Source organism: Electrona antarctica (genome assembly GCF_951216825.1).
Source record: "Electrona antarctica genome assembly, chromosome: 14".
Lineage (NCBI taxonomy): Eukaryota > Metazoa > Chordata > Actinopteri > Myctophiformes > Myctophidae > Electrona > Electrona antarctica.
The window spans coordinates 31,897,350-32,041,528 of NC_136795.1; the positions used below are offsets into that span (position 1 = coordinate 31,897,350).

Sequence of the window (144,179 nt, forward strand, 5' to 3'; positions counted from 1 at the left end):
AGGTAGTTGCTTCGTTGTTTAGTCTTCATTAAACTTCGGATGACGTAGTACTGCCAGTAATTCAGATGACTTCCAGCCTGGCTGTTTCGTTGAAGCGCGCGTCCTCCCCCCTGTGTGACCCATCAAAGCAGACGCCATTTGCTGTTCATGCGGAGGGAGGCACGCATTGATGGAACAGCGCAGTTGCGAAAGTAATAAACACAACCTTACTTTGGCCGTCCGTCCCTCCCTCTCGGCTGTATGGACAACGATCATTGGCTAAAGTTGTATTCTGGATTGCTATTGCCTACTGTAGGTGTCAGTCAACAGTATGACAGCGTTTGTGTGGCTGGAAATGGCTGCAGTCAGTGTAGGGGTGGGTTGGCATTAGGGACGGACAGTGCTCTGTACATTGGAGAAGTCAGAAGTGCTATCGTATTTGTGTGCGTTCTTTTTGATTTTTCTGCCTCAGTTGTATGATATCGCTTTTAAGTTTAGCGAGTATACGTCCTACTGTGTTTAATTTAAACACATAATAATATTATTGACTTGATCGTCGTCTTTAGTTGAGAAACTTTTCAAAGGGGAAACAGTGAGTAGAGTTACACTTTTGTTTTCATAGATACTGCTGTTGTTGTTGGTGTTTATTTTCCGTTACAGGCTTATTTGTTCGATGCAGATAGTAGTACACTGTGTAGTACACTACACATAGTAGTGTTTTACAGCAGACCATGTTGCATGGTTGCTCGGTTAACATGTCGGAGAATGGATGTCCCAATGTATCCATGTTGTATCAACATTTTCAGCGTTGTCTTTGCCCTACGTCATATTATTTTATATTATTTAACATGTGGGGGAAATTGCTTAGGCAAGCCATTTTATATAGTTCCCAAACCCCCATGGTCTGGATCATGATGATCCTACTTGAAAGAGTAGCCAAATGTTTCAAATGTTAATGTTTCATGTCAAGGTAAATTAATCAACTGGGGTGCATTGCTGAGTTATAGTCAGATCATTGTCGTGTAGTCTATGTCCTCCTCTTGTCACGCCCATCATCGGCCCAACACGACTGCAGGCCTGACACTGTTCTCTTTGATTCTAGACGTTATTATTTAGTTATTACAATGCATATCTAAATCTAAATGCGTGGTGTTTTATGTAAACTGATTTGATTTCTAAAGTAAGCCAGTACTGAGTTAAAAAATATTTCTCTGCTGGTGGTGAATCCTCTGTTTGATATCCCATGGTAGCATCTATTTAGAGTAGACTGTACATCCTTTAAACTGAAGTCAGTGCAATCATTCTGTTTAGTTTACTTTATAGCTGAGTTTTCAGGCACGTATTAAGATATTTGTTGTCATAGACGTCACATTTGTAACTACATCTGTGTGCAGTTTGTTTCTTGGCAACTGATTTATAGATTCTGTAAGATTACATTTCTTTATTGATTTATCCCCAATGGGGAAATTCATAATGTCACCATAGTGCAGAACGTACAGTTTAAAATGGAGACAAACAAGTAAATGAGAAAATAAAAAACAGACTGAGACAGCCCACCATCACACAGCTGTACAGAATAAAACAAAGATCACATCACACATACAGTAGAGAGCTGTCTCGCTGAAATTCCTGAAAGACTTCCTAAAACACTCAGTGTTACACCTTGGTAGTTTAAAACGACAGCTAAAAGTACTCAGCCATTTAAGGCCAGTGGTCAAAGGATGACCCCTAGGCTACTGCAACAGCTTTATCTTTGCCAGATGTTTTGATTAGTTTATTGAGACTGTTCCTATCTTCTGAGGTAATGCTGCTACCCCAGCAAACTACTCCATAAAATAAAACAAATGTATTGTTCTGAGGAGTTGGCTGCCGACATTTAAGCAAAGTTTCTGTAGGAAGAAAAGTTTAGACTCTAGTCTAGACTCTATAGTCTAGACCAGGCACCAATGCATTGGTGTTCTCCTTTCAGTCTTAGGAGGTGACCATTTCAACTGGGTGGCCTTTGACTGAGATGGGGGAAACCTCAATCCTTTTTTTGGCTGAATCATCAGGATGTTTTTGGAGGCTTGGATATGCTATTCCTACAGTCAGAGGCATAGAGGGTGCCTGTGTGGGCCTTGTTATGTATGTGTACTGTACATGAGGCATTGTTTAAAATGTTGTTCAAGGAAGTATTTTCTGGAGTAGGCCCTATAGTAGCCTGATTTCCTTTTGCGAATCACTTTATTGAATATTCTTTAATGTCAGTTTGTACACTATTAATCAGCATTTGACACAACGCTATCTTCTGCATGGATGTAGATAACCACATGTGGAAGGCAGGTCAAACCTCCTGTTGAACTATTGAACTCCTGACTCCTGCCAGCTTTCATATTCCCATTGACTCACACCATATCAGACTTGGGGTTGAGCAAGTGTTTGTTTGAGCTTTAACATCTATCATTTGGTACAGGCTAGTTGTGATATTCTAATGACTGTCTGGCTCATGGAACCAGTGCTAGTAGTCACTCACTGTACTGTAAAATGGTTTAAAGAACACAAAATAGAGGAATATAATGGACCAGTGTTGAGCTCCACTTGTCGTCACAGCTGTGCTATTGACAAATGTGCCAAGTTGAGCAGTGGCGCTTTAGTAGGTCTTTGTTGTCTGGCAGAGCATTCCACACTCTGTTATTAAGGGACAACACAACGCAAGATGTTCTGAAGGCTTTAGGTTGCTGATGGGTTTATGGCTCATCTAAGTGTTACATACTGTAGCCTATAGGCAGTATAGGGGTTTCTGTGGCCTAAAACACGAGTGTTATTGTTATCTTATGATTATGAATGGTGTGAAGCTACTTAGTAGCTAGTGGATAGATTAGCCTAACAGTCACCAGGAAATTGTAACTATTCACTGTAAGTCTCTCTGTTATTCTTTAGTAGCATAGAAATTATTATTATTACATGATAGGAATGATATTATTATTCCTACAGTAAATAGTAATAACACAACATACAAAAGAATGCCTCAGTGTGGTATTGATTGTGTAATGATGGAAGCCTGAGAACTCTACAGATAGCCTAAAATTAAAAGTTGGTGTGTAATGAAAATGCGGCAATATGAAAAAATGAAAACTCATCCTAGATCTGCCTATTGTTTTTACATACTGTACACACAAGTTCACCCACAGAGATGCACCGGTTTGATGTGTTGTTTGTGAAAGGGGAATGTGGGTCAGATACCTTAGTTCAGATAATGGGGATTCCCCTCTTTCTCCCCTACAACAAAATCCATATAACCAATGCATGTGTGATGCTGAATAAATGTACTACTATCCAGGACTTCCAGGTATTGCATAAGGCAATGGTTTCTTTTTTGGCTAATGTTTGCATTGTTTGTTTACTTATAATTAGATATAAACCGAGGCCATACGGACCGGAGAGTGAAGCCCAAAGGCCATGTTTTTTTTGACAGACCTAATTTAAGCAATAATCCAAATAATGTTTTGGACAACGATGAAGGTGTGTGTAACGTTGGAGCATGGTCTCAATGGAAATAAATATATCTGCTAGTACTACCTAACAGATTGTAAACCCAAGAAGCCCATGTCTGATTCATCCACGGAGCTAAGCTAAAGTGAATAAATTATGCCCTGTGTAAATACAGTGTTAGATAACATTTATACTGAGACAGATGGCAAGTTGGCAGAGTTGAGGCCAGAGTTCGGCAATAAAATGGTCCAGTGTGTGTTTAGTAACACAACAGTCCTCTTGACTGACATAGTCAACTCTTGAGTCTTTAGATTGGATTTTAATGGAGGAAGTTTACTTTTGGGTCTTTTCAGGGTCCATCGTTGTTGTCTACATACTGTACACAATACACTACAAAGTACTCCAGGGACCAGTGTGGCCTGCTGTTGGTAAGATGAGAAGCCAGACAGTAGCTGTCATTTGGGGAACAGGGAATAGAGAGATAATGGTTTCACTCTTCAGGATCATGAAAGACCGTAGTTCCATTGTACTCTCTGACCAACAATATTACCTGTAAAACATGAGACATTTTTCATGCAAGACAATATATTCTCCAAATATAACTTGTTCATCATTTAAAGATTTGACTGAGATTAGACAATCATTTATTCCTGTTAGCTTATTTTTGAGTGGTGTAAACCACTCCTACAACTGGCTTTTATGTGCAGAAAAAATTAGCATGGTTGCTATGTTCACCCTGTTGTAATGACGTAATGAAATCACACCCGGGTGAACAGGGTGAACATAGCAACCATGCTCATTTTTTCTGCACAAACAAAGCCAGGTAATGAAATCACACCCGGGTGTGCTTTCATTACGTCAGACATGATTTCATTACGTCAGACAGACCTTACACCACTCAGTTCACACGGGTGTGATTTTTGTGAATGTGAACTGTTTGCATTTGTGAAAGTGGTGTGTTTCGAGGAACCCGGAAGTTACTATGCTAATGTTTGTAAAGATTCCTCTGAAAGCAGATGAAATCTGACTTAAGATGCGTTTGAGCGGATCTATTATTGTTCGATAATATAATGTTCTCTCGCTTTGCAGGGTTGTGAGGTGTGAGTCAGGATGGCACAGTGGAACCAGTTACAACAGCTGGAGACCAGGTATCTGGAACAGCTCTACCACCTCTACAGCGACAGCTTCCCCATGGAGCTACGGCAGTTCCTTGCCCCCTGGATTGAGAGCCAGGACTGGTAGGTATCATAAATAATTGATAACAGAGATCCTTTCCTCTGTCATGTCACTGCTTTTTGCTCTTATACGCCTGCCACTATCGATTATGTCTCAGTGATTGTTCTGTTCATTACTTTTTGGATTAATTGACTAATCAATCAAATTGTGAAAATTGTCTTCATACAAACTCAACGCATTGCGAACTTGCAGCTCTGCTATTTTCAGTATTTTTTAACATATTAGGAAATTGTCGCCTATAATGACATGCCAAAAATAGGGATGCCAGTTTAAAAGTTTTATTAAAATCAATTAGTTTGATTAACTGTTGCACCGCTACTTTTTTGATGATCATACAGTAATTGCAGCTTTCCTCCACTCTCTATTGCAAACCAAGGTGCATTGTATGCATGCCAGGAACGACTGGGAACTTGGCAGGAATTATTATTTTTTTGTCTACTTCCTCATAACACCATAATAGACACACATCAACTGATTGTTATCATTTCTTTACATGAACTTTTAGAGAGGTGGTGTTATATCTTATTTTTCATTGTATTATTATTTTATTTCTTAGATAAAATGAAACTTAACAATGTTAACACTATCTAAGCCAGAATGTTTTCAACATTTTGCAGACTCTTGACAGCTGGAAAGTGCTTTTTTAACTTTTTAAATGTAAAAAAAAAAGCTCTATATTCTGACTCTATATTCTGTTCATTTTGTCTGCCCAAAGTGCCCATTTCCCTTGTTTATCCTATGTCCTGTATGAGGTCGTTCTTCTGTTGGCGTCTCTACCTGAAAATGCATTTTCTATTTACTAAAGAGCTGGAGAGAGACAGAGAGTCCCCTGTTACTGAACAAACATCTATAGCAATATTGGCTATTAGAATATAGAGCTATTTAACACTTATTTTAACAAAACATATCACTTCAAATCAATATATTTAGGTTGGAGAAGGTCATTTTCCATAAATGTACCTGCAAGGCAAGCACAGTAGTGCATTACAATTCTTAAAACTGCAATACTGCCTTAAAGTAACTTAAGGAAATATGAAACCTTAACTATTCAGGAAGTTGACGGTGAGCAGTGGCTGCTTTGTAAACTGCTGTGTCAAAAACCCACACCCAGTATAAAAGGTTATTTGGCAAAAAATAAGAAGAAGGGAAAAAAAAGGTTTATTAATATTTGAAACAACTAGTGTTGGGTAAATGATTAGTATGAGCACGGGTAGATGAACATTCAGTAAAATTAGGCGAATATTCACATGTTCACATGCTAGCTAGCTTGTAGATTAGCTAGTTTCTCTGAAGAGAATTGTATGTAGAGGGAAAAATTACACCTGTGTGAAGTGAGGAGTGCTCTTATCATCGTACTTCATCATACATCATCTCATTCTGGCCAATCAGAATTTGCGTCCTCACCTTCGTCTTCAATGTTTGTGTTAAGCAATGTTTGTGTTTACACAAACACTCAAAAATGGCCATTCATTATCAATGACATTTAATGTTTGTGTTAGGACAATGTGTTTACACACACTACACACTAAAAGCTGGACATAGGAGGGGCAAGCACCCCTCAAAAAATAAGGGGACCAATTATAGAGTCCTACTTTAGCCCGTAGAACTTGCTCTAGCCTCGACGACCTTGCAAAGGCTAAAAATGAAATTTAGATAGCATGTTATGTAGACGCATGTTATGTAGACAGATGCCAGGTCATTATTGATCTGTTTATAGTTTCAATGTGCAGATTATTGATCTTTGTCTTGGTTTACTTATGATCCTAGATGACTATATCTATGCATTTGATGTATTACCTTGTGCTTTCCTTGCATACTGTAAATCGCTCTGGATTAAGAGCGTCTGCCAAATGTATAAATTGTAAATCATAATTGTAATTGTAAATAGACTAGTCGACATAATGCTAATCTTTTTCTATTGCCTTCACAGGGCCTATGCCGCAAACAAGGAGTCCCATGCCACACTGGTGTTCCATAACCTCCTGGGGGAGATTGACCAGCAGTACAGCCGCTTCCTGCAGGAGAATAATGTCCTCTACCAACACAACCTGCGCAGGATCAAACAGCACCTGCAAAGCAAATACCTGGAGAAGCCCATGGATATTGCCCGCATCGTCGCTCGCTGTCTGTGGGAGGAGCAGAGGCTACTGCAGACCGCCACCACTGCTTCACAGGTAGCAAGGCCTTTAAACTTATCTATAGACTTAACATTGTAATCGTTGTACACAGTTAAGGTCCTTGAAAACCGCTGCTAAAAATCAGCAGGGACCTTTACAGTAGTTGCCTACAGCAGGGGTTCTCAACGTTTTTGGCCGGGGACCCCCGAAAATGATTTGGCAACGTCTCGTGACCCCCCCATTGTTATAATTTAGCTATTTAAAAATAGCAGATCTACAAGCTCATAGGCGCGCTACGAGCTTGTAGGTCTGCTATTATTGAAAAATCGTGAAAAAATAAATAAAATAAAAACCTTTTTTTTTTTTTTTTTGAAAATAATTTGGGGACCCCCTAAAATAATTTGGCGACCCCCCGAGGGGTCGCGGCCCACGGGTTGAGAACCCCTGGCCTACAGTACCTGGCTATGATATGATATGTCCAAATATTGTCAATATAGGTTTATTGCTCTGTGGGCGAGGACCCAGAAGTAGTGAATTTCACCCCCTCTCTCCATTCACTTCATTTTTAAACCGACAGCCATGTTTCAAAATCACACCTTTAGCACATCAACAAATGTGACCACATTTTTAAACAGTAGTCTTCATCATCACTTGTGATTTGTTTGTTTTGGTTCGGATTCATTTGGGCAAATTATAACAATTATAACATGTCATGATTGTCATCATAAGATGTAGTCAAATGTTTACCTTTTATTTACTGTATAGTATACATGTAATCTCATTTAGACTTGAGGTTTCATTCTCAAGAGAGATCTGAATAACACATGGAAGCATATTTAAATACTTCCAACATTTAATTGAGGTGCTATAATACAAGAAACACCATAAATAGACTGTTCATTCATTACATGCACAGTACTTACATTACATTGGTTGGTTCTAGAGATCATCTTCAGTTTAACTCATGAATGTAACATTATTAACATTACAACCATCCAGTACTTTTATTTGGCAATTGGCATATGTGCTAAAAGTGTGATTCTGAGACCTGTTTTGCTATATGGAGAGAAAGAAAAGGAGAGGTCTAAACTAAAGGAAAATACAACAAAAGTTACAGCAGCTTTGTTATTCTAATGCAAAGTTTCTTGTGGCTGGAAACAATTGTTGCAGTGCTGAAAACTTGCATTGCATTTAGCTGTTTTATAAATGTACAGTGCAAAGGCCTATGTGCTTATGTGCTTACTACTACATGTCTCTTTGTGTATGGTCCTCGTATAGGATGGTCCAGCAGCCCATCCCTCTGGGACTGTGGTGACAGAGAAGCAGCAGATGTTGGAGCACAACCTTCAGGACATCAGAAAGAGGGTTCAGGTGAGGCTGCATGACGACATCTTTAAAGAATGCATGCTGCATATGCAAGCGACTATCTGGACATAAATATAAAAATGTCTTGTATGTTATTCCTCAGGATATGGAACAAAAGATGAAAATGCTTGAGAACCTGCAGGACGACTTTGATTTCAACTACAAGACATTGAAAAGCCAAGGAGGTAACATCATGGATTAGAGACGCTCGCATGGAGTTTTTCGTCACCCGAAAACCGTGTCTACATAATTATCCAACCACATTCATTATATCATCCTATTTATATATCCGCCCCAAACGCACCGCAGACACACACATGGGATTCTATATGCAGTATGTACTTCTACAAACAATGTCACTCATCACTGTCAAGAATACCGATGTTACGTAGCGACTGTATATATATACATAATATCCATGGTAACAAGCCCCCCGCTCGCCGGTCTTCATTAGGCAGGGTCTTCGTTGGCAGGGTTAAGAACTTAAATCACTCCCAGTCCCATGCCAAACTTTTATTCCTCCTCCTTTTTTATTTTGTTATAAGTTTCTCTCTCACTATAGCTGCCTGCCTGTAGTCCACTGTATTGTTGTTGTTTGGACGTAAGGACCCCTTGCCGGGGGAAAACGTGTAGTAGGCGGCTAATTTGTGCCCGATGGAAAATGACGTAATATTACAAATTTAAATACTACTAACACACGCACGCCGAAATTTTGTGCGTTTTAAAAGCTATAATAGGTATATAGATACGTACATGTCATTAATTTATTTCCTGCATTATTTCACCTGTGGTTTATCCAATATTAATTAATAATATATTTCACTGACCCAAATCCACCCTAAATTGTGGTAACCCTGTGGTTTTAGCCGCCTAAAACCGCAATCCGTGCATCTCTGTTATGGATGGTTTATATTTGATATTCTCTCAGTGAGATGCATTTCATCCCCTCACTTACAGTATAACACCTGAACCAGTTTTGAGAAAACATCCAATAATTCTGTTCGTTTCCAACTCTCTCTCCTTTTTGGACAGAGCTCTCTCAGGACCTGAACGGGAACAGCCAAGCCGCTGCCACCAGACAGAAAATGGCTCAGTTAGAACAGATGCTCAGTGCTCTGGACCAGCTCAGGAGGGTCAGTCTCTTTTCCTCACTTTATCATAGTGACATAATGACATGATCGTTGGTACTGCTGGCTGTGTTCATGACGTCGTCGGTCTTGTTATACTGGATGTTGTTGCAGCAAATAGTGACGGAGCTGGGAGGGCTTCTGACAGCCATGGACTTTGTACAGAAGAACCTCACAGACGACGAGCTGGCCGACTGGAAGAGGAGGCAGCAGGTCACTTGTATCGGAGGACCTCCGAACATCTGCCTGGACCGCCTGGAAACATGGTAACTCTAAGCTAATGGGGAACAAAATAAACATGACATCTTTGTCCTTGTCTAGCACTGATGCTATACAATGCAGTTACAGTTGGGTGCCACCGATATTGTCCCTTATCATTTGACCCATTTAGGCCTGACCTCAAAATTTAAAAAAATCCTTCTAAATCCTCCAGTTTTCTGAAATAAATATTTTCACGATTTAAAAAAAATATGAGCTTGTAGATCTGCTATTTTTCAATAGCTAAATTATAACATAATGTTTAAAACACCCAAAATGGGTTAACTGTCCTTTTGCGCAGATCACGCAAACCTCAGCAAAAAGAAAAGGACAATATCGATGGCCTCCAACTGTATGATGGTGTTTTAAATATCCAGTGGGTGAAGTGTGTTAATTAAGTACATAATATATGTACACTATCCACCTCAATTTGAGCCAAGGGATGGGCATGGGGAAACCAAACATCTGCCGCTCATTCCAAAGGCCACGGGAAATGTTTGGCCTTCTGGTGCTCAGGGCTACTGTGCTGCAAACAACGTAATTAAGACATGATAATGTGAACTATCCGTTTTAATGTAACTCGATTGAGTCATGGTTCAAAAAGACTGTTTTAATACATCACATAGCTGGACATACTTAAACAAACCAGAACTATTTAGTTGTCTTTTACCCTTGAGGTATTTCAAAACTATTTTAGAAAGAAACTGATAAAGGCCTAGGACTGAAACGATGTCTACCCTTCTCTTGATTGTTTTAAACAATTCCAATTCAAAGCAAAAGTGATGACCTCAAAACTACTATTCCTAAATTCTACTGTCTTATCTCCTAATGGAGAGAGGTAATTTAATAATGACAGAACTAAAATAAAGATGGCTATACATCTGGTGTCCAATCTGTTGTGCCGCCTGCTTCAAATTGCAAATTGCTTCAAAATGTGCTAGTTATATTAACATACTTTGCCATACAATTTATTCATTATAATGACTATAGCTTCAAAACACTTTACATACATAACTCTCTGAAGGTTGTACATACTTATATTAATATGTTTTCATTGTCTATCCCAGCATAGATAAAGACTTTGATCAATCGATTGATAGATTGTTGAATGTTCTCTCCCTGGACAGGATCACGTCTCTGGCTGAATCTCAGCTCCAGATCCGCCAGCAGATCAAGAAGCTGGAGGAGTTGCAGCAGAAGGTGTCCTACAAAGGAGACCCAATCATCCAGCACCGACCCGCTCTGGAGGAGAAGATTGTGGATCTGTTCAGAAACCTCATGAAGAGGTATATGGAAGAGAATGTGGCGTCACACCATTTAGTAGCTGAAAACCTCACAAGATGGTGCCACCTGGACAGGGACGGGGGAGGGGGGAGTTGCTTGTTCTTGATAAGACGTCATGATATCTTCCTCTACATTTGTCTACGAGGGCATATTTTCGTAGCGATTATTCTGTCGATATATGTTTTTATTAATCAAATACCCAAGATGCATGTTTTTTAAATCCATGTTTTTCATCTTAAATATATTAAATATATTTCAATATTGATCGGTTGATTAGGTAATACAATGTTCTTGAATACTTTGTGTAATCTAAATATATTATTTAAGAAAATATGTTGTGCTCTGATATAGAATTTTGAAGTTTCCCCCAAAGTCTCTGAAATAACCTGTTCTGTTTTCTAGTGCTTTTGTGGTTGAAAGGCAGCCGTGTATGCCCATGCATCCAGACAGACCACTGGTCATCAAAACAGGAGTGCAGTTCACAAACAAAGTCAGGTAAAACACTGCTTTTGTAGTAGTAGTAGTAGTAGTAGTACTAGAGGTAGACCATTGCCTATTTCCATGCTACTTGGATTATGTTTGGAGACTTATGGTTTGTCAAATGTGTTTTTCATCATAATTCTTTCAGGTTATTGGTGAAGTTTCCGGAACTGAATTACCAGCTAAAGATCAAAGTTTGCATCGACAAGTGAGTTTTCTCCAAAAATTCCAATACCTTTTTCAATAATTCTTGATTACAAAGACACATGTCTGTGTGTCAAGACCTTGCATGCTTTATTGCTTTCCACAAAGGGAAGGCTATTAAATCCATCTATTTGTTTTGCAGGGAATCTGGGGATGTGGCTGCTATCAGAGGGTAACTAACCTTATTAAAAGCATTAATTACTGAAGCACTGTTTAAAAGAGAGTGTTACATGAGATTATTGTACAGTAACTCCCTACCTTGATATCATCTCTTATCAGGTCTCGAAAGTTTAACATCTTGGGCACCAACACCAAAGTTATGAACATGGAGGAATCAAACAACGGCAGCCTTTCTGCAGAGTTCAAACACTTGGTGAGGCATAGAGGGGAAAGAGATCAGTCGATGCTGTTGAGCTTGTGTGATAATAATCAAGCCACCTAATGACATGTGACTTCCTGTTTGTTCGTAGACCCTGAGAGAGCAGAGATGCGGCAATGGTGGCCGGACCAATAGCGATGTGAGCACTATCTCATGACACCTGTCATGGTTTTTTACTTAAACTGTGTGTTAAAATGATACCTTCTGTCATAAATGTTGTTTATTTTATGTATTTATTTAGCTCTGATGAGAATGAGCAACACGTGAAGAAATAAATACAATGGACACATTTGTGATTTGTGTCTGATCAACCTGTGGTTCTGTCCTGCAGGCATCACTCATCGTCACAGAGGAGCTCCACCTCATCACATTTGAGACGGAAGTGTACCACCAAGGTTTGAAGATTGATCTGGAGGTTAGTTCTTTCCGCTTTTTTGTATCCTGTTTGTATCCTGACCTTATTTTCAGTTTTCTGGTAAAAACAAAAACTCGAAGCTACTCAACAAAACTTTCAAATCGGGACATGGAGCTTAATATCTAAAAAATGCAAAGCGGTCAAATTGGAACATTTGTTTTGTGTCATTTCTAGACCCACTCCTTGCCAGTGGTGGTCATATCCAACATCTGCCAGATGCCAAATGCCTGGGCCTCCATCCTGTGGTACAACATGCTCACAAACCACCCCAAGGTATGACAGTGCCCCCTTGTGGAATGATGGGGCCTGAAATATCTAAATTCAAGTGGAAAGAGTGTGACTCACATTTGGGTTGTAGCCTTTCTGCAGTGGTTAAATAGAGTGTGTGTGTGTGTGTGTGTGTGTGTGTGTGTGTGTGTGTGTGTGTGTGTGTGTGTGTGTGTGTGTGTGTGTGTGTGTGTGTGTGTGTGTGTGTGTGTGTGTGTGTGTGTGTGTGTGTGTGTGTGTGTGTGTGTGTGTGTGTGTGTGTGTGTGTGTGTGTGTGTGTGTCATTTCTTTGCAGAATGTGAACTTTTTCACCAAGCCTCCTGTGGGTACATGGGATCAGGTGGCTGAGGTACTAAGCTGGCAGTACTCCTCCACCACTAAGAGAGGTTTGACTATTGAGCAGCTCACAACGCTGGCCGAGAAGCTGCTAGGTGAGACGACTTACTTGTTGTCAGAAAGGTCTCTGCTAATGTTGTTGTGTCGTATACATTTTTTTTTTGTACCTCACTTAGGGGCCGTTCACACCTAAGAGACAGCTGTCTCCTCTGTGTGTTCTGTGTGTTGCACGGCTCACAATGCATTTTCAATGGGAGTCACGTGGTTTGACGAGACAAGCTTGCTCCCTGCTTGCTCCATGGGGGGGAGAAGACAGCCAGGGAGCAAGCTTGTCCCATTGAAAATGCATTGCGAGCCGTGCGACACACAGAAGCCACAGGAGACACCGAGGAGATAGCTGTCTCTTATATGTGTCAGGCGCCTTAGCATGTGTTGTATGAAGTGTCATATACAAATGAAGATTGTTGTTGTTGTTGTTGTTGTTGTTGTTGTTGTTGTTGTTGTTGTTGTTGTACAATTATTATTATTATTATTAATATTAATATGCTTTTCCAGGGCCATGTGTCAACTACTCCGGTTGCCAGATCACCTGGGCCAAGTTCTGCAAGGTATGTCATCGACACAACACAACCCTCAGTGATCAATTCTCCATCCTTCCATTGTGCTGCTTCAATTTGACCTGCGTTTCCTTCCTCTTTATCCTCAGGAAAACATGGCTGGCAAAGGTTTCTCCTTTTGGGTGTGGCTGGACAACATTATTGACCTGGTGAAGAAGTACATCCTGGCCCTTTGGAACGAAGGGTGAGAAGTCGTTGTGTTGGACACTGACCCGTTGACCACTTAAATGCAATTTCCCTGGTTCAATGTCTTGCTGTCGCGAGTTGTGGATAAGTGTCCGTGTAAATGGTAGACGGAGGGCCATGGGTTAAAATAAACAATAATAATCAGATATTGATCATGCCTTGACCAGTTCCCTAGATTTGCATTGTAATGGAAGTGCTTTTCAGAGTGCAGATCCACGTCTGTCTTTTGCACAAAGCCATTTGTCTGGTGAGAACTCAATCTATTTACTTGAATAGCTAATCACCCACGACATAACACAAAATTGAAGGGGATAATGACTGTAGTTTTCTATGAATAGTTGTGGATTGAATAGTTGTTTTTCCTCAACTGTCCAGCAGCATTTAATATTATGAAAGCCTTTTGTGTTCCCACTACAGGGCCTCAAACCAATAATTGAATACCTATGTCAATGTTGGTTTGGCCACACTGAACACTTGTACAACCTCGCTGCATTCCGTGCCAAATGGAAAGAACTGTTCTGTGTCTCAATGTAAAAAGAACTGTTATGGTGCAGTGTTCTGTGTCTCAATGTAAAAAGCAAAGTGCCTAAATATAATCTTCAGTAGTTATTCTGTCCTCACAGGACAGCCTTTGACTAGAATACTGTGATCACTAGTCCTTTATGACATGGTTCAAATTGAAAGGACTCTGGGTCGACTGGGTGACACATAAGAGGTTAGGGACACCACCACCCCTAAATAGGGTCCCATACTATTTATATTTATTTTAGTTTATGGAAGAGTTTATGTAATCTGTTTTTCCTTTGTGTGACAAGAAGTACTGTAAATAAATGCCAAGACCTCTAGCACAATTTGAATACTGCCCTAGGGTTACTGAAATAGCTGCTGGCAGCCATCCAAACCGAGAAGGGTTCATGATATGAAGTTCACATTCACTGCTCTTATGGCAGGAGTAGTACTGAACCGAACCATGGAACGCTGATGATTAGAGAATTGAAAGAATGCTGTACTATTTTGTCTGCCACTCGATAAATAAAAAAACAATTGTGAGCATTTGGCAGGTGTTGATTGTGATGTCTCCCTGTAGGTATATCCTGGGCTTCATCAGCAAGGAGAGGGAGCGAGCTATTCTGAGTCCCAAGCCCCCCGGCACCTTCCTACTGCGCTTCAGTGAGAGCAGCAAGGAAGGGGGCATCACGTTCACCTGGGTGGAGAAGGACATCAATGGTGAGGAAAGCCATGTACTGTCTGAATTTATACCTGGTTACGCCAGACCAGTGTGCACAACTAAATATAAATCTGGCTTAACAGTCAGTGGTGGAAAGTAACTAAGTACATTTACTTAAGTACTGTACTTAACCCATTTTGACCAGAGATCAGATTCTAAAAATGTCTTCTACATCCTGACAGTTTTCTGAAAAAGCTATGTTTCTATGTCAGTCGTTCTTCGATTTAAAAGAAATAGCAGACCTACAAGCTCGTAGCGCGCCACTCAGTGGCGTGCTATGAGCTTGTAGATCTGCTATTTTTCAATAGCTAAAGCATAACATAATGCTAACACCAAAAGGGGTTCCCGCCCAACATGGGTTAAAGTAAGTACAATTTATTACTTTACAAGTTATTTGTACTTTACTTGAGTATTTCCAATTTCCAGTAATTTTACTTCTATTCCACTACATCTCAGAGACAAATATTGTATTTTTACTCCACTACATTTAAAAACTTTAGTTACTGTTTACTTTGATTATTATTACAAAATATACATTAACACCTCCGTCCTATATATATATATATATTTCGGCATTTGTATTCATTTGAAAACTTGAAATGGGACATTCTGCATAGTGAGTACGTTCTACTTTTGGTACTTTAAGTACATTTTAATGCCAACACTTTTGTACTTTTACTAAAGTAGACTTTTTACTTCTACATTGCAGTATTGATACTTTTACTTAAGTAAAACAATTCATTACTTTTCCCCCACCACTGCTTAATTGGTCTTTCTTAGGTAAGACCCAGATCCAGTCGGTGGAGCCTTACACCAAGCAGCAGCTCAACAGCATGTCGTTCGCTGAGATCATCATGGGCTACAAGATCATGGATGCCACCAACATCCTCGTGTCGCCGCTCGTCTACCTCTTCCCCGAGATCCCCAAGGAGGAAGCGTTCGGGAAGTATTGCCGACCAGAAGCCGCTCCGGAGCCCGAGATGGGAGGAGACTCCATGAGCAGTAAGCTGTTGCCTCGTACACACACACACACCATTGTGACTTGTTTTGTTGTTTTTAAAACAATGAAACAATGTGCGTTGCTTGGCACACACATTGTTTTTATAGTTAATCAAATACATTGATGGGTGTGTCTCTATTTTTAGCCCCGCTAAGGCAGGCATCTAAAGATGGCTTGAGCAGTCCATATGTCCAATATCTAGCAAAAACAAATTGCCATGGAATTTTGATGTGCACCTTCATGAAGCCAAGAGAATGGCCCATTATGATTTCATTATATTTATTCCATTTATTTCCATGCTCATTCATGAACCCTAACCATCTGAGGCCCTGGTTGAACCAGTTCCGTTGTTTCTTTCCCGCCTAATTTTGAACCAAATTAATTGGTTCAGATCCCTAAAAGTTGCTGATCCGGAACTGGAACCATTGTTCTTGTCCTGAAGTGGGAACCAAAGTTGGCGTGTCACTATTCAGGTTGGAAGAGGCAGATGTGATATAGACCATCATAAAAATAATTAAGAACCAAACCAGTTCTAGAACCAAAGTTATTTGGGTAGAAAGGGGGCCTCAATGACCCCATGACGGTGCCTCTAGCACCACTCTCTGGCCAAAATGTCAACTTATATCTCATAATGTATTTGGCAGATTGCATGATGAACCCTACTGAGTTTGGTGACTTCATGGCCTTCTAGAAGGGTCTTTACTGAAGCATCCACCCCTACTTAAGTGAATATACTATATATTTGCCCTCTTAATTCTGCCACTAATAAAGATTTCTCTCTCAAGGTTGGCAATGTCGGTCTTTTCAAACCAGTGTAAGGAACAGCATAGTCTTTTGGTATTGCTTTCACAAAATATTTTATAATATTTGGTAACAGCAGGTATTTCTTTGTTTATTCCAACAGCTATTCAGCCATACTTGAAGACCAAATTCATCTGTGTGACCCCGTAAGTATCTATTTCCCTTTGACTATGTTAAAATCACCCATATTTACTGTAAGTGCATGCCACGTCAATCGGTGACTTTCAGTTACGGTACTTCAGCTGTTTAGTCACAGGCTAGCACGTAGTTTCAGTTCTAGTTCCTGCTAGATATTAATGTTCACTGCAGCACCAGTGGTTATTTTCCCAAACCATAACTGCCCTTGTGCCTTGTACTGTAGCACCGTGGGCAACAGGGCTGCCTTTCTTTCCCACTCACTATTTGTCATCAACTTGCTTGGAAGATGACAGAAATCATGTAATAGAAAGAGGCAGGAAGTATGTGAGAGGAAGAGACTTCCCCAAAGATAGTAACGATGAGTGCATACAGTATGTAAGCCATTTAGCAGTGTAATAAATGAAAGGAACTTAAAAATGTAGAGCATCCATTAATGTTGGCCTGGGCAGAAAGATATGTCTGAGAAGGGCAGTTTTGTAGTGTCAGTGAGTATGATGTACTTTCAGTGACATCAGACGGATGTAGTCACAGGTTTTATTTTAAAACACAGGTTTTATTTTAAGTGCAAAATCCCTTACACATTGGTTGCTGTATGACAGGACAGGTCTAACTTCATTATCCCACCCCAAACGGCTTCATTGGCACGTTTTCATTTATAACGCCATATTTGGGCTAATTCCGGGCTATTTAAACGTCCTTTTTAATTTGAAAACAGATTCTTACAATCGTCCTTCCCTGAACCTCCCACTTTTTTTTCCCCGTGAACAGAACTTAGGGACCAGTCGAAATTTAGAAAAGGGGGCCCTGGAGGAAAATAGGGGAGGGCCATGTCTTTTTAATTTTAGTCAGAGGGAGGGTGATCCAATTTTGATAATAAAATAGTCTGGGTTTTATATATATATATATCTAATACTACAGCTTTTCTGAATTAAAGTACAACTTTGGTCAACGATACCCCTCTGTTGCTTTCACTTGGTTCTTCCCAACAGGACCGGTTTTCATTGTTCTCCGTCATTGTGCTTGGCCTATCCAAGTGTGTAAGTACACTCTTCAACCCCCACTTTTCAATAGCTTCCATAGCTTGCTGTGTTAGGCGTTAGACTACGAGACCATTGTCCACGTTGGCCGTCAGTTCAAACCTCACAGTGGACATTTCTTTTTCGCGATTTTTGCGGTCACTTTATTTTCTCACATATTAAAAACGCTAGCAGATTAAAGTTAGGAATAAATAATACTCAGGTAAATGTGATATTAATTAATAGGGGAGGGTGATTCCTTTTTGTTTAATTACCGGGGGAGGGGACTGGATTTTTATTTTCATTCACAGGGAGGGTGATGGTATTTTATATCAGGACACGTAAATTTCCTCCAGGGGTACCCCTATTTAAATTTCGACCGGTCCCTTACGAGGATGGCTTTTACTTTTTATGCTCCATAGTCCTTGAATGGAGCACTCTCCATTACAATGTAACTTTGGGGTGGTTGTATCCTTGCTCTTCTATTGAGACATTTATATCATGTCAAAGGACATGTCTCACCTAGACACAGGATCTGACACAAATTGAAGTTGTGCCCTGAGCAAGCAGGCCAGCTCTATTGGCTCAGTCAGTGGTAAAAAAAATATGTTAGCACTTCAGGAGGACACCGGGTTCAAATCGGGGTAGAAGAGGAAAAGTTACATAGTGTTGTTTTAATACCCTTGGGTTATTTTAAAAGTTTACATTACGCAGCTAAAAACGAATGTCTGCAGCTGTTATACTCGAGTTTGTATTCATATAATTTGTATTTTGCTTTGTGTTTGTTATTTCATTTTAGATTGTAATTCCTGCTTGTTTGCATTCTTTGCCTGGGCTCCCTTGTAAATGAGAGATGGTTAAAAATAAAGGTTAATAAAAAACAATAACAGTCAATTTAGTCAGGGATGGTTTGGATGATGGTGGTTGGTGTGATGTCGTGAAGGTGCGTTGTTGTTGCGAGGTTTGCTCAGCCAGATCCTGACCTGTCTCCGTAGGTGTCCCTCCGTGTTCATGGACTTTCCGGACAGTGAGCTCCTTGGGACCGCATTTGCGGGGTAGGCGCTGGGGAAGCTGGCATGTAGGGAGGGCTATATGTGCATCTTCTCCCTTTGTTTGTGTGTCTGAGGGCGGGTGGGTGTCAAAGGATTTAGTTAAAGTCCTTCAGCGACCTAACACTTGTTATGTTTCAAACTCACAGCCCGCCTAGCCATGATGGCCTAACACTAGGGACATCTCCCTGCCATTTCATTGGAGTTTTGACATCGTTCATCATACCACCCCTGTTTTCCAGTCATTTTCATAATTCAGCAGAATCGATATAGTTGGATTAAACAGTCCACCTCTATTATTTGTTTGAGGAAAATTATTAAAACAAAAGCATATTACAGGTTAAAGTGTTGGTAGTGAATCCGCACGCATGTTTAATAATCCAAAATGACAAACAAAAGGTCAGCTTTTGTATCTGTTTAATGGATTGTCTGTAAGGCTTGCAGAGAATGTCCTAATCCACTCTGGTCTGTTTGATCCACTCAACTGCTCTAACCTCATAATCCTGACTGTAGAATAGAATAGCTGTCTTTAACACTAGTTAAACGTGGTAGCCCTCTGTGTCAATGTGCTGGTCCATTGTCTGCCTATAAGAGAATGTCACTTACTCAACATGTCACCTGTTCAGTCATGCCTATTTTTTAGGGGTGTAACGATACATTTCCAAATTTTCCATATACTTCGATTCTTGAAATTAAAATTGATTTTTCGATGCAGTTACTCTATCGTTACACCCCTACTATCTTTCTTTACACTGTCATATATTCCTTGTGTTGGTGTACTGTGCTTTGTATTTGCATCAAAGGATTTCACTTTCACCCACCGACTTCGTCCCCTCTGTCAACCACTGCACTTTTCTGAAGCCTTGACACAAATTCTGAATTGTCTCCCAAGTCAAGTCAGACCCTTGGAGTTAACTTTTCACTAATCAACCGTAGTCTCGCTGATGTTCATGCTAAATGATGAACTGGAATGGCAGTCACGTGTCACATGAGTCAATACAACGTCCGTCTCTAACCATGGTAACGCCCCGCCTGCCTCTGATTGGCCTACCGACACTGCCAGTCTTACCAGACTTTCCTCCGAGGTGGATATTCTGGTGACACTGGTGCTCTAGCGAACTTCGCAACGCTCGACACGGCAACTCGCAGCCCTTTAGGGCCGCTCTGTGGTGTCTCCCGTGGCTCAAGTATGCTAGAGACGGCGCCCCTCCGTCGTGGTCTAAAACAATACTTCATCCGCCAAAAAATCTAGTCCGCGGTTGTTGGAAAAATAGTTGCGGTAGCCGGATGCGAACCCGGGCAGCGGGATCCGTAGTCTAATGATTAGACCATTATGCTATTATGTATTTGGCCCCGCGGTTGCCTAATACTTCTTACTAGTAGTAGGAAGTAGGAGGGGGGCCAATCAGAGGCAGCTGGCACGTTACCATGGTTAGAGACGGACGTAGTCTAGAATTAGGCTTGCTGGCATACATGAGTAGCCTGAGTTACAGCCTTGGTTACGCACCAGTGTCGCACGCTGAAATGAGAAGATCTACGAGCTCACAACGTGTCTCAGCATGACACTTTGTGAGCTTGTAGATATTATGCGCGCAACTAAGTACAAAATCACACTTAACACTTACCTTAACACAAAACCTACAGAGATCTTATCCTGACATTGATATCTGCAAGTACGTACAGTATACGTGCTGGCACAAGCGGTAACAGTGCAAGTCATGTGGGACTGTTGTCTGTGAGCCGTGGTTTGTAACACATCATTTGTCCTCTTGCTATTTCCACAGCACCAATTCTGGCAACACCAGTGACCTGTTCCCAATGTCACCCCGCACCCTGGACTCGTTGATGCACAACGAGGCAGAGTCCATTCCAGGGCCTTTGGGTGAGTCAATTACACATACAGTAACACAGGGGTGCCCACACATTTTTGACTTGAGAGCTACTTTCAAAATGACCAGCTCAACAAGATCTACCCAGCAAAAAAAGAATATTATTCTATTGCTGAAAATAGTTTAAACTGTATCTGAGGCGTTACAGGGGCGTTACATCTAAGACAAACACACATGGAATGGGAAATGGAATTGTTTTTTTTGTAGCCTATGTTACTTTGTAATGCTTGTGCGCAACGCTCTTGAAAAAGTATTGCTTTGTGTGTTTGAGCTGACAGGCCCTTTTGATGTCAAGTCACCTTAATTCAAGTGGCAGATACCTTTTTTAATATATTTTAAATTATACAGTATATTTTTAGGGGCATGTCATGTGTATCTACAGTATGTGCATCTACCTGCACAGGCTTTGTGATCTACTGGTAGATCACAATCTACCTTTTGGGCACCCCTGCAGTAACAGAACGTGCATACACAAGACATGCGTATTGCGTATACCAGTGGTTTTCAACCCTTTTCATATCAAGGTCCATTATTTATTCAGTATTTGAGCCACCATTTAGTGTCTCAGACCCAAAACTAAAGAATATTTTGTTATCGTTGAATAAGATTTTGTCCACAATTCCATACTTTATTGATGTTTGTACCATAGGAGAGATAACAGGCAAACGATCAAAATAACAATTCTTCTACATTCTCTAATTGTGTAGACTTCTTGTAGATTAAGTAATGCAGATGTTTAACAATAATGTAACTCTTGAGAGTGTAAAATGAAACCAAATGGACCTGTAAGGGTCCATTTGGTTTCATTTTATGCTTTCAAGAGGTGAAGATCTAATGAGGTCAATTTGGTTACCAACTCTCCATCATTTAGCTGGGAACCACCTGGAGCCCCCTCAAGGACCACTGGTTGAAAACCACTGGCGTATACATACAGAATGTTTTTCCTGAAGTTTATGGCTATATTTGAATTTACTCCACAGATTCACTTACTTTGAGTTTGGACATGGAGTTGAGCTCTGATGTTGCATCACCCATGTGAAGACAGTATCGCTGTTGTTGTTGATGTTTTTGTATCCTCCATAGATGACTGTTTTAGCCCATGTTGTGGTAGAGATCCAGAGTTTAGAGATCCAGAGTTTCATTAGAAACTCGCAGGATGCCCTGTACAGTTTGTTGTAACATTCATGTGAGGGTGAAAGCAGTCCCTTTCACACAATCCTAGATCAAGCATTTTTAAAAGATATTCTTTTACAAGACATTCAATTTGCCACTTCTTTTAGGTTTTAACAGTCAAACTACAGAGCCGTATATTGACAGATTGTATTTCAAACAGAAAATACACAGTTTTATGAAGTATGAAGGTTCCCCATGTGGAACCTTTCAGTATCTCAAGATATCATTTTTTAATTTTAATTTTTAGAAACTGTATTTTTGCTTGATTGATTTATTGTTCTGAATAGCTTTTGTTTATATAAGGAGATGTAAAGAAGATAATTGTTGTATAAGCTATCCCATTTTGGAATTACGTTTAAACAATTATGGTTGTTGTTGATTTTTCTTTTTTGCTTTGTATTTGTCTGACTTTGTATGACTTTGTATTTGTTATAATTCCTGCCAAAAGTGACAGCTTTGGTGTTTCACAATGTCCCAGATCCCATGTACACAATTTCCTCCTATGTTCTTCCATCTGATGTATTTATAATAATACATTCAAATGACTGTAGAGATAAGAAAGGAATGACAAGAAATTTGAATTTCACTTAAAGGTTATTTGTCTGAAAGACATTTTCTTCTTATCTTCGTATTGCGAGTAATTACCTGACATTTTCTCTTGTGGTTATACCATATACAGTATATTGTGTGTGTGTGTGTGTGTGTGTGTGTGTGTGTGTGTGTGTGTGTGTGTGTGTGTGTGTGTGTGTGTGTGTGTGTGTGTGTGTGTGTGTGTGTGTGTGTGTGTGTGTGTGTGTGCGTGCGCGCGCGTACACGCGCGCCCGTGCGTGTGTGCATGTCTGTCTTTGTGTATATATGTATATACTGTATATATACACACATAACCTATTCTGAAAACAGGAACACATTTTGTGGACCCCATTCAAATGCTGTCATTTGTCATAATGTGAATTGCACTTGCCAATCGGCAAATGGCTGTGTTTCCAGTGCTTGAATTCCTATGATCATGTAAAACAAATAATTTACTTAATTATGACTCATCTGTTTTTAGTCAAACCTCCATTTTGACATAATTGCGGTAATGTGTGTGTGTGTGTGTGTGTGTGTGTGTGTGTGTGTGTGTGTGTGTGTGTGTGTGTGTGTGTGTGTGTCAACAACCACACCATGCACATTTATCACATCTAGGAATGCAGTTCAATGACTTTCACTTTCTGTATGCCATTTCAACGTAGCTTACTGTAAAATATACTGTAGTGATTATATATCAGATAATAAAATCATGTTATCACTAGCAGCGCAGTTCTGTTTTTCTTTATTTTACAAGGGGAAGGTTTTCTATTTTTTACTGAATTGCTTATTAAAACAAAGTCATGCACAACAATATTTTACATAAATAAGTTGAAATTTAACCTCACGGTTTTCAGAATTATGAGGATGTCACTGAAATAAAGTGTACCTTTTTCATAGATTTAGCAAATGCAAATTGCGGCACTAATTAAACCACTGGCTCATAATTCAGAGACCTGTCATTCTACTCCATGGGCTGTGAGCAGGAAGTGAAAGCGTAAAAAAGATGACAAAATCGAAAGCAGAAAATATTTTCCTGGTATTGTAAGATTACTACATATGATGTTTGATTTACTAGAGATTAGAACAGCTCTTCCTCTTTCACTGTGATTTTAGCAAGCATGCACCCACCCAGTAGTCATTTTCTATTGCTGTACACGTCTGATGACGTCTGATGACGTCTGATGACGTGTACACGCTGCTCTTTGACCACACATTTGCTTCCCTGTGTTTCTCTGGTTAAAAGCTATAATATGACACAGATGCGTCCTCAGGTCTAAATGGGTTAAAACCATTAAGACCTGAGACCAGATTCTACCAAATGTCTTCTAAATTCTGACATTTTTCCGAAAAACGACCAGAAGCAAAGATTTGAGTTAAAAATGTTCACTGTGAAATATAAATATATATTCAAAAACTTGCGGCACATTTTCACAAACCTATTTTTCAACAGCTAAAACAGTTAAAAGCTAAGGTGACACAGATGTGTTCCAGGTCTTAAAGGTCCAGCTGATATCAGAAGAAGCGTATGTAATTTGGCATCCCCTCACTCGGGTATCATCTTTGCCCATTCTCTGCATACAGTATGTGCCTGGATGGCATACCGTATCACAGAAATTCACATTTCAGTGCAGACTGCAGAACATGTCATAATGAAAAGAGCTATGAAAAAAACACATGGCTCATGGCCTACAAGGTAAGACAATGTATCACATAAAAAAGGATACAGTACATTTAAATGTTTTTTTTGGTGGCTTTTGCCTTTATTTTTTTTATGGAGGGACAGACAGTAGGCTGACAGGAAATGGGGAGAGAGATGGGGGGGGGAAGACATGCAGTAAAGGCCGTCGGGATCTGGAGTTGAACCCACGGCACACTGCCAGACTGGATTGCCAGCCAAGGTGCCTGGACCACTGAGCCATGGCCCAGGCCAGGATACAGTACATTTACCCAGCCCCACAGGTTACTAATCTAAGAGAGGCACTCATGCCGGTGTCCTCTAGTGTACCTGACAGAACTACGGCCAGGGTCTGTCATTTGTCCAATTAGTCCATTCAGTGAGCGATCCCGCAGGTCAGGCAGAGCCATGAAGGTGGTGAGACCCAAAGTACAGAAGAGCACGGGCTCTAGTGCTCCTGGGTGTCTCTAACAGAAGAGCACGGGCTCTAGTGCTCCTGGGTGTCTCTAACAGAAGAGCACGGGCTCTAGTGCTCCTGGGTGTCTCTAACAGAAGAGCACGGGCTCTAGTGCTCATGGGTGTCTCTAACAGAAGAGCACGGGCTCTAGTGCTCATGGGTGTCTTTAACAGAAGAGCACGGGCTCTAGTGCTCCTGGGTGTCTCTAACAGAAGAGCACGGGCTCTAGTGCTCCTGGGTGTCTCTAACAGAAGAGCACGGGCTCTAGTGCTCATGGGTGTCTTTAACAGAAGAGCACGGGCTCTAGTGCTCATGGGTGTCTTTAACAGAAGAGCACGGGCTCTAGTGCTCATGGGTGTCTTTAACAGAAGAGCACGGGCTCTAGTGCTCCTGGGTGTCTCTAACAGAAGAGCACGGGCTCTAGTGCTCCTGGGTGTCTTTAACAGAAGAGCACGGGCTCTAGTGCTCCTGGGTGTCTTTAACAGAATTCTAGGACACTGACATTGTACTCACTGACATAGTATTACCTCCATGGACATAGCAGCGCTACCTGCTTTAGGTAGGATCGGAAGCTTTACGGAAATGGGAAAAGAAAGTAGGATTTAAAAAAAAATATTTAGCCTATTATTTTCTTTGCATCGCAATTATAGTCAAGTCTACCTCAGTCTGTGTCCTCTGTGACTGTGTATCATTTTCTCTGACAGGCAATCTCCATGCACACTTCTCCCCTGACCACATATTAAGTGTTAATTTAACACGCAAGTGTTAACACAGGGGAGCTTACTCAACTCACCACACACACGCACGCACGCACACACACACACACACACACACACACACACACACACACACACACACACACACACACACACACACACACAACAGCTCTGGGGCTGCATGGTTTGAGGTGATGAGCGGGGTGGCAGGTGAACACGTTCAGATTTGTACCGTCAGTGGCTGCTGACTCAGCTGATTTGAAGAAGCAACTGTCACCCTCCAGGCCTGGCCAGCAGCCAATCAGTTTAGGAAATCGATTCAGCTTCAACAGAACAGAGTGCAACGCCTGAAGGGTTCTGATGTATAGCCGTGTGTGTGTGTGTGTGTGTGTGTGTGTGTGTGTGTGTGTGTGTGTTACGTAACTAGGTAACTGGTTACACTGCTCGTGACACATCATGCCACCATATATGGCCGTCTCCATTTATGGATAGCCATACATGGATAGCCATACATGGAGAAGACTGCATAATCACCTAGATCGGCATATATGGAGCCGGCCAGCAACTCTACATCTGACCTCAAACCTCAAATCATTAGATCTCCATATATGGAGGTGACCTGTTCTGACATTCCATATGTTGATCCTTCCCCATTCATCCTTCCTCTTCCATGTCTCCCTTTTGACTGATACCTGTCCATTCAAACTCTAGACGGGCCCGCCCCAAAGTTATTAGTGCAGCCGCGCCCGGCAGCCGGCGAAAACTAGAGTTCTCAACAGGCCCGAAAATTAAGGCCCGGCCTTACCTGGGCCCTTATTAAACCCTGTACACTCAAGACACTGCCCCCGCCGCCACCTTTAGATCTCCATATATGGAGCTGACCTGTTCTGACATTCCATATGTTGATCTGACCTCATCAAACCCTGTACACTCAAGACACGCTCCATATATGGCCAGACCTCATCAAACCCTGTACACTGAAGAAACTTCCCCCACTGCCACCCTTAGATCTCCATATATGGAGCTGACCTGTTCTGACATTCCATATGTTGATCTGATCCCCCCACGCCAGGGGCGAGGTCGCTTCTCGCCCTCAGGGCGTTTTTCTGGCAAAGGTTGTCGGGATCAACACAATGTTAGGCTGGATTACCAGCCATTGGGTTAGTATTTCTATTTACACATGGAACACTAAGCCTTGTTACAAACTCTAAAATCAACAGATATCTCTCCCCCCTCCTTCCTGTAGCTATTGTACCACTGGAGCCTGACAAATACTAAGTCAATATGGAGATTAAAAAATACTATATCATTAAGTTACTGGCAATTGAATAAATATGTTCCATTGGTTCCAGTTAATAGCAATGAGGGAGACTGTGCAAGACAAGAGAAACCCACAGCAGCGTAGCATTAAAATCAATCAGATTCAAACAGTTGTGAAAAGGTTACCATGGGCTATTTCTATTCATTTTCTTTCTCACCAAGGCAACCACTTCACTTTCTGTCTGAGGTTGCTTCCCTCAGGCGCACACCAATAATTAATTTGCTCTGTTTCACCATTTCCTCCCTGATTCCTCCTTAATTCCCCTGTCTACTCTCTACCACTCTGCTCTTCTATCGGTCACCCACTAAACACACGCACGCACGCACGCACGCACGCACGCACGCACGCACGCACGCACGCACGCACGCACGCACGCACGCACGCACGCACACACACACACACACACACACACACACACACACACACACACACACACACACACACACACACACACATTTTAAATTAACACATGAATGCATAATTATGTTATCAACCAGTCTACATGGTCAAATTTGTGGCACAGCTGAGCTCTGACAACCACTGCAGAATACACTGAGTTTGAACCTAATGGAAGAAACTACCAGTGTGGTCTAGGCGTCTAGCCCGAGGTTCCCAACCAGTACTTGAGCCCCCCTCTGGTGGTACTCAAGAGGAGTCTCCCAAAAAAGAAGAAAAAAGGCAAAAGTGGAATGAAATATTTATATTAATATAGGTAGTTCTTCTGACCAAGCAATTGGTTGAAATAGGCTCTCCAGTCTTGCCGAAATGAATGAATGAATGAATGAATGAATGAATGAATGAATGAATGAATTTTATTTATATAGCACCTTTCCAAACATAAAGTTACAAAGTGCTTTACAGACAGGTTAAAAACAGCAAATATAAAGGACATCAAAACAAAAACATCAAGACATCAGAAACATTAAACTTGAAAAATAACAGGGCATCAAGACAATATTGAAAATACAATAATTAGCTAAAACACTTGACATACAAATGGGTTTTTAAAAGCATTTTAAAAGAAGACACTGACTCCGCTATAAGGGCAAAGGGCAGGGAGTCCGAGCCGCAAGGCCCGGTTCCCTCGAGTGACTAGAAATGAGCATGACAGCACCTAGCTGTTAAAAGATTTGAGGATGGATTAATCACATACTATTATCAGTTGGGCTGATTAGACATAACAATAGGATGGGGCAGGTCTACGCTCCTGTATTTTGACATCAGTTATTATGGTGGTACTTGGAGAGCCAGATTTTTTCTGTGGTGGTACTTGGTATAAAAAAGTTGAAAACAATAATTGACATTAGAGATGTCCCTCGGTATCGGTACCGGGAAAAGTATCGGATCGGCCCTTATTTAATATCGGGTCATATCGGTATCGGTGAAAATGCCAGTTTAACCACAGATCCGACACAGGGGTAAGGCCGGGGTTGACACTATGGCAGGTAAATAAAATGTTGGGGCATGTGGAATTTGCTTTGGAGTTGCCCAAACTGCAAGTGCACATTTGAGTGAGGAGTCTGCTATAAACACAACACGAGATATATAGCTAGATAGCTATAAACACAACATGAGAATCACGACACTGGTATCGGTATTCAGTATCGGTATCGGCTAACACAGAAATTGAGGTATCGGGATTGGATCGGAAGGGAAAAAAGTGTATCGGGACATCCCTAATTGACATAGGCCTAGAAATTAGAATACTCTGATAAACCAGAGTTGGTTAGCCAGCTTGTGTCAATAAGGTGGTGGAAATAGAAAGGATATAGTAATATACTATCACAGCAAATTATGTCTTATATTTTAGGCAAATGTTCATATTTTATGTGAATATTAAAGCAAAAATAATAATCGTATAACTAAAGCGTGACCATTAAATGTATTTATTAGTAGTATATTTATCTGTATTAGTATTAGTGTTCAAGTGTTGTTAATCCAGAACGGTTTTAAATCACTTTAAATCAATCAATCAGGACTGACAAATATGTCCCTGCCGGAAGTGGGCGGTTTGTCAGAGAGAGAGAGAGGGGGGGGGGGGGGGCGTGGGTGAGTGAGAGAGAGACAGAGAGAGAGAGAGAGAGAGAGAAAGAGAGAGTGAGAGTAGGGGGGAGAGAGAGAGAGTTACAGGGGGGAGAGAGAGAGTGTCAGAGAGAACTGCGTAGCGAACTGTTGGAAACTAGCAGTGACTGAGAGATTCCTGCCGTAGGTCGCTCCAGAGTGAAGGTTCCCTTGAGTTTTATGAAAGAGGACACCACATTATCACTTCCCACAGAGGTAGGTCTGCTCCGTAGGCTACTGGACACACGTCCGTCCATGGCTTTTATTCTATGCTGCGCAGCCTGCGCTTCTGCCGAGCGAGGCTCCTTATTGGGAAAGAACGCTCTGACAGGCAGCGCTTTGTAAACAAACTGTGTGTGTGTGTGGCGTGTGCAGTGTGTATAGCGCTCTTCTATCTATCGAAACATGGAAATAACAGTTTAAATTATTGCCATTGACCAGTTGACATAAATGGCTGTTGTAATAATCCGTATTGCTTTTTGTTTTTGTTTTGTTTAAGTTGTCTTTCATCGTCTTATCTACATTTTAGAGACCTACTGAATCAACAGGCAGGGACCCCCCCCAGCCTTGCCTGTCAAAGCGAGAGAATGCAAACGCTGGTCTTTACACGGCACACATTGTAATCTAAATCTACTACATGAGGCACAAAGTCTCAACCTATCGGCTAGAATAGGACTGTAAATATGCATCGTGTGTACACAGGGAGCATGGACATGTTTTTATAGTCTGGGCTACAGTAACCGTTAGACAGTCAGCGCTCAGGCGTAATAATGAGCGAGCGTGCTTCAAAAGTTTGACAGGTGAAAGCCTGACTGCTGCTGCTGCTGCTGACTGGGTAGAAGCAGAAGCAGCCATTGTCTTTCCTCAAGTCAAGAATGGCCTTCATTTTGTCGAATATTTAATGTTTTCCAGTATGTTTTTCTTTTTATCAAATGAAAATGGTCTTTAAATTACTGCAATGTCGCATGGTGGAAAAAGTAACCTATAGCTAGTACTGTCCTGTAGCGTTGTAGTAGGGTTGTAGAGTGCACTGTAGACTGACTGACTGGGCTGCCAGTCGCACACCAATGTTTAAAATCATATCAGTGTCATAGAGAGGAGGTTGTCGTATGTATGGTGTATGCACCACTTAAAAGTATATTAGAAGTCTTTCTTTTGTCATAGATAAAAGTGTGGTATGTGCAAATACGAGCTACTTCATATGAAAAAACAAAAAAACGAAACAAAAAAAACGTTTTTTTATTTAAATTACTTTGGAATGTAGTTTAATACTGTATCTTATTGTAGGCCTAGCTAGATGATAGCTGGTGCAGTGAAACAAGTCTTAATAGGCCAGAGGCCTACATCTCAACGTTTGTGTGCCAGGTCAGGTGTAAGCTAAGGGAATATATTGAAAGGTCAATATTTAAATCTGACCATGGAGGCTGAATGAACTCCTGATGGTGTTTAAGAGACAAGTATAAAATGTCACTTGAACTTTGATGCCTCTGCTTCTGTGTGTGTGTGTGTGTGTGTGTGTGTGTGTGTGTGTGTGTGTGTGTACTGTACTGTACTGTACTGTACTGTACTGTACTGTACTGTACTGTACTGTACTGTACTGTACTGTACTGTACTGTAGGCCTACTGTACTGTACTGCATGTCTGCATAAGGGTAAATGACCCCCTCAGATTAATAAACCACTATAGAACTAGTGACCCACCTTGTGACCTTCCTGATATGCATTGTCTTTCCTACTTGATGTGTAGATATACAGTAAATAGGTTTTCAATATAATGGGTCCCAGGACCCAGGGGTGGTCTCTTAGATGGGTCCCGGGACCCAGGGGTGGTCTCTTAGATGGGTCCCGGGACCCAGGGGTGGTCTCTTAGATGGGTCCCGGGACCCATGGGTGGTCTCTTAGATGGGTCCCAGGACCCATGGGTGGTCTCTTAGATGGGTCCCAGGACCCAGGGGTGGTCTCTTAGATGGGTCCCAGGACCCAGGGGTGGTCTCTTAGATGGGTCCCAGGACCCAGGGGTGGTCTCTTAGATGGGTCCCAGGACCCAGGGGTGGTCTCTTAGATGGGTCCCAGGACCCAGGGGTGGTATCTTAGATGGGTCCCACGACCCAGGGGTGGTCTCTTAGATGGGTCCCAGGACCCAGGGGTGGTCTCTTAGATGGGTCCCAGGACCCAGGGGTGGTCTCTTAGATGGGTCCCAGGACCCAGGGGTGGTCTCTTAGATGGGTCCCAGGGACATTTTATGAGTCCTACTTCAATGACGTTAGAGACAGTACTGAGTACAGTACTGGCAGAGTAGTTCTGGAGCAGCGTGTCCCTGGTGTTTCCCTAATGGGACTGATCGAGGGTAGCTACTTTTATTCTGAGACTCTGAACCCCTAATTGCTCCCGATGAGCAGGTTGGTGCCTTGCATTGTTTCCTCTGTGTGTGTGTTTGTCTGTTTGAAAGGGTGAATGTAATGCACAATCTATGTACAGCGCCTTGGACAAAGGCGCTATATAAATGCACCATTTACCATCACTCCATTCTATTCACAATGCTGCCCTGTATGTCCCATGATGTGTACCTGTAGCATGCTGGCAAGGCATGACTTCAATCCATTTAGTCGATTAACAAAATAAGTATTACAATTATGTGTAGATTTGCTGCAGAACCAGCAGTGTAACAGGGAAGGAAACCCTATGCCCTGCGTTGATTATCCAAGTGCACTGTGCCAACATGTGCTCACAGCATGGCATGTTCATAAGCCTCTCTAGGGTTCTCACTTCTCATCACTTCACGACTTTCCCCACTGCCAGGCAAATATGTCAGCTCAGCACTGTAAGATGATAAGTTTTGATAAGAAGTCTTCAGTAGGGCCCCGGCTTTTGGAAAGTTAGCTGGCCTGTTCCTGGCAGTGTCGTAAGATGTATTACAGTAAATGTCTAGATCGATGCCTATGTGGTTTCCCAACTGACTAAGCTGTGAGTCAAGGTGTCACTTATCACTTACTTCTACAATGACTGTGCGATAGCCTGATATGAGAGATGTCTGTTGTCTGACAGGAGGAAGAGAATGGATGAAGAAGAAGTCATTGTGCAACAAGTGTTTTGTTTGTGGAAAATACTCTTTCTGGACCTTCACAAACGATGGCTGACCGAGGAAAGAACATTTACAAATAGTGGCTTTTGGACACATCCTTAACTTGATACGTTTTGTTTCACGCATCAAACATAGCAGATCTGTAAGCTCACAGTGCTTTGTACCGTGCCCGTGACTTGTTGTGAGCTCACTCTTGTATACGTTTCACGTACGTGTTGGTCGGATTGCATAGAAGGCACAGGTAATACTTCAGTGGGGAAAGTGAAATGGATGTTACTACTTACAACTAGCGCTCCTCAATAAAGATCTATCTATCAGACACACAGCCAAAAGGACGTGATCAGGAAGTAGGTAGGGACGTGCACACTGCACACTGCCCCCTCCTCCTTATTTACTTGAGCTAATGCTAATCCACCGCGTGGTCACATGACCATGAGCTTTTAGCTTGGCCTAGGTCACTGCCCTAGTGCCCTGGGGCACTCAACTGTCTGTCAAATTGACTGTTGACATCTACAACTTCTATTCCTACACCTCCGTTTCATGCTGCCCATCCTGCACCAAACTTCACTTATAAACCCTATATATTTGTTGACCAGCATCCCAGAGGTGATTACTAGGTTCGTTCCTTTTTTGCCTCCACACTCTTTGCTGAAAATAGGCGATCTACAAGCTCACAGTGCGTCGAAATGGGACGTGTTGTGAGCTTGTAGATCAGCTATTTTTGCTGGCAGAATAGGGACACCATGTTTCAATGATTTGGTTAAGGATGGTCGGGAGGTATAGTGGCTGTCTGGGAACAGGAAGATCGTCAGTTTGATCCCCGGCTCCTCCTAGCATGTATCGAAGTGTCCTTGAACAAGACAATGTTGATTCTATGTATTATTGTGTTATTTTATGCTATGTTGATATATTGAATATATAGGGCCGGAATGGAAACAGGTTCCCAGGACTTTTTTGTGTTATCCTTTTAGCCTAAATGTCTGACTGTACCTCGTGCTGTTACATTTCGGAATAATTCAATCAATCAATCAATCAATCAATCAATCAAAATGAACCCCGGCCCTAACTGCTTCCGATTTGTAGGCCGGCTCCTTGCATGGCGCTGTCGGTGTGTGAGTGTATGCACTTTGTAAAGGCCTTTGGATAAGGCGCTGGCGCTATAGAAATGTAGAAGACCAATTTAGCTTCAGCTTGCTCGTGTCAAAGGGTGTTATTAACAATTTCAAGACAATCTTGTCACTTGTTCTCGTTCTCTCTCTTTCTGTCTCGCTCATTCTTAACGAGTTCCTCTCTTCCCCTCTCCAGCGAGTTCAGTATAAGGGAGGGTGGCTTCCAGACAACTGAGACATGATAAGACTGTGTGGTGTTTTATCTCAGTGACACAAATAATTATAGAATAGCCTGGTTTTACTGACGCCCCATAGGAAGTTGTTCACTAGAAAGGTGCGTTACAGTAAAGGACTTAACCCATTCTGGGCGGGAACCCCTTTTGGTGTTTTAAACATTATGTTATAATTTAGCTATTGAAAAATAGCAGATCTACAAGCTCTGAACTTGTAGGTCTGCTATTTTTGAAAAATCGTTAAAATGTGCCTCAAGTCTTTCCGAAAATTGTCATGATTTAGAAAACGTTTTTTTTTATTTCGACGTCAGGCCTGAATGGGTTAACATCATTGAAAGTCGATGACGGTGTACTGGTTTGGTAATTGCTCCGACTGCAAATTGTATGTATAGACATCGCAAATACAGGCCAGAATGCAGATAGAGATGGATACACATGGCTGGGATTAATCATTTCCTCATATTTACACAATACCCCCCCCTCTCGGCAAGCCTGAATACACAAGAGCAAAATGCTGCTCCAAGTTGGCGCAGATGGTTCTAGCACCACAGTGAGCGTCATTCTGACCTGAGACAGTGTGTCACGTTACTGTAAAACATCCTCGCTAGGATCGCGAGGGAACTGCAGCTACAGTAGAACTACAGCTACAGTAGAACTACAGCTACAGTAGAACTGCAGCTACAGTAGAACTACAGCTACAGTAGAACTACAGCTACAGTAGAACTGCAGCTACAGTAGAACTACAGCTACAGTAGAACTACAGCTACAGTAGAACTACAGCTACAGTAGAACTACTCTCAGTCATGAATCACAATCATGGCATCTTAGTCCGGTTGACGAATGTCATACAACTAACTGCAGTTAATGATTTAATTGTGGTTTTGGCAGTCAAGATTGAAACATGTACATAAAACATATTTTTGGTTTGCCTTTTAGGCTTGGAGTACCATGGAGACAAAACTATAAAGCCTATTATTGAAATACACAAACAAATGACTGACAATGACTAGTACCAATAATTAAGGTACATACATGTCTTTAGTTAATCATTTTATACTTGTTTTTGCCATACTGTCAACCTGAGTCCTTTGACAAATGAAGAAATGGTTTGAAATAAGTAATACGTGTAGCACAATCAATAAAAGATAGCGAAACATTTTTTATTGTTTTACAATTAAGTAATTGTGGACCTTTGCAGTTAATTCAGACACCTTATTTGGTCAACTGTTGCACATTGCCCTTGTTTGCTCACGTTGTAACACGGTACAACTAACTATACAGTATGTGGGATAATGATAGGACTTCTTCTCTGCCTATGGTACATCAGAAATTCTCAACCTTTTTAATATATCAAGGATTAACCCCGATTAACCCCTTGTGGTGCGCGGGCGCCTTCTATGGGTTACGCGACATATAAAGGCTAATGGTGGTGCTATGGTTTTATTTTTAATACATTCACATATTATGCCAATATTTGGCAAGTATATGCAGAATATAGCCTAATATATGCTGCAAATATATGCCATATTCAGGTTAATATATGACGTGCATATAATGTGGATAAATAGGAAATGTCTGTCTCTATATAGCTTATGTAATTTATATTTCCATGTGGAGGGGGGGGGGGGGGGTGCGTCAGCTAGGTCAGGAGGTAACAGCCAGGGGGTGCATGGCCAAAAAGGATTGGGAACCGCTGATGTAGCGTATCCTTTAGACAGGGGCATTTAAGATTGCTAATGTTCAGAGGAGTCTTTAGACAGGGGCATTTATTAAGAATGCTAATGTTCAGAGGAGTCTTTAGACAGGGGCATTTAAGAATGCTAATGTTCAGAGGAGTCTTTAGACAGGGGCATTTAAGATTGCTAATGTTCAGAGGAGTCTTTAGACAGGGGCATTTATTAAGATTGCTAATGTTCAGACTGGAGTCTTTAGACAGGGGCATTTAATATTGCTAATGTTCAGAGGAGTCTTTAGACAGGGGCATTTATTAAGAATGCTAATGTTCAGAGGAGTCTTTAGACAGGGGCATTTAATATTGCTAATGTTCAGAGGAGTTTTTAGACAGGGGCATTTAATATTGCTAATGTTCAGAGGAGTCTTTAGACAGGGGCATTTAATATTGCTAATGTTCAGAGGAGTCTTTAGACAGGGGCATTTAACAATGCTAATGTTCAGAGGAGTCTTTAGACAGGGGCATTTAAGATTGCTAATGTTCAGAGGAGTCTTTAGACAGGGGCATTTAAGAATGCTAATGTTCAGAGGAGTCTTTAGACAGGGGCATTTAAGATGGCTAATGTTCAGAGGAGTCTTTAGACAGGGGCATTTAAGATTGCTAATGTTCAGAGGAGTCTTTAGACAGGGGCATTTAAGATTGCTAATGTTCAGAGGAGTCTTTAGACAGGGGCATTTAAGAATGCTAATGTTCAGAGGAGTCAAGACCAGTTCAGCGTCAAGGCAGCCAAGGTCAAAGGTCACAGACAGGCATATTATGAGGATTATGGCCTGGGTATTCTTTGCATTCCAGACAGTGGGTCGTTGGGTTCTCATGCTTCTTAAGGTCACTGTCCTGCCCCTTTTCTTTTTAACCTACACGTATAATACATTTTACACAGTAAATGTCTTATATGTTGCGTTCACTCTAGAGTCGAGACACATGCAAAGATGAAAAGATCACAGCATATTTCTGGCATTGTATATCTGTTGCTGACACAGTTGTTGAGGTCACCAAGCGTGAGTGCGTAGTGACGTGTGTCGGAGGCGCGGCGCGGCCTGCGGGGGAGAAAAAACAACAATCCAGCATATAGCTGTGTAGCTTTGCATCTCATTCTGGAAGTTGAACCCAGCTCAGCTTCAATTTGTAGCTTTGCATCTCATTCTGGAAGTTGAACCCAGCTCAGCTTCAATTTGTAGCTTTGCATCTCATTCTGGAAGTTGAACCCAGCTCAGCTTCAATTTGTAGCTTTGCATCTCATTCTGGAAGTTGAACCCAGCTCAGCTTCAATTTGTAGCTTTGCATCTCATTCTGGAAGTTGAACCCAGCTCAGCTTCAATTTGTAGCTTTGCATCTCATTCTGGAAGTTGAACCCAGTTCAGCTTCAATTTGTAGCTTTGCATCTCATTCTGGAAGTTGAACCCAGCTCAGCTTCAATTTGTAGCTTTGTATTTTTTGCAGCAGCTACACATGTTGCTGGCTTCATTGAAAATGAATGGTAGACTGTATCTTTGGTGTGTACGCAGCATTATGTGTGAATTACTCCATTTGTAAGTGTAAGTGTTTAATGTCATCTAATAGAGACTTGAAGGGCTGTATTTTGCGTGTCTTAAGTACCAGGTCTTATTACTTAACTTAAGACCTGGAGGCGTGATCAATGCCATTTGGCTATTCTGACTGGCCAAAGAGCATTGACCACGCCTCCAGGTCTTAAGTTAAGTAATAAGACCTGGTACTTAAGACACGCAAAATACAGCCCTTGGGGTCCATTAAGTCAGGGGTTCTCAACGTTTTTGGCTGAGGACCCCCGGAAATGCTTTGGCCATGTCTCTGGGGACAGTTTTCTCTGGTCTACTTTTTTTTTATCCCACGATTTTGTAACCCATTTTTCACCCCTGTGTCAATTATCTAATGTGATCCTGGGCTCTACACACCCTTCGCCAGCCTAGTCCCCATATATGGGGGACATGGGGAGAGCAACGGACTTGAACTCATGCTTCCTTCATGCCTGAGTGTCCAAGTTGCTCCTTTACACCTGACAGGGGGGAGTTTCCCTGGTTGGACGTAGCGCGTGGAAGGAACACGTTATTCCAACCAGTTGCTTTCCCCTCCATCAGGCGCCCCGGCTGGCCAGGGGGAGGCAGTTTAGAGACCAGGATTACTGCATGTTTTTTGTGAGGGTACCTACCCTAGGGGACACGGGGAGAACATGCAAACTCCACACAGAAAGGCCCTTTCGCCAACCCCGCCTCGGGTATGGACACTGATGACGCGGAGGAGGAAACCGCCAGCACCCACAGCACCCACCGTGCCCCCACCTCTGGTCTACTTTGAGGCAGGATTCCAGAGAAGAAGGGAACATATAACCTCATGATCAGCTCTGTAGCAGTGGCCAGCAAACTGTGTTCTTCTGGATCGGACTAGTGAAGAAACACGGGGAAGGTTGCCATATATTAGAGAAGTCGATGGGTGCGCTCTCATTAGAAGGCGGGTGTAAGTGCCATCCAGCCGTTTCTCTAATTTCTTTGAAAGTGTCCATGTCTCGGAGCCATAGAGTAGAATCGGCTCGACGATTATACAGGATCGAGACATGACTGGCTGCCTCACTCACAGATTAATCATATGTGCTGCAGCCTGGCAAGAGACAGGGAAAGATTCATGAAGTCGACAGCCTAAATCACTCAAAGCCGGATGATTTGGGGACATGAGATAGTATGTTTAATGTATCTATCTTTACCCACATACCGTTGGCAAGAACGTAAATATTTCTGTGTGTGTGTGTGTGTGTGTGTGTGTGTGTGTGTGTGTGTGTGTGTGTGTGTGCGTGTGCGTGTGCGCGCGCGTGTGTACAGTAGTGTAATTTTAATGAGGTCACCAATGCTCTTTTGTCTGTGTAAAATAAACAAAGCATAACGTCTGTCAAAGATTACTGTAAGGAGAACTTGATTAAAGATTATGATGAGCTAGGGGGAAAAAGGAGGCTTTGTCTATTACTCTTTTATTACAGTCGCCTTTAATCTGTTGTTTGATCCAAATAGGCAGTGGAGATTAATGACCAAGAAGAACAAATCCTGTCTTTGTGCAAGACAAACACAAAGTCAGCCAGTGACTCATTGGGGGAGCAGACGTTAGTCTGTCAGACCGACAGTCCGACACACGTGGCCGGTTAAGACTCACCTGTGGCTCCGACATGTGTGGCCGGTTAAGACACATTAGTGGCTCCGACATGCGTGGCCGGTTAAGACTCACCTGTGGCTCCGACATGTGTGGCCGGTTAAGACACATTAGTGGCTCCGACATGCGTGGCCGGTTAAGACTCACCTGTGGCTCCGACATGTGTGGCCGGTTAAGACACATTAGTGGCTCCGACATGCATGGCCGGTTAAGGCACATTCGTGGCCGGTTAACACTCAACTGTGGCTTCCACCTGCGCTTAGGTTAGGGTTTGGGGTGGGACATCGGACCATAGTAGTGTCGGACTGTCAGACCAAAGATATGCACCCGACTCACTGTAGTTTTGTTTTGTTAAGTTATTGATGACGTTCATCATCATCAATCATAATCATCTGAGAGGCAGTCGTAGCTTATTGGGCAGAGAAGCCGTTGTAATCGTCGTAGCCGAAGGTAATCAGAAGGCCCACCCCCCCATGTCCATCTTAGCAGCCATCAGCGTGGTGAAGCTGAAGCTGAAGTTCCTTTGTGGGATTGACAAAAATCTCCCCTACCCTAGAGCGTGTACAAACTTAGATCATTGGTTCGCTGCATAGATGGCTGAATTTAGTTTCAGGTTGTAAATACTGTAGCCAGGCCTATACGTTATTTTAGTTGAGTGCGACGTCACACAACACTTTGTCACCAAGGTATAAATCTGACTTAATTCAAAGTTCATGTTTAATTGTGGAATTCTTTCCCTATACAGTACTATCATGATACTGTTAGTTCATGACTGCCTCTGTAATATGCTCTCAGAAACACTCTTCATGATACCTTTTATACAGTAGTAATGAAATATGCATGTAAGGGGAACACAGTTCTGTCAATGGAACAAATAGGTGTATGAGTATGGTATGAATGTGTGTGTGTGTGTGTGTGTGTGTGTGTGTGTGTGTGCTCATGCATGTGTCTTGCTGTGTCTGTGTACGCATGTTCAAAATGCCTCCACGTATTATTGGACATACAGTATGTGGTCAAATGTCATTTGTATAGTGAATGGAATAGTGTAACATTTCATAGCAATGTGACTCAGTCATATTTAACACATGCCATTCTGTAAGCCCAACCTTAGGCAAGGTTTAGTATTTAATTAGACTGTATTGATATAAGCACTAGTATGCGTGCAACCATTACATGTGTGCAGACTTGGTACTGTGACTGCATCGACATCCCATATCCTGCTGCTAATAAACGGCTTACATTTTGGGAAGAGTGATTCATCGGCTTCATCAGACCTTGCTTAAGCCAATAGTCAATGACCTTGTGCGATTTCTGATTGAGTGACCAATCTCAACTCTCTAAGGAGAAAGGTGGACCTACGGCATGGCCATCTGTCCAGACCATGGGGCGACTACAGATTCCCTAGCTCATGGCAAAAATGCTAATAAACATGGTTGGTCAGTCTCACAAGATTTCACTCCTCTCCGTGTTCAAAGGAATGTGAGGATACCAGTCTGCTGGTTGACATCATCTCCACTACTACTCTTCTTCATCTTCATGAACACCGTCCCATGCCTGCCCTTAGAGGCATTCAGCCATGTGAGTTCATCACATGTGCTGTTCAATTTATGCACAGAGAGATGAAGAGAGCGAGCAGGGAGATAGTGGAAGAGGGACAGAGACAAAGAAAGGGAAGCAGAGAGATATAGATGGATAACGGAGTGAGAGGGAGAGATATTGGAGTGAGAGGGAGAACTATGGAGCAAAAACAATAGTGCAACATCATCGGTTGTTTACCCTCGCTGCATTTTACAGTGCTCTTCTTCAGGTATTTGTTGTTCTCACGTGACACGTGCACTCTTATCTCTAGCCTTGCTTTGTGTATACTAGCACAGGTCATGAAATGGTGTCTGTAGGGAATTGTGCATTAATATACTGTACATGGATAGGATAACACTGGAGGGTTTGTTTAGTGTCCTTTATTCTGCCGTTACTGTTAGTTACGGAAGAGACCCGGAGTCTGCTTTGCATTGTAAAACATTGTAAAGGATTATTTGACCTGCATGCAAATAAAAACAAAATATCTATGTAAGTCCATATACGAATGAATGCACCACAGAAAAGAATGATCCCTATTCAATACTAAACAAAAACATTAAATGACAAAGCATTATATGGCCTAGTTGCATTGCAAGGGCCCTTTTAGATCAGATCCAATTTTGTGCCCAGCATATAATTAATGTTTAATAGAAAGGTTCTATTATTTTTTATCTGTAGGCATATTGTGAGAAGTACAGTGAGCCTAACGGAGAACAGTGCAGGTTATATCTGCATGCAGCAGAGTCCACTCCATAATGATCTTGTTTTAAGGAAAGGTGTGTGTGTCAGTATGCACGGTTACTGAGCAGCCTGGCTTCACCAGGTTTAACCATGTCCCAAATCAGTGTTCAATGTTTGTGCATCGTGTTACTTTAACTCTGCGGGTATACAAATGGACAGTTTGCTGGCTGCGGCTGCAGCTCTGATTATTGGATACCTGACAAGTCAATGCATTCAATAAGCAGAGAGTGATATCTCACTCTGGGATGACTGAGCTCCCATAGAATCTAGCCTAACATGAGGTCAGGGGGGTCTTTTTTCAGACTGACCATTTTTGCAGCACATCACACTGACACACATTGATACTTTTCTTTTTTGTCAAATAGGTTTTTATTGAGAACAGATTATAAATCGTTACACAAACATTATGATATTATGAATTACATTTTTCTTTTATAGAAAACAAAAAAAAGAAAGAAAACCCTCGACATTGATACTTAACATGAATAATTATATAGTGATTTATAAGACAGCATCTCAGTGGATGTGGGGGATGGGTCGTTGTGGGCTTGAGTCTTTCTTCAGGGTCCATGCCCGGCTTATCCAGATTATCCTTGGACCACTGCCGTATAATCACTCAGAGATGCTACAGCATACATCTCCATATTACTGTTGATTCCTTTGTCGTCCCTCTGACGTGTGGTAGAGATGCCTCCGATAAGAACTATTGATTTGACAGTTGCTTCTGCCCTCCTGCAATTTACCCCTTTTATCCCTGTCGGTGTATAAGTTGGTCTGCCTGTGTTCGGCTACTCACACGTAGCAGTATGCCAGCACGGCATCATGGCATTTGGATCATGCCTGAGTCTTGGTTGGAAGGGCTTTTCAATCTGTAAGGGCACTGTGCGAAGACCATTTGGCTGTTAGCGGGGGCTAGCCCGGCCGGGCCCTCGGGAGAATCCCATGCTTGGTTTCCAAATGCATTGCTATAGCACATTCCCTCAAGCACGTTCACGGTATCAGATGATTACACGGCCTAGACTTAGTTCAAAGCATGTTTGAATTAAAATTCGGAAACTTGCGATCAATAATGTCACACGCGCTTCCCTGCAAGAGACATCTCCTTGTAGTATTTCTGTTGGTCCTATGATATTTGACATACCTTTGGCTAGCCTGACAGAGCCGAAGCAGGGTATTTTTCTTTTCTTTCTTTTTTACGGGCAGACTATGGCAACAAACTCACAATAGAGCCTTTGATAGGATAAATGTGTTGATGCTGGAGTCAGTGGCATTTTGTATGTCCAAAGAATTTGCTTTACACACACACACACACACACACACACACACACACACACACACACACACACACACACACACACACACACACACACACACACACACACACACACACACACACACACAGAACTGTTAGTAAGGCGACCAACTGACAGGGTCACAAGGACTCGGCTACATCTGTGTATTATGGACGTCAGTGCCTAATATTTGTGCTCCATCGTATGAAGGTGCCACGTGGCTAAAATAGAGCTCTGATCTACAGTACAAGCTCACAACGTGCTGCCCGCATCCATGGTAATCATCATAAAAAGTACCAGTAAGACGTCCTGAGGGCGAGAAGCGAGGTCGCGCTAAGGGTGAGGTCGTGCTGAAACTACAGGTCTGGGAATGCCAATATGGACCTTTTTTTTTTAAATTTACGTTTTCGTGCCGGGTATGGGAATTAGTAAGGCCAGGCGGGGCCTTGGGCCAGCCCAGTTAGGGGAACCCGTCCCTAATTGGGTCCCAATTAGGACCCAGGTAGGGTCGGGCCTTAATTAAACAACGGTAAACGACATTAAACTCACTTTGCCACTTGATTTGCCACTCACTTTATGCATGCACATACCCTCTATTGCTCAGCGAACACGCATCTGGAGGCCCTGAGAGCTCTGGTAATCCATCGCGTGTTACAGGGGAGATGTCTCTGGTCCTGTCATCACTCTGGAGTAAAGAGCTCTATATGCTAAGAAGGCCAGTGAGATTGTGTGGGGCGGAGCTGACCTTTACTGAGAGAACTGAGCTCACCGTGCAGGGAGGGGAGATAGGGGTAAGAGGAGTTGTTTGTGTGTGCGTGCGCGGGTGTGTATATGTATTAGGAGGAGGAGTGCAGTCAGTGCACTGCAGGAGTTCTGGCGACCGACTGGGGTGCATATTTTGTGCAAGAAACTGCAGCTATCTGACCTCTGACACATGACAAGCCGGAAAGGTCAAAGGTCGTGGCTTTCTGAAGCTGCCTGCTCTGACGTTTACAGGGTTGTTGATGGAACTAGCTGGGCCAGGGGGCTTCAGCCTGCTGGGGGGAGGGAGAGGAAGTCAGGAAGCCACAAGCTAGGGTGTGGATACCTGAAGCCAGAAATAAAGTGTTGAATGTAACGGAATTAATCATCGGCAACATCAGGTCTATTATTCCACTTTATGATGTTCAAGTTCTAGTAAAAGATGAGATGCTTTTTGTTGCCGCCGGTCACTGGTGTCACAGTCACACCAAGCTGAATCAGAATGTGATAATGCACTGTATTTAAGGCACACTGCAAGCCATTCAGGAATTCCTGCCAAAGCCAGTCAAAAGTAGAGGTCACAGTTCAGATGCAGTCCCCAGGTGAGATTAATTATTATGTCTGCGTGACGATGGAAGACAGGAATAGGAATCCATTAATCATCATATAGAAGTGGCTATATAGAAGTGTCTATTTGTACGTCTTTAAATGTTTCGATGAATTGAACAAGGTGGACCCTCTTGTAAACAAGTGTAATGCTTTATTGGGTCGTCCACTCACAGTTAACAGTCTTTGTATTGAGTTTGTGCTTGAAATGTACTGTCATTCTGCAAAATGTTAATAAATATTTCAATCAATCAATAAGGAAGCAAAATGTGTCATTTTAACTTTAGGTGGCTTGTTTCAGGTTAACCTTCTGCAATTTGCATGCATGCGAAAACTGATTAAATTAGTATACTTGGTTTATTGCATAATTGCTAAGACTAGTTCTAGAAAACCAAGTTACCTCAATTTTCCTTTCAGCTAGCGCAAGACATTGATTTGTCTATTTATTAGATCCCTTTGATTCTTGATTTTCTTGATTCTTCTTATTACCATATGGTTTATCGGACAGAGAGAGTCATATATTCACTGTTATTAGTGCCACGAACCCTAACGTCTCTATTCTGGGCATAATAGTCAAACATTCTGCAAAAATTAGGTGAACATTTGGCAAAAATAGGGGAACATTTCAGATCAGATCTACAAGCTCACAACGTGTCACAATGCAGCGCATTTTGAGCTTGTAGGCTACTTTAACTATTTGACATACGACAAATGTAGGGATATTAAAAAATGGATGGAGGGGAAAGGAACTGGTTGGAATAACGTGTTCCTTCCACGCGCTACGTCCAACCAGGGAAACTCCCCCCTGTCAGGTGTAAAGGAGCAACTTGGACACTCAGGCATGAAGGAAGCATGAGTTCAAGTTCGTTGCTCTCCCCATGTCCCCCATATATGGGGACTAGGTTGGCGGAGGGTAGAGCCCAGGATCAGCCCAGGATCAGGATCTAATCAGGATTAGATAATTGACACAGGGGTGAAAAATGGGTTACAAAATCGTGGGATAAAAAAACAACAACAGGTCTTTTTATCGTCTACTCAGGCTTATGTGAACACCCCAGACAGTTTTTAAGTTGCTTGATTCAGTAATTAGATATTTGATATTAATTTTAGCTGCCACACCCCCTTCCTATACGAACCCATTATAACTTCAAACTCCATTTTAACTATGATAGATTCATCGAAAACACCCAACCTTTTTTCTGGTGACTGATATTGTCCTTCTAATACTTGAGAGGCCGTGGTTTTTCGTTTACGGTTGTCATTTATTTTTAATAATTCCTTTTCCAAAAAAAAAAAAAGAAATATGAAAAATGAAAACGGTAAATGAAAAACCACGGCCCCTCATGTATTAGGAGGGCAGTATCAGTCACCAGAAAAAAGGTTGGGTATTTTCGATGAATCTATCGTGGTTAAAATGGAGTTTGAAGTTACAATGGGTTTGTATAGGAAGGGGCGGGGCAGATACTATGAATATCAAGATATGGATATGGGATATCAAGATATGGAGGAAACTTGTTTACATTAGTCTGTCCCTGAGTGTGTGGCAGGCCATCAGTTCACCTCTCACTAATATTATCTTTATCATCTATTGACAAGTCCTGCAATGCTTCATGTCAGCCTGTGGATCAGTAGGAACGGTTGGGGTTTGTCTCGAGTCGAAACCATACAGACACTGTAGAGTGCAAAATATATATTTTTTATTGGCTGCCCCACAGGGCAAGGAGAGTGTATTTCATTTTATGCTCTGCCTCTTGCCCTCTACACCACTTGGCTCAGTCCTTAGAGTCATCGTCCAACCCCTTGACTGACAGCGACTTTCCAGTGCTAGCTACCGGCACACAGAATGGATTTGTTAAGAGTAAGAGGCTTGCTATGTTTGATTTGTACATGTCCTGAATGACAGGATAAATATCAGCATTTATCCCCTGTTGTTGTTCCACTTGTGCAAAGTGACTTGACAACCTCTGAGAGGCAGGGTTGATGAAAGTTGAAAGTCTAATGTATGTAGAAGTACACCCTCCCAAATCTGGTTACCCAAAACCTTCATGAAGTGACCATGAGCTCAATCATCACGCTATTATGGCATATTTAATCACAGTGGTATATGGTCTCGTTTGATATTGATTTGTGAATAGTGACACTCGCCAACGTTTATGGACATTGGCATCTTGTTCCTGTGCTCCTGAGGCTGTGGATACGGTAAACTCATGGGCCACATTTATATAGCTTTTCTAGTCTTTCAACCGCTAACCACTGTGTGTGTGTGTGTGTGTGTGTGTGTGTGTGTGTGTGTGTGTGTGTGTGTGTGTGTGTGTGTGTGTGTGTGTGTGTGTGTGTATATATATATATATATATATATATATATATATATATATATATATATATACATTAATTTAGTATTTTGCCATACCATTTATTTTGTGCACATTTGTGCAACAAAATTGATAGACACTTAGCCACCCGGCTTTGGGCGGTGCCGTGTCATAATAGTCTGACAACGACGCATTATTCATTACTAACCCTTTCCCTAACCCTAACCGCAGGCAAAGCCACGTCCTCTGAGTAATAATAATAATAGGATGTCAGAATTATGGACAGTACCCCCTTTGGACCTGCTTTGTTACTGCTTTTGATCTAGCATCTGCTCGCTGTATTAAAACATAACCGGTCAAAATGTTGATCAACTCTGATGCGGAAAAGCAGTTTGCTCAAGCATGTTGCTGGGAAAGATTTACGATGATGTGTTACTTTGTTGTTGTTACTTAGGGACTTCTACATTGCCTGAGCAATTTCCCAAGGTCTCCTGGCCTTTTATGAACTGTTGTTCCCCTGTCCCACTTGCAAAGGTTACATGACTACAGTACTATTCTTTAAGATTAGCCTAGAAATGGTAAAATACCTATATTAAATCCAAAATAGATTTCCCCCTCTGCCTCAGGTCTAGACAGTAACCCCCGAAAAATGCAGTCTTAGTATTGTGTAAACCTACAGGGTTATAGGGGTCAGACCTCCTGTTTTGCACGACCACAGGGAAATGTAAACAACCCCCTCCGTCCCGCACTACTCTGTTTTCCGGCATCTCCTCAGTACAGCTCCTTTACGCCGGTATTATTTGGATCCCCTGTACCCCCCTAAGGGGCCAAAATGACAGGGGTCTGTGTATGAGGCCCGGGGGGGACATTCGGCTAATCTCATGTTGGATAGAATCAAAGCTGGGGTCTAAATAATAGCATATTATTTTGTATTGATATCATGGCTGTGTTGTTGTACAGTGACTGTATAAATTACTGCTGTATACTTTATTGTAGTCAGTTTACTTACATTCAGCTTCTTGGCAGATCATCTATCTGCTGTAGAAACTGTAGAATCATGGATCAGGGGTGGCCCCTAGCCACCTCTGACCCCACACACATTACTTTTTTTCAGAATTCAAAGTTATATGGCACCATATAACCTTGTCTTTGGACACTGTGCATGGTAAAAATGTTAAAAGTAAATAAAAAAATGTATTTATTTAATTAAAGTGTGCAAATATTAACAAACTACGCTTACGCTCTCAGATTTAATGTTACTTAGTTACAAATCAGTAGGTTGCTCATGTCGGCACCAATCCCCGAGTTTCAAATCTTTCTATTATCTGTTCATTTAGTGTATGTACTATGTACTAAGTATTTGATGTCATATGTATGTAGAAGTAGCGTGTTCTTTGCACCTGTGTTTGGTATTTTGGGGACTCTCTGTGTGCCGGAAGAGAGATGCAGTAGGTTCTGTGTGGCACATCACCAGATATCATGGAACCATTTCTTAAAGGTATATTCAGTGATTTGACTTAATTCAAATATCACTTATTTTTTCTTTTTTTCTGGATAATCCTCCCTACTATAGAGTGTGCTGACCATATAAGGAGTTCCTCCCTGTCCCCAGTGAGCCCATGGGGTCAACAAAACCCTAGTTTCAGTTTTGGTGGCGGGTGGCAAAACCTTCATCCAATCAGGATGAGAGGGGCCTTCCTCCAATCATGATCGAGTGGGCGGGCCTTGGTGCACATGCTGTTGGCCTGTTGCACTTCCCCTCCCTGTAGAACATTTTGTTACCGGGGTGGACTGGGTGGTTTTCCAAATCACCCAAATCACTGAATGCTCCTTTAATTGCTTATGTACTGTTTTGAAAACTGATACAGTAGCCATGTACTGTACAGTACATGGACTCACAGACACAAACATGGACTACTGCGTGGAACACAACATGGGCTTATTGTCTGCTATATAATATGTCCATGCAGACCCAAGCGGACCCCTGAGGAGATAATAATGTCCGTCTACGTAGGAGGTCTGTGTAGCAGTCGTTTTGCAGTCCCTGTAGTTTATAGAGCACCGAAGTCTGACGTCATCGGTAGAGGGCGCAAATCCACAGGTTTGTGTACTTTTTATTTGTATTGTAATCCCCATAGGGGGATTTTAGATCGCCTCATATAAGAACTGTGTTTGAAAAATAAACATGTCACCCCGGCCGTTTCACTCATATGGATATGAAGAATCAACTGACTGAGAGAAAACGCTATTGTTACTGCTACTGAATTAGTTACATTTTCGCTAGAAACAGCCTGTATGTATGAGTGACTGACTGTTGCAAACGATACAGAGACACCTCCCCGACAATAACGCAGAGACAGCAGTGTTCGCCTCTGCTGTATGTACGCTTGTACAGTATGTATGTCTATCCTCTCAAAAGAAGACCAATTCCAGCTGAAGCTGCTACATACATGAACATAATCACCATGGACATTAACCAATGCTGCATGAACAGGAACTGTCTGGTGAAGTGACAGAGAAACTTGAGTCGTGCACAGGGAGCAATGCCATGATTGCCACCCCAATTCTAACTTCATAGTGCGGCTTTGCCATTGATTGAAAACCACATTGTGATTTGTGACTTTTTTTCAAACTGCAGACAAACTGTATAGTAACTTACTAATATCAATTAGAGTGGGATCAATTCACTTTGTCAGTTTGCCGGTCTAGAGGGAATCAGCGGATACAGTCTGTGTTCGTGACATGTATGTGGCTGGAAATGACCAGACCCCGGATATAGTTTGGACAGGCTAACTTTAGTTTTTTTCAACCAAGGTTCATGTTTTAGGTTGTTATTAGAGAAACTAAAAGGTGAGTGTTCATTTTCTTTCATTTGCTGCTTTCTTTCGTTTTGGGGATTTTAGCAGTTTTTGACAGGGGGGCGGGGGCATTCGAGCATGGGGCTAAATATGTATTTTTTTACAAAATATTATGTCGATTTATTTTTTTATTATTTACTATAGTCCTAATAAACCCCAAGAAATTACATCTGGCCACAAAAGATCACAGGATCGATTTGAATGTGACAAACTGACATTGAGCCTATACACACAGTATAAGCCTTCCCCCAGTAGGCTACCTTCACATTCAGTAGATCCTGTGATCTTCTGTGGCCAGATGTAATTTCCTGGGGTTTATTAGGACTATAGTAAATAATACAAAAATAAATCACCATAACATTTTGTAAAAACATACATATTTAGCCCCATGCTCGAATGCCCCCGCCCCCCTGTCAAAAAGAGCTAAAATCCCTAAAACAAAAGAAAGCAGCAAATGAAAAAATTAACACTCATCTTTTACTTTCTCTAATAACAACCTAAAACATGAACCTTGGTTGAAAAAAACTAAAGTTGTCCTTTAAACTGGTATCGCAAGGTACAACATGGTATCGATAGCTAAAGATCGGACAGATCAGGCCACGCCATAATTAGAAGCTATAAACTTGTTTCTTTCATTTACTATAATAACCTCTCCCCTGAAATTATTTTTCTTAGGGGTTTCAAGTGATTGTAATAACAAACCTAACCTTTTTCCCCCCCGATAATATGTAACATTCAAGTTGTTTTTGAAATACCGGTAATACCTGCACTGACTGCACCCACTGAGAACTGCACTTAGGTGAGGGGTATGAGCAGTGCTGTAAAGTAATTAAGTACATTTACTTAAGTGCTGTACTTAAGTACAATGTTGACATTGTTGAGGTATTTGTACTTAAAAGTATGTCCAATTTCCAATACTTTTAATTCTACTCCACTTCCACTACATCTCAGATCTAGTTACTAGTTATTTTGTAGATTTTGATTATTATTACAAAACATACATCAACTACTTCAGCCATTTTGGCCATTTGAAAATAGCGGATCTACGAGCTCACAATGCGTCGCGATGCAACACATTGTGAGCTTGTAGATCTGTTATTTTCAAAAGATTGTTATACGTTTGAAAACTTGAAAGGGGACATTCTGCATATTGAGTAGGAACTTTTGGTACATTTTCATGTCAATACTTTTGTACTTTTACTCAAATATATTTTGAATTCCGGACTTTTACTTGTACCAATAGTATTGGTACTTTTACTTAAAAAAGGTGAGTACTTTATCCACCACTCACTGGGTATGAGGGAGGTGCGGTGGTCAGGCAGGCACTAATTTGGCCTTGTGATATGGGGCCTCTCTTGCCTTTAAAAAACTACTGGGGACAACGGGGCCTCTGTGGCTGGGCCTGATGCTGAACAATGGCCCCAGTGCATATTATTAGGTCTGCTCCACTAGCTCAGACAAAGGATTTGAGTCCAATTTGAGATGGCGGAGGCCTTCCCTAAATGTTATTTTTTGGGGATTAGATTTCATTTAATTCTGAGTTACATTGTCCAAAATGTGTGGATAGCGGTCATAGGATTGTGATGATGATGCCGCCAAAGACAGAGCGACACACATACAGTCAGTGTACAAGATGAAATGACAAAACAGTTGTTGGAGCTTAACACTGTGATGCAAGCAAATGTCTGTCCTGGTTTGACAGATTAGAATGAAATGCTGACAGACCTGGTGGATGCGTTTAGTTGATCAAGGCCGTACTACAGGATCCATGCTCCTGTCTCTAGGTCTGTCTGTCGCCTGCTCATTGATTCAAATGCATGCTCTACTGTATGTAGGTTAAGCTTCTTGGGAGATTATTTTAGAAATTGTTTGTCCATTCCCTCGATGAGTCTAAAGCCGTCTAGTCTCTGCATGTTGACATCACCAGATTTGCTATTCAGATGGAGCAGCTTCCGTTGTTATGCACCTTGTAGCACACCAAAACCAATGGCACAAAGGTGACTCAAGGTAAAAAGCACAACATTTTAAAGGCACCTGAACTAAAAGGATTTAGATCACGTGCATGTTGGTGACGTGTTACTACTAGTTTACTTTAGTTTACCTAAACTTAGTTGACCAAAACTAAAGTAGAAGCAACCTCGCCCTGTTGATCTGACCTCATCAAACCCTGTACAGAATTCATTCCATATGTTGATCTGACCCCCCCATGCCAAAGCGCCAGCGCTCGCCCAGCAGTCTGCCGTCACCCAGGTGGCATCTCCATATATGAAGATCACAACACTGACCTCATCTAACCCTGAATAACCATACATGGAGAAGACTGAATCATCACCTAGATCTGCGGAGCCGGCCAGCAACTCTACGTCTGACCTCAAACCTCGCTCAAACCCTTTGATCTCCATATACAGTATGGAGCTGACCTGTTCTGACATTCCATATGTTGATCCTTCCACGCCTTCCATATATGGCCAGTACAGAATTCATTCCATATGTTGATCTGACCCCCCCATGCCAAAGATCTGACCCCCCATGCCAAAGATCTGACCCCCCATGCCAAAGATCTGACCCCCCATGCCAAAGATCTGACCCCCCATGCCAAAGATCTGACCCCCCATGCCAAAGAAGAATTAATTCCATATGTTGATCTGACCCCCCATGCCAAAGTGATCTGACCCCCCATGCCAAAGGGATCTGACCCCCCATGCCAAAGCGCCAGCGCTCGCCCAGCAGACTACCTACCGCCTGCCGTCACCCAGGCGGATGTGTGCACGCGACCTCGCCCTTTAGGACGAGGCTTCTCGCCCTCAGGGCATCTTACTGGTCATTATTATTATTATATTTTATTTCTTAATTATTCTTTTACAAGCAATCTAACATTATCGTCCATATACATACATATAGGTCTGATATTAACTAGACTGTTGGACAGCGTTGAGTTGAGTCAGGCTGCAGGGCCCTGTCCTTCAGTCCATCTGCCTAGTGGTTGCAGAGTTGAGTCAGGCTGCAGGGCCCTGCTCCAACTGTCTATGGATCCTTCAGTCCATCTGCCTAGTGGTTGCAGAGTTTAGTCAGGCTGCAGGGCCCTGCAGCCTTCAGTCCATCTGCCTAGTGGTTGCAGAGTTGAGTCAGGCTGCAGGGCCCTGTCCTTCAGTCCATCTGCCTAGTGGTTGCAGAGTTGAGTCAGGCTGCAGGGCCCTGCTCCAACTGTCTATGGATCAGAGTTGAGTCAGGCTGCAGGGCCCTACTCCAACTGTCTATGAGTCAGGCTGCAGGGCCCTGCTCCAACTGTCCTAGTGGTTGCAGAGTTGAGTCAGGCTGCAGGGCCCTGCTCCAACTGTCTATGAGTCAGGCTGCAGGGCCCTGCTCCAACTGTCCTAGTGGGTGCAGAGTTGAGTCAGGCTGCAGGGCCCTGCTCCAACTGTCCTAGTGGGTGCAGAGTTGAGTCAGGCTGCAGGGCCCTGCTCCAACTGTCCTAGTGGGTGCAGAGTTGAGTCAGGCTGCAGGGCCCTGCTCCAACTGTCCTAGTGGGTGCAGAGTTGAGTCAGGCTGCAGGGCCCTGCTCCAACTGTCCTAGTGGTTGCAGAGTTGAGTCAGGCTGCAGGGCCCTGCTCCAACTGTCCTAGTGGGTGCAGAGTTGAGTCAGGCTGCAGGGCCCTGCTCCAACTGTCCTAGTGGGTGCAGAGTTGAGTCAGGCTGCAGGGCCCTGCTCCAACTGTCCTAGTGGGTGCAGAGTTGAGTCAGGCTGCAGGGCCCTGCTCCAACTGTCCTAGTGGTTGCAGAGTTGAGTCAGGCTGCAGGGCCCTGCTCCAACTGTCCTAGTGGTTGCAGAGTTGAGTCAGGCTGCAGGGCCCTGCTCCAACTGTCCTAGTGGGTGCAGAGTTGAGTCAGGCAGCAGGGCCCTGCTCCAACTGTCCTAGTGGGTGCAGAGTTGAGTCAGGCTGCAGGGCCCTGCTCCAACTGTCCTAGTGGGTGCAGAGTTGAGTCAGGCTGCAGGGCCCTGCTCCAACTGTCCTAGTGGGTGCAGAGTTGAGTCAGGCTGCAGGGCCCTGCTCCAACTGTCTATGAGTCAGGCTGCAGGGCCCTGCTCCAACTGTCTATGGATCCTCGCCAAGTAAACAAACTGGCGTTCCTGTGCCGCTGACTTGAGCCTCGGCCCATGTCCACATTTAACTCTCCCTCGGGCCTCAGAGATTATCTAATAACTCTACTCTACTCTACTACTACTATTTTGCCATGCTCCAACACTAATGCATGGATCATTCATAGTACATACATACATGCATGCATTCCGTATATTTGCCAGCACACAAATGCCGTCGCTGTAATGCACTGTGCCATACATGCATAAACGGTGGGAAAAAAGGAATGATTGGCCACATTCCTTATTTTGAAGAAAAAGAGAAAACCTTGGCTCCTGCATGGTTCTTTAAGACAGTTTGACCACATAATCCCTTTAGAAAAAATAGTCGATCTACAAGCCTACAATTTGTCATCCTTACGTTTGACTTGATGCTTTCACGTCTTTGCTTCGTCCTAACGGAGGTTGAAATGAGGACAGGATCTAAGGGGACCATGAGAAGAGAGTGATGACTAAGCAGGCAACCGTTTGTGGCCTAGAGGGGAGCGATTTCTCTTCCCCTCAATGCACAAGTGCAACTGAGATTTTAAGGTTCATTGGAACTTGGTGGCGCAAGCCTGTTACATGAAATGTCATTCCAGGTGAAACATACCTTGACATGACATGACCCAGGCTGTCAAAATGTTTGTGTGACAAATTATAAATCAGTCATCATTATCATCTCAAATGTGGTATGAAGTGTGTGTGTGTGTGTGTGTGTGTGTGTGTGTGTGTGTGTGTGTGTGTGTGTGTGTGTGTGTGTGTGTGTGTGTGTGTGTGTGTGTGTGTGTGTGTGTGTGTGTGTGTGTGTGTGTGTTCAATATTTAGTGTTGAACAGATGATGTTATTGTTTCATACAGTAAGCTGAACAAAAGGCTTATTTGACAATCTCGGCATATTCCTTCAAGCCAGCATGGCGTTATTCTTTTTTAAATATAGCTATTTGTGACAGGTTCCTTAGTAAAAGAAACAGATTGCTGCTAAGAACAGTGCACCTAGTGGCCCAGGCGCATGCTACATATACAGTAGGCTCTGGCCTGACAGCGCGTCACGTGTTCGAGTCCTGTTCATCATGACCTTTGCTGCATGTCTCTCCCCTTCTCTCCCTCCCACTTTCCTGTCTATCTTTTTTCTATTTTTTTATGTTTTTTTTTGTGGCTTTCGCCTTTATTATTATTTTTTTTATGGAGGGACAGACAGTAGGCTGACAGGAAATGGGGAGAGAGATGGGGGGGGAAGACATGCAGTAAAGGCCGTCTGGATCGGGAGTCGAACCCGCGGCACACTGCCAGACTGGATTACCAGCCAAGGTGCCTGGACCACTGAGCCATGGCCCAGGCCTTTCCTGTCTATCTTCACTAATAATCAATAAAGGCAAAAAGCCAAAAACAAATCTTAAAAAAAGAACAGTGAAACGAATTGACTACTCTTGCTTAATTCATAGTCTGTTGTGTGACAGTGTTGCACTCTGGAAATTGCCGCTTGTGGATCAAGCTATTTTTGGTGGGCAACATCGTCACACAACAAACAAAGCATAAATCAGGCTATCTGAGTTCATGGATAAGCTGAAAAATCGGTGCACATTTTTAGCAGCACTTTTATAGTCTTTAATGCATCATTCGTTCAGAGAGACCTTTTATTTAATATGCCAGAAATGCATGGTTTACAATTACAATGTGTGTGTGTATATATATGTATATTATTTGTGTATATATATATGTGTGTGTGTGTGTGTGTGTGTGTGTGTGTGTGTGTGTGTGTGTGTGTGTGTGTGTGTGTGTGTGTGTGTGTGTACCATGACTAGCCTCTCTCACCTCATATTCCCTGGCCCATGCGCTTACGCTGCTATCCAGATGGTTGAGAGTGTTAGCAAAGGGAACGGCGCAGATGATTGGCTGGCATGCAGGGCAGGCAGCAGAGGGCTGTGGCTGACCAGGCACACTGAGGTTTTGGGAGGGGAGGGGAGGGGAGGGGAGGGAAAGTTAGAGAGATGTTGAGCGGAGCCCTAGTGGGCCAGCTGAGCACAAAGAGGGCATAATACTGTATGACCCCATGCCCCATGACAGAGAATGCAGATCTTCACGCTGTGTTAAAGGCACTCCCTCTTTTAAGCACTACACTGAGTGCACATGCTGTATTTAGCTGGCTATGGAATACACTGTGTGTTTATTTATCAGTATGGTATTGAGTTACTGAAATCACAATTCTTCTTTTCTACTCATCGCACGCAGCTGGTTCTTCTTGGATGAAGTGAAGTTACTGTGACTATAGCCCATTGAAAAAAATCCTGCTCCCTTATAAAATCGAAAATGCCCCCAACCATTGCTCATGTGATCACAAGTGAATTTAACCTTTCAAACAGAGGCTCAGTAAATGTATCTCTCTGTTGATTGCACAAAGTGCACCATTAAGCTAACACTGTACCGGTATGCTTGAATGGATACACGCACTGGACAGCCACATCCCAGCTGTTGTGCCAGTCTAAAGCCTTAGCCTATATGATACTTTATCATTAGAAAATCTATTATCTATTATTTTGGGGAGCACGGTGGTGCAGTCGGTATAGTGCTGACGCCTCACAGCTAGAAGGTCCTCCTGGGTTCGATTCCCGCTGGGGATGCTGTGGGCGTGTTCTCTCCTCCGCGTCATCAGTGCCCATACCCTGGGTGGGGTTGGCGAAAGGGCCTTTCTGTGTTGAGTTTGCATGTTCTTCCCGTGTCCCCTAGGGTAGGTAGTAGGTACCCTCACAAAAAACATGCAGTAATCCTGGTCTCTAAAACTGCCTCCCCCTGGGCAGCCGGGGCGCCTGATGGAAGTGAAAGGAACTGGTTGGAATAACGTGTTCCTTTCACGCGTTACATCCAATCCGGGGAAACACCCCCCTGTCAGGTGAAAAGAAGCGGCTTGGACTCCTCATGCATGAAGGAGGCATGAGGTCAGTCCGTTGATATCCCCAGGTTGGCAGAGGGATTAGATAATTGACACTGGGTGAAAGAAATCGTGGGATAAAATAAGAAAAAGTTATTTACAGTGAGCGACACGAGCGATCATGCATCGAACTATAAATAAGGCTTAACCACTTGAACACATACTTTGTTGTACAGTACGTCAAATACTGGAATGCAGTACCTGATCTTCAAGCTCACTACGCGTCGCGATGCGCTGTGACGTGTTGTGATTTTGTAGACCCGCTATTTCTGTTGAATGTTCTTCTATTTTGCCAATTGTTGTTTTTGCCAAACGGTTCTTCTTCCGCCAAATGTTCTTTGATTTTAAACAAATTCACGTTCTTCTATGTTTGCTGAATATTACTCTGTTTATGCTGAATTTTCACCATTGTGACATTCTCGCTAGGGTTCATGTAGTAGTTAAGGCTAGGCTGTGCACCACCAAGGCATTTTTCCCATACAAGGCACTCTTCCAAACGGCCAAAGTTGAAAATGATTCAAATCTCTGCAACTAGATAAAACACCATGCATATACTGTACGCACATGGCTCAGCACAGAATAGATTCCCAGTGCCTCGTCATGCTGTAGCTGTAGCTGTAAATACACGGCACTCCCATTGAAAAAACAACAACAAAACACTATGGTGGATACAGCCCCATACTGTGAACCCGTTAAGACCTGGAACGCATCTGTGTCACTTTAGTGTTTAACCACAATAACCACTATTTTATACTTTAGCGATTTAAAAACAGCAGATCTACAATCTCATAGTGCGGCACCGAGTGCTACAAGCTTGTAGATCAGCTTTTTTATATTGTGAAAATGTGTGCAAATCTATTTCACAGCAAACGTTTTTAACGTTTTTAACTATCTTTGCTTCTGTGGGTCCCTGGAACAAAATATTTTGAGATGGGGGTCTACGGCCAAATACATATCATTCTGGGGGTCCTTGAAAGTAAATGGTTTGAGAACCACTGACATAAAAACATGGGTTTTTCAGAAAACCTTCAGGATTTTAAGACATTTGTAGAATATGGTCTCAGATCTCAATGAAAACGACGTGCCTGGCCTTGACAGTTGCCTTTAGCAGGCTGGATGCTGGAGGCAGTACAGTATATTAAAACCTTGATTGATCCGGCACTATCCCTGCTGCTCTTCCATCAGTCAAACTGCGGTCTGCAATGCTCAAGCCAGTGACACAGAAATAACAGATTGCTAAATACGGCTGCTTAATCAAGGAGGAGGGGGAATCGGTGCAGAGTGGTGCAATGGTTTCCCTGTTATTATGGCTGGATAACCTCTGTCTGACTGAAATAATTGTCTCAAAATGTACCCAGAGAGGCTATGTTACTGTAACTCATTTTGGGCGGGAACCCCCTTTGGTGTTTTAAGCATTATGTTGTACTTTAGCTTTTGAAAAAAATAAATCGTGAAAATGTGGCGCAAATCTTTATGTATATTCTTTCAGAGCGAACGTTTTTAACTCATATATTTCTGGGGGGGGGGGGGGGGGGGGTCCCTGGAACAACATATTTTCAGATGGGGGTCAGCGGCCAAATACACATAATTCTGGGGGTCCTTGACATGAAATATTGAGCACCACTGATATAGAAACACGGGTATTTCAGAAAACTGTCAGGATCTATAGAAGACATTTTTAAAATGTTGACGTCAGGCCTAAATGGGTTTAGACCTGACTGCATGAACTGAAAAATATATTACATCTCTCTTTTATGACCATAGCATAGGCCTACCTATTCTGGGTCAAACAACGCTTTGAACTTGGGAGCTTGAAGATTTCGGTGTGCAAATCCCCAGCGATGACGTAATTAAATTGTAGTTAGTTAAATTGTCAAGCTATACATATTTGTCTCTCTGAGACACATTCTGTAGCAAGTATTGAGAAATGGCGAAATAAGGTTTGAAAAAAAGGTTGAACAAAGCCGATCTGTTATTTTCTGCCAGTCCTTATTTTTATGTTTTGAATTGAAATGTTGTTGTTGTTGTTTTTTGTTGTTTTTCATTTTCATCACAAAATTGGTATTGGTAGGTTTAGTGTGTTACTGTTAAGCGTGGCTACAACATGGATTAAATAATTTAAAGCCCTCAAAGTGTTAACAACCAATATAAGGCAAAATGTTCTAAATTTCATTATGCTTTAAGTAGCATGTGACATGTTAAACTAGGGGTTTTTCATGATTCTGAATGCATTCCAAGCATTAGTTTTGCACAAAAAACACTCCTTGGGCTAAATACGTCCATAGCCACAAATATGACGAGGTCAGCACATTTGGATATGGCCAAATTTAACCCAAGGAGTGTTTTTTGTGCAAAACTAATGCTTGGAATGGGTTCAGAATTATGAAAACCCTATAGTTTGACACGTCATATGATATGCTACTTAAAGTATAATGAAATTTAGAACATTTGGCCATATTGGTTGTTAATGGTACCCCAACTTTCAGCAGCTGTCAAAAAATCCCCTAGGGTGGCTGAATAGAAACCAATGTGGGATGTGTTAGTAGACCTTTACAAACACATTGGCAAAGACAATTATTGGTAAGAAATGTATTCCCAGATTTTATTAATATCCTCTGACTATGTTTCTTTTCTTAATCTTGTACTGCCATCAATACCAATATAACCATTGGTATCTTACTGTGTGGTCTTATTCTCATGCATAATGTTTTCGTCTTCTCTCTGTTTGGATGAATCTGCCTGCTGAGTAGCCAAGAGTAAGGTCTGCACTGTGCAGGGCTGTTTATGGAATGAGAATAACAAGACAGCAAGCAGTGTGGGTGGTCACTTCATTAGCATAATACGGGACAAGAAATGGGCATCTAGATCAGGTCCTTGAGGGGGTTCCAGGTTGTCCCCAGCTAAATGACGGAGAGTTGGTAACCAAATGGACCCTTAATATAGATCTTTAACTCTTGAGAGTGTAAAATGAAACCATACGGACCCTTACGGGTCAATTTGTTTTAATTTTACACTCTCAAGAGTTACATTTTTGTTAAACATCTGCATTACTTAATTTACAAGAAGTCTACACAATCAGAGAATGCAGATTCATTGTTATTATTTTACATTTGTTTTTTTTCAACGATAACAACATTCTTTAGTTCTGGGTCTGAGAGGCTAAATCTTGTCAAATGGTGGTCTGTCCGTGGCTCAAATGCTGAATAAATAATGGGCCTTGCCCTTTATATGACAAGGGTTGAAAAGCACTGATCTAGTCGGTTTGGTCCAGAACTGGTACATGTGTAGTGTGGAACTGGTACATGTGTAGTGTGAACTGGTACATGTGTAGTGTGCCCCGATGCAGACAATGACCCCCCCCCCCCCCCCCCCCCCAGCTTAGGACAGCACTTATCTGTGTGAGAGACTGGCTGTATAATTCCTGTCCATATTGGAGAGCATCTCCCTTTGTGTCTTGCGGCCCCATCATCAGGCCCCATCATCAGGCCCCATCATCACAGCTAGCAGATAATTGTGTTCTCAGCTCTCCACAGGAGCACCGAGGGGGAGTTCGTACCTGGGGGCATGTGTATTCTCGTCTTTTTACACAATTACAATTGGATCTGTCAGTCAGAGGTGTGTGTGTGTGTGTGTGTGTGTGTGTGTGTGTGTGTGTGTGTGTGTGTGTGTGTGTGTGTGTGTGTGTGTGTGTGTGTGTGTGTGTGTGTGTGTGTGTGTGTGTGTGTGTGTGTGTGTGTGTGTGTGTGTGTGTGTGTGTGTGTGTGTGTGTTGAACATACAGTAGTACCTTACAAAAAAGGCAATTTTTTGTACAGAAAGTTCTATTTTACAAAAAGTGTCATAATAGCATGTTCTTGTGTGCTTGTCTTCTCAGATGTGTATCTGTCTGATGAGGCGTAATTGTTCTATGTTTATGTTTACACGTGGCAAAAACATTCTCCAAGACAGGGCTGGACTGGGTAAAAAAAATCTGACATTTGGCCCAGAATGGCCCACGACAACCGGCACGCAGATAGCAGATACTCCCTTTCGCTCACACTCACTGCTGTCATGTCGGAGGAAATGTTTAATTAGGCAATCTTGAATCTGTACCAATGCAAAGTGACATGCATAATCTACTCTGTGTGTGTGTGTGTGTGTGTGTGTGTGTGTGTGTGTGTGTGTGTGTGTGTGTGTGTGTGTGTGTGTGTGTGTGTGTGTGTGTGTGTGTGTGTGTGTGTGTGTGTGTGTGCACGCATGCACTCGCATCTGTGTAATGTGTATGTTGACCTTCCCATTGACTAATTCCTATCAATGGGACTTGATACACCAAAATGCAATTCATAATTTACCCAGGCCTACAGCTTGTGCTGAGGCGCTGATCCTTGGTTGGATAACCTTGAGCAGTGTTTATCACACGTATCCACGTATAGTCTTTTTAATTAATTTCATCAACACTTTAATCTATTAAATAGATCACATTAACCTTAGCGTCCCCATTCTGGGCATCTCATTATAGACAAATTCGGCCAAAACAACTGCTGTTTTGTTTCCGTCGTACCTAGATTATAGTTCTCTGACTTTCATCCAGGTTTGACATCATGTCAGGTGTCTTCCTCAGTGTGGTCGCTAGACATCATGTCAGGTGTCTTCCTCAGTGTGGTCGCTAGACGTCAGGTGTCTTCCTCAGTGTGGTCGCTAGACGTCATGTCAGGTGTCTTCCTCAGTGTGGTCGCTAGACGTCAGGTGTCTTCCTCAGTGTGGTCGCTAGGGCTGTCATTACACATTTGAGTTGACGATTAATTGTCACACAGATAATTGCGGTTAACGATTTAATTGTGTTTTTCCGCATTGAACATTGTTACAATTTGTGTTTCTGTTTGGGGGGCAGATATTATGACAAATATTTTTTTTAAATGTTTGACATTTTTCAATTGACGATTGACAATTTTGCAAGTAAGTAAGCCGTATCAGCCCTAGGGTGTAGGGGCTTATCGCTAACACACCCAGTTTGTGATATATATATATCACTAACAGGAGCTACATGACATACATGTGACTCGTTTTAAGAGCGAAGGTTTTTATATACCTGTACCTGCAGCCTCCTCTACTGTACCTGCAGCCTCCTCTACTGTACCTGCAGCCTCCTCTACTGTACCTGCAGCCTCCTCTACTGTACCTGCAGCCTCCTCTACTGTACCTGCAGCCTCCTCTACTGTACCTGCAGCCTCCTCTCTACTGTACCTGCAGCCTCCTCTACTGTACCTGCAGCCTCCTCTGTGCCAATATGTCAAAAGCCTTCGCTCTTAAAACCAGTCACATGTTTGTCATGTAGCTCCTGTTAGAGTGAGACAAATCAACAGCATCATCTCCCCATTAGCCCTGTGGCCATAACCAATTTGACCGCGCGCGCGCACACACACACACACACACACACACACACACACACACACACACACACACACACACACACACACACACACACACACACACACACACACACACACACACACACACACACACCCCTTCCTCCTGACCCCTTCCACTCCACATACACTCACAAACACGTGCAGTATACGGTGCACTTAAAGGAGTAGTTCACCCAAAAATATTACCCACTATTTTATATATATTTATCACTTGCACAACCCATGAAGCCTTGAATTCATGGGGATTTTTTTTGTTTGTGTCACAATCCTAAGCCAATAATTTGATTGGCCTGCATTTGAGTCTCCTACCGGTGTGACACACACACACACACACACACACACACGCACACGCACACACACACACAGTGATCTTCCTCATGTTGACAGCGTGGTAGGATGTGGTTTGTAGCATTGCAACACAACCTCAGGGCAGCTTGGAGGCACAAGGGCAGGCCTTCTTTTAAATCCTCTGTTGACATTCTGTTTCCTAAAACGGTCCACTCCCATCCATGTCATGTGCTTCTCTCAGAGAACCCCACCTGCCTTTTCATTGATTCTTTATCGCAGCAATCCTCACCCTGTGGGCAAAACGCTAAGAGTTGAATGACAACATAACATTAAAAAAACAATGTAAAAAACGGCTGCCGTGCACGTTACTTTCCCCTTAAGACCGGCCGCCGCGGCAGCGTTCCTTTATCTCTGAAGCCGGGAATGTGTGCACGTCTCCTTGGAGTTTTGTAGTGTTTTTTCTGTACTTTCCCGGATTCCCGAAGTTTCTCAGAAAGACCTCAGGTTTTATGGTATCTTTCATAAAACCCCAAACCACCTTGGGTTTTAGAACGCCTTTTCAAAATCAACCTCTGGTCGAAATGAGTTAAAATCTTGAAAAATGAGTTTTCAATTCAATAAACGGGAACTTTACTGTGTGTTAGTTCCATTGATCCAAGCCAAAAGGCTGCCGTCTTAAGTGGTCAGACGGGTGTGTTGTGAAGTGTGCCCTGGTTTATTATCATTTATTGTGAGATTGAATTGCTCATGAATCTCACAATTCTGTGACCCTCGGTCAGTGAATGTGGAACACGTTCCATGCCTATCAGACAGTGCCTGTCAGTTTGATTGTTTATTCCCTACAATCTATAGACTATTATACTGTACTCAATGTACTGTAAATTGTATTTGTACACCACACATACCATACCGTCTAACTCCCAGGAATGGGAATGTCTGTGACCTGTACTGTAGAATGATTTAGACAATTATTTTTGCATAATTGTCAACAATATTGGTTTCCATGTTGAGAAATGTCCATACATTTTCAAACATTTTACTTTGTGACATTTTAGAACGAAAAATATATCAAACGTGTCGGTGATTTCTTTGTATATTTAAGTTATTTGTCACATCTGCCCTGTGCAATTTGTGATTATGAAGCCTACAAGGAAAAGAGAAATACAAATTGTAACGTTCCAATGTTCAATGCAAAAAAACTATTACATCGTTAATCGCAATTATTTGTGTGACAATTAATCGTAAACTTAAATTTGTAATCGTGACAGCTCTACTCTCCACCCTAACCTGTAAGAGTAAACCAGCTAATAACAATGAAACAAATAGTGTGGTTTATGATTCGAACATTATAAAAGGTGCAGTATGAAACGTCGACTCCAATTAAAATCCACAAACGGCTTTGAATCACGCTAGTTGGGAAGAAAGGATTTCCCCTTGGATTTATTGCATTACGGTTCCACTTTTCTTAACTCACAGTGACATGTTAACTTAGTTACATTAGTCCTCATTACTCTGTCAAGTAGCAATTACTGCTCATTTCGGTCCATGTCTTTTTCTTTTCTTCAGGATAATAGAAAGAATTTGAGCAAGTGGGTTCCTTAATCACACTGAATGTGCCTCAGTGGATGTCATGTACGTGTGGTGAACGTCGTTTTAATGAGTGGGCTCTCATTGTTCTCTGTTCCAGACAGAATTGTTGATGTGAATCATTTTCATGGTGGTACACCAGGCAGGCACATGTCTCTCTTGAATTCATGTGTCAACATTCAGCAGGTAGGAAGACTTTGGTCTCACTAGCTGTAGTCAGTGGACGATCATACTTTTTCTTCCACGCGTGCGTGCGTGCGTGCGTGCGTGCGTGCGTGCGTGCGTGCGTGCGCGTTAGACTAAGTCGACTAAGGTTTTTCAGAAGACTAACTAGGACTAAGACTAAACCAAAATATTGTGAAAAAATCACACCCGTGTGAACTGAGTGGTGTAAGGCCTGTCTGACGTAATGAAATCATGTCTGACGTAATGAAATCACACCCGGGTGAACAGGGTGAACATAGCAACCATGCTCATTTTTTCTGCACAGACTAACAAAGCCAGTTGTAGGAGTGGTTTACACCACTCAATCACACCCGGGTGAACAGGGTGAACATAGCAACCATGCTCATTTTTTCTGCACTAACAAAGCCAGTTGTAGGAGTGGTTTACACCACTCAAAAAATAACACTTGTGTGTGCTGCCCAGTTTGCTGGAAATCTGATGAGTTGACAAGATGCACTTTGGCCAGCGCCGAATGTTTGCATGCAGGACAGTATCAGCGGCAGTGATGTAATGAGGATTTTTGGCTTCCATGTGACGGTGTTAGTCCCAGTCCCACAGCCCACAGCACTGCTGAGCCTGTTCAAGGCTATGTTGATGTTCCACGCATGCACCTTGACCTTGGCCCCATTTTTTTGTGCCTTTCATGTAATGGTGACTATTACCTTCTCTGTGTATATTGCATTTATTTGTCAGCGGCGTCCTGCCAAACTACCTGAAGGCAGTTGTGTAAAGTAACTAAGTACATTTACTAATGTTCAGTACATTTCTAATTTTCAGTAAACCCCTCATCTGACGGGTTGCGAGGCGTTTTGGCGTGCATCGTGTTAAAAGGATCCCTGGCTAATAAGACAAATATGCCTTAAAACATTATACTTGCCCTCTATAACTCAAATAAAAAAATTAAAACACCTTAATCATTTTATTTCTTTCATAAATAGAGAATCTTTCACTCAATAGGAACGGCTCCCGTCGCAAGTTGATGATGTCATATGTCCATGTGTGATTTAGGCCTATGGAATGCACACGTGCTAATAAAGTATTAAGGTGTTTTATTAACATATTATGCATTCCATAGGGCTAGACCACACATGGACATATGACATCATCAACTTGCGACAGGAGCAGTTCCTATTGAGTGAAAGATTCTTAATTTCTTTTTCTTTTTTTTTTTAACTTTGTTTATTGGTTTTTTCACAGAAGCATTATTTAAATACTGGAGTTGAGAAATAATAAGTGGTGACATTAACAGCTTCTCTTAATAAACCCCACAAGTATAATGTACAAGAATAAATACCCAAAGAAAAAGGACAACAAAACAAACAAACCTTAAATACAGGATCAATAAAAGTTGAAAAATAAAAGGCAGACAAAAACAGACAAAACTAGAAAAAGTGCCCTTCTGGGCACAGGTCTTCCTCAGAGATGCTATGAGTGATCTGCAGAGCCAGATCACTCATAGCATCTCTGAGGATAGAATTCTGGATGAGCAGGACATGTGCAGCATTTTGAACAAAATGGGCCACTCCTGAAAACTTTGGAAGGCAATGTTAGCCAATCAGTGTAGAATCTGAGAAATCCAACAGACTCGTCTTGTTCACATGACTACAGAGATCATGTGTACCGATTTGCGTGAGATTTGGATGAAATCTGTGCGACTAACATAAGCAATGTGTTTTGCAGAAATCTGCCTCATGGTGGCGCTATAACCGGCAGATGTGGAGGGATGCAGAGACAATGTTTTTCCATGGCCTCTAGGGAGTGCGCATACATAAGTTGTATACAGATCGATGCAGTTATAGCTAAAAACAGGAATTGGCCTGTTATAGCGCCACCATGAGGCTGATTTGGAAAAGAATGAGTGGCATGTCGTCCTCGGCCTAGTGGAAATGTGCGTGTATAATTTCATGGAAATTGCACACTGTGTTTGTGATTTGTGGCATTTTGTTCGAAACGGACCAATCATGTGAGCTTTGGAAGCCAATCTTAGCCAATCAGGATGGAAGATGGGAAATGGTGCAGATCCGTGTTGATCACATGACTATGAAGATAGTGTATACCGAATTGTGTGATGTATGGATAAAATGTGTACGAGTAATCTACAGAAATGTGTTTTGCCTAAATCAGCCTCATGGTGGCGCTATAACAGGCCGTTGAAGAATATTTGGGGCAGAGGTTTGTTGTTGGCATCCAGGGAGTGTGTGTGCAAAGTTTGGCATGGATCGGGCCAACGGTGGCGGAGATTAGCTGATAACGGACGGACGGAAGGAAGGAAGGAAGGAAGGAAGGAAGGAAGGAAGGAAGGAAGGAAGGAAGGACGGACACACACACACACACACACACACACACGGAGTGCAAAACATACTCTCTCCCCATGCCTTCGGCCTGGTGGAGACAACAACAGTACACAACATCCGACAAACAATTACAAGTACATGATACATCCATAATCCGCATTACATCACAGCAATCCAATCACAGACCTCACACATCCTCAAGCAGAGACGGATTCAATTTCTGAATGAATTGAAAGAATGGACCCCATATCCTCCCAAACTGAGGATATGGGGGGGCGGGAACCCCTTTTGGTGTTTTAACTAAGCATAATGTTATACTTTAGCTATTGAAAAATAGCAGATCTACAAGCTCATAGCGCGCCTTTGAATATATATTCTTTCAGAGCGAACATTTTTTTTTATTTCGACGTCAGGCCTAAATGGGTTAAGGAAAAGATTCTTCATTTCTGAAAGAAATTAAATATTTAAGGTCTTTGATGTGAAAAAGTTTGAGCACCACTGATATAGCAATATACTTTTATTTTAACCGGTCTCAGGTCTTAACGGGTCAGTGCAGTCTGACCAGAGGCAGGGATAAAACATATCCCACCATCGATCAAAAAAAGAGGCATGGATGGATATCTCCCTCTTCTTCCCACCCAGCTAATTGAACCCTAGCACTCAGCCCAGACCAGCTAATTGAACCCTAGCACTTAGCCCAGACTAGAGCCTGGATGGATATCTCCCTCTTCTTCCCACCCAGCTAATTGAACCCTAGCACTCAGCCCAGACCAGTTAATTGAACCCTAGCACTTAGCCCAGACCAGAGCCTGGATGGATATCTCCCTCTTCTTCCCACCCAGCTAATTGAACCCTAGCACTCAGCCCAGACCAGTTAATTGAACCCTAGCACTCAGCCCAGACCAGTTAATTGAACCCTAGCACTCATCCCAGACCAGCTAATTGAACCCTAGCACTCAGCCCAGACCAGCTAATTGAACCCTAGCACTTAGCCCAGACCAGCTAATTGAACCCTAGCACTCAGCCCAGACCAGCTAATCGAACCCTAGCACTCATCCCAGACCAGCTAATTGAACCCTAGCACTCAGCCCAGACCAGCTAATCGAACCCTAGCACTCATCCCAGACCAGCTAATTGAACCCTAGCACTCAGCCCAGACCAGCTAATTGAACCCTAGCACTCAGCCCAGACCAGCTAATTGAACCCTAGCACTCAGCCCAGACCAGCTAATTGAACCCTAGCACTCAGCCCAGACCAGCTAATTGAACCCTAGCACTTAGCCCAGACCAGCTAATTGAACCCTAGCACTCAGCCCAGACCAGCTAATCGAACCCTAGCACTCATCCCAGACCAGCTAATTGAACCCTAGCACTCAGCCCAGACCAGCTAATCGAACCCTAGCACTCATCCCAGACCAGCTAATTGAACCCTAGCACTCAGCCCAGACCAGCTAATTGAACCCTAGCACTCAGCCCAGACCAGCTAATTGAACCCTAGCACTCAGCCCAGACCAGCTAATTGAACCCTAGCACTCAGCCCAGACCAGCTAATTGAACCCTAGCACTCAGACCAGACCAGCTAATTGAACCCTAGCACTCAGCCCAGACCAGCTAATCGAACCCTAGCACTCATCCCAGACCAGCTAATTGAACCCTAGCACTCAGCCCAGACCAGCTAATTGAACCCTAGCACTCAGCCCAGACCAGCTAATCGAACCCTAGCACTCATCCCAGAGTCCAGACCAGCTAATTGAACCCTAGCACTCAGCCCAGACCAGCTAATTGAACCCTAGCACTCAACCCAGACCAGAGCCTGTCGTTGCTGCTGGGCTTTATTTTTCACTCAGCTGTTTTACACTCTGATGTTATTTATAAACCTTGGCAGAAGTCGGTGTGATAATGCACAGCCTCTGTCGCGGTGCCCGGGGCACTGAGCATGAGTAGCCCAGGCAGACGGATCTGTCATCTGACGTAATGCGAGGGTCTGACTCTGGACGCACCCAATCCAAATTCCTATACAGGATTTCTAAAAACAGCCAGCAGCATGTATTGTACAGTAAGAGCGGTCACCAGCTGAAAAGGGGCTCTTCTTGCATCGTCAATGTGCTGTATGAAGATGAAAACATGGAGAATTCTTCTTTTTTTAAAGATTTATTGAGGGCTTTAATTGATAGGACGGTATAGCCTCGCGGGGCCAGACTTTTTTGCACGGGCAGATTCGAGTCTGGCCACGCGAGCCTAAGTACAGTAGACTGACAGGAAAATGGGGAGCGAGAGAGAGATGGGGAGTGACACGCAGCAAAGGTCATCGGGATTCAAACCCGCGACACGCTGGTGCCCGGACTGCTATTCCAGTGGCCCAGGCCAAACGTGGAGAATTCTGCCTATTTTCTCAATAAAACAACTTTGATCAAAATATGGTGTCTATAGCGTGTGAGAACGTGTACGTCACCAAGAGGGGGGCGGCGTCTGAAAAGCTTGGGACGGCCCTCTCGTGGGCATTAAATTCTAGCCCACATCACTCAGAATAGAGTGACGGTGGTATGTATTTGTAAATATTAAGCTCGTTCTTGGCGACAACATAGTGAACCAACACCAGGGTGGATAGAAAGAACGTCGGGCCCAAATACATTAAAAGGACAAGGAAAATGTTGTGAACAAACACGGCTGTGCTTAGATACTTTGTTGAACATTATGTCTCTGCGCCCGTGCGCCGATCCAAGCCATTCTACGTCTTTTTGTAAACTCGTCAATCTGGGTTCCTTGATGCTGTCTCCATGCTGGAAAGCTGAACATCTAATTCCGTTTTCTGGCTCATTTCCTCGACGTGACCTGCTGTGGCACTTATTTACTGAGCAAGTCTGCACCATTGTGAGGTCAGTTTAAAAAAAGAACGTATACAAGCACACGGATAGTCGCTCAATGTAAACAAACCAGACAAGCCAGCAAGTATGGCGGCCGCTACCACGTGACACATATGTTGACGCCCCCTCCAGGAGATTTTGGTACACCCTATACGGACCATATTTAACAGCTGTGCTATATGGCATCTCATGCATTTCTGCGTGCATGTGGACTGTAGTCACTGTGGACTGTAGGTTTTTTTTAAGTCGTTTTCCTCTTCATTGCCACAGGCGGAAGAAGATGACTTATCACACTGTAGCCCATTGGTTATTTTAGTCTGCTGAGCTTTCCCAGCCAGCAAATAAAGCCATGTGATTTGTATATACTAATCCTTACCCGTATGTATGTATTTTGGGGTGTAATTAGTCTGGTGTCAGAGGCACTTGCCCGTTGGGCAAGTAGTACAGGTGCAATTCTGGGGAAATAGCAATGTTTGGTTGGCTCGAAGACGCAGACAGCCTCCCACTGATTTAGCTAGCCTATTACAATGTCAGGTCACCCCTGTGATCATGAAAGTAATTAGGAAAAATCATGTTTTTGCAACAAACGTTAGAAATTGTTCACATTCGCGGCGCACCCTATGGATGAAAATGGAATTGCTTTTGGCTCTCTGTTGATTCAACCACCCTCGACATGTGGTCTTGGTCTTAACTGGAGCAGTAGAACTAGTTTGCACATCACTTGCCATAGTTTCCTAGCAGGAAGTGCCTGCGTTGATGAAAGGCAGTTTCTCCCGAGAGGAAAGAGTGGGTGTTAACTGTGAACGCTGTTTAAGTTTCTGTTCATTTCATTGGCATCAATGAAATCAAAGTTTCGTAGTTCAGTAGATAAGACTCACAGCCGCTGACATATCCTTCCTATCATCCTCCCTGTTGCCTCTAGTCTGTGCACCCAGGGGGCCACTACCAGGCGTGTAGACGAAAAGGAGAAATCTTTCTTTCTTTGCCATCTCACTGGCAACATGCAGCCACAACAAGGACAATACTGCAATGGTGTACATGTAGCAGGCTAGCAGCACTAGTCTTTACCATTACATCCATGATAATGATAATAAGGAAGATGTCAGGGTGGCACAAGAAAATGTCAATAATGTAGTGCTACTAGTAGAGCTGCCTTTGTAGTATGATATCCATACAACAGAACATATAGGAACATGCTTGGAAGTCGGGACATGTGAATTACAAATTCTATTTGTCTGTCTATGTATGTTATTCTCTTAATTGATCAAAACAAAATGTACTTAAAGTACTAAAAGTAGAAAGTACTCATTATGCAGTAAAGTTAATGTACTTTCCACCACTGCAAAAAAAGATGAAGTTGTAGTTGGTTGAAACTCAAACAATTGTGGGACATATCAAAGAGTTTAAATAATTTCTGATTCCCCATCCGGAATGATCTGCTGATTATTCATAAGACAAAATATAGAGTAAACAACATAAAAAAAACTGGTTAGTTGAATAGTTTGGAGCAAACGGCAAAAAAGACTGAGTAGCCCATGTCTGAACCGCTTGACTCCTCACACAGGAAATTGTATTCTCTAATCCTCGCTCATCTGTCTTGAGGTCCTAATTCACAGTGAATTGATTTCTCTGTGGCAGTGTTCCCTGGAGTGGAGATTGGAATGTCAGAAATAGACTACAGTACCAAGTCAGAGTCATTAATATTAGCTACCACCTTAATGTCAAAACAAAAATGGTCTCTATATTACTTTTACACTCCCACAAGTGCCAGCTCTCACACTCAAAGGAAAATCAACTAGAAAAAGTGCCCTTCTGGGCACAGGTCTCCACCAGGAGGATAGGAGTGTGTGTGTGTGATGTTTGGTAGTAATATAAATATGTTTATATGGTGTGTGTGTGTGTGTGTGTGTGTGTGTGTGTGTGTGTGTGTGTGTGTGTGTGTGTGTGTGTGTGTGTGTGTGTGTGTGTGTGTGTGTGTGTGTGTGTGTGTGTGTGTGTGTGTGTGTGTGTGTGTGTGTGTGTGTGTGTGTGTGTGTGTGTGTGTGTGTGTTAATTGGGAGGTTAAATCCCCCAAAACCCCCGGAATGCATAGAAAACTATGTATTTTACCACAGTTATACCTATAACACACAATCATCTATCATCCATCTATTTTATTTATTTGTGAGCCACAAGATTTGTATCTTGTACAGGGCTTATATTAAGCAAGTAAGCATCAATAATAACATCAGTTGTCTGCTTTTCTGTGAAAGCCCTAACAAATGCTTCCTTTTAAGTTAACATATTTGGATTTTACCAGAAAGATAACGCCATAAATCACTCACAGTGATTTCAACACATAGGCTAGCAGCACACAGCAATGACAGCATGCATGCATTGTCAGGGAGCGTGTGAAATACACAACACAAACTTAGCACATTTTTGTTTTATTTGTGTTTCTTGTTTAGCCTTGTTGTGTCTTGAAATGAGCAGGGAATTTATATTTCACGGCCTATTTCATTTTTCACAAAGGTGGCAAATCTGCCTATGACAGGTGGGTGACATGGCGTCTTTCTTCAGATGCTACGAGAGAAATAACAAACTGACTGTCTCCCGTTCTTCACTGTTTGTTCAGACTGGTGCAGATCAGTTTTAAAAATATAATACATTTACTGAGCTACACCACTGGACGCTGGTGCATGTTTTGAACAACAGTAGTCAACGGATCAACTCATTGCGTTTCATGTAGTAGATGAATTCCCCATTTGTACTAGCTACTAAAAAATGATCAACATACCTGCAAATGATGCTTCAGGCTCTAAGCATAATTTATTTTGCTTTGTAATCTGTACTCTGTAAGGAGTCTTGCCCCCCCAGCCCTCAAGTCTAATTTCCTCCTGGGGGGGAGGAGGGCATTTTCAGACCGGGGGAGATGGGAGAGGGAGGGGCTGTTCAGCTCTGAGCAGGGCCCTATGGAAACGCGCAAGTTGTAGGAGGGACGCATGCAAAAAGCGGTGTGACTCGGAGATTTTTATTTTCTGAATGATGAAATGGTGTTGGTTTGGTGGTGGTGCGACAGTTGTAGTTAGTAGCGCATTTACCATTTACCAAATAGTAAGTAATATAAGCACTTTAATTTGAAATATCTTTGAAATTTGGGATTTTTGCATGCCATCATGTTTTGGTGGGGCAGTCAGGGCATTTAGGGGGGCATTGCCCTCCTGTGCCCATGCCTATATCCGGCCCTGGCGTGCGTGCGTGTATAGTGCCACCATGACGCTGATTTGAAAACTTGTGAGTTGTGATGATTTGTACAAAACGGGTACAAAGCGGGCTACTCCTGAAAACTTTAGAAGCCAATCGTAGCCAATCAGGATGGATTATGAAAAATCAAACAAACCCGTCTTGATCACATGACTATGTAGAACATGTGTACCGATTTGCGTGAAATTTGGATAAAATCTGAAGGAGTAATATTAGAAAATGTGTTTTACATATGTCGGCCTCCTGGTGGCGCTATAAAGAGCAGATGTGAAAAATTCCAGGCAAAGGTTTTTTCTTGGCCTCTAGGGAGTGTGCATAAAAAGTGTTAAACAGATCCGTGCAGTTGTTCCAGTGGTATTTCTTCCTCGGCCTAGTGGGAATGTGCGTGCACAAATTCACGGAAATCACACAATGTGTTCATGATTTGTGGCATTTTGTTTGAAACTGAGCACTTTGGAAGCCAATATTAGCCAATCAGGTCTGAAAAATCTGAAAGAGATTAGCTGTCCACAGATAGACAGACGGACGGACACACGGACGGACGGACGGACGGACGGACGGACACACACACACACACACACACACACACACACACGGACGGACGGACGGACGGACGGACGGAGTGCAAAACATACTCTCTCCCCTAGCATGCCTTCGACCTGGTGGAGACAAAAATTCAGTTATTCAATTGCTGTGGCCAGTTCTCGTACTAGTGACAGAATATAGATGATATTTCAACAATACATTGCTGAAAGCTTAAAGCCTAGCTTGTGTGCTGGTATGAAGACCCGAGTCCAGCTGGGATGGGATGGGCTTTTTATTTGTATTTTGAGCAGTTGAATAATGCTGACTGGAAACTGTTCTCTTTTCTTGTTCATTCTCTGAGCTTATAGTCATAAACATGCCATGGCCCTACTCTATGGATGGAAGTGGTTCTTTCATTAATTCAAGAGAAAGAAATAGAGTCTGCAACACTGGTAAGGAATAACTCATCTTGACTAGTTTATTAATTCAACGTTTCGAGATCGAAACGTCCTTTCATTAATTCAACCTCCCTATTCTGGGCTTGTCATAATAATCGAACATTCAGCAAAAATAGAAGATCTACAAGCTGACAGCGCAGCATAACGTGAGCTTTGGAGATTTGGTGTAGCGCAGGGGTTCTCAACGTTTTTGGCCGGGGACCCCCGGAAATGCTTTGGCAATGTCTCGGGACCCCCGCCCCGCCCCCTCCCGACCCCCAATATAAATTGACTGCTACAATTTAGCTATTGAAAAATAGCAGATCTACAAGCTCATAGCGCGCCACCGAGTGGCGCGCTACGAGCTTGTAGGTCTGCTATTTTTGAAAAATCGTGAAATAAAAAATAAAATACAATAAAAATCTTATTTTTTTATTTTTTATTTTTTGAAAATAATTTGGGGACCCCCCGAGGGGTCGCGACCCACGGGTTGAGAACCCCTGGTGTAGCGGGACAACAGGAGGGGGGAAAGTATGGAACTCTGAGGGACTCCATGAAGTATAATTATAAATAGTTGAACCTCAGGATTGTGTGGAGGGACAGCTAATCGTTTTCAATGCTGGCAAGTTGCAACAAAAGTATTTTTTTTAAAAAAACAAGCAGTTATGTAAATAGGATAACATTAAAAATCTAAATCAGAATCCTCCTCAATGGCAGCAATGAGTCGTTTCCCCATGATAGCCGTTATGTTTGGCTGGACATTTTATTTTGACAGTAGTCAAAGCTTGCATGGGCCAATGTTAAGTGAACAAGATTTAACTTACTTTAAGTTACTTACATGCTATTTAGGCCTACTATCAAACCATTTGACTTTATGGGTAATGAGAGGGTGCTGAACTTAAAGACTGATTTATGCGAGTGACTAAAATAAAATTTCAACTGAAAAAAGTGTTGAAAGTAAGTTATTGTTGTCGAGCCAAAAAATCACATGTCACCAAATAATATATCAGGCTTAACAGGGAGTGTGTGTTTTATTTAACCGACAATTCACTAGCAGAGTCAAAGAGTGGCTAGTGTTACCATGGTGTTAAATTGGTTAGGGTGTGTGTGCGTGTGTGTGGGTGTGTGTGTCCTATTTGCAATAAATTCAAATAACACAACAAAGAAATACGGTGTGAGCTAGAGTTCTTTGTAGATCGAGCCAAGGCTTTTCTCCTGTCTTTTTTTGGGAGAATATCGGTCGTAAAGATAACAGGGAATGACATGAAATGGTCTTTGAAAGGGAGGCCAAGGTAGAGTTGTTCCCCAAGGCCATCTGAAGAGTATTGTTGTGTGTGTGTGTGTGTGTGTGTGTGTGTGTGTGTGTGTGTCTGTGTGTCTGTGTGTCTGTGTGTCTGTCTGTGTGTGTGTGTGTGTGTGTGTGTGTGTGTGTGTGTGGGGTAGAGGGGAATTTAAATATTCGCCTCGGTTCGTCCCGTTTGTCCTGCGCCAGGTCGCGCCGTGCCCGTTCGTGGCGCAACTTCTCGTCTTTGCATTGACTTTGTATGTAATCGCGCCGCTCTAACCATCCAAGTCCAACGCACCTTAAGGCTCAATATCATAATTCAAACTTTTCCCTCAGATCTACAAGCTCACAATGCAATGAATCATGACACCTATAGTGGATCAGCTACCTTCAAAAACATTTTGTATGACAATTTCTTTTTTTGTACGCCACCATTGTACAACAAAGTATAATATAGGGTTTAAAGGTTAATCAGACTAACTAGTTTATTATTTAAAAAATAAATAAATAAATAAATATATATATATATATATATATATATATATATATATATATATGTATATATATATATATATGTATATGTATATATATATATAAAGACTTGTTTCTCGATTATTCAATTAACCTATATGAGCGAGATAAATTAATTATTGGTTCTAAATATTTTCAATATACAGTAGTTTGGTTAATTGCCCAGCCCTAGTGCAGCATTTATATTCCCCTGCTTTATCAGAGGCAAAATATCCAGCAGAATTAAAAAATCTTTCATGATGAGCAGAATGACTGAAATGTTAGGAAACTGTGCAAAATATTCCTTTACAGTACAGTATGTACAACTTTGGAAGGTCTGAAGAAGAGCCTGGTCGGCTCAAAACGTTACAGATGAAGTAAAAGATACGTTTGGGATTCAGTAATTAAAAAGTGTGACTCTTTTTATTCTTGTCACTTTTTTTATCTGGCACCCAGCCTAGTATATGTTTTAGATGTGTGTGTCTTTTGGCTGTTTTTCAGCCTCCTTTTCAACATGTTAGCAACTTTACCATTACATGACACTTTACTTTACTTACATAACTTTACATGACAGAGAAGGAGTATGCGAGTGCGAGTATGGTATCAGACCGTATCACAGTAATCATACAATCAAATCCTCAGTGTTGATTTTACTCTGACAGTCTTCAAATGCAACCACACATGTATTAAAGTTCTCAGTCGCCACGGCATGAGTCATGTAAATTCCCTAGAAGCCAGCATGTCTTCTATAGAATCGTGTCACTCACCAAACATAGACTATCTTCTACGCTTAAGCTTGTAATCTTAATTTCGGTTATTAGACATTAAGATTAAAGACTATTTAAAGTGGTCAAACAAGCAATATAATACAGAAACCTTAATGATCTCCGGTATTTCATAAAAGTCTAGGTTAAAGCCTTAATTCACAATTTCTTCAACTCGTTGGCTATTTAAAACATCACACTTTTAAATATTGCGCCAATTGTTTATGAAACACAGAAGGCGCTAAATTGTGTGCGGTACTCTAATTTCATGCGGTTTTACAAATCGCAGATTAGGATTGATATTTTATTTTGCTTTAATCCATGATCATGCATGAACCACATATGTAAACTCTCCGAGTTACAAACGGACCCTTTTATGGTGTGTGGTAAATTGTCTAATAATTTAATAATTTAAGTAATAAGAAAGTCAGTGAAGGCTTGCTTATGACTGACTGGCTGTGTATTGCTGATTGACTTGAGTTTGAGTTCTTACATGGCCTGGGGTAATTTCATACCTGTTTCCCCAAGTGTAACCGTTGGCATTAACTAACACATGATAAGGGTTCTTCTACGGCTCATTGTCCCTTTGCTGGATTTCCTCTCCTTTGTGTCCTTCTTGCTCCATCCCCCCCATTTTGGAGTCATAAGACTGTCAGGCAGGCCCGTATTTTAGCTGAGGGAGGTGCAGGGCTACAGTTGACAGTGGTGGAAAGTAACTGAGTACATTTACTCAAGTACATTTTTTTAGGTGCTTTTACTTTACTCGAGTATGTCCATTTTTCCATAATGTATACTTCTACCCCACTACAACTCGGAGGCAAATTAAGTAAAAGTATTTCTTCCACCACTGGCAGTAAATATACTGTAGGTGGATCAGTGTAGACTCTGTAGTGGGCAGAACAGCCCTGTTGGCTATAGACTGTCCTCAGTAGACAGATGTCACATGACATCTCCCTGCTGCGGCATCTCGCTCCAAAAGCAACACCATGGCAAATCCTAGACAAGATTTGGAGATTAGATAATTTCTTTTTTTTAATAGCAGTTTAGGGGTGCAACAGTTAATTAATTGATTTAATCGATTATAAAAATATCTTGTTTTTTATGAAAAGATAAATACATTTGAATAAAATCATCAATTTTAGGGGAGAAAAAAATATTATTTTCTTTCTTGTCAGCAACTCAACATTTTCAAAAACTGTGAAAATAGCTTTGCACCATGTTGTGATTTGTTGATACTGTATATACTTATCGCTACAAAGATAATTGATTAGTTGCAGCCCTATATCAGTGGTTATCTTATCAATTTAGACCGTATGAGAGCGTTGCAGGGAGCAAGAGCTGCGGACAGCAAAAAAGCAGGGCGACGGGCATGCAAGAGACTGGGAGACAGCGCAGAGAGATTCAGACGGTCAAACAGAGATATGCACATATTTGTCTGCAGCTTGCTGCCAGCATGTGGATTCCTGATGTTCTGCATTTCAGGGTCCAACCAGGAAAAGGAGCTGTCCCTATAATCAATCATGAGCAGTCTGACTCCTCAAACCCTCCGCACTATAGTCTCTGGTTCCAAGTGCTTCAGAATGTAGCCTTAACCCTCCAGTATTGCGGTTGAGAGCAACATTGCAGCTGCCACAGCCCCTTTCAGCACTTTGACACAGCCTGAGCGTGTCCTCGTTCTCCTGAAGGACACCAGCCCTTTGTTGAATACTTTATAGGGCTGCATATAACACATAATATGAATGAAACTTTCATATTTGTTCAACCGACAACCTTTTTTGGGTGAGCTGTTGCACCTTGCCCCTTGTCTCCTCACCATTATACAAGGGTTAATAACCAGAATATTGTACATCTCCTTTAGTCCTTACCTATCCGGCTCCCAGAGACGCAATAAAATCACAGAGGCCATGAAATAGTTGGCAAAAAGATATGGTGCAGTAATCACAATGAGCCAATTAAGGTATTAGTAATTGTGATTAGTAACTGTGATTACAATATTAAGTAAAATCAGACGGTTATAATTTTAGCAATAATCATGCAGCCCTAATGAATATTAGCCGACAACCAGACCTCTTTACCACCACAGACACCCACACACCAAAAAAAGGTTAGACCAACTCAGAAAGTGCTAATAAAGCCCCCTCAGCCCGACCGCCAGTCACTTTCTTCAATGTTGTCGTTGAGCTCCCCCACGGCCACCCGCCTCCCCATTCCTCTGATCCCCGCACCCACCTCCGAGATGGATAGTCTGGTGACACTGACGCGAGGTTAATCCGTGGTGAGAAATAAATATTGCTCAGTGTTGGCATTGACTTGGGGAGTCGGATAATAATTTACTATTCTGTCCATATCGGGTTGCAACTCGAACAGGGCTGAGTCTGCTCTAGCGAACTTTACAACGTTCGACACAGCAACTCGCACGCTTTAGTGCGCTCGGTGGTGTCTCTCGAGCTCAAGTTCGCTGGAGACAGTGCCCCTCCGCCGTAGTCTAAAGCTATCCTTTATCAGCTAAATAAAACTAGTCTGTAGTAGGGAGGGGCAAAGCCCCTACTAGTAAGAGGGGAACGGCAACTGGCGTTGAAGAAAGTGACTGGCACACACACCTCCCACTGCCTGTCTGTCACACAAGACAGCCCGTAGGGTGAACAAGGTGAACAATGGGTTTTTATTTGTACTGTATTATCATCCAGTTGAGCTTCATCTTGCTACAGTATATATGCCCACATCCCTGCCCCGTCAGTGTGACATGTTTGTAGATCTAACCAATAGAGTCGATTTGAATCTTTTCGTAACCGCCCCTTGGAAAAAAATCTAAATACTGAGGGGAACCAGACTCATTTCCACACAGTGATATTAGTATGGCTCTACGTAAGGCTAGTCATTGGCCACTGTGTCTTCTAATCATTAAATGGTCCTTGTGTGGCTCCCGTCTCTGTGGAGAATGCCTTGTTTTCACAAACTGTAGATTGTAAAATGTTTGAAGATGAAAAGCCTTCTCACTTCCTCTTTTTCTCTCTCTCAATCTCTCTCTCTCTCTCTCTCTCTCTCTCTCTCTCCCTCTCAGGTTCTCCTCCTTCAGAATTTCCTGCTCTTTCATGGTAAAACAGAGCTGAAGACGAGGTAAGTTGCAGTTTTGTGTTGTTGTAATAATGCTTGTGTTGTGTGCGGTCGATAGTCCTGGAAGTGTCTCATGAGCGTAACAGGGAAAGAATAAAGATACATAGTGGCTGTCTTGGTGCAAGTGTCGGTTTGTGTCACAGTGGGCTGGCATTTGGGTTGTTGTGGTAAGGCGAGGTGTAGTGAGACATTTGGTTATTGTGGTAATTAAGGGGAGGTGAGACGTCCCCTGGGATGGCATCTCAATCTCACTTGGAGGTGGGAGAGTGATGGTGCTAATGGTGAGGACCAGGCACTAGGCAGGCGCCTGGAGTCAACGCAGCCTATAAAGAGACAGAATTTGGGGACAGACAAAAGGAACAACTTATGTACCTGCATGTGCACAAATCGTTACAATAAAGGACCGTGGCGTGAACCTTGAGGCGATGGCCAGCGAGACGTGTTGTCTTTTGGTACTGTAATTACAACACACACACAGACACAGCAAACTGTGTGTGTGTGTGTGTGTGTGTGTGTGTGTGTGTGTGTGTGTGTGTGTGTGTGTGTGTGTGTGTGTGTGTGTGTGTGTGTGTGTGTGAGTGTGTGAGTGTGTGTGTGTGTGTGTGTGCGTGCGCGCACTTGAGTGCGGCCATGGATGGAGGGATGTGCTGCATACTGGCAGCCACCCATGGGGGTTCAGGTCAGGACAGGAAAAGGTTGAGAGAGGAAAGGTTCTTTCCTGTTAGGCTCCTCCTTCAATGAGCTGACATTGTGGGTTGGTTATATACAGTTGGAGGCCATCGATATTGTCCTTTTCTTTTTGCTGAGGTTTGCGTGATCTGCGCAAAAGGACAGTTAACCCATTTTGGGCGGGAACCCCTTTTGGTGTTTTAAACATTATGTTATAATTTAGCTATTGAAAAATAGCAGACCTAGGTCTGCTATTTTTGAAAAATCGTGAAAATATTTATTTCAGAAAACTGGAGGATTTAGAAGGATTTTTTTTTAATTTTGAGGTCAGGCCTAAATGGGTCAAATGATAAGGGACAATATCGGTGGCACCCAACTGTACAGGACGTTGCTGCTGAAGTCCTCACAGACACGCAGAACAGGACTCATTCATTAGTCTGCCTGCGGCGACGCATGCATGAGGCCAATGGAAGCAGTCCTTCCTGTTTGTTCGTGTGTACAGTATGTGTGTGTTTGTTTGTTAGCAGGATGTCCAAGGGACATATTTTCATGAAACCTGGAAGGAATGATCATCAGTGAGCTTGAGAGAAAAGATTGAATATCCCAATGCTGATTTGATGCCGTTACCACTGTCGCAAAATTGCTTGCTCTGGGTGGGATCTCTGTCGGTACTGCCCTACGTGTAAAGTGTATTGAGAGAACTTGTAATAAAATGTAATTGAATGCTGAGTTATTCAGTACGTTTCAACATCAAGTATACTTGACATTAAGGCTTGGTCTGTGTCCAATATCGGGGTAATGTATCCCGATCTTCCGCCGTAGTCTGAAAACCCACCTTTTCAGACTCCATCATGGCCCATAGCACTTACCCTACCCCCCTTAGACAGCACTTCTTAGACTTATATAGCATTTGAAACAGACTTATAGCATGTCATGTAGACAGCACAATAAGTGCATTGTATGTAGTCATAGCACTTCATAGTATATACTGTATGTACAGCATAGTATAGCATATATGTATAGTTTATATGTATAGTGTGATTATATAGATATGTTCTAGTTATAGTTTATATGTAGTGTCATTATATAGATATGTTCTAGTCACGTTCTTAGCTTACGCATGTTTCGCGATAAATGCATTTTACATATGTGATGTATTCCCATGCTTTTTGTTCTTGCTTAATGTAAATCGCTCTGGATTAAGAGCGTCTGCTAAATGCCTAAATTGTAAAATTGTAAATTGTATCATGTATCGGAAAACGGGATCATGTATCGATGGTTGGAATTATTGAACTCGAAACTGCATACAAAAAAACACAAAATAAGCAAAATACCAATGGTGTGATTGGCTATACTTTATTGGCTATACAGCGGATAGCTAGAGAAGTAGCAAGTTCCAAGTATACCATTTGAATCAGTGCACATATTAAATTAACTTAATGATGGCTTCCAAGTATATATGTACAGTAAAACACTGAAAACTACTATAGAGCATAGCAGTGGGTGTGGTTTTCTGGACCCACTGAAATATCTGCCATTCATTTTCCTGGTGAATTATGACCATAACATCTTTGATTCTGTGAAGAAAGAAAAATGAAAACCGCTAAACAAAGGGTATTAATTAAATGTAGTATATCATATTATGAATTAATTTAAAAAAAATCCCCACAGAATCAAAGGTTTATGGTCATGATTCACCAGGATCCTGGATGGCTGGATTCTAGGCATAAAATAATTCATATAAATATTTGTGTAAATCTCTATGGGAATAATGAATAGCAGATTTTTCAGTGGGTCCAGAAAACCACGCCCACTGCTATGCCTTATACACAGGTATTGATATACAGTCACACACACAAAATGACGCACGCACACGCACACGCACACGCACACGCACAGAAGCCAGGAAGGAGGGGTCATTACAACTCTAGTTTTTTGAGTGAATAAGTGAATTGTGTGTGTGTGTGTGACCACACAACTTTAGTTTTTTTCAACCAAGGTTCATGTTTTAGGTTGTTATTGGAGAAAGTAAAAGATGAGTGTAAATTTTTCTTCATTTGCTGCTTTCTTTCGTTTTAGGGATTTTAGCGTTTTTTGACAGAAATTACATCTGGCCACAGAAGATCACAGGATCTACTGAATGTGAAGGTAGCCTACTGGGGGAACGCCACACTGTGAGTCATAGGCTCAATATGTCAGTTTGTCACATTCAGTAGATCTTGTGATCTTTTGTGGCCAGATGTAATTTCTTGGGGTATATTAGCACTATAGTAAATAATAAAAAAATGAATTGCTATAAAAGTTTGTAAAGAAATACATATTATTTTTTAATTTTTAAAAAAAAATTTTTTTTGTTAATGTTTTTTTTTTGTGGCTTTCGCCTTTATTTTATATTTTTTACGGAGGACAGTAGGCTGACAGGAAATGGGGAGAGAGATGGGGGAAGACATGCAGTAAAGGCCGTCGGGATCGGGAGTCGAACCCGCGGCACACTGCCAGACTGGATTACCAGCCAAGGTGCCTGGACCACTGAGCCATGGCCCAGGCCAAGAAATACATATTTAGCCCCATGCTCGAATGCTGTCAAAAACAGCTAAAATCCCTAAAACGAAAGAAAACGGCAAATGAAGAAAAATGAACACTCATCTTTTACTTTCTCTAATAACAACCTAAAACATGAACCTTTGTTTGAAAAAAACTAAAGTTGTGTGGTCACACACACACAATTCACTTGGACACTCATATCATTCATTTGCTGACGGGGAATGTGCCACTTTTGAGAATGGCGAGTGGGTGTATTGACTGGAAACAAGCAGCAGTGACCCAACACCAGGTCTACACCACTAATCAGTCCCACTCATCATGCACCTGTTGACTCAACACAGAATCCTGTTTGGGCCCTCAGCATGTTCATGAGCATAAACAGCATGTGCACGCACACACGCACTAAACGTGCATTTGTGCACTAATATGACATTATTAAAGGACCACTTCACCACTTTTCAACCTATCTTCATATAATAGGTCCTCACTAATAATCATGAAAAAATTTCGCAATTTGTTTCTACTCGGTCTGTCTCATAGGAGGGCTGTGGGAAGTTCAGAAACTGTCCTCCAGTGACATCATCGATGGGGAATACAAGCTAATAAAAACTGCAGGCGTTCTAGTCCTGAAAAGTTGCAATGCGAAAATGGAAGCCATCGTTCTCACGATAATGAAAATCTAAACATTTTTGTAAAAAAATCTGCCTAATGATGATGTCACTGGAGGACGGTTTCTAAACTGCCCACAGCCCTCCTATGAGACACAGACTGAGTAGAAAAAAATCGTGCCATTTTATCATGACTATTAGTGAGGACCTATTATATGAAGATAGGTTGAAAAGTGGTGAAGTGGTCCTTTAATGCTTTATCCCCAATATGTCACCCTTAAAGAGACAGAAGCAGTATCTTTATCATGTGAGTGTTGGCTGAGAGGTCTTTGCTTGGTGCAGAATTCATCCATTCCATCCATCCATCATCATTATTTCTTTTTTTAATTAGAATCCATCTGAATCCACCTTCAAGGAGCCATTTGTTGTCCAAGCTAATTCCTCTGAGACAAGAACTGCACAAGTGCTGTCCCAGACCCAACACCGGGGGAGGTATGGCAAGCCAAGAAAAACAACACCCCCAGCTCAAACCAGATGAGGTGGTAGAAGGGAGATATATTTTTTTAAGTGCTGCCGCCAATTGGCACTGGAGTCTGGGCACACCTGTCAGCAATGAATCAATATTGAGGACTCGCCCAGTTCCCCACACAGGCCCAGTCCCCCCCCCCCGCAGTTTTAGACTGCGACAGAGGGGCGTCGTCTCAAGCAAACTTGAGCCACGAGACACACCACCGAGCAAGCTAAAGCGAGCCGAGTTGCCGTGTCGAACGTTTGCGAAGTTCGGCCCCGTTCGAGTTGCGCCCATGATAGGCACAGAATAGTAAATCCTCGTCCCACCTACAATGAACACAACGGAGCACTCTCTACCCCACTGACAGCCCGTCTCACCTAATCACAAGCCGCGGCGCTCCTTCCAGACCCTCCCTTCGTAGGAACGTCCCTCCCTTCGTTGGGCTGAAAACAGGGTCGCGTTTTGGAGACTACATGGGACCATACACATAGAAAGGTAGACGCCTCCTTCGTCCTTGGGGCGTCTGTCAGGGAGGGCAAGCTTCTGTGACGTCAGTGACGAATGTGCAGAATATTGCCAAGCTTCATGTGAACCATGGCTATGCATTTCTTTAAGTCGCTCTGGATTAAGAGTGTCTGCTAAATGCCTAAATTGTAAATCAGGCTACCTTCAGTGTTTGAACTCTTACCTCCAGTGTATATCTAATATTAATACAGAACGTACATTCATTCATTGATGTAAAGTCATATTTATTCCTCTTTATATAACTGCAAATAAACCTGGTGAAAATGAAGAGAATTCTGATTCTTGGTTGATCAGACTGTTTAGTGTTTATATTTTATTTTGCAGCTGCGCTTGTTAATAACAACTGCTGGTTGCAGCTTGACACATGAGTGTGAACTATAGCCTACTCAACCTTTATAGTGCAACAGGGCAAAAGTTAGTCACTGTTGTGTACAGAGCAACGTTGTTTTAACTGGTATGAGGCATGGCTACTGTGAATAATCTAATAGTGTTGATTTTGACAGTATATTTTGATTTAGTTGTAGTCATATTTTAGTCATCTGAAATGTTTTAGTGTTAGTCTAGTTTTAGTCGACTACATATCATAAGACTTTAGTCGACTAACTCTGCAGTTGATATTGACGACAAAAAGTTATTTTCACATAAAATAACTTGTCATTCAGTTCTACTGGATATCTTCCCTACTAGTCCCCTAACATTTTAGTCTAATTTTTATTTGTTGACAAAATTGTCAAAATATTTAGTCTTTGTTTTAGTCAGCGAAACGTAGTTTTTATTTTGTTTTCGTCAGTGTTTTTTCACTGACTAGTTTAGTCGACGAAATCAACACTGATCTGATATAACATGGGTTTTATATTTATTTTTCTTTAATGCCATTCTCAACATGACAGGAAACGAGTGGACTGCACATTTGACTGTTAATAATAATCTCATGCATAGCCAGACCTCCGCTGTCTCCTCAAACAGATGACAGGTCCTCCCACAGTTAATTACACTGGTCCATCTAGCCAGATTGACAGTTCAGTGACAAAGTGAGAATCAAACAAGAGGAGCTAAAAAGATAGCTTCTGGTGGAGTAGACGGATCAATTCACTTTGCCGGTTACAAATCCAGTCTATAGCTATTAAATGCGGATTGTGTTCATGCGTGCCAATTACCAGATACAGTAAGTGGGCTCTAGTCTGGCCGTGGTGGACATTTGGATTTGCGATTTGCACATTTGACCTCTTGTGGGGGACATGGAGCACGCACACACAGGCACGCACGCATGTGTGCACACACAGCTGTCCATTGGAGACGGTGTGCACCGCTCAAAAAGATGAACCCTCCCTAGGGGTGTCAATCACCATCGTTGAGACGCTGAATAGACTCTCTCTCTCTGAGGGAGATTTGTTGAGGTTGTTCACACTCGCAGTGTGTTGGTGGCTTGTTAACGACCATCGTTGTCTCATTGATTAACTATTTTATGAATTAAAATGTGTACGACCATCCATTGGACTCAAAGTAAAATTACAGTAGCTGACCTAACCCTTGGACTGAGATTAGAAACCCTCCCCTATTTTCATCCAGGGGTACACTTTTAAGAACATCGACACTGGCCCTAATCACATATCTTTCCCTTTACTTCTTTCTTCACCATCCTGCTCCCCTCCCAGCAGGGTGTTTCAGATGGCGGTGTGGATCCAGGCCCAGCAGCTCCAGGGAGATGCACTGCACCAGATGCAGTCCCTCTATGGTCAGCACTTCCCCATCGAAGTGCGACACTACCTGTCTCAGTGGATTGAGGGCCAGATCTGGTGAGTGTGTGTGTGTGTGTGTGTGTGTGTGTGTGTGTGCGTGTGCGTGTGCGTGTGCGTGCGCGTGTGCGTGTGTGTGTGTGTGCATGCGCGCTTTCATCAGGTTGGATAGACGAAACGTTCGTCATCCTTTCATGTAGAAAATAAAAAAGAGTTGAAACTCCCTCTTGCCACTGTGTGCGACCCAGTACCTTTATGAAGTGGATAGCGCACCAGAAGTCAGAGTGCGGTGGTTACACGAAAAGTCATTTGACATTACATAATTGCCAGAACTCATCAATGAGAAGTTCAAAGCCTGTTATTCCAAATTATATTCTTCTGTGGCTAGACTGTGTGGCTGATTAAACTGTCATGTCATGTTTTTGTTTGTTTTGTTTTGTTAAATTTCCCCCAAATGTCTCCCATAATAACTATTGTTCAAGTACCTTGATTCTTTAATTTGGGCGCATTTGGTTTGGGACAGCAAACACCCACGATTAAGGAATGTCTTCCTTCAAAGGTCCAATACTTTGAAGGAAGCTTTTGAAGAAATTGCTTTACCAAATTTCCAATTTTATTATTTGGCCACAAATATTCAGTATTTATCATACTAACTGGATATATTTCCACCATGAATCCTCATGTCCATCGTGGGTAATCATGGAGGTTATTGCCTGCAGCCCAGTCTGTTTATAGAGAGGCCACACTGTCTAATGTCTACAGTATGTGTTAAAGCGTCCCTGAGCAAGACAATCCAAGCCGTCCACGAGATATCTCGAGGAAAGCTATTATTACCATCTGGGCAATCCACAAGAAACACGAGATTTTATTAAAAAAATATATTTATAAATATTATTGGTACCTTCTTTTGCTTCCGTCGCTACATCCACAGGCCTCTCATTGTAGAAACAGCCTACATCATAATCCGCGGTACACGTGCCGTGCACACGGTTGTTAGTGATTTTACTGCACAAAATGGAATAAAGTGCCATGTTTGGGACGTTATAAAACATTAAAGAAAATATATTGTCCGCGAGTTAGAACGCAGCCTAAAGTGAGGCTAGACTACAGATATGGAGGGCGGAGGTGGCTCTTTGTTTATGTCGCACATTTCACTGGCAGTCTGGCACTAGCTTCACGATCCATTTCACTGGCACTAGCTTCACGATCCATTTCACTGGCACTAGCTTCACGATCCATTTCACTGGCACTAGCTTCACGATCCCGCCTTGGTAACATTGGTAACGGCATGGAATCGGTTAACTCCTAACTGCTCCCCGGGATCTGTACAAATAGCACTCACCACTCCTAATACATTAATTAGGATTTCACGTATACAGTATGCAAGTGTACAGTGACGAAAAATACCCCAAAGGAGTTATTTACCATGTCAAATATCAACATTTACAAAGAAACCCCCAGATAATCCTAACTGACACATTTCTTTCTATTAGCCCCACGCTGAAAGGGACACGGTATATCGTCCTATACAATTAAGGTCTCAATCCCTCCATGACGCATATTTGAACAGCATGGGAACAGGACCTCTAGATCTTATGCTAATTTTCCAAAGCCGGAGCGGTTGAGCAAAGACCCGCCCGGCAGCAATGTTTAATGCAATTTATTTGTGCGTGTATACGTATTTTTGTTGACAAAGTTGTAAATGTCAACAGTATGAAACTCTATACCGTCATATGCATACATCTGTCGCGTGAATTATTAAAACATTAGAAAGTAGCCGGCGTACAGTATCTGTGTATCAGATTGTGAAAATATAATAATAATAACAATAATAATAAAATTATTGAAAGACAGAACTAGTGTATTGTCTGCTAGCGTGCTGCTATACTGTTGACTTTTTCAACTTTGTCATGAGTAATTCAACAAAAAAAAAACGTACACACAAATACATTGCATTATCATTAAACAGTGCTGCCGGGCGGGTCTTTGCGCAACCGCTCCGGGATTTAGATATATGCAGATCTTACAGTACTTTTGTTGATGACACATGGGACTCAACCCTTAATCAAATGAACACACCTCTATGTGTGCATGCCATGCACTTATCCAATTGAATGCAGTCCATTATAGCCACCAAAACTAAATTAGCCCATTCATTCATGCGTGTCTTTGTGTGTGGGCATGTGCACATGTGCCATCAGGGATGCCATTGACCTGGAAAACCCCCAGGAGGAGTTCAAGGCCAAGCGTCTGCTGGACAGTCTGATCCAGGAGCTGCAGAACAAGGCCGAGCACCAGGTGGGAGAGGACGGCTTTCTGCTCAAGATCAAACTGGGACACTACGCCAGCCAGTTGAAGGTTAGCATTAGCAACACAACCACACTACGCCAGCCAGTTGAAGGTTAGCATTAGCAACACAACCACACTACGCCAGCCAGTTGAAGGTTAGCATTAGCAACACAACCACACTACGCCAGCCAGTTGAAGGTTAGCATTAGCAACACAACCACACTACGCCAGCCAGTTGAAGGTTAGCATTAGCAACACAACCACACTACGCCAGCCAGTTGAAGGTTAGCATTAGCAACACAACCACACTACGCCAGCCAGTTGAAGGTTAGCATTAGCAACACAACCACACTACACCAGCCAGTTGAAGGTTAGCAACACAACCACACTGACTATGCCAGCTGGCTGAAGGTTAGCATTAACAACACAACCACACTACACCAGCCAGTTGAAGGTTAGAAACACAACCACACTGACTATGCCAGCTGGCTGAAGGTTAGCATTAACAACACAACCACACTACGCCAGCCAGCATCTCAAGTGAACACAAGTGCCACGAGAGACGCCACAGAGCAAGCTAAAGCGTGCAAGTTGCCGTGTCGAACGCTGCAAAGTTTGCTTAGCCGACTCAGCCCTATTCGAGTTGGGACCCGATATGAACGGAATAGTAAATCATGTTCTGGCGAGAGTGTTTGCCCCGACTGCCACTCAAAGTGGCTACTGGCCAATCACAGCGTGTCCTTGCACACATGACACCAACATGCATGGATTCAAGTTCTCAGTCGCCACGACTGATTTCAGTCACTTGGATTCCATACAAAGGCAGCATGTCTTCTTTGAAAGCATGTCACACACCGGAAATAGCAGATCTACAAGCTTGTAAGCTTGTAGATCGGCTATTTTCGTGACATGGTCAAAAAAGCAAAAAAGGTTAAAGCCTCAATCTGCGATTTCAAGTCAACTGGTTGGCTGTATGTAGAACAGCATCAGCAGAGGATTAGAATGATAATGTACCTAAACATTATAAGTGATAATATACCCAAACATCATCATTACATTTTCTCTTTATTCCTCGAACATGGCTTCTGAGAATGCCCATACCAAACGTGAAAACTGTTGGAAAACATTATCTGGGAAGTGGGATACCTGGCTTACAATAAACTAAAACAGACCGGGTGAACTTTTTTGTTCTCATTCAGCACAGTACAATAATACAGTGAACAACATAAGAAGGGTAAAGTGCTAGGCTGAGGCAAAAAGCCCAAGGGGGCGGGTCTTATACGAGGCCTCTATCTTGTCTTGTAAACATATTACTTTACTTTATTTCTTTATTTAGACGGGAATGAACTATACACTATACACCCAGATTTAGCAAATATGCTAATTTACATCCGCAGTCCACACAAAAAAAACACATGAAAACAAAAACAGGCAGACAATGGAGTACATTACATTACATTAGGGAAAACAGCATAATAATACATTATTAGTAATTTAATACTAGAACAGAGGTTAGTAGTTAAAAAAATACCATGTGCTGTCTGATGCAGTATAAAACTGTGCTACTGTATGACAACAGGTATTGCATGCTACAGATATCTCCATATACAGTATGGGCACAAAAGGGACACAGACAGATAGTTAAAACGGGTGCTATAACAATGGGTATTATATCGATCCCAAGTAGGCCGGTGACCGACGGGCACGTACAGGTCTAGTGAAGCACAATCACATTGAACGCCTCAAGCTAAATGAAATTAATTTAATTGAATCCCGCTATCAGAAGAAGACAAGGGCATATTTTGTCCAAAGTGACGGGATACTGGATAGCCATTTCAGTGGTTCGCAGGTGGTTAACGCAAACTCACTGGCTGCAGTTCTCAGAAACTGAGGAATCTGAAGGTGTTTAGGAACAGCTTGTATCCGTCATTAGGAAAACAAGCTGAGGGCAGCCCAAGCCAAGGGCCTTGGTAGCCACTCAATGCTACTATTTATTATTGAGCACCTTCCCCATGGATCTCTTCATCTGTTTGTCTTCTCTCTCCCCACTGAAGCCGTGCATTGCAGTACCACACTGTGTATACATGTGTATTCTCATGTGGACATTAGACATTGCCCACAATGTGTTTTAAAAATGCATACACATGCACTCACTCTGGTGTGTGTGTGTGTGTGTGTGTGTGTGTGTGTGTGTGTGTGTGTGTGTGTGTGTGTGTGTGTGTGTGTGTGTGTGTGTGTGTGTGTGTGTGTGTGTGTGTGTGTGTGTGTGTGTGTGTGCGCGTGTCCGTAAGGTGGCGTGCATCCATGCGTACATGTGCTTGTCTGTGTGTATGTATATGCCAGAGAGTCATGATGTCTTCATATTATAAAATGCACTGTGCTTCAGAGATGGATCTCATTAGGCTTGACTAACCCATCAAGGCCGGGAAAGCATCTGTGTCATTTTAACCGTTATTTTATGCTTTGGCTATTCAAAAATAGCAGATCTGCTATTTTTTCATATTGGGAAAATGTGTTTATTTTTGAATATATATATATTTTTAAACCGACATTTTTCACTCAGGGGGGCCCCTCGAACAAAATATTTTGACATGTGGGTACGGTCCGCGGCCAAAAATGTATAATTTTGGCAGACCTTGATATGAAAAAGGTTGAGCATCACATGACAGCTAAACATACGATTTTCAGAAAAGTGTTAATTAAGATGTTTGTAAAAATTGGGCCCTGGTCTTAATGGGCTAATAGGGCTTAGCGTGCCCAGGGATTGGGCTCCTAAACTTAGCGAGCTGCCTCAATGGGACTAAATTGGTTGGTCCTGTGTGCCGGCCTGCTCCCCAAGTCAGTGGCTAACGAGCACTAACACGAGCACATGTTCTCCTTATCTTTCAGAGCACGTATGACCGTTGTCCACTAGAGCTGGTCCGATGCATCAAACATATCCTCTACACAGAGCAGAGGCTTGTAAGAGAAGCTACTAATGTGAGTCAAGCACACACACACACACACACACACACACACACACACACACGCACGCGCGCACTCACACACGCGTGCGCACTAATGTGGATACATGCATGTATGGATGCACTCGCACACTTATGCACAAACACACATGAATAAACACCTGTGGCTTCCATACATTATTCATTACCCAGCCTGCACCGTGCCCTGAAACACATTTTGAAAAGCTCACACGAAACATCATCGCGAAAATAATGGCAACTGACGGTCTCCCGTTGTTGCGGTGGCTAACACATTATGGAAATGGTGAGCTCGGGATCGCATTGAGGGAGAGACCCTCATTGCCTATGCCGCCGATTTACTACAAAACAAGCAAAATCTCCTAGCAAAACAAATGCAGTAACAATAACTTTAAAAATCAAGTTCTGTTTTATTTATTTTTACAATTCACTCCGGGTATGTGGGGCAGATGAGCACAATAACTGTTCCAGATGAGTCACGTAAATCGTACAGTGCCTGGCTTTGGTTCCCTGGCCAGAACACTGAGAACACACATATACTCGTGTACAGTATGCCAAGAAATAGCCTTCCAAAAGGAAAACCTTCTGATTTCCTTCTAGAACCACAGCTGTAAGGGAGAAAGTAGTTAGATTTCACGTTTTATAACCAGCAGTACGTGAGTTATAAAACCATAAAGCCAGTGGTCCATAAAACACCTGACTATCAATAACTCCTGGGCTGAATTGATTTCCAGTCCAGATATGCTTTTTCTATTACAGGGATGCACTTGAATTGATTGAGTTAGCTGTTTTACCTCTTCTGAACGTGAACACTCCACAGTGCTCCCGTCTGCAAGCAGCCTCCGCTCTCTGTATGGCCAGTGTTCTCATCAGTGTTATGTTATTATGTTAGTGTATGGTTATAGAATATTACACAGTACAATATCATAGCTAATACAAGCGAGGTTCATTTAATGTGTGGGTGCGACATACAGTATTTGCCAACATTGGACTGTGAAAAAGAGGGAGGTTTTCTGGGGTAATGGCCTACCTACTCTCAATGGCCCTGCCCCCATATAACCCTACACTACAGATTGTTCATAAAGTAAACACTAGCGTATGAAATGAAAGTTACTTAATTACTCTAATGTATGTCTCACAATAGATTACATGAATAAACCAGACTGGGACAAAGCCCCATGTAGTTTGTTTGGGCGTAGGAGGTTTCAAGGTGCACAAGGCGCCATCTTGGAAGTATCTAGAAGTAGCTAGATGTAGCCAAAATACCCTTTTGGAGGATCGACAGCAACCGGAGCTATGATTACTTCCAACACGACTAGCGATGGGACCGCGACGGGCCGTTGTTTAGAATTGGAAGCATTGATTTAGATCAAGAGTTATTCACGTTTTAAGATCTCATCGATTAAAATGGAGGGGGAACCACTTTGGATGACGTCCTAACCGGAAATTACATTGAATGTTGCGCTCTCGGTTATGGAATGAGTAACGTTCCGTCTTTTGATTAATCTCCGTTCTGGGCATCCAACGTAATTAATTAATAAGGCAGAGACCTCCGTCCCGGGCCCTCTAAGTGTTAAGACTTACTCGTGGCTTCGCTGTGAGTTCAGGGTTAGGTTAGGGTTTGGGGTGTCGGACTAATGCATGTCGGACTCTTAGTACGTCAGAACAAACACATGCACCCGTCGTACGGGTCTGGGCAACTTGCCATAACCCCACTGTAAGAAAGACAGTATGCCTTCCCGAGTCATTTGTACCCGGAGACAAAGTAACTGTTTTATAACTATTACTATCTAAGAAACAGGAAGGTCTTGCACCAATTGGACTGAAATGCATTTTAAGTGTATTTCTTCTTGGGAACCGTTCCATCCAATTTCACTTTTCAGCAGCAAACTGAGCAGAGCGGGTTTCAGCTAGCACAGTGACGAGTGACATTTAAATCTGTGTGGCAGGTATATGGGTATGACTGACTCGAGCTTCATGCTGAGCCTCAACTCAGCATGAGTGGTGGCAGTCAATCAGGTCCAACAAACAACCATAAACCTTCCAGTGATGGACTCTCAATCACCCAGTGGATATAGCCAACGTTATTTGGAGGATACCATACTACCGCTGCATTACGTCACTCACTCACTCTCGCTTTTCTAATTGGCAGTCGAGTTCTCCGGTGGGCGGATTGATGGACAGCATGTCTCAGAAGTACCAGTTGATCAACCAAGCCTTTGAGGAGCTCCGTCTGCTAAGTCAAGACACTGAGAACGACCTGCGTAAACTCCAGCACAACCAGGAATACTTCATCATTCAGTACCAGGAGAGCCTCCGCATCCAGGGTGAGACTACAGAACACCACAGCTCATTGCCTTTCGAGTAGCCAATCTGAGATATGAGCCAGGAGTTAATATGAGGAACAGAATAAAACATGGAACAAAAAGTTTGGTAGATTATGTTGTACTTGTAACAATGCTTCTTGGCAATAACTTCAATACCGCTGGAAAGTCTGTTTATTTCCGTTTTAATTTACATAATCTAAATAAACACAAATTTCAAATTTCATTCCGTAAGATCATTTGATCTAATCATTTACCTCACCTCCCGTGCCGGAACACAAACATTCCTGAGTGCTGTAGCCTCCCCTCACCATTACACATCCATGACCCGGCTCTGAATGGGGCCTGCATTATGCCATAGTATAGACGCTGAGTTAATTATTATTCCATATTTGTCTATATATGCGTGCATGCGTGCGTGCGCGTGTGTGTGCCAGTGTGTATTGGATGTTTTACTGACCTGTCACCCCACCCCACGCCCCCTCCTCCACCCTGTTTATTCTTTTCTCCCACGCCTCCCCACTCCCTCACCCATGTCTCAACCCCCCCCCACCCCACCCCCCCAGCCCAGCTGACCGGCCTGGCCACGCTGCCCCCTGCTGACAGACAGCTACGGGAGCCCGCCCTGCTCAGCAAGAGAGCCACTGTGGAGGCCTGGCTGACCAGAGAGGCCAACACACTACAGAAATACAGACTGGTAGGGATGGATAATCTATTTCTATTGTTGTATTGTTTATTGGATCTTGTTTAGTCGATACACTTAATTGTTTTAGCTCATGCTCATTTGATTTAGCTATTTTGTCTCATCTGTTTAAGGAAATAGGTAGCTGATATATTGCACTTTTACCTTAGCACTAGGTATACTCTTGGTTGCTTGTTTTTGCAGAAAATGCACTAAAGACTTCTGGTGATTAGTAGTTTTTGTTCCCTACCTATGTTGAATACACTTATTGTAAGTCGCTTTGGATAAAAGCGTCTGCTAAATGACTGTAATGTAATGTAATGTAATGTAATAATAATAATCTTTATCATATTCATCTAATCATCTTCACAGTCAAAACAACACATACAGTTGGGTGCCACCGATATTGTCCCTTATCATTTGACCCATTTAGGCCTGACCTCAACATTTAAAAAAATCCTTCTAAATCCTCCAGTTTTCTGAAATAAATATTTTCACGATTTTTCAAAAATAGCAGACCTACAAGCTCGTAGCGCGCCACTCGGTGGCGCGCTATGAGCTTGTAGATCTGCCATTTTTCAATAGCTAAATTATAACATAATGTTTAAAACACCAAAAGGGGTTCCCGCCCCAAAATGGGTTAACTGTCCTTTTGCGCAGATCACGCAAACCTCAGCAAAAAGAAAAGGACAATATCGATGGCCTCCAACTGTAACAGAGAAAAAACATATCACCAAGACAATACAAAACATGAGGTCCCCGCTGTACACGGAACCATCCTATCGGCAGGGCAGTTTGTTTAATTCCGCCATGGCTGAGGGGACAAAACTCCCACTAAAGCGGACCTTTTCCCACAGCGTGCGTTTCTTTTCTTTTCTTTTTTGGACCCTATGGGCAGTATTATGCGTGTCTTAAGTACCAGGTCTTATGACATAACTTAAGACCTGGAGGCGTGCGGTCAATGCTGTTTGGCCACTCAGAATAGTCAAATGGCATTGATCACGCCTCCAGGTCTTAAGTTAAGTAATAAGACCTGGTACTTAAGACACGCATAATACTGCCCTTTATGTTTGGTTTCCTACATTTTGTTTTTAATTATTTTATTTCAAAACATTTTCCAAAAACATTCCCATTGATGTTTTTCAGTAATTTAATGAAGAAATGCTATAAATTAGAAAGCAAATTTTTAAAAAGAAGTGAAAATAGCTGACCTACAAGCGATGCGTTGTGAGCTTGTTGGTCATCAAATTGCCACTGACTTTATGAGATGTTGTTGAATTGTATGCTTTATTTCATATAGGCCAGTACTGTAGAGACAGCAAACCAAGGGCAGGGAGAGAGAGGGCAGTGGGATGTGAAGTCTGGTCCTTGAGCTCAAAAGGAGGATAATGTTTTTTGTGCATTCACTGGTTGTGACACCAAGGACTCTAGAGATGATCTGTTTCACCTGAACAAAAGGAGAAGAGTCTTGGAGTAGTCTCTGTAGCTGATGGGTGCAGATTCTTGAAGATACAATGTAAAATGGAATATCTGCACTCTCTTGAGTATGACACACAGCAGCAGTCTATCTAGAGTAGACTGCTGCTGTGTGTTCATTACAAATAAAGAAGTTCCTAAGAAACTATACTTAAGAGAGTGCAGATATTCCTTTTTTCACTGTTTCACCTGAACCTCATCTTGCATGGTTTCCGCCGCCATCGGTGTATGAATGTGTGTGTGAATGGGTGAATTGATGCACAATCTATGTAAAGTGCCTTGGATAAAGGCGCTATATAAATGCACCATTTACCATTTTATGGAGAAGGCGAGGCAAGGCGATGCTTCCTGTACCCGTGATCTGCATCCTGAAACACTTGTTCAGTTTCCCATGTTCTTTGCAGTTACTATCGTTTGTGTTCAAGAATTTCTTGTTATATGTTAACACAAATGATGTATGTGTGTGCGTGTGTGTGTGCACGTGTGCGCGTGTGCGTAGGACCTGGCAGAGAAGCATCAGAAGACACTGCAGCTGTTGAGGAAGCAGCAGACCATCATTCTGGACGACGAGCTCATCCAGTGGAAGAGACGACAGCAGCTGGCAGGCAACGGGGGCCCGCCGGAGGGAGGTCTGGACATCCTGCAGTCCTGGTGAGAACCACCCAAGACCACCCACCTCTCACGCACTGATTTTCACAGCAAATTCTCATGTGGCTTTAGACTCTTTCGAGTAAAATTCCATTTCGTTTTTAGTCGTATTTTAGTCGTCTGTTTTGGTTTGAGCTTGTAGATCGGAAATTTTCCCAAAACATAAAATGACTTGTCTTATGCTGCATTCACATGGGATCAGGCAACCGGTAGACGGAAAACGGCACCACCTGCGGACGGCACAGAGCGGTAACAAGATTAAATAAAATACATGATGCCATCTGCCGTTACTGCCACCGGTTCTGGCTGCCGCGCTGTTCCGTTTACCGTCCTGCTCCCGTCCACTAAAACGACTTCCGGTTTGCCGCCTACCGCTTGCCTGATCCCATGTGAATGCAGCATTAGTTCTACTGGATCTCTTCTCCGATAGTCCCTTCCTAACATTTTAGTCTAGTTTTCATTTGTTGATGAAATTGTCAATATATTTAGTCACAGTTTTAGTCATCATAGACTCTATATCCGGAGCCCTCATCCAGTGCCATTTTCACGGTTAACCAACACCCCCATGTCACTAAAAACAAAACAAACTGATAAGACTGCTACTAAAGCGGACTCACCTACTCCCTGCTCACTTTGCTAGGCTGGGATGGCTCAAGGTGGAAGCAACTTACAATAGTCTTTAAAATACTCAGAACAAGTGCCCATACTTTACCCGTCAGACTACATCTCTAAAGTGAGAGGCCAGAGGCGTGAATTTCTGTTGTTACAAGTACAATAGAAATATGTTTAAAAGAAAAACCCTATAAACTAAAAAAGAAATAATAATATTAACTGAGGTGAATTTGTTTCAGGATCAGTCTGAAAGTCATCATTGTCAGCAGTCTATTTGTGTTCTGTGTGTGTGTGTAGCGGTGCCAGTGCACGGCGAGTGGCTGTGTCTGTGTGTGTGTGTAGCGGTACCAGTGCACGGCGAGTGGCTGTCTCTGTGTGTGTGTGTGTGTGTGTAGCGGTGCCAGTGCACGGCGAGTCATGCCCTTCAGAGCAGTAGTGTTTGTATTGTGTCCCGTCTCTCTCACACAAGGTCAAAGAGGAGTAGTATAGTAATAAAACTTGCAGTAAGTTATAGCATAAATCCAATTTCCATACATTCTAATTTCCGACTTTTTGCCAATATTGTCAGATCAATACCATAGTTTAAAACTTGATTCAGATTTTTTGCCAGTTGTCAAATATAAATAGGCCTACTACAGTTTAAAAATAAAATCATCATACATCATCACATTCCGGCCAATCACCATTGGCGTCCTCACTTTTAAGCTGGCTATAGGATGGGCTAGCGCCCCTCAAAAAACGTAATTCTGACCTTTTTGCCAAATGTAAGATATACATTTGGACAGTTTTCACTATGTAATTTTTGCTTTAAACCAATATACAACAACACCAGAGGGAGCTCCTCTGACCTAGTTCCCCGTAGATTGGGCTCAAACATGCATTCTCCCACTCTGCCACTAACGTGTGGAATGCCCTACTAGTACTACCAAGTACAACAGCCATTCAAAGTCTTGATTCCCCTCCCACTTTTATAACCAAGCTAAAACATGGCTCTCCTCATTACTTGCGCAAGCAGAGCGTGCAAGCAGAGCGCGCAAGTATTGTGGTCATGCTGGTACGAATGCACGCGTATGCTTGGTAGGTACAGTATTGATGGTGATGTAATTAAGATATGTATCAATGCCGGGTTATAACTGGCTTTTGATGGTGACATAATAAAGATAGGTTTCAGATGTATACATACAGACATTGCCTTTAATTCACCCGACACTGAAACATATCCTAATTACGTCCCCATCGACAGCCAGTTATAACCCGACATTGAAACATATCAGTATACCTACCAAGCATACGCACATCTATTATACATTTGAAAAGGTGTGCCCAAAAGGTGTGCCCAAGCCAGGAAAATAAAGTCACCAGCTACTACGTCACTGACACGCTGCAACACGCTGCAACACACACTGCAACAACACACTAACACGACACAGCCTTACCCTCCGCGTCGATCCACGGCTATCTCCTCATGTCGCGCCGCACCCCCACAATCAACAACACCCGCGTAAAAACTGGCATTGCACTGCCACTACAGCCGCCTCCCGTCCACACTCACAAACAACATCAATATCAATAATAAACACAAACACGCCACAAGCACCGACACCCCCGCCTAATTTGTTGCCAGGTCTATGAAAACAACCCCAGAAAAAATGCCATTCAACACGCTACTTACAACTCGCTTACAATTCGCGGACCTGGCAACACTGCATCCTGTTTTCCCATTGGCTACGGTTGCTACAACACGCATTTGCACTGCATCTTGGGAGCAACACAGCTTAATGTAGGGGTCACCGATTGCTGTGCTACATCCCCCTCATGTTCTCACCACCCCGTTCGGCTACACCACACACACTAACCTACACAATTCTCCACATGCAACACAGGGCCCTTATTGGCTAGCCCCCTCACATGGCGATCCCCACGCAACACACACACCCACACACACACAACGGCCACGTTCGGAAATATCGCACTGAGCGCACTGTGCAAATGCAATGCAAACTAATAGGCGAGTGTGCTTCGGTGCGGTATTTCCCAACGCGCCCATCTCATCGACACAACGCGCACAGTCGGATGCCAAGGTCTTCCGCGCATTATTCCTTTCCCAGTCTCACCACACCACGGATTCATTGTAACCTCGCATCAGTGTCACTGCAGACACGTAATCACACTGTGGAGGATTTGTGACTGAGTGACTGTGTGTGTGTGTGTGTGTGTGGTTTGATTTCAGCATGTTTTACACTGCACAGTTGCGCAGTGCACACCATGGGACAAATCGGCTTTTCACCCCCTGCCACTGTGCCCACAAACGCATGTACAAGAGGAAAACAATCTAAACATTATATACTAACGTCAGCATCGGGCAGATTAACACACACAAGCGTTATTAGTTGAGTTTTCTTATTGAAGTGCCTCTGAATTGTAACTGTGCGTTTATGTCAGTCAGCGATGCGATCCGTTGTTATTCAGCCACGCACGGACTGGAGAGAGGCGACGTGTTTCTCTCCCTTCGGCTCATGTAGCCCTCATTGGAACTACAAATATTGTTCCCGAAGAAACAATGTGGGGTCACTGCAATCCAAAACATTGTAGGCCTACTATAATGCAGTCAAGGTCCCCACAAAAATATACTACAGTATGTTCTGCTCCATTCTCAACATCTTTTGGTTTCCAAAAACAGTAACTTATTGTAAGTAAACCAAAACAGTAAAAAGCAGTTTCATGTGTGCTTATTTTAATTTTATTTAATTTGCTTTGATGTGAAAATAAAATACAACAAATAATAATAATACCCATCCGTTAATACATGTGAAGGGCACAATACTGGGTTTAAAAACACAGCTGAAACATGAAGTGGAGTCTGTCAAATCTCGCAATTTCCTTCTTCCCATTGCACTGCAACGGAACTAGGATGAGCCGCCCGAAGGGCGGCGAAATTCTAGTACAGTACAAAATCCAGTATAGTACTTTCAATTTACAACTTACATACATGTATACATACATATGTTACCTGTTACCCAACCAATATTGAAACATATCGTAATTACGTCACCATTGACAGCCAGTTATAACCCGACTTTAGTATTTAATTTGTGCAGTTCTAGTTCTAATTGGACTTAGATAATCTTACTACTATCTCGCCCCTAGAGTCAAACAACCTACTCCCTCAGCGAGCTCTACGGAAGGACCTCTGGCCTCTGTAATGATACCATCCAGAAGTTCTTTTTTAACCCATTTATTTATTTTTATTTAACCTTTGTAGTTGTTGCTGCTGCGATAGGGAGGTCCAGCCAACACCAACTCGCCTTGCCTAATATATAAAAACTAAGCAACACAATTTGCTAATAAACTAAAAAGCAAGAGAACCAACATTTGCTATTATGTCAAAGCAGGAGCAATTTAGACCTGAGGACGATTCTACAAATGCCTATTCTGAAAAACCCATGTTTCTATGTCAGTCGTTCTCAAACATTTTCATGTCAAGGACCCCCAAAATGATATGTAATTGGCCGCCGACCCCCATTTGAAAATATGTTGTTCCAGGGACCCCCCCAGATGCAAATATTTGAGTTAATATATATTCAAAGATTTGCGCCACATTTTCACAATTTCTCAAAAATAGCAGATCTACAAGCTCGTAGCGCAGCACTCGGTGGAGGGTTCCCGTCCTGAATGGGTTAATTAATACCTGGTAGAGCACTGTTTCCTAAACAGTGGGTCGGGACCCATTTGTGGGCCACGGACCAATTTGTATGGGTCAAGACTCGAGTGAAATCACACCATAATGTGAAGTGAGCGGTGGCCTTGGAGTCCATCACAGTTGTTGACTTAAGCACGAGAGTGTGTGTGTGTGTGTGTGTGTGTGTGTGTGTGTGTGTGTGTGTGTGTGTGTGTGTGTGTGTGTGTGTGTGTGTGTGTGTGTGTGTGTGTGTGTGTGTGTGTGTGTGTGTGTGCGCGTGCGCGTGTGCGTGTGTGCGTAAAATACCATTTTCTTTTCCTACATAAAAAAAAAATATATATATATATATTTTTTTTTTATATAAAATAATTTTAAAACAAACAAACAAATCTAAGAAATTCCATAAATAAAAAATAGTATTAATTAAGGGTATGTTCTATGGAGACATTTTTACCCTGGTGTGTGGTAGGACATCTTCTGGCCGACCGTGTCACTACAGTTATTTGAAGCAGACGGCACACACCGGTTTAGACGCTACTACACTACAGTTTACTACTGTAGCTTTCACTTCCTCAAGACCTTCCGCATCAGATAGTCTGTTTATCCCATGCAGAGCCAGCAGATTGCATCACTGGTGCTTTTTCTTTATCCCAAAAAGCTTCAGCGATATTTGTCTGTTTTTGGTACAAAAAACTCCAGCTTGATTTCACAAATATTTGGATGTATCGGAGTAGACGTCGCTTTTCCCACCAGTCTCAGCTACAGGAGGGGCCTCATTTATTCCAAGGACACATTTCTGCAGAATGTCAAATATCCACATGAGTCCCGGACGGTTGCGTTCATGTTTTTTGTGTATTCTGTGCGTAATGCTTTCCTCAGGTGTGAGAAGTTGGCAGAGACCATATGGTCCAACAGGCAGCAGATCCGGAGAGCAGAACACCTCCGACAACAGCTGCCCATCCCCGGTCCCATCGAAGAGCTACTCAACGAACTCAACAGCACTATCACAGACATCATCTCAGCCCTGGTCACCAGGTGTGTGTCTTTGTGTGTGTGTGCGTGTGCGTGCGTGCGTTGTGCGTGCGCGTGTCTCCCAAACAAACGGTTGTGATCCATTTTGAGTGCAGATTGTTTTTTTGTTTGTTTTTTTACAAAAGGTTTATCTAAAGAAAAGGGGAAAAATAGTTTTGAAAAAACGTACAATTTAACTTTGGCTAAAATAGTTCACCGTATTCTTTTTAAATAGGGCTTTAATTCCACCCATGTGGGACAATGTTTTTCAATGGGAACAGAGAGTTGAATGACAACAAACCACTCAGGTCCAACTCATTGAGATGCACAGCCTTTCTCCTTCTCTTCTGTGACGCCATCTTTACCCACTTCAGCTATAGCTCCCCTTTGAATTCATCCAAACATGTCAGAGCATATGTTAGCATCAATGTGTGTGTGCGCGTGTGTGCATGTATGCGTGTGCGCGGCACGCATGTGTAAGCAGTGGTGTGAAAAAGGACTCACGTTTTCTACTTAATTCAAATGATCAATACTGACCCGTGCCGTTATAAGTTTTCAAATGTATACAAATCATTTGACAGTAGCCGAACTACAAGCTCAGACTGCGCCGCGATGCAATATACCTCAAAATTATATTTAAGTACAGTACTTGAGTACATGTACTTAGTTACTTTACATCACTGTCAGTGCATGTGTGTGAGTCACTCACTGAGTGACTGCGTACACGTTCAGTTATGTTGTTGTTACATGTACAATCACGCTACCACAATACCACATGCACCCAATGTGGCCCCAACACAAGTATTCTGTCTCACGTGCACAACCACTGGCCTTTCGTGTGTTCAACAGAGAGGACATTTATTCACTGGATTTCATTACCCAGCCAGTGGGCTAATCGACCTAATGATTGATTGAGCATCACAGGAGCATAGTTATATCACTGTGTGCGTGCGTGCGTAGCTCCATGCTTAGCCCCATGCTGGGCTGATGCGTAGAATGGAGAGGGTGGTCTGACGCACCTCTGAGGGATCAGCTTGACCTCCTTGACCTGTGTGTGTGTGTGTGTGTGTGTGTGTGTGTGTGTGTGTGTGTGTGTGTGTGTGTGTGTGTGTGTGTGTGTGTGTGTGTGTGTGTGTGTGTGTGTGTGTGTGTGTGTGTGTGTGTGTGTGTGTGTGTGTGTGTGTGTCTCTCTCCCTCTCCTCAGCACCTTCATCATAGAGAAACAGCCTCCGCAGGTGCTCAAAACACAGACCAAGTTCGCCGCCACAGTGCGCCTCCTGGTGGGGGGGAAGCTGAACGTGCACATGAACCCTCCTCAGGTCAAAGCCACCATCATCAGCGAGCAGCAAGCCAAGGCCCTGCTGAAGAACGAGAACACACGGAAGTGAGTCTGTGTGCATGATGTGCACCTTCTTTACAATTTACAATTCAGGCATTTAGCAGACGCTCTTAATCCAGAGTGATTTACAGTAAGCAAGAACAACACATGGTAATACATCATATACATGGAAATAGTCATCAAGGCTCATAAGCAAGCTAAGAACCTAACATCCATCTAACAGTAGAATATATATACATTATAGAGTTCTATAAAAATGCTATCTAAATTAGGCTACATAAGTTGTAGCCTTTGCATACGCCTGTAAGGGCGCGTGCATGTTACTGTATACTACCAGTAAGACGGCCTGAGGGCGCGTGCACGCATCCGGATGTTACTGTATACTACCAGTAAGACGCCCTGAGGGCGCGTGTACGCATCCGGATGCCTGGGTGACTGTAGCCTGAGCTAATGTGTTAGGTCTAGAGGGGCGGGTCGCGGCAGAGATTTGCGCACGCCCTGATTGGATCTCACCGATCTGTCAGTCACCCCCGGTCCCTCCTCTCCCCCCTAGTGCAGCGCTACGTCACATCATTTGGAGCGACGCCCACCCAGAAGGGTTGACTCCCACTTCTAGACCTGAGCGGCCAATGCGTTCCTCCAGGCTTTCATTTTTTGCGCCAAATGAAAATGAAAGCCTGGTACCGAGGCTAGGGTGACGGCAGACTGCTTGGCAAGCGCTGGTGCTTTGGCATGGGGGTCAGATCAACATATGAAATTAATTCTGTACTGGCCATATATGGAGCGTGTCTTGAGTGTACAATGTTTGATGAGGTCAGATCAACAAATAGAATGTCAGAACAGATCAGCTCCATATACTGTATGGAGATCTTAAGGGTGGCAGCGGGGGCAGTGTCTTGATGATGTCAGATCGACATATGGAGACAGCCATATATGGAGCGTGTCATGAGGTGTGACGGCCGCCGTGATCTTCATATATGGAGACGGCCATATACGGAGCATGTCACGAGGCGTGATGTCACGAGGCGTGATAGACTAACAACCATATATGGGAGTGGAGTGTGTCACGAGGTGTGATGTCACGGGGCGTGGACTGACAACCATATGAAGGCGTGACCTGACTGACTGACTGACTGACTAACGGGATATGCAGGTTTTCATAGTAAACTGCGACCTATGGTCGCAATAATTAATCACATCTTTGATGCCACAATGAAGATACGCAGCAATGTACAGTATGTCAATATGCAGTACGGGAATTGGTGGCTCTGTATGACGAACTCTGGCCCACTGTTTGCCCAGAGCTCACCACAAAGACATGGCTGGAACTTGAACAATGCCTTAGAGGAATGTACGGAGCGTATGGAGAATCCACTTTTAGACTGTTCCTGTCGCCTAAAAGAGTCCCGCCGGCATTGTCAATCATCCAGTGGTGGAAAAAGTACTTAAGTAAAAGTATCAATACTGAAATGTAGAAGTACTCCCATTACAAGTAAAAGCCCAGAATCAAAATGTACTTGAGTAGAAGTATAAAAGTATTGGAATCTAAATGTACTTAAAGTACCAAAAGTAGAAAGTACCCGCTATGCAGAATGCCCCGTTTCAAGTTTTCAAATGTATAATACTCTTTTGAAAATAGCAGATATACAAGTTCACAATGCAATGCATCGCGACACATTGTGAGCTTGTAGATCGGCTATTTTCAAATGGCCAAAATGTATATAGGGCTGAAGTGGCTGATTATTATTGTAATAATAATCAAAGTAACTAGTAGTACTAGTAACTAAAGTTTTCAAATGAATTGAGTGGCGTAAAAGTACAATATTTGCCTCTGAGATGTAGTGAAGTACAAGTAAAAGTATTGGAAATACTCTAGTAAAGTACAAATACCTCAAAATTGTACTTGAATACAGTACTGAAGTAAACCACTCCAGCACTCTTGTCAATCAGCCAGTCTGTCGGCCAGTAAGGCTGGTGGGGTGGTTAACCATGGACTGAATGCTGCAGTAGGCCAGTAAGGCTGGTGGGGTGGTTAACCATGGACTGAATGCTGCAGTAGCTACTAGCTTAGCATCCAGTAAGGCTGGTGGGGTGGTTAACCATGGACTGAATGCTGCAGTAGCTACTAGCTTAGCATTCATCTGCTGTTTCCCATATAAAGGGTTACATCTTGATTGCACAAGCAGAAAATATTTTGAGTTGGGTTTTTTCTGCGCTGTGCCGAAATGACCCATGCATGTATTTTCTGTGGTGTGATTTCAACCACATCACAGCACGACTAACTTGAGTTTCCATTTGATCTGCTTCATTTCCCCTCCAGTGACAGCAGCGGGGAAATTCTCAACAACAACTGTGTGATGGAGTACCACCAAACAACAGGCACTCTCAGTGCCCACTTCAGGAACATGGTGAGGGTGATAGGCTTTGGTGGTGTGCTCCCATCAGTGATTTGGGTTCACGGTTAAGCCTAATTAATACTTTTTTGCACGATGGTTGCCACTCGCGTAAAATAGTATTTTCCAGGCGAGCCCAAGGGCAGAGGTGGGCGGGGTTACATCCTATCATGACCACTAGCTCTATAAACAGTTGTACTCTATGGGACTCTATAGGACGAGTGGGCATCATATCAAGGGTGCGTCCGTAGTGACGTGTGTCAGAGGCACGGCACGGCGGCTGACGGGGGAGATTGAGAAAAAACAACAACAATCCAGCATGTAGGTTTGTGGCTTTGCATCTGGAAGTTGAACTTAATTTTTATTGATGAAAAGACAGAGACAACAAAACAAAACGACAATACAAAAAAAAGAACAAAAGGAGGAAGACGAAAACAAAAAAACAAAAGACAAGGCTGCATTTTTCATATTACAAGATATATTCATTGAAATCCTCTTACATTATCGCTAGGCTGAGAGAAGAGATCCCACTTTTCCCACTTTTTATAGAACTTCTATAATATATATATATATATATATATAATATACCTCTTGTAGTCTAAGTATGAATGTCCCCCTGCTCCGTCCATAGGTTATAAAAACAAAATGGTGCATTTATATAGCGCCTTTATCCAAGGCGTTTTACATAGATTGTGCATTACATTCACCCATTCATACACCGATTGCGGCGGAAGCCATGCAAGCTACCAACCAGCACATCGGGAGCAATTTGGGGTTCAGTGTCTTGCCCAAGGACACTTCGACATGTAGACAGGAGGAGCCGGGATTTGAACCGCCGACCCATGGATCATTGGTCACGCTGTGCTCTGAATAAAAGAGAATGCATGCACTGCACATTGCTAGTCAAACTTGAAAGGCAATGAATGAGGCTATGTTTAACTAAAAGTATTTTAAAAAATCAACCCAGTATTATTATTATTTATTATCGTTTTATTTTCAGTGATAGAAATCTCTGGGGCAGGAAAATGAAAAAGAGTGCTCCATCTCTAACCCCCACAATAAGTCATTGGGAGGGTGAAGATGGCCTCGAGTCCCTCCGATACCCGGGCCGTTAAACTCAGGATTTGTTTGTTGTGTGTGTTTGTCCGATGTCTTCTTTCCTGCAGTCTCTGAAGAGGATCAAGCGGTCCGACCGGCGGGGGGCCGAGTCGGTCACAGAAGAGAAGTTCACCATCCTGTTTGAATCCCAGTTTAGCGTCGGCGGCAACGAGCTTGTTTTTCAGGTTAAGGTACGGACGCACAGACAGGGAAGAAACGGAGAAGCCTCCGTTAAGTCTGATATATACTGTATATTTTACAATAGTTTTGTGTCAGTGTCGCACAGCAAAAATAGCCTTATTTACAACGCATCTTGATGCGTTGTGAGCTTGTAGATTGGTTATTTTCAGCACGCAACACAAATGTGCACCATCCGGCGAAGTATAAGTCAGTACTATACTCTCGACACAATGATGCTACATTCCTACTACAGTCTTCTACCATGCGTTTGTCATAGAAACATAACCTTGAGCATTCATTCCTCCTACACAAACCATGATGACACATAAAACCCACTCCTTTGTTTGGTTTTGTTGTTTGTTTTCACTGACAATAATTTTGTCCATAGAAATGTTAAGGTTGCTTGTTGTTGTTGCATGTATTGTTAATGCTGTTAGCTGTGGTTTTGCTGATGGACTCCTATACGTATGTTTCCCTCTGCAGACATTATCACTTCCCGTTGTTGTGATTGTGCATGGGAGCCAAGATAATAATGCCACGGCAACTGTATTGTGGGACAACGCATTTGCAGAGCCGGTAAGTAGAAAATACATGCATATGTCATACATATACATACATGCAGCAAAGGTCGGCATTGCAACCTAGGGTGCCTGGACCACCGTGCCGGCGGCCCGGCATACATGCATGTTTGCACCTGCTCTGTGTGATTTTCGCAAGCTGCTTACCAGTGTTGATTTCATCGACTAAAACTATGACTAAAAATGTTAGATAGGGAGTTAGGGACTAGTGGAGAAGAGATCCACTTTATGTTTGGTTGCGCTCAGGTTTTTGCGCTCTGAAAATAGCAGATCTAGATCGGCTATTTTCAGCATGCAACCAAGTGTAAAATCAGGCATTATGACACAATCAAGGCCTGCCAAAATGCAAGGCCTTGTCGACACATTTTTTTGTCGACATAATGCACTGTAGACTACAGTCGACTAAGTAGACTTAGACGACTTTAGTCGCCTAAAATCGTATGATATTTAGTCGACCAAAACACTACAACATTTCAGGGGACTAAAGCCCATTCAATTAGTTCAATCCAATGGTTGCTTGCAACTACATGCATCTACTCGCAACCGTTTCATTGCAAGGAGTTGCATGGCGACCCATTGGTGTGGTTTGGGCCTTAAATATGACCAAATTCAAAAGACTATGACTAAAACTAAATCAAAATGTGCCGTCAAAATCAACACTGCTTATTGCCAGACATGACAAAGCTCGTCCTCTTTTCCTGTGCAGGGACGGGTTCCCTTCCTGGTGCCTGATAAGGTGCTGTGGCCGCAGCTGTGCGACGCTCTCAACATGAAGTACAAGGCCGAGGTCCAGAGCAACAGAGGGCTGTCTGAGGAGAACCTGGTGTTCCTGGCGCAGAAGGCCTTCAGCAGCTGCAGCAACAACCCTGATGACTACCGCAACATGACCATGACATGGTCCCAGTTCAACAGGGTCAGCATGAATTATTATTATTATTATTGTTATTATTATTATTATTATTATTATTATTATTATTATTATTATTATTATTATTATTATTATTATTGCAACATGACCATGACATGGTCCCAGTTCAACAGGGTCAGCATGCAGCTAGCCATTATTGTCGTCTGAGCCATTATTCTTGTTTTGTTACTTTCCTCAGTTTTCTCTTTGCATTGTTAATTTGCCCCACATGCTGACCTCAGGATACAACTACTAAGGCTGCATGCAAAGCTAGACGAGTTATTCATTGTATTTGTTCCGTTAAGTCATGTCAACAAAGACCTGTATTCTCTGCTGGACCTGAGTCAGAGCACCTCGTGTGGGTGATGGCCTGGGTCTGTTTGTCCAGACAGCCAATGGCTAATTTAGCTGGAAAACTCATTGGCTCGCTTGAAACAGCCACTTGGGGGGGTACACTACATTCACTACATCCGTCTCCCTCATTAGATTACAGGAACATCTAATTTCAGCTGGTTCACACACTAAAAAGTGCACATGTACAGGTGCATGTGCACTTGTGCAGACAGCTGCTCTCTCTTTCGCTCTCTTCCTCTGTGTCTCTCTCATATACACACATGCACAAATTGGGAATGGCTGTGTGTTTCCGTGTCCTTACTGAACCCAGGTAATTGAGGACTAGCTCTGGTCCATAGCTCTAATGCCTTCATTAGAGCTATGGACCTGTTCTCTTCCTACACTCGCATAAATGCAGACCAGCATCTCCTCTGTAGCGTAAATTTAAAAAACATTTTACCTACTCACCAATACAAAGGTGGTTTGTGTAATTAGAAAGCCTACTTTCCTCAAACCGCTTTTGTATTGGTGAGTAGGTAAAACGTTTTTTTTATATTTCCGATACAGAGGAGAGGCTAGTCTGCATTTCATGCGAGGGCTAGAAGCGAGTGGCAGAGCCTTAATGCAACGGCAGCAAAGATCATTAGGGCTATGGACCAGAGCTAATTGAGGACATGTTGTTCTCTCTATCTGTGGGCCGGCTGGTCTCTGGGAACTCGCATAACCTTCAGAACATCAGCGTGTCTGTGTATATTCCAATGTGTTTTGTTTATTCTGTGTATGTATACATGTACAGTGCCTGCACAGACAGCTTACAAAGCTCCCTCCCTCATCTTACAGGAAAGCCTGCCGGGAAGGAACTTCACATTTTGGCAGTGGTTCGATGGCGTAATGGAGTTGACGAAAAAGCATCTCAAGCCACACTGGAATGACGGGTAAGTGACGGAGGTCACCATCAGTTTCACTCTTCCATCGAATGACTGCTAAGAAAGAACGTGTTTCATTTTATTGGCAAACCAAACAGCCTTCATCTGTGTGGGTAAATAGCTACACTCAACCAGTACAGACTGGATGTCACCCCCCCTCTTTTTCAACCTCCATATCAGCCAATAGTCCACACTTTTCCATGGCAACCTGGAGGTATCCCCCTACCTGCAAATGTGGAGCATTAGGATGAAACAAGTGGGGCGAGAGACAACACGTGGCAATTGAATTCTCTATCTCTCTCTCTCTCTCTCTCTCTCTCTATATATATATATATATATATAATATATATATATATGTGTGTGTGTGTGTGTGTGTCTCTCTCTCTCTCTCTCTCTCTCTCTCTCTCTATATATATATGTGTGTGTGTGTGTGTGTGTGTGTGTGTGTGTGTGTGTGTGTGTGTGTGTGTGTGTGTGTGTGTGTGTGTGTGTGTGTGTGTGTGTGTATATATATATGTGTATGTATGTGTTTGTGTATATATATATATATGTATATATATATTTCTTGCATTATTTTACTACTATGTTTGTTTTACCTGATTGTTTTATTTTATATTGTGTCACTGTTCAGCACTTTGTAACCTTGTTTCGAAAGGTGCTTTATAAATAAAATGTACTTACTTACTTACTTTCTCTCTCTCTCTCTCTCTCTCTCTCTCTCTCTCTCTCTCTCTCTCTCTCTCTCTCTCTCTCTCAGTGCTATCTTAGGCTTTGTGAACAAGCAGCAGGCTCAGGACATGCTGATGTCTAAACCCAACGGTACGTTCCTCCTGCGCTTCAGCGACTCTGAGATCGGTGGCATCACCATCGCCTGGGTGGCGGAAAACCCCAACAAAGCAGGTAGGTACAGTGCACGGCACGCCCGCCGAACAATGTTTTTGAGAGTTAGCCAGGCCTGAAAATAATTAAACCCATGAATACCTGAGACCAGATTCTAATGTCTTCTAAATCATGACAGTTTTCTGGAAACCGCCAACCCCCAATGGGTCAACGTTCCATCGACATAATGAATCTTTATTTCTTTTTCCTTTTTTTCTTCTTTAATTTTCCTGAATCATCATCAGGGGAGAGAATGGTTTGGAATCTCATGCCGTACACAACCAAAGACTTCTCCATTCGTTCTCTGGCGGACCGTATCAGCGACCTCAACCACCTACTGTTCCTGTACCCTGACAGACCCAAGGATGAGGTCTTCTCCAAATACTACACCCCGCCACTCTGTACGCAACCTTCTTTTTCCTACACAGCAGCATCATGTTCATTTACACCACATGTTGCATGTGTTATGACCCCGGCCTAGGGGTGCCAAGGAACACCAAACAACAAAAATACAGGGGAGTTTAACAAAGAAATTGGTATTTATTAAATAATCAAAGTAACAGGATAAATCATGAATAAACCGATGAGGTGTGGAAATCAGTAAGGTGCAGGTGAGGTGAAAAAGTCAAATGAAGAGAGCTCTATATATTTTGATATCGTTGGATAAGATGATGACCACACTTCCATGCTGTATTGATGTGGTACCAATGTACCATAGGAGAGATAACAGGCAAACGTTGATCAAAATGTGTAGACTTCTTGTAAATTTAGTAATGCAGATGTTTAACAATAATGACACCAAATTGATTTGATTTTATGCTCTCAAGAGGTAAAGATCTACAATGGTCCATTTGGTTACCAACTCTACATCATTTGAGGGGGACGACCTGGAACCCCCTCAAGGACCACTGGTTGAAAACCACTGTCCTACAGGGATCCAATGACAAAGCATAAATCAGTAGGCCTATAGGGCAAACACAAACATAAAACATAACCACATAACCTAACATTATGACATACACAATATCCATAAACCATAGCCACATAACCTAACATCATAATACACCATTTCCATAAACCATAGCCACATAACCTACCATCATAATACACCATTTCCATAAACCATAGCCACATAACCTAACATCATAATACACAATTTCCATAAACCATAGCCACATAACCTACCATCATAATACACCATTTCCATAAACCATAGCCACATAACCTACCATCATAATACACAATATCCATAAACCATAGCCACATAACCTACCATCATAATACACCATTTCCATAAACCATAGCCACATAACCTACCATCATAATACACCATTTCCATAAACCATAGCCACATAACCTAACATCATAATACACCATTTCCATAAACCATAGCCACATAACCTACCATCATAATACACCATTTCCATAAACCATAGCCACATAACCTAACATCATAATACACAATTTCCATAAACCATAGCCACATAACCTACCATCATAATACACAATTTCCATAAACCATAGCCACATAACCTAACATCATAATACACAATTTCCATAAACCATAGCCACATAACCTACCATCATAATACACCATTTCCATAAACCATAGCCACATAACCTACCATCATAATACACAATATCCATAAACCATAGCCACATAACCTAACATCATAATACACAATTTCCATAAACCATAGCCACATAACCTACCATCATAATACACAATTTCCATAAACCATAGCCACATAACCTACCATCATAATACACAATATCCATAAACCATAGCCACATAACCTAACATCATAATACACAATTTCCATAAACCATAGCCACATAACCTACCATCGTAATACACAATTTCCATAAACCATAGCCACATAACCTACCATCATAATACACAATATCCATAAACCATAGCCACATAACCTACCATCATAATACACCATTTCCATAAACCATAGCCACATAACCTACCATCATAATACCATTTCCATAAACCATAGCCACATAACCTACCATCATAATACACCATTTCCATAAACCATAGCCACATAACCTAACATCATAATACACAATTTCCATAAACCATAGCCACATAACCTAACATCATAATACACCATTTCCATAAACCATAGCCACATAACCTACCATCATAATACACCATTTCCATAAACCATAGCCACATAACCTAACATCATAATACACCATATCCATAAACCATAGCCACATAACTTACCATCATAATACACCATATCCATAAACCATAGCCACATAACCTACCATCATAATACACAATTTCCATAAACCATAGCCACATAACCTAACATCATAATACACAATTTCCATAAACCATAGCCACATAACCTACCATCATAATACACCATTTCCATAAACCATAGCCACATAACCTACCATCATAATACACAATATCCATAAACCATAGCCACATAACCTAACATCATAATACACAATTTCCATAAACCATAGCCACATAACCTACCATCATAATACACAATTTCCATAAACCATAGCCACATAACCTACCATCATAATACACAATATCCATAAACCATAGCCACATAACCTAACATCATAATACACAATTTCCATAAACCATAGCCACATAACCTACCATCGTAATACACAATTTCCATAAACCATAGCCACATAACCTACCATCATAATACACAATATCCATAAACCATAGCCACATAACCTAACATCATAATACACCATTTCCATAAACCATAGCCACATAACCTACCATCATAATACACAATTTCCATAAACCATAGCCACATAACCTACCATCATAATACACCATTTCCATAAACCATAGCCACTTAACCTACCATCATAATACACAATTTCCATAAACCATAGCCACATAACCTACCATCATAATACACAATTTCCATAAACCATAGCCACATAACCTAACATCATAATACACAATTTCCATAAACCATAGCCACATAACCTAACATCATAATACACCATTTCCATAAACCATAGCCACATAACCTAACATCATAATACACCATTTCCATAAACCATAGCCACATAACCTACCATCATAATACACAATATCCATAAACCATAGCCACATAACCTAACATCATAATACACCATATCCAGGCGACCGTCACACATGTCGTCGTTGTCGGCTGGGAACCTAGTATGTCCAAAACAGGAAATGGAAACAATAATAACCTGTGTTCCATTGGATCCAATGTACCGGACTAGCGGTAGTCATTATTTAGTCACGTGGGTCCTACAATTTAGTATCAAATAAATATAGTGAATTTGTTTGTGAAAGAAACACAAAAAAGACTAGAAAAAGTGCTTATTGTGGGCCAGCAATGTTCGGAATTCGCCAATCAGGGACAGGATGCAATATGAAAAATCGGATAAATCCATATTGATCGCATGACCATAGAGATACTGTGTACCGAATTGTGCGTGATGTTTGGACAAAATATGTAGGAGACAAATATATACAGTATATGTACAGTATATATGCAACAATCCGCCTCCTGGTGGAGCTACTGTATAGCTATAAGATTTGGGGCAGGGGTTCTGCTCTGGCAAGTGTATGTGTACAGTACACTGTGCACAATTTCACGTTGATGCAAGGTTTCTTCTGCCTGATGATGACAATGAATAGCATACAGAAACAAACTTTTAGTAAATCCCTTTTACACTTGCACAGTAAAATCCTCAGTTTTATATTTTCCATTTGTAATGTAACTCCAGGAGTGTACAACATGTAACCAAATGGACCCGTTACTTACATGTGTAAGTGCTCAGAGTTAAATGAACACTGTCTGTCTCTGGTTGTCTCTTCCAGCTAAAGCAGTGGACGGTTATGTCAAACCCCAGATCAAGCAGGTGGTACCAGAGTAAGTGTCTCCCCCCTCCCATCCTCTTGTCCTCTATCTCAGTGTCTCAGTGCCGGTTCTGAGCAATCTGGCGCCCCAAGCAGGATTCTTCACAGGTCCCCAGTCCCCACTTTCAAGTTCATTTCAATTCAATTTTATTCTAGGAAACAAGCCATCTCAAGATACTTTACATACAGAGCAGAGGCCCGTGACATTATTCCACCCAATCAAAAAATGTTTGCGAAATGTTTGCGAAAGTGGCAACAAAAAAAACTCCCACTTAACTGGAAGAAATGTCAGGCAGACCCAGGCTCTAGGGTGGGTGGCCATCTGCCGCAACCATGTCAGGGAGACCCAGGCTCTAGGGTGGGTGGCCATCTGCCGCAACCATGTCAGGGAGACCCAGGCTCTAGGGTGGGTGGCCATCTGCCGCAACCATGTCAGGGAGGGAGAAAGAGAGAGAGCTGAGGGAGAGAACCGCTGCTCTATCCCTCCATTCTGTCATCCTCTCTTTCTGCTGCCCCTCACCCCCCACCGAGACGGCGTTTAGAGTCAATCATCAAACATTGGTTCCTGAATTCAGATCAATCATTAGTTGACTATTACTGTTGAAGGAGGCCAATTAGAGCATGCATGGCTCCCTGAGCTCCTCGTTTCCTCATTACGTTTGGGCTTGTTAGTTAGCAGGCCCCCAGCGCCAAGTGCTGCTCTCTGCCCCCATACCCCCACCACTACTATCACCCTGGTGCACCCTCGGACGAGCAAGTGCTAAATAATGAGACGGTGAGCAGTGAGGAGGTGAGCAGTACTAACATGTTGTGCTCGTCTCCCCCAACAGGTTCACTACAACCAATCCTGACCCGGCGGGCGGGAACCCCACCTACATGGATCATGGAGCATCCCCGGCACCTGTCAATCACCCTCACACCTATGCAATATACCCACCCGTGTGAGTCAACAATAAGCCACTTGAAGATCCACTTTCTTCTCTCTCTCTCTCTTCTCTTCACTTTGGCACTTTGTCAGCACTTTATCAGCTTGGCTAGCAATAATCCAGCCAATGCACCCGCTTCGAATGTGATCTACCAATAATCACCAGTAGGTTACTTATCAAGACAATCTTATCGACCTACTACTGCATGTAGTCTGGGAGCCTTCTGGCTGCGATTAGGAAATACAGAAGTGACCGTGCTGCTACGTGCTTGCGGTTATGTTTAGGTCAGGGTATGAGGAGGCTTGTCGTTCTCAGTAGCCTCCCAGCATGTGCAGTAGGTCGATAAGATTGGCTTGATAAGTAACCTACTGGTGATTATCGGTTGATTTTCACTCGAATCCACTAGCCAATGTGGGGTTATTGCATGGGGAAAATTGTCTTTCTTTCTCTTCACACCCCTTCTCACTCTCCCTCTCTCACACTGATCTATCTCTGCCCCTCTCTCCTTCCCTCCTCTCCACCTTTCTCTCACTATCTCATTCCTGTCTCTCTTTCTATGTCCATATTTTAGAATAATCAATTTGCACTGACCGTCCGGGACCACCAGGGGTCCATGACACAGACACTTATAGGTCTGTAACTCTTGAGAGTGTACAAATGGATCCAAACGGATCTGTAAGGTTCCATTTGGTTCCATGTGTACAAATAATCACTGATGATTTTTCAGTGTAGTTTTGGGTCCCAGAAATTAAAAACAAAGTATCAAATGGGGGTCCGTAGCTAATGAATGGGGGTTCTCGAATTACTGATTCTCAACCTAGTAGATATCTTGAACGCTCTCACAGTGGTGTAAAGTAAATAAGTACATTTACTCAAGTACTGTACAATTTGTAGGTACTTTTCTGGAGTATTTCCAATTTTCTATACTTTTACTTCTACTCAGGAGTGACTCCATGCTGGACGCAGACGGGGACTTTGACCTGGACGACACCATGGACGTGGCCCGGCACGTGGAGGAGCTGCTGCGGCGGCCCATGGACAGCCAGTGGAGCGGCCAGCAGTCCTGACCTCTGACCTCTGGCCCATGGACAGCCAGTGGAGCGGCCAGCAGTCCTGACCTCTGACCTCTGGCCCATGGACAGCCAGTGGAGCGGCCAGCAGTCCTGACCTCTGACCTCTGGCCCATGGACAGCCAGTGGAGCGGCCAGCAGTCCTGACCCCTGACCTCTGGCCCATGGACAGCCAGTGGAGCGGCCAGCAGTCCTGACCTCTGACCTCTGGCCCATGGACAGCCAGTGGAGCGGCCAGCAGTCCTGACCTCTGACCTCTGGCCCATGGACAACCAGTGGAGCGGCCAGCAGTCCTGACCCCTGACCTCTGGCCCATGGACAGCCAGTGGAGCGGCCAGCAGTCCTGACCCCTGACCTCTGGCCCATGGACAGCCAGTGGAGCGGCCAGCAGTCCTGACCCCTGACCTCTGGCCCATGGACAGCCAGTGGAGCGGCCAGCAGTCCTGACCCCTGACCTCTGGCCCATGGACAGCCAGTGGAGCGGCCAGCAGTCCTGACCCCTGACCTCTGGCCCATGGACAGCCAGTGGAGCGGCCAGCAGTCCTGACCCCTGACCTCTGGCCCATGGACAGCCAGTGGAGCGGCCAGCAGTCCTGACCTCTGACCTCTGGCCCATGGACAGCCAGTGGAGCGGCTAGCAGTCCTGACCCCTGACCTCTGGCCCATGGACAGCCAGTGGAGCGGCCAGCAGTCCTGACCTCTGACCTCTGGACAGCCAGTGGAGCGGCCAGCACTCCTGACCTCTGACCTCTGGCCCATGGACAGCCAGTGGAGCGGCCAGCAGTCCTGACCCCTGACCTCTGGCCCATGGACAGCCAGTGGAGCGGCCAGCAGTCCTGACCCCTGACCTCTGACCCCTGACCCCTGACCTCTGGCCCCCCCAAATTACACCAAAATGAACCCTGCCTCCCATCATCCCAATTCCCCTTTCTCATGGTTTTTAATTCCATTCATGTGTCATGATTATTTTTTGTTTTGTTTTGTTTTTTCTTCTTCAGATAGCTCTATAATGTGAAATGTTACTAATGAATGGTTGTTTTGTTTTTTCTTTTCAGCATGAAAGCATGCATGTCGGTGACTTATTTTAGTTTTTTTTTTTTTTCTTCTTTTTTTTTTAGTTTTTATTCGTGTCCATTCGTTTGTAAAACAGACTACCATGTTGCAGTATTGTGAAAAGAAAGAAAGGAAGAAAAAGAAGCTCATTCACATTGTGCATGCATTTTCGGTTGATTTTGAACAGAAAGGTTTTTAAAAACATAAAACTAAAGTATCTACTGTATGAAGCCAATTGTACTGTTTTATTTTTTTCTTTGTAAATGAATTATCGATATTTTGGACATTGAAACCTGCCCCTTGACAAAAAGATAGAACTTTTAATGAAGAGTTTTGCTCTTGCGCTTGACAATATAATCACAGTTGTGCTAAAGTGGGCTTTCAATCAGTTGTTAACCTCCATATACACTAACCTACACACAGAATAATTCTCCTGTTGCTCTCTGAGCAGCACATACACACACACACACACACACACACACACACACACACACACACACACACACACACACACACACACACACAGTAGGGACATTTGTATGACGTGTTTGTTTGAATCTGTTCACCAGCTGAAACCAGGGCTCATTGTGCCTCTCTCTCACGGGGCTGTGTGTCTTGTGTTTGCACAGAGAAAAGCAAATGTAAAGAATTTCTCTGGCACTGCCTGCTCATCCTCTGGGACCCCCCCCCCCCTCCCTCTCATCTGTTCCACTCATCAATGCTACCTCGCATTACGTCAGTTGTTTCTAGAGCCTAATTCAATGATATTGCTTGCAGAAAAAACTACAGATTTACATTTACAGTAGGTTTTCTGCGAGTGACACTGTCCGTGCAATGAAGGATACTTATTTTTTATTTTTTTTCTAAGGCTGGAGTTTTTATCAAACTCACTCTCATACCAGTAGGTACATTCATAAGTGTTCCTCCTTGCGATTTGTTGTTGTTACATGTTTGTGATGCTGGGATGATGATCCAGATAGATCTGGCTGCTTGCTTGTTGAGCTTGATTTTGAACATTTCAAATATGTGATGGAACACAGGTGCATCGTGACGATTTTGTGAGTATCAGCAATTTGTTTCTTATTTTAGTCCCCCTAATGTTTGGTCTTATGGAGGGTGTAGACAACCACATGTCTAAACTGACACACGTGATGTCACCAGTCACACAGTGCAGGGATATATCCTTCCTAATGGGCTCTATGCACACGCCATTTTGGAAAGAACTTGGGCCCCCTTCCCTACTTCCTTCACAGGTGTTACCGATGATACTAATGTAGGCTCTGTTCCATTCTGGTCAAACAGAGTCAGGGTGCTGCTATTGTGCATGTTGGCTCACTGGAAACACTGCTACACCAGTGGGTCTCAAAGTGTTCTTGAGTGGGTTCCAAATGGCCCTAATTTGTACACTATCATCGGTAACACCTGTGAATGAAGTAGGGAAGCGGCCCGGAAGTAGGAAGAGTTATTCCGTGTGCATAGAGCCCATTCCGTTCCCTGCCTGACCAAACTGTAGGAGTCGCTATAGTGCAGCAACAGAGAACACCCTCCCCGAGTGGCTTACCACCCTCCGTGAACACTGCCAATTGTTTCCGGTGGAGGGAGCACCCACCCTGGCCAAACTGGACACACCGCGGAGGATTTGCAGAAACTTTACTCCTGCTACACTTTGATGCCCTCCTGGACCATCAAGAGTTTCAATGGCAGATCATCATCACTTGTGAGTGACTAGTGAACTGCAGGCTGTGCTGCCCTCTGTGTGCTGTCCATCTGACTTGTGTTCCTCCATGGTAAAATCCTCAGTGTTCATTTAGTCTTGGAAACAAATGTTGACCGGGGTCCCCCAGGGATCTGTACCCCCTATTATTTTTTTCCCTCTGCAAAATCTCTTGTCGAAAATAGTCAATCTACACTTATTTTCGCTGAATGTACGCCCCAGAAAGGAATGCAATGCGTTCACGTATAGTTAATTAAAAGTAACTGAGGATTTTACTGTGTGCCCCCCTCCTCCCCCCCCCCCCCCCCCCCCCCCCGTACTACAAACATGTACACAGGTGCACGTACTATGTGACAACAGGGCAATGCCCGCAGCTGACATTCATAGGCTTCTGAGGCTTCGATCCCAGGCCATTAAATGGCCATTAGAAAACACGAAGATTGTTGTAGACAGGCTTTGGTGTTGTGTCTCTGTTTCTGGTGTTGTTTATATATACAGTATAAAGTTATTTTGCAGTCAAGATGTTTCTTTGATTCTGTGTCCCCTGTTCCGCCATGTGGCTCTGTGTTGTGTCTTCATATTCCCACAGGAAACCAATATACTACCACCAATATATACACTGTCTACAAGTGTCTCTCACAATCAGACGGTTAACATATGCCGGGCCCGTAATTACTACTAGGCTCTGCACTGATTTCAAAGCCATGAAGCTGGCCTCATATGTCCAACAGGTGGTGTTGGTTAATAGGTAGAACATGACACTAAAACCCCAGGCCAGAACACAGAAAATCCACTGAGACCCCTTTTCCACCGGTTGGTTCCTAATGGGAACCGGTACAGTTCTTTTTGGTTCTTAGTCCATGAGCCAGAGCTCCAACTACGGCGGAAGATTGGGAGTGAGGCTGCAGTTCTGACTGATGGGAAGTGCATTCCATAGTAGGCCTACACAGTAAAATCCTCTCTGTTAATCTACCCATTTGTAACTCTAAGAGGGTGGAATTGTGTGACATTTTATATATTTCCCAGATGTGTAGGACTAATATGATTTTGTCACTCATACCATGTCAAACAAATGTAACACCATTAAAGGAGCACTCAGGGAGTTATCAATACTACAGTTTTAGTTTTAGGGTACATGTTCACATTGTTTTGCTCTCTCCGTACTATTTCTCATACACCCATTCACATGCAGGCTATGTGTGTGAATGACCCAGTTTAGCAGCAATTTGAGAAGTAATAATCACACATTTTGGGGAGGACATGCCATTGCTACTATGAAAGGCATGCAGAGCCATTTTATACAACAAGGCAATTCAATGTGCTTTACACAGAACATCAAATAGTGTACACTTTGCGAATAGACACCATGACATAATACAAAATACAGTCACACAAAAATAAGCACGTGTTTTAATTTTACACAGAGCACAATGATGACTTAATCATGAAATGTTTTGCAGCATGACACATTGCATCATAAAGCATCTACATCTAGGCCTATAGGTCTACCTGAGAAGTGTGTTGGGTACACCGTGTCTCCATAATCAAATATACAGATACAGTTGATTGAATATTTAAACACGCTTAGCACATTAGTTGTAGCTATCTACTTATGAATCAGCTGCATCTTTAAGTTGTAAGTTTGTAGCTATAACGGTCACCAATAATAGTCCATTAGCCTGTTAGCTGTCTGTTATTGCCATTGGTTTCAGTAAGTTATTTGTCCAAAATGAATCAAGTTTTCCAACAGCTGGCATTCTGTCATTGGAAGTTGAGAACTCCACCTTCCTTCATTTGGAGTGTGTTTACTGCTGTCAGAAAACATTCTATTCATAGCAAAACGGATGACAAATCAAAGGTATAGTTTATGGTTTCGCGTCGACAGGAATGTCTACTAAATTGATTGTGAGTATTGTTGTTAATGCAACATAGTTGACAACATTTTAGAAGAAAAATGACAGAGGCAACACTGCTCTGACTGTAGACGGGTGATGTTTTGAGGTTATTACTAAAAAGGAGTGAACTGCTTTCATCTTAGATATATTCATGACAGAAAGGCACATGTGTGTTAACTGGTCAGGTATTTGTCGCATTAAATAATCTACACAGTAGTTTGTTATAACTTGTTTGTTTTAATCGAGGAGAAAACACAAGTGGCACAAGAGAGAAGAGGGCCTGTGTGTGTCGACTCTACATGGTTCTCATGTGGTGTTTAAGTCCAGCCCCTTCAGAGCGTTCAGCATCACTCTGTGAGAGTGGCATCTCCCTTAGAGATAGGGTGAGAAGTTCAGTCACGCGGGAGAGACTCGGAGTAGATCCGCTGCTCCTTCGCAGTGGTTCGGGCATCTGGTTAGGATGCCTCTCGGGCGTCTCCCTAGGGACATCCTCGAGGCACGTCCCACTGGGAAGAGAGACCCCGGGGCAGACCAAGGCGCAGATGGAGGGATTATCAACTAACTGGCCTTGGAACATCTCGGGATCCCCCAGGAGGAAGTCACTAATGTTGCTCTGGAGAGGGAAGTCTGGAGCTCTCTGGTGGAGCTGTTGCCCCCGCGACCAGACTACAGATAACCGGTTGAAGATAGATGGATGGATAAAGATGGCTATCATTCATGGTCTGTTATGATTCAAATTTTAATTTAGTTTTTCTTTCTTTGGTGGTTTGTAGGCTAGGACTGTTTTTTAAATCATCAAATGATCTTGCCGTGGGAGGCTGGCAAGAGTAAGTTTAAAAATATTTTGCAAATAATTTGAAAATGTTAGCTTTGTGCTTCTGTATTTTTCTTTTGTATATACCGTTATACATTTTTGCCTACAATGTACATTGTGAAATTTACTGTTTAAATGTAAATGAATGTGATTGCTTTTGGACCTGTAAATTACAACAAAACAATAACTAAGGCACTGGTGTGGTACTCCTGGTTTACCAGAACGGGGTTCAAGTCCCTGCAGTGCCTGCTCAATTTGTTGTATTTAGATTTTTTTATTTTCTGCTCATTGTGTTTTTCATAGATGATAACCCCCAGGTTCTTTACTGTGTTTGTACTCCCTACAGTTAGGTTACCAAGTCTATTCATTAAGAAACCATGCCCGAAGGGAATATTGGTCCCTTATTACTTGCACAAGCAGAGCGTGCAAGTATTGTGGCCGTGCTGGCTTTTTTATGCGTATGCTTGGAGGTATATATACTAGATGTTGATGGTGACGTAATTAAGATATATGTTTCAATGTCGGGTTATAACTGGCTGTCGATGGTGACGTAATTAGGATATGTTTCAGTGTCGGGTGAATTAAAGGTAATGTCTGTATGTATACGTAAATCTTTATTACGTCACCATCAAAAGCCAGTTATAACCCAGCATTGATCTTAATTACGTCTCTGAGCATACGCATAAAAAAGCCAGCCGACCACAGTATAGTAGGCTACTTTCAACATGTATACATACGTTACCTGTTACCCGGGTAACGGGTTTTCGCAAAACTTGGCAATATGGTAGAGGCCGGGCTATGCCAAACGGTGAGGATGTGAAACCCACGACCATTGGCCAAAAGGTGGTGCTATAGCACTGAACAGAAAATGCAAACTTTAAACGGGAAAAGCTCACAAACGTTTGACCGTGAGCAATAAAACTTTGTTACACGTGTCTCATCCCGTACAACTTTGTGTTTGTTTGTGTTGACTTTTGATCTCTGAACTTTTGGATCACCCCCCCATTTTGAATTGTATCTATCTCCTCCCGGGAGATAGATACAATTCTACACATGAACTATAGTCCATGGTTTGGTGATTTTTGATGATTTTCCATGATTTTTGAGGATTTGAAAAAAAGATGAAAATCACGGAAATGCGACAGGCTATAGTCCATGGTCTCGGACCGCATACTATGGTGTGCCATTTTTCATGATTTTTGAGGATTTAAAAAAAAGGTGAAAATCACGGAAAAGCGACAGGCTATATTAAGGGTGGGTACTCTGGGACCCACAGTGCTAGGGTCCCCCTGGAAGTGCTCCCCGGAGTTCGTTGGGGACGCATAAGTCCATGGTTTCGGACTGCATACTACTGTGTGTGCCGGACTACTGTGTGTGCCGGACTGCATACTACTGTGTGTGCCATTTGTCATGATTTCGGAGGATTTGAAAAAAGAAAGGTGAAAATCACAGAAAAGCGACAGGCTATTGTCCATGGTTTCGTAGGGCATACTATAGTATGTCGTTTTTCATGATTTTTGAAGATTTGAAATAAAGATGAAAATGAACTGAGTGGTGTAAGGTCTTATATAGCCTGATCAGCTCTGATCTGACGTAATGTCTGACGTAATGAAATCACACCCGGGTGAACTGGGTGACCGTAGCAACCATGCTCATTTTTGAGTGGTGTAAACCACTCCTACAACTGGCTTTGTTAGTCTGTCTGTCTGTCTGTCTGTGCACAAAAAATGAGCATGGTGCATTGTGATTGGCCGGAATGAGACATTGCGTCACTGACATTATTTTGGTACGGACAGACAGACAGACACGTAAACTAACAAAGCCAGTCACTTTTCCATGATTTCCATCTTTTTTTTTCCAAATCCTCCAAAATCATGAAAAATGGCACACTATAGTATGCGGTCCGAGACCATGGACTATAGCCTGTCGCTTTTCTGTGAAAAAGGCTCTAAGGCACGTAAAAAAGTCACTTTCACCTAGAAACTCCATTCACACTTTTTGAGTGGTGTAAACCACTCCTACGACTGGCTTTGTTAGTTTAAGTGTCTGTCTGTCTGTCCGTACCAAAATAATGTCAGTGACGCAATGTCTCATTCCGGCCAATCACAATGCACCATGCTCATTTTTTGTGCACAGACAGACAGACAGACAGACAGACAGACAGACAGACAGACTAACAAAGCCAGTTGTAGGAGTGGTTTACACCACTCAAAAAAGATGGAAATCATGGAAAAGTGACAGGCTATAGTCCATTGTGACGAAAAAGTGTGACAGAAAAGTGTGACGAAAAAGCGTGACGAGGATTTGAAAAAAAGGTGAAAATCACAGAAAAGCGACAGGCTATTGTCCATGGTTTCGTAGGGCATACTATAGTATGTCGTTTTTCATGATTTTTGAAGATTTGAAATAAAGATGAAAATCAAGGAAAAGCGACAGGCTATAGTCCATGGTCTCGGACCGCATACTATAGTGTGCCATTTTTCATGATTGTGGAGGATTTGAAAAAAAAAGGTGAAAATCACGGAAAAGCGACAGGCTATATTAAGGGTGGGTACTCTGGGACCCACTGTGCTTGGGTACACACTTCCCCCTGGAAGTGTGCCCCGGAGTTCGTTGGGGACGCATAAGTCCATTGTTTCGGACTGCATACTACTGTGTGTGCCATTTGTCATGATTTCGGAGGATTTGAAAAAAAAAGGTGAAAATCACAGAAAAGCGACAGGCTATTGTCCATGGTTTCGTAGGGCATACTATAGTATGTCGTTTTTCATGATTTTTGAAGATTTGAAATAAAGATGAAAATCAAGGAAAAGCGACAGGCTATCGTCCATGGTCTCGGACCGCATACTATAGTGTGCCATTTTTCATGATTGTGGAGGATTTGAAAAAAAAAGGTGAAAATCACGGAAAAGCGACAGGCTATATTAAGGGTGGGTACTCTGGGACCCACTGTGCTTGGGTCCCCCTGGAAGTGTGCCCCGGAGTTCGTTGGGGACGCATAAGTCCATTGTTTCGGACTGCATACTACTGTGTGTGCCATTTGTCATGATTTCGGAGGATTTGAAAAAAGAAAGGTGAAAATCACAGAAAAGCGACAGGCTATTGTCCATGGTTTCGTAGGGCATACTATAGTATGTCGTTTTTCATGATTTTTGAAGATTTGAAATAAAGATGAAAATCAAGGAAAAGCGACAGGCTATATAGTCCATGGTCTCGAACCGCATACTACAGTAAATAACTCAGAAACTACAAAACATTTCAAAGTAAAAAGTTGAATGGGGTTTCTAGGTGTAAGTATGTAGGACTAGTAGCATGCCAAAGTTTGTGCTATTGCCATTGAGAATGCATTGGGCATTTAAGTTAAATAACTCAGAAACTACAAAACATTTCAAAGTAAAAAGTTCCAGCATGTGTGCCCACAGTAAGCTGAATTATAAAGCGTGACGAGGATTTGAAAAAAAGGCGACAAAAAGCGACAGGCTATTGTCCATGGTTTCGTAGGGCATACTATATGTTGTTTTTCATGATTTTTGAAGATTTGAAATAAAGATGAAAATCAAGGAAAAGCGACAGGCTATAGTCCATGGTCTCGGACCGCATACTATAGTGTGCCATTTTTCATGATTGTGGAGGATTTGAAAAAAAAAGGTGAAAATCACGGAAAAGCGACAGGCTATATTAAGGGTGGGTACTCTGGGACCCACTGTGCTTGGGTCCCCCTGGAAGTGTGCCCCGGAGTTCGTTGGGGACTCATAAGTCCATTGTTTCGGACTGCATACTACTGTGTGTGCCATTTGTCATGATTTCGGAGGATTTGAAAAAAAAAGGTGAAAATCACGGAAAAGCAACAGGCTATAGTCCATGGTTTCGGAGGGCATACTATAGTATGTAGTTTTTCATGATTTTGGAGGATTTGAAAAAAAAAAGATGGAAATCATGGAAAAGTGACAGGCTATAGTCCATTGTGACGAAAAGGTGTGACAGAAAAGCGTGACAAGGATTTGAAAAAAAGGTGAAAATCACAGAAAAGCGACAGGCTATTGTCCATGGTTTCGTAGGGCATACTATAGTATGTTGTTTTTCATGATTTTTGAAGATTTGAAATAAAGATGAAAATCAAGGAAAAGCGACAGGCTATAGTCCATGGTTTCGTAGGGCATACTATAGTAAATAACTCAGAAACTACAAAACATTTCAAAGTAAAAAGTTGAATGGGGTTTCTAGGTGTAAGTATGTAGGACTAGTAGCATGCCAAAGTTTGTGCTATTGCCATTGAGAATGCACTGGGCATTTAAGTTAAATAACTCAGAAACTACAAAACATTTCAAAGTAAAAAGTTCCAGCATGTGTGCCCACAGTAAGCTGAATTATAAAGCGTGACGAGGATTTGAAAAAAAGGCGACAAAAAGCGACAGGCTATTGTCCATGGTTTCGTAGGGCATACTATATGTCGTTTTTCATGATTTTTGAAGATTTGAAATAAAGATGAAAATCAAGGAAAAGCGACAGGCTATAGTCCATGGTCTCGGACCGCATACTATAGTGTGCCATTTTTCATGATTGTGGAGGATTTGAAAAGAAAAGGTGAAAATCACGGAAAAGCGACAGGCTATATTAAGGGTGGTACTCTGGGACCCACTGTGCTTGGGTCCCCCTGGAAGTGTGCCCCGGAGTTCGTTGGGGACGCATAAGTCCATTGTTTCGGACTGCATACTACTGTGTGTGCCATTTGTCATGATTTCGGAGGATTTGAAAAAAAAGGTGAAAATCACGGAAAAGCAACAGGCTATAGTCCATGGTTTCGGAGGGCATACTATAGTATGTCGTTTTTCATGATTTTGGAGGATTTGAAAAAAAAAAGATGGAAATCATGGAAAAGTGACAGGCTATAGTCCATTGTGACGAAAAAGTGTGACAGAAAAGCGTGACAAGGATTTGAAAAAAAGGTGAAAATCACAGAAAAGCGACAGGCTATTGTCCATGGTTTCGTAGGGCATACTATAGTATGTTGTTTTTCATGATTTTTGAAGATTTGAAATAAAGATGAAAATCAAGGAAAAGCGACAGGCTATAGTCCATGGTTTCGTAGGGCATACTATAGTATGTCGTTTTTCATGATTTTTGAAGATTTGAAATAAAGATGAAAATCAAGGAAAAGCGACAGGCTATATAGTCCATGGTCTCGAACCGCATACTACAGTAAATAACTCAGAAACTACAAAACATTTCAAAGTAAAAAGTTGAATGGGGTTTCTAGGTGTAAGTATGTAGGACTAGTAGCATGCCAAAGTTTGTGCTATTGCCATTGAGAATGCATTGGGCATTTAAGTTAAATAACTCAGAAACTACAAAACATTTCAAAGTAAAAAGTTCCAGCATGTGTGCCCACAGTAAGCTGAATTATAAAGCGTGACGAGGATTTGAAAAAAAGGCGACAAAAAGCGACAGGCTATTGTCCATGGTTTCGTAGGGCATACTATATGTCGTTTTTCATGATTTTTGAAGATTTGAAATAAAGATGAAAATCAAGGAAAAGCGACAGGCTATAGTCCATGGTTTCGTAGGGCATACTATAGTATGTTGTTTTTCATGATTTTTGAAGATTTTAAATAAAGATGAAAATCAAGGAAAAGCGACAGGCTATATAGTCCATGGTCTCGAACCGCATACTACAGTAAATAACTCAGAAACTACAAAACATTTCAAAGTAAAAAGTTGAATGGGGTTTCTAGGTGTAAGTATGTAGGACTAGTAGCATGCCAAAGTTTGTGCTATTGCCATTGAGAATGCATTGGGCATTTAAGTTAAATAATTCAGAAACTACAAAACATTTCAAAGTAAAAAGTTCCAGCATGTGTGCCCACAGTAAGCTGAATTATAAAGCGTGACGAGGATTTGAAAAAAAGCCGACAAAAAGCGACAGGCTATTGTCCATGGTTTCGTAGGGCATACTATATGTCGTTTTTCATGATTTTTGAAGATTTGAAATAAAGATGAAAATCAAGGAAAAGCGACAGGCTATAGTCCATGGTCTCGGACCGCATACTATAGTGTGCCATTTTTCATGATTGTGGAGGATTTGAAAAGAAAAGGTGAAAATCACGGAAAAGCGACAGGCTATATTAAGGGTGGTACTCTGGGACCCACTGTGCTTGGGTCCCCCTGGAAGTGTGCCCCGGAGTTCGTTGGGGACGCATAAGTCCATTGTTTCGTACTGCATACTACTGTGTGTGCCATTTGTCATGATTTCGGAGGATTTGAAAAAAAAGGTGAAAATCACGGAAAAGCAACAGGCTATAGTCCATGGTTTCGGAGGGCATACTATAGTATGTCGTTTTTCATGATTTTGGAGGATTTGAAAAAAAAAAGATGGAAATCATGGAAAAGTGACAGGCTATAGTCCATTGTGACGAAAAAGTGTGACAGAAAAGCGTGACAAGGATTTGAAAAAAAGGTGAAAATCACAGAAAAGCGACAGGCTATTGTCCATGGTTTCGTAGGGCATACTATAGTATGTTGTTTTTCATGATTTTTGAAGATTTGAAATAAAGATGAAAATCAAGGAAAAGCGACAGGCTATAGTCCATGGTTTCGTAGGGCATACTATAGTATGTCGTTTTTCATGATTTTTGAAGATTTGAAATAAAGATGAAAATCAAGGAAAAGCGACAGGCTATATAGTCCATGGTCTCGAACCGCATACTACAGTAAATAACTCAGAAACTACAAAACATTTCAAAGTAAAAAGTTGAATGGGGTTTCTAGGTGTAAGTATGTAGGACTAGTAGCATGCCAACGTTTGTGCTATTGCCATTGAGAATGCATTGGGCATTTAAGTTAAATAACTCAGAAACTACAAAACATTTCAAAGTAAAAAGTTCCAGCATGTGTGCCCACAGTAAGCTGAATTATAAAGCGTGACGAGGATTTTAAAAAAAGGCGACAAAAAGCGACAGGCTATTGTCCATGGTTTTGTAGGGCATACTATATGTCGTTTTTCATGATTTTTGAAGATTTGAAATAAAGATGAAAATCAAGGAAAAGCGACAGGCTATAGTCCATGGTTTCGTAGGGCATACTATAGTATGTTGTTTTTCATGATTTTTGAAGATTTTAAATAAAGATGAAAATCAAGGAAAAGCGACAGGCTATATAGTCCATGGTCTCGAACCGCATACTACAGTAAATAACTCAGAAACTACAAAACATTTCAAAGTAAAAAGTTGAATGGGGTTTCTAGGTGTAAGTATGTAGGACTAGTAGCATGCCAAAGTTTGTGCTATTGCCATTGAGAATGCATTGGGCATTTAAGGTAAATAACTCAGAAACTACAAAACATTTCAAAGTAAAAAGTTCCAGCATGTGTGCCCACAGTAAGCTGAATTATAAAGCGTGACGAGGATTTGAAAAAAAGGCGACAAAAAGCGACAGGCTATTGTCCATGGTTTCGTAGGGCATACTATATGTCGTTTTTCATGATTTTTGAAGATTTGAAATAAAGATGAAAATCAAGGAAAAGCGACAGGCTATAGTCCATGGTCTCGGACCGGATACTATAGTGTGCCATTTTTCATGATTGTGGAGGATTTTTTTAAAAAAAGATGAAAATCACGGAAAAGCGACAGGCTATATTAAGGGTGGGTACTCTGGGACCCACTGTGCTTGGGTCCCCCTGGAAGTGCGCCCCGGAGTTCGTTGGGGACGCATAAGTCCATTGTTTCGGACCGCATACTACTGTGTGTGCCATTTGTCATGATTTCGGAGGATTTGAAAAAAAAAGGTGAAAATCACGGAAAAGCAACAGGCTGTAGTCCATGGTTTCGGAGGGCATACTATAGTATGTCGTGTTTCATGATTTTTGAAGATTTGAAATAAAGATGAAAATCAAGGAAAAGCGACAGGCTATAGTCCATGGTCTCGAACCGCATACTACAGTAAATAACTCAGAAACTACAAAACATTTTAAAGTAAAAAGTTCCAGCATGTGTCTCCACAGTAAGCTGAATTATAAAAAGTGTGAATGGAGTTTCTAGGTGAAAGTGACTTTTTGATGTGCCATAGAGCTTGAAAGCACTATATTTCTAAAACTATGAAACATTTCAAAGATTCCTTTTCAGGCAAACATGTCCACCGTAAGATGAACCTAAATAAGTTTGAATGGGGTTTCTAGGTGTAAGTATGTAGGACTAGTAGCATGCCAAAGTTTGTGCTATTGCCATTGAGAATGCATTGGGCATTTAAGTTAAATAACTCAGAAACTACAAAACATTTCAAAGTAAAACGTTCCAGCATGTGTGCCCACAGTAAGCTGAATTATAAAAAGTGTGAATGGACTTTCTAGGTGAAAGTGACTTTTTGACGTGCCATAGAGCTGCCATTGTGCCCCATTATAAATGTCTCAAATTTGAAAGCACTATATTTCTAAAACTATGAAACATTTCAAAGATTCCTTTTCAGGCAAACATGTCCACCGTAAGATGAACCTAAATAGGTTTGAATGGGGTTTCTAGGTGTAAGTATGTAGGACTAGTAGCATGCCAAAGTTTGTGCTATTGCCATTGAGAATGCATTGGGCATTTAAGTTAAATAACTCAGAAACTACAAAACATTTCAAAGTAAAAAGTTCCAGCATGTGTGCCCACAGTAAGCTGAATTATAAAAAGTGTGAATGGAGTTTCTAGGTGAAAGTGACTTTTTGACGTTCCATAGAGCTGCCATTGAGCCCCATTATAAATGTCTCAAATTTGAAAGCACTATATTTCTAAAACTATGAAACATTTCAAAGATTCCTTTTCAGGCAAACATGTCCACCGTAAGATGAACCTAAATAGGTTTAAATGGGGTTTCTAGGTGTAAGTATGTAGGACTAGTAGCATGCCAAAGTTTGTGCAATTGCAATTGAGAATGCATTGGGCGTTTAAGTTACAGTATAGTGTGCCATTTTTCATGATTTCGGAGGATTTGAAAAAAAAGGTGAAAATCACGGAAAAGCAACAGGCTATAGTCCATGGTTTCGGAGGGCATACTATAGTATGTCGTTTTTCATGATTTTGGAGGATTTGAAAAAAAAAAGATGGAAATCATGGAAAAGTGACAGGCTATAGTCCATTGTGACGAAAAAGTGTGACAGAAAAGCGTGACAAGGATTTGAAAAAAAGGTGAAAATCACAGAAAAGCGACAGGCTATTGTCCATGGTTTCGTAGGGCATACTATAGTATGTTGTTTTTCATGATTTTTGAAGATTTGAAATAAAGATGAAAATCAAGGAAAAGCGACAGGCTATAGTCCATGGTTTCGTAGGGCATACTATAGTATGTCGTTTTTCATGATTTTTGAAGATTTGAAATAAAGATGAAAATCAAGGAAAAGCGACAGGCTATATAGTCCATGGTCTCGAACCGCATACTACAGTAAATAACTCAGAAACTACAAAACATTTCAAAGTAAAAAGTTGAATGGGGTTTCTAGGTGTAAGTATGTAGGACTAGTAGCATGCCAAAGTTTGTGCTATTGCCATTGAGAATGCATTGGGCATTTAAGTTAAATAACTCAGAAACTACAAAACATTTCAAAGTAAAAAGTTCCAGCATGTGTGCCCACAGTAAGCTGAATTATAAAGCGTGACGAGGATTTGAAAAAAGGCGACAAAAAGCGACAGGCTATTGTCCATGGTTTCGTAGGGCATACTATATGTCGTTTTTCATGATTTTTGAAGATTTGAAATAAAGATGAAAATCAAGGAAAAGCGACAGGCTATAGTCCATGGTCTCGGACCGCATACTATAGTGTGCCATTTTTCATGATTGTGGAGGATTTTTAAAAAAAAAGATGAAAATCACGGAAAAGCGAAAGGCTATATTAAGGGTGGGTACTCTGGGACCCACTGTGCTTGGGTCCCCCTGGAAGTGCGCCCCGGAGTTCGTTGGGGACGCATAAGTCCATTGTTTCGGACCGCATACTACTGTGTGTGCCATTTGTCATGATTTTTGAAGATTTGAAATAAAGATGAAAATCAAGGAAAAGCGACAGGCTATAGTCCATGGTCTCGAACCGCATACTACAGTAAATAACTCAGAAACTACAAAACATTTTAAAGTAAAAAGTTCCAGCATGTGTCTCCACAGTAAGCTGAATTATAAAAAGTGTGAATGGAGTTTCTAGGTGAAAGTGACTTTTTGATGTGCCATAGAGCTTGAAAGCACTATATTTCTAAAACTATGAAACATTTCAAAGATTCCTTTTCAGGCAAACATGTCTACCGTAAGATGAACCTAAATAGGTTTAAATGGGGTTTCTAGGTGTAAGTATGTAGGACTAGTAGCATGCCAAAGTTTGTGCAATTGCAATTGAGAATGCATTGGGCGTTTAAGTTACAGTATAGTGTGCCATTTTTCATGATTTCGGAGGATTTGAAAAAAAAGGTGAAAATCACGGAAAAGCAACAGGCTATAGTCCATGGTTTCGGAGGGCATACTATAGTATGTCGTTTTTCATGATTTTGGAGGATTTGAAAAAAAAAAGATGGAAATCATGGAAAAGTGACAGGCTATAGTCCATTGTGACGAAAAAGTGTGACAGAAAAGCGTGACAAGGATTTGAAAAAAAGGTGAAAATCACAGAAAAGCGACAGGCTATTGTCCATGGTTTCGTAGGGCATACTATAGTATGTTGTTTTTCATGATTTTTGAAGATTTGAAATAAAGATGAAAATCAAGGAAAAGCGACAGGCTATAGTCCATGGTTTCGTAGGGCATACTATAGTATGTCGTTTTTCATGATTTTTGAAGATTTGAAATAAAGATGAAAATCAAGGAAAAGCGACAGGCTATATAGTCCATGGTCTCGAACCGCATACTACAGTAAATAACTAGAGATGCAACGATACTGATTTTTCAATTCCGATCCGATCCGATATATTAATTTTTGAAATTTCCCGATACACTCCCGATATCCGATATTCCCGATACACTCCCGATATCCGATATTCCCGATACACTCCCGATTTCCGATATTTGCTGTAGGCTACATAGCAAAACAAATACAAAAAAAAGCATTAACTTTCAATAAGCCATTTATTAATTGGCAAATAGGAAACCAAACCAGTGTCTTCACTTCACTGGCTTGTGTAAAGTTAACATCAGGTATCAGCCTGGCAGTGCAAATACTTAAATGGCAACTTAAGTAACAATTTTAAAGTGCCATAAGTAAGTTAGAACAAATACAGTATTGTAACACAAATAAAATGTAATAAAATTTGTCATAAAAGAAAACAATGTGCATAGCTGCTTCTTAAAATTGTACACACACAAAAAAAACAGATCTGTTACTTAATGCAGCCAAGACTGTACAGGAAATCAGGAATCCACATATCATCAAGGCTTGTTGAGGTATCTGGTTTTAACAACAAAAAACTGTTCTCGGCAGTGCAAATTCTTACTGTCAATGGGAAATACAAAAAAGTGGGTTGACACAACAAACATAGCTGTATACCTAGAATGTGCATAGGTTTACTTAACTGGCTTGTGAACATCAGGTAGACTGCCTGGCAGTGCAAATACTGGCAACTTAAGTCACTTTAAGTGACTATTTTAAAGTGCCTCATCAAAATGGCATTATGTTGCCATTATGTATGTTAGAACAAATACAAATACAATATTGTACCAAAAGAAAATGCCTACAATTTGTAATAAATGAAAACAAAGTGCATAGCTGCTTCTTAAAATTGTAGACACACAAAACAAATCTTACAGGCAGCAGCCAAGACTGTACAGGAATCCACATATAATCATGGCTTGTTGAGGTATCTGGTTATAACAAATAAACCTGTTCTTGGCAGTGCAAATTCTTACTGGCAGTGGCAAATACAAAAAAACAACAAACACAGTATACCTACAAAATTATAACAATGTGCATAGCACTGTTTCTCAAAATGGTAAATATAAAACTAATACTGTAGGCCTGTCACTCTGTTTTAATGCAGCAGCTATAAAGAAGGAAACCATATATCATCATGGTTTGTTAACACAGGTATCAGATCAGGGTAACTTAAGGACCTGGATTGTTAACACCAGGATACTCTCACTTAAGAATACTTTGGCAGGTTTTTCTTGAGGAAAATGAGCATTTCTGCATTCTCTGCTGTAAGGCGGTTTCTCTTTTCATCCACTATGTTGGATGTGGTGCTAAACAGTCTCTCACTTTCAACTGAGGTGGAAGGTGCACTGAGGAATTTTAATACAATGGCAGCAACTGCAGGAAAGCGATCATGGTTTTTTTCCCAGAACAGGAAAGGGGACTCTTTTTTAATTATTGCTGGCTCGTGCAAATATGTTTGCATTTGAACTAGAGTACCATCATCACCATTACTCCCTGTTCCAGGATCACCGTGCTCCTTCAGAATGTCCTCATACAGAGTCATCAAGCTTCTCTTCTTGGGTCTGCTCTGACTTGGATGGGCTGCTTCCTCTTCCTCCATGCGAGGCACCTTGTCTGCTGGCTCTTCCTCTGTTGATGCTGATTGATTGAAACATATATTCAGATTGTAGAATGGGTATAGTTCAAGTACAGGTCAATACAAAATGGATAAAACCAGAAAAAAACCCCACTAAAGACTTGTTTACATCAGGGTCCTCCATTTTTTCATCAGAACATTTAAACTAAAGATGTACAAATAAAATATACACTTACACGCTGACGCTTCTTCAGTAGATGCTGGCTCTGTTGAAGCTGCTGCTCCATCATTCAGTGTTTTCTGCCGCTCCATCTTCCTCATCTCTCCCAAAAGGACATCCCTGGCTTTCTTGGCTGTGTCACCACCTCCTGTGAAGAATCTGACACAAAAATAAAATATGATGAGCACAACTATAGTCAAGTGTACACACACACACACACACACACACACACACACACACACACACACACACACACACACACACACACACACACACACACACACACACACACACACACACACACACACACACACACTAAATCTAGTATAATGCATGCATATCACATCACACACAAAACAGCACACAGGGTATGTATTGTAATTTAAAATCATTGCATAGGACTACATGCTGTCTTTCTTACCTGTCTTTGTAGCGTGGGTCCACTAAAGTGGCCACGGAGTAGTAGGATACACCTTCGATGCTGCCGAATCTTTTGTTGACAGCTTCCAGAAGGGTACGCTTCATTGTTTTGATTCCGCTGTCGTCCATGGTCTCCTGGCTGAGATGTCTCTTCAAGACGGTGATGGCTGGGATCACGTCGGCTGCAGTGGAGGTCGCTGAGCTGATTTTTTTAGTTAGCTCCTCGAATGGAGCCAGTACTTTAGAAGTTTTTTCTAACAATGACCACTCGTTGGTCGACAGTTCGGCAGGCAAGGTGAAGTCAGCTTGGTATGAGCAGAGGGCTCTCTTCTGTTCAAGAAGGCTTTGGATCATATACAGAGAGCTGTTCCATCTTGTCTGGACATCTTGCTGTAGGCGTTTTGTATCCTGATTCAGCTCTCTCTGAATGTCTTCTAAGCGAGACTGGGCAACTTGGGAATGTTTGAAATGTGTCACGATTCTTCTTCCATTTGCGAGTGCATCGTGTACACTGCGTTGGGAGAGAAGCCCCTCATTAACAATTAGCTGCAAAGTATGGGCCAAGCAGCCCAAACTCGCAACCGGCACCTCGTCCATCCCTTTCTTCATGTTGCTGGCGTTGTCTCTCAAAACAACATGTACTTTAGAGAGCGGGATCTCCCAGTTGTCGAGCATCTCTCTCATGGTATCTTTAATTAAAGCGCTGGTGTGTGATCCCCTGCACTTTTTCACATGCAGCACCGCGCTGTTGAAAGCGTAGTTATCATGACTCAGCCAATGCACTGTGAGGCTAATCAGCGACATTGGGCTAACGTCGGATGACCATATGTCGGTTGTAAAGCTCATGTGTTCAACATGTTTCAACTGGTCTAGCAACCGCGACTTCACCTTGTTCTGGAGTTTTGGTAACGCAGTTTCGGTTATGTAGGTTCTAGACATAAGTTTGTACCTCGGCTCCAGATGTTGGATTAGGCTGCGGAAACCCACATCGTCCACCACCGAGAGAGGCTGATCATCGAGCACGATGAAGGCGAGTATCTTATCCGTAATGGCTTTAGCCTTCGGGTGGTCATCTGGGAGTTTGTCTTGCTTTTTGAAGGCGTCTGGGAGCTTCTGTTGTCTCTCTTCTTTAGCCTGCTCAAACTCCTTGTGTTCTTTCGCGTGTTTTTTCTCTAGATGCCTTATCAAATTGCTCGTATTATACGAGGCAATACTTTGTCCGCCCCTTGGAACCATAAGTTCACATAATTTGCATTTAGCTTTGTTGCTTTTTGGGGTCTCTATGGTGAAATATCTCCAAACTAACGACATGCTGCTGCTGGCTTGTTGTTGCGCCTCCTCCAAACAAACAGTGCTGCCGTACGCCACTCACTTGACTCACCCTCCCCACCTCCTTCTATTATGCTCCCCACATGGCATGATCGATGCGCGACAGGTCTGCTTTACGGCATGCTGTGAAGCAGTGGAGCAACAACGAATCCGGATAATAAAGACATTGTAATAATAATAATAATAATAATTATGTGCTAAAACGTTTGGTTATGGGCTCACAATTGCGTGATTATATTATTATTTATGAAACAGACTAGAGACCTTTGTATGTATATATCTGAACGTGGATTTGTGATGAACCAGACGAGACTTTTTTTTTTTTTTTTTTTTTTAAATCGGAACGTGGATCGGTGGCGTCACCGATCATCTCCGATACATTAATTAAGCCATATCGGAGGCCGATCCCGATATAATATCGGATCGGTTGCATCTCTATAAATAACTCAGAAACTACAAAACATTTCAAAGTAAAAAGTTGAATGGGGTTTCTAGGTGTAAGTATGTAGGACTAGTAGCATGCCAAAGTTTGTGCTATTGCCATTGAGAATGCATTGGGCATTTAAGTTAAATAACTCAGAAACTACAAAACATTTCAAAGTAAAAAGTTCCAGCATGTGTGCCCACAGTAAGCTGAATTATAAAGCGTGACGAGGATTTGAAAAAAGGCGACAAAAAGCGACAGGCTATTGTCCATGGTTTCGTAGGGCATACTATATGTCGTTTTTCATGATTTTTGAAGATTTGAAATAAAGATGAAAATCAAGGAAAAGCGACAGGCTATAGTCCATGGTCTCGGACCGCATACTATAGTGTGCCATTTTTCATGATTGTGGAGGATTTTTTAAAAAAAAGATGAAAATCACGGAAAAGCGACAGGCTATATTAAGGGTGGGTACTCTGGGACCCACTGTGCTTGGGTCCCCCTGGAAGTGCGCCCCGGAGTTCGTTGGGGACGCATAAGTCCATTGTTTCGGACCGCATACTACTGTGTGTGCCATTTGTCATGATTTTTGAAGATTTGAAATAAAGATGAAAATCAAGGAAAAGCGACAGGCTATAGTCCATGGTCTCGAACCGCATACTACAGTAAATAACTCAGAAACTACAAAACATTTTAAAGTAAAAAGTTCCAGCATGTGTCTCCACAGTAAGCTGAATTATAAAAAGTGTGAATGGAGTTTCTAGGTGAAAGTGACTTTTTGATGTGCCATAGAGCTTGAAAGCACTATATTTCTAAAACTATGAAACATTTCAAAGATTCCTTTTCAGGCAAACATGTCCACCGTAAGATGAACCTAAATAGGTTTGAATGGGGTTTCTAGGTGTAAGTATGTAGGACTAGTAGCATGCCAAAGTTTGTGCTATTGCCATTGAGAATGCATTGGGCATTTAAGTTAAATAACTCAGTAACTACAAAACATTTCAAAGTAAAACGTTCCAGCATGTGTGCCCACAGTAAGCTGAATTATAAAAAGTGTGAATGGAGTTTCTAGGTGAAAGTGACTTTTTGACGTTCCATAGAGCTGCCATTGAGCCCCATTATAAATGTCTCAAATTTGAAAGCACTATATTTCTAAAACTATGAAACATTTCAAAGATTCCTTTTCAGGCAAACATGTCCACCGTAAGATGAACCTAAATAGGTTTAAATGGGGTTTCTAGGTGTAAGTATGTAGGACTAGTAGCATGCCAAAGTTTGTGCAATTGCCATTGAGAATGCATTGGGCGTTTAAGTTACAGTATAGTGTGCCATTTTTCATGATTTCGGAGGATTTGAAAAAAAAGGTGAAAATCACGGAAAAGCGACAGGCTATAGTCCATGGTCTCGGACCGCATACTACAGTAAATAACTCAGAAACTACAAAACATTTCAAAGTAAAAAGTTCCAGCATGTGTGCCCACAGTAAGCTGAATTATAAAAAGTGTGAATGGACTTTCTAGGTGAAAGCAGGGGTGAAAGTGGGCCGGGACGGTCCGGAGCTCCGACCCGGTAAGACATGACCGGCCGGAGCGCACCGGAGCTATCAAAATACTATATTAAATAACCTGCCAAAACGCATGTCCAAGAGGAAAACAATCAAAACATAATCTACTAACGTCAGAATCGGGGTTTCTTAATAAAAAGTGCTTCTGAATTGTAACAGTGTGTTTGTGTCAGCCAGCGTAATGATCCGTTGTTATTTTAATAATCCACCACCGCACGGCACGGACTGGAGGAGAAGAGTTTGGTTTCTCCCTTCGGTTCGCTCGCAGCAGCGCCGTGCAGACAGTACCAGTTCACTTTGCAGGTTGGAAATCCGCTATAGAGCGGATACGGAAACGGACGTTTGTCTGACTAAGGTATACGTGCAAATGACCGGATATAGAAGGCGGGCTCTCTAATCCACTAACGTTCAAACCATGTTTCTGGTTGGCTGACAAGACTGGCACAACGCAATACTTAGTTCTGATTGGTTCATAAAAAAAACAAAAAAAAAACAGGAAACTAATAATGAAATGCCGGTGGCAACTGTTTTGAGAAGTAAACTAAAAAGTCAGCAGAAGAATGCGCTAAAAATATATATAAGCTAAATGGCAACGCAACCAACATTAGCTCAGCTCTTTAAGAGAAAGGAAAGAGTTGAAGAAGATAATGTCATTAAAGACAAAGTTAGAAAAACAACCAAGACCATACAGTTGCATGACAGAGAGTGACAGATGGGGAGGAGGAGGCAGAAGTGGCAGCAGGACCAGCATCAAGCACAGGTAATAATAATAATAATAATATTATGAAATTCCTGATATTATATCAGGAATTTTATAGCACAGTATAACTGCAAAAAAAAGCAGTTTTCTATGCATTTCAGGGGTACTGTGGGTTTACTTTGAACCCCAAATGTTATTGGCACAGTATAAAAAAAAAGCAGTTTTCTATGCATTTCAGGGGTACTGTGGGGTTTCTTGAACCCCCAATTTTTTTATTGGCTGTGCCAAAAAAAAGCAGTTTTCTATGCATTTCAGGGGTACTGTGGGGTTTTTTGAACCCCCAATTTTTGTATTGGCTGTGCCAAAAAAAAGCAGTTTTCTATGCATTTCAGGGGTACTGTGGGGTTTTTTGAACCCCCAATTATTTTATTGGCTGTGCCAAAAAAAAGCAGTTTTCTATGCATTTCAGGGATACTGTGGGGTTTTTTGAACCCCCAATTTTTTTATTGGCTGTGCCAAAAAAAAGCAGTTTTCTATGCATTTCAGGGGTACTGTGGGGTTTTTTGAACCCCCAATTTTTTTATTGGCTGTGCCAAAAAAAAGCAGTTTTCTATGCATTTCAGGGGTACTGTGGGGTTTTTTGAACCCCCAATTGTTTTATTGGCTGTGCCAAAAAAAAAGCAGTTTTCTATGCATTTCAGGGGTACTGTGGGGTTTTTTGAACCCCCAATTTTTGTATTGGCTGTGCCAAAAAAAAGCTGTTTTCTATGCATTTCAGGGGTACTGTGGGTTTTTTTGAACCCCCAATTTTTTTATTGGCTGTGCCAAAAAAAAGCAGTTTTCTATGCATTTCAGGGGTACTGTGGGGTTTTTTGAACCCCCAATTTTTTTATTGGCTGTGCCAAAAAAAAGCAGTTTTCTATGCATTTCAGGGGTACTGTGGGGTTTTTTGAACCCCCAATTTTTTTATTGGCTGTGCCAAAAAAAAGCAGTTTTCTATGCATTTCAGGGGTACTGTGGGGTTTTTTGAACCCCCAATTTTTGTATTGGCTGTGCCAAAAAAAAGCTGTTTTCTATGCATTTCAGGGGTACTGTGGGGTTTTTTGAACCCCCAATTTTTTTATTGGCTGTGCCAAAAAAAAGCAGTTTTCTATGCATTTCAGGGGTACTGTGGGGTTTTTTGAACCCCCAATTCTTTTATTGGCTGTGCCAAAAAAAAGCAGTTTTCTATGCATTTCAGGGGTACTGTGGGGTTTTTTTTAACCCCCAATTTTTTTATTGGCTGTGCCAAAAAAAAAAAGCAGTTTTCTATGCATTTCAGGGGTACTGTGGGGTTTTTTGAACCCCCAATGTTTTTATTGGCTGTGCCAAAAAAAAGCAGTTTTCTATGCATTTCAGGGGTACTGTGGGGTTTTTTTTAACCCCCAATTTTTTTTATTGGCTGTGCCAAAAAAAAAGCAGTTTTCTATGCATTTCAGGGGTACTGTGGGGTTTTTTGAACCCCCAATTTTTTTATTGGCTGTGCCAAAAAAAAAGCAGTTTTCTATGCATTTCAGGGGTACTGTGGGGTTTTTTGAACCCCCAATTTTTTTATTGGCTGTGCCAAAAAAAAGCAGTTTTCTATGTATTTCAGGGGTACTGTGGGGTTTTTTGAACCACCAATTTTTTTATTGGCTGTGCCAAAAAAAAGCAGTTTTCTATGCATTTCAGGGGTACTGTGGGGTTTTTTGAACCCCCAATTATTTTATTGGCTGTGCCAAAAAATAGTCCATGGTCTCGGACCGCATACTACAGTAAATAACTCAGAAACTACAAAACATTTCAAAGTAAAAAGTTCCAGCATGTGTGCCCACAGTAAGCTGAATTATAAAAAGTGTGAATGGACTTTCTAGGTGAAAGCAGGGGTGAAAGTGGGCCGGGACGGTCCGGAGCTCCGACCCGGTAAGACATGACCGGCCGGAGCGCACCGGAGCTATCAAAATACTATATTAAATAACCTGCCAAAACGCATGTCCAAGAGGAAAACAATCAAAACATAATCTACTAACGTCAGAATCGGGGTTTCTTAATAAAAAGTGCTTCTGAATTGTAACAGTGTGTTTGTGTCAGCCAGCGTAATGATCCGTTGTTATTTTAATAATCCACCACCGCACGGCACGGACTGGAGGAGAAGAGTTTGGTTTCTCCCTTCGGTTCGCTCGCAGCAGCGCCGTGCAGACAGTACCAGTTCACTTTGCAGGTTGGAAATCCGCTATAGAGCGGATACGGAAACGGACGTTTGTCTGACTAAGGTATACGTGCAAATGACCGGATATAGAAGGCGGGCTCTCTAATCCACTAACGTTCAAACCATGTTTCTGGTTGGCTGACAAGACTGGCACAATGCAATACTTAGTTCTGATTGGTTCATAAAAAAAACAAAAAAAAAACAGGAAACTAATAATGAAATGCCGGTGGCAACTGTTTTGAGAAGTAAACTAAAAAGTCAGCAGAAGAATGCGCTAAAAATATATATAAGCTAAATGGCAACGCAACCAACATTAGCTCAGCTCTTTAAGAGAAAGGAAAGAGTTGAAGAAGATAATGTCATTAAAGACAAAGTTAGAAAAACAACCAAGACCATACAGTTGCATGACAGAGAGTGACAGATGGGGAGGAGGAGGCAGAAGTGGCAGCAGGACCAGCATCAAGCACAGGTAATAATAATAATAATAATATTATGAAATTCCTGATATTATATCAGGAATTTTATAGCACAGTATAACTGCAAAAAAAAGCAGTTTTCTATGCATTTCAGGGGTACTGTGGGTTTACTTTGAACCCCAAATGTTATTGGCACAGTATAAAAAAAAAGCAGTTTTCTATGCATTTCAGGGGTACTGTGGGGTTTCTTGAACCCCCAATTTTTTTATTGGCTGTGCCAAAAAAAAGCAGTTTTCTATGCATTTCAGGGGTACTGTGGGGTTTTTTGAACCCCCAATTTTTGTATTGGCTGTGCCAAAAAAAAGCAGTTTTCTATGCATTTCAGGGGTACTGTGGGGTTTTTTGAACCCCCAATTATTTTATTGGCTGTGCCAAAAAAAAGCAGTTTTCTATGCATTTCAGGGATACTGTGGGGTTTTTTGAACCCCCAATTTTTTTATTGGCTGTGCCAAAAAAAAGCAGTTTTCTATGCATTTCAGGGGTACTGTGGGGTTTTTTGAACCCCCAATTTTTTTATTGGCTGTGCCAAAAAAAAGCAGTTTTCTATGCATTTCAGGGGTACTGTGGGGTTTTTTGAACCCCCAATTGTTTTATTGGCTGTGCCAAAAAAAAAGCAGTTTTCTATGCATTTCAGGGGTACTGTGGGGTTTTTTGAACCCCCAATTTTTATATTGGCTGTGCCAAAAAAAAGCAGTTTTCTATGCATTTCAGGGGTACTGTGGGGTTTTTTGAACCCCCAATTTTTGTATTGGCTGTGCCAAAAAAAAACAGTTTTCTATGCATTTCAGGGGTACTGTGGGGTTTTTTGAACCCCCAATTTTTTTATTGGCTGTGCCAAAAAAAAAGCAGTTTTCTATGCATTTCAGGTGTACTGTGGGGTTTTTTGAACCCCCAATTTTTTTATTGGCTGTGCCAAAAAAAAGCAGTTTTCTATGCATTTCAGGGGTACTGTGGGGTTTTTTGAACCCCCAATTTTTTTATTGGCTGTGCCAAAAAAAAGCAGTTTTCTATGCATTTCAGGGGTACTGTGGGGTTTTTTGAACCCCCAATTTTTTTATTGGCTGTGCCAAAAAAAAGCAGTTTTCTATGCATTTCAGGGGTACTGTGGGGTTTTTTGAACCCCCAATTTTTTTATTGGCTGTGCCAAAAAAAAGCAGTTTTCTATGCATTTCAGGGGTACTGTGGGGTTTTTTGAACCCCCAATTTTTTTATTGGCTGTGCCAAAAAAAAGCAGTTTTCTATGCATTTCAGGGGTACTGTGGGGTTTTTTGAACCCCCAATTTTTTTATTGGCTGTGCCAAAAAAAAAGCAGTTTTCTATGCATTTCAGGGGTACTGTGGGTTTTTTTTAACCCCCAATTTTTTTATTGGCTGTGCAAAAAAAAAGCAGTTTTCGATGCATTTCAGGGGTACTGTGGGTTTTTTTGAACCCCCAATTTTTTGATTGGCTGTGCCAAAAAAAAGCAGTTTTCTATGCATTTCAGGGGTACTGTGGGGTTTTTTGAACCCCCAATTTTTTTATTGGCTGTGCCAAAAAAAAAGCAGTTTTCTATGCATTTCAGGGGTACTGTGGGGTTTTTTGAACCCCCAATTTTTTTATTGGCTGTGCCAAAAAAAAGCAGTTTTCGATGCATTTCAGGGGTACTGTGGGGTTTTTTGAACCCCCAATTCTTTTATTGGCTGTGCCAAAAAAAAGCTGTTTTCTATGCATTTCAGGGGTACTGTGGGGTTTTTTGAACCCCCAATTTTTGTATTGGCTGTGCCAAAAAAATGCAGTTTTCGATGCATTTCAGGGGTACTGTGGGGTTTTTTGAACCCCCAATTTTTTTATTGGCTGTGCCAAAAAAAAGCAGTTTTCTATGCATTTCAGGGGTACTGTGGGGTTTTTTGAACACCCAATTTTTGTATTGGCTGTGCCAAAAAAAAAGCAGTTTTCTATGCATTTCAGGGGTACTGTGGGGTTTTTTGAACCCCCAATTTTTTTATTGGCTGTGCCAAAAAAAAGCAGTTTTCTATGCATTTCAGGGGTACTGTGGGGTTTTTTGAACCCCCAATTTTTTTATTGGCTGTGCCAAAAAAAAGCAGTTTTCGATGCATTTCAGGGGTACTGTGGGGTTTTTTGAACCCCCAATTCTTTTATTGGCTGTGCCAAAAAAAAGCAGTTTTCTATGCATTTCAGGGGTACTGTGGGGTTTTTTGAACCCCCAATTTTTGTATTGGCTGTGCCAAAAAAATGCAGTTTTCGATGCATTTCAGGGGTACTGTGGGGTTTTTTGAACCCCCAATTTTTTTATTGGCTGTGCCAAAAAAAAGCAGTTTTCTATGCATTTCAGGGGTACTGTGGGGTTTTTTGAACACCCAATTTTTGTATTGGCTGTGCCAAAAAAAAGCAGTTTTCTATGCATTTCAGGGGTACTGTGGGGTTTTTTGAACCCCCAATTTTTTTATTGGCTGTGCCAAAAAAAAGCAGTTTTCTATGCATTTCAGGGGTACTGTGGGGTTTTTTGAACCCCCAATTTTTTTATTGGCTGTGCCAAAAAAAAGCAGTTTTCTATGCATTTCAGGGGTACTGTGGGGTTTTTTGAACCCCCAATTTTTGTATTGGCTGTGCCAAAAAAAAGCAGTTTTCTATGCATTTCAGGGGTACTGTGGGGTTTTTTGAACCCCCAATTTTTTTATTGGCTGTGCCAAAAAAAAGCAGTTTTCTATGCATTTCAGGGGTACTGTGGGGTTTTTTGAACCCCCAATTTTTTTATTGGCTGTGCCAAAAAAAAGCAGTTTTCTATGCATTTCAGGGGTACTGTGGGGTTTTTTGAACCCCCAATTTTTTTATTGGCTGTGCCAAAAAAAAGCAGTTTTCTATGCATTTCAGGGGTACTGTGGGGTTTTTTGAACCCCCAATTTTTGTATTGGCTGTGCCAAAAAAAAGCAGTTTTCTATGCATTTCAGGGGTACTGTGGGGTTTTTTGAACCCCCAATTTTTTTATTGGCTGTGCCAAAAAAAAGCAGTTTTCTATGCATTTCAGGGGTACTGTGGGGTTTTTTGAACCCCCAATTTTTTTATTGGCTGTGCCAAAAAAAAGCAGTTTTCTATGCATTTCAGGGGTACTGTGGGGTTTTTTGAACCCCCAATTTTTTTATTGGCTGTGCCAATAAAAAAGACCTTTGACCTTTTGACCTTTGACCTTTGTAGCGTTTTGACTTTGACCTTTCTAGCGATGAAAAAAGCGCATCGTGGCGTTTTGAAAAAACGCATCGTGGCATTTTGACCTTTCTAGCGATTTGACCTTTTGACCTTTGACCTTTTGACCTTTGACCTTTCTAGCGTTTTGACCTTTGACCTTTCTAGCGTTTTGACCTTTGACCTTTCTAGCGATTTGACCTTTCTAGCGTTTTGACCTTGGACCTTTTGACCTTTTGACCTTTCTAGCGATTTTTTTACCTTTCTAGCGTTTTGACCTTTCTAGCGATGAAAAAAGCGCATCGTGGCGTTTTGACCTTTCTAGCGATTTGACCTTTGACCTTTTGACCTTTGACCTTTCTAGCATTTTGACCTTTGACCTTTCTAGTGATGAAAAAAGCGCATCGTGGCATTTTGACCTTTCTAGCGATTTGACCTTTGACCTTTTGACCTTTGACCTTTTGACCTTTGACCTTTCTAGCGTTTTGACCTTTGACCTTTCTAGCGATGAAAAAGCGCATCGTGACGTTTTGACCTTTCTATCGATTTGACCTTTTGACCTTTGACCTTTTGACCTTTGACCTTTCTAGCGTTTTGGCCAAAAAAAAGCAGTTTTCTATGCATTTCAGGGGTACTGTGGGGTTTTTTGAACCCCCAATTTTTGTATTGGCTGTGCCAAAAAAAAGCAGTTTTCTATGCATTTCAGGGGTACTGTGGGGTTTTTTGAACCCCCAATTTTTTTATTGGCTGTGCCAAAAAAAAAGCAGTTTTCTATGCATTTCAGGGGTACTGTGGGGTTTTTTGAACCCCCAATGTTTTTTATTGGCTGTGCCAAAAAAAAGCAGTTTTCTATGCATTTCAGGGGTACTGTGGGGTTTTTTGAACCCCCAATTTTTTTATTGGCTGTGCCAAAAAAAAGCAGTTTTCGATGCATTTCAGGGGTACTGTGGGGTTTTTTGAACCCCCAATTTTTGTATTGGCTGTGCCAAAAAAAAAGCAGTTTTCTATGCATTTCAGGGGTACTGTGGGGTTTTTTGAACCCCCAATTTTTTTATTG

General features: G+C 42.2%; 2 protein-coding genes across 5 annotated transcripts; both read left to right on the forward strand.

The window, feature by feature from the left end:
• The first annotated feature begins 375 nt into the window (after positions 1–375).
• On the forward strand, positions 376–23,295 carry stat3 (signal transducer and activator of transcription 3 (acute-phase response factor)). 3 transcript variants are annotated; one of them, XM_079520282.1, is made up of 24 exons: positions 376–571; positions 4,540–4,688; positions 6,617–6,860; positions 8,082–8,174; positions 8,272–8,353; positions 9,201–9,301; positions 9,410–9,561; positions 10,681–10,839; positions 11,240–11,332; positions 11,466–11,525; positions 11,664–11,693; positions 11,801–11,894; positions 11,992–12,039; positions 12,232–12,315; positions 12,490–12,588; positions 12,878–13,013; positions 13,474–13,526; positions 13,625–13,719; positions 14,809–14,948; positions 15,730–15,951; positions 16,854–16,896; positions 18,900–18,959; positions 20,738–20,866; positions 21,857–23,295. In XM_079520282.1, exons 2-24 carry the CDS (start codon positions 4,561–4,563, stop codon positions 21,879–21,881), a joined length of 2,370 nt encoding a protein of 789 aa, XP_079376408.1. In that variant the 5' UTR covers positions 376–571; positions 4,540–4,560; the 3' UTR covers positions 21,882–23,295. The 3 variants fall into 3 exon arrangements, with proteins under 3 accessions (XP_079376408.1, XP_079376407.1, XP_079376409.1); XM_079520281.1 differs by having other exon boundaries at positions 20,738–20,835; positions 21,823–23,295; XM_079520283.1 differs by lacking the exon at positions 18,900–18,959 and having other exon boundaries at positions 20,738–20,835; positions 21,823–23,295.
• Positions 23,296–28,894: 5,599 nt separating this feature from the next.
• Positions 28,895–114,904, forward strand: stat5a (signal transducer and activator of transcription 5a). Of its 2 annotated transcripts, none has more exons than XM_079521616.1 (20): positions 28,895–29,031; positions 77,786–77,841; positions 84,351–84,491; positions 86,633–86,789; positions 89,610–89,699; positions 91,854–92,028; positions 92,592–92,722; positions 94,683–94,834; positions 100,002–100,157; positions 101,338–101,517; positions 103,793–103,880; positions 105,032–105,154; positions 105,627–105,719; positions 106,428–106,634; positions 107,802–107,896; positions 108,645–108,787; positions 109,012–109,167; positions 112,620–112,671; positions 113,489–113,599; positions 114,528–114,904. In XM_079521616.1, exons 1-20 carry the CDS (start codon positions 28,996–28,998, stop codon positions 114,649–114,651), a joined length of 2,466 nt encoding a protein of 821 aa, XP_079377742.1. In that variant the 5' UTR covers positions 28,895–28,995; the 3' UTR covers positions 114,652–114,904. The 2 variants fall into 2 exon arrangements, with proteins under 2 accessions (XP_079377742.1, XP_079377743.1); XM_079521617.1 differs by having other exon boundaries at positions 84,354–84,491.
• The last annotated feature ends 29,275 nt before the right edge of the window (positions 114,905–144,179 follow it).

What these genes read in the sequence shown, in the direction of transcription:
- stat3 (XM_079520281.1), top strand. Translation starts at nt 4,561, where the DNA reads ATGGCACAGTGGAACCAGTTACAACAGCTGGAGACCAGGTATCTGGAA. An exon ending in CCTGGGCCAAGTTCTGCAAG is followed by an intron (nt 13,527 to 13,624) that starts GTATGTCATCGA and finishes CTTTATCCTCAG; the next exon opens with GAAAACATGGCTGGCAAAGG. An exon ending in CTTGGGACCGCATTTGCGGG is followed by an intron (nt 18,960 to 20,737) that starts GTAGGCGCTGGG and finishes CTATTTCCACAG; the next exon opens with CACCAATTCTGGCAACACCA.
- stat5a (XM_079521616.1), top strand. Translation starts at nt 28,996, where the DNA reads ATGAAAGAGGACACCACATTATCACTTCCCACAGAG. An exon ending in GGAGAGCCTCCGCATCCAGG is followed by an intron (nt 92,029 to 92,591) that starts GTGAGACTACAG and finishes CCACCCCCCCAG; the next exon opens with CCCAGCTGACCGGCCTGGCC. An exon ending in ACAACGCATTTGCAGAGCCG is followed by an intron (nt 105,720 to 106,427) that starts GTAAGTAGAAAA and finishes TTTCCTGTGCAG; the next exon opens with GGACGGGTTCCCTTCCTGGT.